Below are 118,336 nucleotides of genomic sequence, written 5' to 3' on the forward strand. Positions count from 1 at the left end.
TAATTGAATACACTATGAACCGTTATTAATAAAGTTAAGGGTGGTTTGGTTCGGTGAGTAACGGGCGAGCTTTGCACACGTGGGGACACTTTCAATTGACATTCGGCCGGGATTAGGTTAATCACCGCCGTACACTCCACGCTAATCATTCGATTGAATCACGCTGATTAAGTTTATACGCGAGGATTTAATCAACTCACATTATGGCCAATGATCCTTAACCTTGTGGATGTTTATGTGGCGAGGTTTGGAGGTTTGTGCGCGGCAGAAGAATGGCAGCGAGTAGAAAGCGTGAACTAATTAGTTGGACCGGGATAGACTGGAGCTATTGTGTTTGGTTGACCTTGAGGAACTGTAAAAAAAAATCGTTGTATCTTGTTTTAAATGTATTTTGTCCGCGTTTTGATGCAATGTTTTATTAAAGTTGTTTATGGTGGTTAAATGTTGTACGATTCGAATATTCTTTAGCGTTACTAGCTTATTTTGACCTTATTGCTTTCCAATTTCAGTCAATTGATTTTTTTTAAATTTTATCTATTATTATTTTGAGTTATTGAAAATGTATTTAATATAAAGATGAACTGAAGCTGACAGTTTCTTCTTCATTTTGCTCAACAAGCGTTTTTGGTCAAGGCCGGCCTGTACCACCACTTGTGGGCTTGACTTTGAGTGACTTATTCATTACCCCCATAGCAGGATAGTCAGTCCTACGTATGGCGGCACGGTCCATTTGGGGCTTGAACCCATGACGGGCGTGTTGTTAAGTCGTTCAAGTTGACGAGGTTGGCAGTTTAACAGTATCAAAATTGAACTAATACAACCAAAGCCCTACCATTCAAAGAAGACACAATAATTTAATGAATGAAAAAATTAGACAGAAATGAAACAAAAAAGAGAAGCAGGCTAATATGAACAAAATTTAACTGAGAATGAACTAAACAAGACAACTAAGAGAGAAATAAAGTGAAAAGGGTTTGGGAAACAAGCGTGAAAGTAAAAGTAAAAAAGGAACAACATATTCAGTACAACAGAACATATAATCTAGAAGAGACAGTTAGCAAGGACGCGAAGAGTCTGAGGTCCTGTTGATCGTTCGGATCTCTTGATGCCAATGGCTCGATGGAGAGTAGAGTTGGGCAAAACGCACAAAAAAGCGGAACTGGGTCCGGACGATTCCAACAAATTTCGGACCCAGTTCCGAAGGGTAGGTTCTATCCGACAAGCCGGAACCGCCCGGAATCGTCCGGAATCGTCCGGAATCGTCCGGAATCGATCGGAATCGCCCGGAATCGAACGGAATCGCCCGGAATCGCCGTAATTGAGCGGAATCGTCTGAAATCGTCGGAATAGTCGGAATTCCATTTCATTTCATGTCATTTATTCAGTGCATAACATAATACAAATAGATACAAACAGTAACACAAGAAGCTAGCGTGATGTCGAACGATATTGAGGAACTCAGCGATATTCCTGGCTTAAATGTACGACAGACAGCATTGAAATATGCGCGGCGGCCGGAAAGTGAACTCGAATCTTCTTGATTTGTCGGAACAGTCGGAATCGACCGGAATCGTCCGGAAACGTCGAAATCATCCGCAATCGACCGGAATCGACCCGAATCGTCCGGAATTGTGCGGAATCGTAGTCAATCAATAGTAGTGAATGTGAGAAGCCAGTGTCTTACTTCTCCCTGATTTTGATACAATGTTTTGTTAATTAATTCGCTTTCACTCCGTCATTTTATTTTTTAGAAAAAAATTGTTACAACTAAAAATAATAAACTAAATGTAATCAACCCACCAGCCAATTTGACGAGTTCCGTAGAGATAGTTATACCACATATGTGGAAATCTATGAAACTTAAGAAAATAATACTTATGCTATAAACTTATAGTATGTTATGATGAATTTACGAAAAGAAAAAAAAATTGAAATTAAACAAAAGGTATTGTTCGTATTTCACTGCAAAGTTCAAATTCCGTCAAATTGACGGGTTCCGTAAACCTAGTGTTAATCAACAACTAATAACATTCTTATATCTGTACTATTTTGATTTCTTAAGCTACGCACGGCTCTAATTATGAACACAGCTATCAAGTCGTACGACTTTAATAACATGTCCTTTGTAGGTTTGGTTCCTAAGATCTTTTGTTCCGGGTTCCGGATAAGCTCTTTTGATGCCAATATACTAAGAGGTTCCATGAACGCTCCAAACATTTTCGGGAAGCCATACTTGCCGGAGGTGCATGCAAAGCAATGACGGAGGAAGTGATATATGTATTAAATGTGGCTTGTCACATTCTCTACTATCGATTGACTACGATTCCGAACGATTCCAGACGATTCCGAACGATTCCGGTCGATTCCGGGCGATTCCAGCCGATTCAGGTCGATTCCGACTTTTCCGACGATTCCGGACGATTACGCCGATCCTGGACGATTCCGACGATTCCGGACGATTCCGGCAGATTCTGGAAGATTCCGGACGATTCCAGACGATTCCGGTGGAACTAGCGATTCTTTCTCTATGGAATCGGAATCGGAATTATACATGCAGGAACCGGAGCGGAACCGTGGGTGCGATCCGGAGAACCCATCTCTAATGGAGAGATCTAGCTGCGTAGACCTCGAGATTAGTGACGTGCTGTATGGAGAAAAATTGGAACCACTAGATCCACCCGGAGTCGGAGTCGTCTGGAGTCGTTCGAAGTGGTCCGGAATCGCCTGGAGTCGTCTGGAGTCGTCCGGAATCGCCCGGAGTCGTTCGGAGTCGTCTGGAGTCGTTCGGAGTCGTCCGGAGTCGTTCGGAGTCGTTTGGAGTCGTCGAAGTCGTCCACAGTCGTCCGGAGTCGTTCGGAATCGGAGTTGGTCGGAGTCAACAGGAGCTGTGTGGCTTAATGTGCTTGTGATCAGACATTTCCTTTCGTTGTGCTTTTTTGTCTTTCACTTTGCGCGAGCACTTCCTACACAAGCCGACCTCGGCCGACTCCAGATAACTCCGGATGACTTCGTCTGCAGCCGATTCTGGATGACTCCAGACGACTCCGGACGATTCCGAACGACTCCGGACGACTGCAGACGACTCCAGTCGAACCCAACTCCGGGTGATTCCGAACGACTCCGGGCGACTCCGACTCCGGGCGACTTCGACTCCAGGCGACTCCGGGCGATTCCGGACGACTCCGGACGATTCCGGGCCATTTCGAACGATTCCGAACGACTCTAGATATTGCAGCGTGGACCTCCCTTCCGGAGTCGATTCCGAATTTATCGGAGTCGGATCGGAGTCGACTCCGGATTTTTGCTAACTTTACCCATTACTACTCGAGATCATCAAGATGACCTTAGAGACTGTGGCAGTCGGCAAGAGATTCAAGGTCTTGCAAATTACATTGCTATTCGTAATTGAACATGTGTTGAACATGTGAGATGTCAATCGTCGGAAAATGGAAACCTATTAAAGCTCTTTTGGATTTTTTTTTCTAAACGCATCGTTAACGCATATTCCAATAAGGTTCGCACTAAAGGACAGTGTAGAACTCTGAGGCAAACTGGATCGTGGACATCACTGATTAACCGATGAATTAACTATACAGGGTATATCAGTCCAATAAACAACTTTCCATTAGTTCATAACAATCGTCTTTTTGAATAGAAATTGGTAAACCCTGTCCTAGTACCGCTTGCTATGCACACCTTATATTTACACCTATCATCCCACTTTGAGTCATTTTGGATAGTTCTGTAGACCACTTATTGGAAATATTTTTTCACACATTGTTAATGACATTCTTTAGTTATGTTTCTATAAAAAAATAGGGCAGATACCCTCAAACAATCTTGAAAACTCATGCATAATGTAACAAAATGTGTGAAATTTTTACGATCCACTGAAAGTCGGACAGTTTCTATTCCTTATCAAAAATGCCCACGTAGCATCCCTTTAATGGCCAACAAAGCCACTGAATAATTATAGTAGTTAGCCATTTTTGTTAGTTAAATGGCTACATAGGTACTCAATGACGGATCAACACGATTTGAGGCCCTACGCGCTCACACGATTGTAGCCCTTTCTGAAATGTCGAGCGAGAAGGTTTAAGAGGAATTCTAAACCAGAGAAAGATTGAACAGCAAATTTACTTGGGAGCGGGGGTGGGGGTCCTTTTCTCGGGGCCTGCTCAAGACGTCGGGGCCTCACGCGGCCGTTTAGTTTGCGAAGTGCTTAATATGCCCCTGTTAGTACTTCATGTGAGTGTTTAATAATCTTAGTTTAAAGTACCAATTCTAAAAATTATCAAAATGACTATGCTTAATTTTACATGATTTTGTTTAGAAAGCTGTAGGATTTTTTGCACCAGTGTATTCAAAGAGTATCCTAATCGATATGTGAAGTATACCATTATCCAGTGTATAGAAATAGCCAGAATGGCTCAAAATAAGAAAAACTAAGTGTCCGATTTTAGTGTGAGCGCCACTGCTAGTGTTCATTTAGGAACGGGTTGTTTAACATTAAACATAACATGTCCAACCCATCAAACTCATTGCACCACTGGAGATCAATCTTCCCTCTGCACATAAAGAGCAGAAAATACGTCTGATCATTTTCTAGATTGCCACTAAGAAATTTTATCAAATTTTGACATAGATTTTGGAGCTGTCAGTTAGCGAGTACTGAAACTATACAGGTACGTTACGGTTAAATCTGTGAGCTATACGTGCTATTAAAGGTTAAAAAATGGGCTAATAGAACGTACGCGCAATCAGCGAAGCAAGAGCTTTGAAAAAAGTGGATGATGCCATAGCACCTCTAAGCATGAACCTCGAAGCTCTACAAGAAATTCGGTGGCTAGGGAACGGTAAGCAATGCTACCACTATTCCATCTATTCCAGCTGCCACAACCGCCACCACGTGCTCAGAACGGGTATCGCCTTAGGTCCCTGGCTGAAATCTGCAATCATAGATTTCAAGGCTATAAACAATAGGTTATGCACCCTGCACCCATGGTAGACAAATATTTGGACAAAAGCCTTATAAACGTTCACGACCCTTCCAAAAACAAAGAGGAAGATAAGCCTGTTTTACGGCCGCCTCGTTAGAATCATGAATGCCTGCCCCAGGCATGACCTCATAATCATCCTGGGGGACTTCAACGCAAAAGTCAGTAGGGAGCAAATGCACCGCCAATACACTGGCTGTCACAGTCTGCAGTCAGCACAGCAACGATAATGGTAGTAGATTGGTTCAGTTCGCTGAAACGAACAATCTGGTCATTGGAAGTACCAAATTTGCGCGCACGGACATTCACCAGATCACGTAGACGTCTCCGGATGGAGAAACGTTGAACCAGATCACCTAAATTTAGCCTTTTAGCATCGACTACGTAAGCCAGATTATTTAGCAGATTTAGCAGATCAACTACGCAAGCCGCCGACGTAAGTCGCGTCTGTTAAACGTCAGATCTTATCGAGGAGCCAATATCGATTCCGATCACTACTTGGTTGGCTTAGTGATACGTTATAGAATCGCCCGCGCCAATGGGGGCGGAGAAAACAAGCGGACCCTCTGAAGGACGATACCGTCCAACAGACATTCAAAGCCGCTTTAGACGAGTCTCTATTACCAGAAAGCACATATGAAACTACGAGCGAGAGGTGGAACAAACCCTGCTGTAGCAACAAGGATGTAGATCTGATTAGTAACCTGCAAGAGGTCCACTCGTGGTGGGCTCAGTATTTTGATGAACTATGTAACGGTGTTGAATACCGCCTACAAAATAATCTCCCTGATCCTTCAGGATCATCTTGTCCCTCGCATCGAACAGAAGGTTGGAAACTATCAAAGAGTATGCCGAAACGGAAAATCAACCACTGATTAGATGTTCACCATGCGGCAGATCTTGAAATACAGAACAATACAGACACAACACGTACCAACTCTTCATTGACTTCAAAGCTGCATATAATAGCATAGCCAGGGTAAAACTATACGACTCTATGAGCTCTTTTGGAATCCCGGCCAAACAGGGTAGTTAGAATGACTATGACCGACGTCAATTGCCAGGTGAAGGTGGATGGATAACTCTCAGGATATTTCGCTACCACCTCTACGCCAGGGGGAAGGGCTTGCCTGTCTCCTATTCAACTTGGCGCTAAAGAGGGCTATTCGCGACTCGAGGGTGTAAACTACGGGAACCATCTTCTATTAGTCAACCAAGATCCTGGCATACGCTGATGATATAGACATCATTGGTTTGCGGCTCTCCTATGTAGCAGAAGCCTACCAAGGGATCAAGCAGGCAACAGAGAACCTCAGATTGCATATAAACGAGGCAAAGACCCAGTTGATGGTGGCAACATCAGCGGGCCTACCAATAAATAATCAGAATCTACGTAGGCGTGACGTACAGATAGATGAACGCACTTTTAAAGTCGTCCCACAATTCACCTACCTTGGGTCAAAGGACAGCAACGAAAATAGCATAAAAGCTGAGTTGGGCGCAAGGATGCTGGCTGCCAATCGAACATTCAACAGCCTGAAAAATTAGTTCACCTCAAAAAACCTGCCGCGACGGACGAAGCTTGGACTATATAGCACCTATATAGTACCGGTACTCACATACGTCTCTGAGACATGGACACTGTTCAAATCTGACGAAACCCTCTTAGCCGCGTTTGAGAGGAAGATGCTCAGAAGTATACTTGGCCCCGTATGTGTGGAAGGACAATGGAGGAGCCGTTAAAACAACGAGCTATACGAGATACTATCCTATCGTGCAGCGTATCAAGCTCGCCAGGCTCCGGTGGACTGGTCCTGTTGTACGCATGGAAACGGACGACCGTAAAATCTTTTAAGGCCTTCCACAAGGACAGAGGACGCGTGGAAGGCCCAAATTAAGGTTGCAAGTAATCCGTGAACGATTTCGGACACTCCTGAGACAGGCCAAAACTGCAAAGCGGTTGTAGCGTCGGATAAGCGACGGACATTAGTGTTTAGCTGCATTCGAACGGTTACACCTGTTGGGTGAATTTCTAACGGGTAATCCTTATCGGGAGGTTCATCCCGGAAACATTATTTTGTTAAAATTGTTTGATCAATATAGGCATACGAATGAATTAGGCACCACCTGTTCATCAACTTCAAGGCGACCTACGACACCATGCACCGGAATGAGCTATGGAACATCATGCAGCGCAACCTCTTACCAGCCATCATCAACGGAGTACAGTGCAAACACCTGACTCAAACGCGAAGCAGCAAGAATTGGACTGAGAATCAATGAGACGAAGACGAAATAGCTGCTTGCCGGAGCTTCAGCGTTCGTTTAGTTGACGGCGACAGCCTAGGGAAAGTAGAGTAGTAGATATATATCGTACATTGCTTCGTTCGATGGTACTTTATGGACATAAGTCTTGGGCCATCCGAGCGGAGGATGCAAACACTCGGGGCGTGTTTGAGCGACGTATGGAACCCTGATGTCCCTGCAAAACGGTGTTTGACAGCGACCTGAAGTTAAGCACAAGGCGCCGGGGAGTACAGCGAGGACGATGGATAGATCAGATAAAGGTATTGGTTCGGGGATACACGGTTTTTAAAATTGTACAGTTAATATGTCAAAAATCAGTACAATTCATTAAAATCAAAATTTTCCATTTATAACATGTATTTTAGCTGAAAAACGTGGTGTTCCGCCTTCAGCGGATATTTGTTTTGTGCGGATGACTTGGGAACGCCTTGCCCCGCTTATCTTGCAAACAGATCGTACAAACAACTTGCTGTTTTAGTTTTTTTTAAATTAATTATTTATTATTATAGTTATTCAGGTTATGTGAGTTATATGATGAAAATAGTATAGGGGATTCAAACAGTTTGTCATATATTCTGAAGAGTTTTGATACGTAGTTTGATGTGTAGGGCATTTGAAAAAATGAACTTAATATTCCCGTCGTAGGTTCAAACCTAGAGTTACAGCAGAGCATAGGAGTTGCATTATTCAGTGTAGCCAGATCATTTTGGTGGTTATAGGAACACTATCATTTTATCGGTAGTTTTCGGCAGGAGCTTTTGGTAGTTATCGGTAGGGAGGTGGGAGCTGTTCTGCAAAACGATCATCCGTACCGGTGAACTCGTTCGTCGAAACATTCGTCGCTCATGAGTGGACTGTCGAACTGATAACGGCTACAACAATCCTCGTAGTTTGATGTGTAGGGCATTTGAAGAAATTAACTTACTGTTATGCAAAACGATCATCCGTACCGGTGAACTCGTTCGTCAAAAAACATTCGTCGCTCATGAGTGAACAGGGTTGTACCACTAGGTTGGGCTGTACAAAACCAAGACAGTTTTCTTTTTTTTTATCTGGAGGTCTATGAAATGAGTGAAAATGAGCGTCGCGGCGAACGTGCTCATGGCCCGGATCCAGCTAAACGTTTTGTGGCCTGGCGAGTCGAACCAAGCTCGCTGCAACCACGGATCGAAATTGATTTCGATTGGCTCGCCCCCGACTCTAGGTTCGGTCATTAAATGAATCGTCCCGTGGGTCCAGCGGGTGCGATAGGTCGGAGTATCGAATTAGGTAAACGAGTTCGACTATACCCGGAAGATTAGCAGGTGCAATAAGGCATACGTGACCTACATTAGTTGCTGCATGGATTTCGAGTCGCATAGACCACCACTAGCTCTTATGCGTCGTTCAGCACCAACTGGTCGGAGTCGTTTGCATCAATCAACCAAACCTTGTCAATTGAACGTGACCGACGAGCACAATAGTGAGCGAGCCAAAGAAGAAAAATAGCATTCACTACATCATTCCATGTTATGCATCCATGCGTGAACTAGACAATGCTCGTTTTGAGAATAAGCAACCGCTGTACCTAAAATGCAAGAGTGATTATATTAGAACATGATTACAGCAAGGTATAACAATCGATGGCGAAGTATAGGGTAACACCGGGCCAACAAATTTACGCAATCGAACGAGATCATACGGAAATCCTAAGACTTCGCACATTAATCTCATACATTAACGTGGAAAAAACAATCAAACGCAAATCAAACTTTTCCTTTACAACATATGATAATTTCTCTCACGATTTTTTCGAAGCTACATTCTTGATAACATTATTGAGAAATCGCAAATACCTATGGATATGTTGGGAACTTTTGTTTACATTAAGCCTTGGCCACATGAATTGAACTATTTGACAGCTCGCACATCATTGTACAGTATGCTTCACAGATACGCTATAAAAATGTTTGGCAAACATAGTTTGACAGTACAGTTATTATCCGATATACGCTATCGTACGGGACCGAGCGCAATAGCGTATCTCGAGTTTTCGCGTATAGCGGATTCCTATGGAAAAATAGTTTACACTACCGGTTCGAGGGTTGAAAAATATCGCCACAGAGTTTTGCATTAAAGTTTTTTGTTATACAATAGGTATCTTTTGCACAAATTTAATGAAAAATGCATTAAAAACATTAAAGAAATTCAAAAAGAGCATAACATATTTCAAAAAATTAAAATATTTGCAAAAAACACATGGAGCTGTCAAATTTAAAGGAATCGCGTACTACGAATTCGCGTATATCGAGTATCGCGTACTGCGGATAATTGCTGTACAAGTAGTTCCCGCGATAAAAGGAACCTCTACAAGTAGTCCCCGAGATACAAGGAACCCGAATTTTGTTCGCAATTCTTTTTCCATACATACTCCACTAATACTCCATACGCCTGAAAGTGAGGATTTGTGTCGACTTTAGAGGCTTATAAATTTTGAATGCGTAATTCAATTTTCGGTGCAATATTCTGAAGAAAATTGTATAAACTGATGCTGTTTCTATAAGGCTGGAAATAGACGAACCGAGATCGTCGCAATACCGCGAAAATCGCGTATGACTTGAGCTGTCAATTCTGTTATAAAAACTGACAGATAGGCGAGATAATCGCGGTTCGTGTAAGGAACCATCCAAGGTCTGGTGACGATTGAATGTGCCAAGCAGAAATATGTGTTATCAATTTGCGAATCAAATTATTTATTTCACATAGTTTATGCAAAATAAAGTACAAAACTCATTTCTCGACACGATAAAAATACAGGCGGTCCCTGAGATACACGGTACCTCTTATACGCGGATTCGGAGATACGCGGTTTTCCAAATTTGACAGTTCTTTGAGCAAATTGTACTGATTTGACACATCCATTGTGAAATACCAAATAATTTCCGTATTGATCGAATGTGAAATACCATTTCAAATGGTTTAAAACTGTTCAATACAGTAGAAACATATCAAATAATTAATTTGGTGGCTAAAACCAACACCTACTTGCCAAATTACATCAAGATAACCCAAGCGCCACAGATTAAGCTTAAACGACTGGAAAATTGAATATCCATAGAAAAAAAATGAAAGCTCCACAGCTTCATTGGTTTGATCAATAGATGGTGTATTACAACTCATCATTATATTGCTATCCTGTTCTTGCAATGTGTTTCGACAAGTTTCATCTTATCATGACCTATATAGCCTTATAACTTTCTGAGCAAAAATCTATGTGAATGGTCGTGTGGTCAGATACGTGGGTATCAACACCAATGACCATTGCTCAAATCTCACTTGCTTCAGTGCTGGTGGTTTCCGTTGGAGTTTAGTATTTAAACAATCGTATCGCCGTTCTAGTTCTAGCGATGCATAACTTCAATGCGAAACCATACAACAGTACAGAGGAAATGAGAAAGCTCTCCTCCAAGCGATGAAGCTCAACTGGTTGGGGTATCCCACCAACAGATAGCGCCACCAGCTTTTTTGCTATTTTTAGAATGCATGAGTCGTTTGGCGTCTGCTAAACGAAGTCTTTCTATATTCCGTTTAGGTAGAGAACTTGAGTCGTTTAGAAGCCGTTTAGTGGTCGTTTAGTGGATTTGTGGCACTTGGGAACTCATCATCATATTGCTATCCTTTTCTTGCAATGTGTTTCGACAAGTTGCATTTTATTATGACCTATATAGCCTTCTAACTTTCTGAGCAAAAATCTATATAAATGGTCGTGTGGTTAGATACGTGGGTATCAACACCACTGACCATTGCTCAAATCTCACTTGCTTCAGTGCTGGTGGTTTCCGTTGGAGTTTAGTATTTAAACAATCGTATCGCCGTTCTAGTTCTAGCGATGCATAACTTCAATGCGAAACCATACAACAGTACAGAGGAAATGAGAAAGCTCTCCTCCAAGCGATGAAGCTCAACTGGTTGGGGTATCCCACCAACAGATAGCGCCACCAGCTTTTTTGCTATTTTTAGAATGCATGAGTCGTTTGGCGTCTGCTAAACGAAGTCTTTCTATATTCCGTTTAGGTAGAGAACTTGAGTCGTTTAGAAGCCGTTTAGTGGTCGTTTAGTGGATTTGTGGCACTTGGGAAGTAATATTTTGGCTGAGAATTACGAGATTCGACTTTCGCGGAAATTCGAGATACGTGGTATTTTGCGGCGTTTTCGGTCCTCATTAACCGTGTATCTCGGGGACCGCCTGTAATCGGTTTGCGCTACCGCGAAAGTCTCAGCAATACTGAAGTTGGATATCTCGGCGAAACAGCAGGCGCGATTGGAGGCGCGGAAGATTTGACAGTCTTTCCCCGAGTTACACGATTCTCAACCCAAGTGCCACAAATCCACTAAAAGACCACTAAACGGGTTCTACACGACTCATGCTCTCAATCTAAACGGAATATAGAAAGACTTCGTTTAGCAGATGGCAAATGACTCATGCATTCTAAAAATAGCAAAAAGCGGGTAGCGCCATCTGTTGGTGGGATCAGTTGAGCTTCCTCGCTTGGAGAGCTTTCTCATTCCCTCTGTATTGTTTCGCATTGAAGTTATGCATCGCTAGAACTAGAACGACGATACGTTTGATGGAATACTAAACTCCAATGTAAACCACTGTAATGCGATGATTGTACATACGGTACAACTGATCAACGCGTACCATCGCGGTAGGTTAGTGTTTCACTGTTAGGTGGAATAATACTTCAGTGTTATCGAGGTGGAATAATACTTTGTTCGAAGCGGACTTTTCAACACTTGATCGTCCAGGCGATCATAAAAACTTTAAGGTTTCACTTACTGGAAACGTTGGAGTTTATAGAGGCCTTACCTTGGGTAGGGGGACATAACTAAACTCTTTAAATGAGAAGTCTATAGATGTTGGATGGGCATAGTCCTATCCTGACAGTCCGAACGAATCTGACTTGCCATGGTCGAAATTGATTTTATTTATACTCAAGATATGTTATGGGTTTCGTACATTTGGTTTTGAAATATATTTTTGTCCTAATTAAATGTTATTGTTATTAGTAACAATTTATACATTGAAATGGTGTGAGGTGTTTATCGATGTGTGCCTACCCATATAACCAAGATACCGAAAACGCCACCGATTTCTTGTACTAAAAATCCAGTTCCATCAAACAAAGCTAAAAAGCTAAAAAATCAGTTTGGTGGGTTACGCCACACGGCCACAGAAGCAACCACTTCAATGTTGTTGAAGTCAGATTTTTATGCACGGGCAATTTATTTGCTCAACATGTTTCACCTGGGTTAAAATGTTATTTAATTGTGCAAAGGAAGCAATCAAACGTGTGTGTTTAAGTTGGTTTATTGTAAAACAATCATTTGTAATATGTGTATATGTGTGTTTGTTTACTTGCGAATGAACTCTTCCATTTCGCTGGTCAGTGCATAGTTTATAGACTAATAATATTGCTGAAGTTGAAGTGCAGTGATGTTAGTGAATAAATTTAATCAACCGAGGAGTTAAAATCCTGTCCAGCATATTGACCTTAGCCAACCCTTTACCAAACTTTTCCTCAAAGCATTTTTGGAAAAGGTGGGATAAGAGTGGGCAAGATAAATACATCGGGTCGGAACTGGCAGCTCCGATTGTTCTAAAATTTAGTGGGTTGACGACTGAATCGACCACCACAAACCCACGTGGGTTTGAAGTGGTTTTACAGTGGGTTAAGGACGATTTGGTTATTTGGGTATGCTTCGGTTTCACTGTACAGGCGGTCCCCGAGATACACGGTACCTCTTATACGCGGATTCGGAGATACGCGGTTTTCCAAATTTGACAGTTCTTTGAGCAAATTGTACTGATTTGACACATCCATTGTGAAATACCAAATAATTTCCGTATCGATCGAATGTAAATTACCATTTCAAAAGGTTTAAAAATGTTCAATACAGTAGAAACATATCAAATAATTAATTTGGTGGCTAAAACCAACACCTACTTGCCAAATTACATGAAGATAAGTAATATTTTGGCTGAGAATTACGAGATTCGACTTAGGCTGCGCTCTGGCACCAATCGAACACGACATCCGACTCGAACAAACCCATATAATCATATGGAGGTGCACTGTCAGACACAAACAAACAAACAAGACAAACATGTCAAATCCCATACATTTTCCATGTTCGATGTCGTGTTCGATTGGTGCTAGAGCGCCGTGTTACGCGGAAATTCGAGATACGTGGTATTTTGCGACCGTTTTCGGTCCTCATTAACCGTGTATCTCGGGGACCGCCTGTATTGCGAAATAAGGTTTTGTGGTGATCATACCACCTACCGCGTACCCGTAAGGCGCTACGTTTTTGTGTTCAGCACTGTAAGCGCCGGCAGTACAATCATGACGTTGTACTAGCGTCCGCTAGATGGCACCAGAAATGATAGGGAGTAGTAAGACGACAACGAAGGGACCGAACATCCACGAACCATAGGAGAGCAGGGATAAACGATCGTACCGATAGGAGAGCAGGGATAAACGATCGCACCGGGCGATCGTCTTTCTCTTATCATTCCGACCGCCAAACTGAACGCTAGTGAGGTTCTTCCGTTCCGCTGTATTGTGCGTGAGTATAGTGCGTAATAATAAAGTTGGTGTTATTATTAAACCCAACAGTTTCAACTATTGATGCTAAAGAATGGATGTTTTCGTCGCTGTGCTTATAACTTGCTATGCGTTCTCGGTTCACCTAGTTTGCCTGCAGTAACGCCCCAAGTGCCACAAATCCACTAAACGACCACTAAACGGCTTCTAAACGACTCAAGTTCTCTACCTAAACGGAATATAGAAAGACTTCGTTTAGCAGACGCCAAACGACTCATGCATTCTAAAAATAGCAAAAAAGCTGGTGGCGCTATCTGTTGGTGGGATACCCCAACCAGTTGAGCTTCATCGCTTGGAGGAGAGCTTTCTCATTTCCTCTGTACTGTTGTATGGTTTCGCATTGAAGTTATGCATCGCTAGAACTAGAACGGCGATACGATTGTTTAAATACTAAACTCCAATGGAAACCACCAGTACTGAAGCAAGTGAGATTTGAGTGATGGTCGTTGGTGTTGATACCCATGTATCTGACCACACGACCATTCATATAGATTTTTGCTCGGAAAGTTAGAAGGCTATATAATAGGTAGAATAGCGAAACACATTGCAAGAAAAGGATAGCAATATAATGATGAGTTGTAATACGCCATCTATTGATCAAACCAATGAAGCTGTGGAGCTTTCATTTTTTTTATATGGATATTCAATTTTTCAGTCGTTTAAGCTTAATCTGTGGCGCTTGGGGCTTGATTTGCTTATTATGCGTCTTTCGGGTGTTTTCGTGAAATGTGTCACAATTGTTTTTATATGAAAGATGTGGCCTGAATTCTTCCGGTTGTTTTGTTATGGTATGATCTGATTTCCTGAGTGTGTTATAATGAATGTGTTGCAATAGTATCCCAAGCGCCACAGATTAAGCTTAAACGACTGAAAAATTGAATATCCATATAAAAAAAATGAAAGCTCCACAGCTTCATTGGTTTGATCAATAGATGGCGTATTACAACTCATCATTATATTGCTATCCTGTTCTTGCAATGTGTTTCGACAAGTTTCATCTTATCATGACCTATATAGCCTTCTAACTTTCTGAGCAAAAATCTATGTGAATGGTCGTGTGGTCAGATACGTGGGTATCAACACCAACGACCATAACTCAATTCTCACTTGCTTCAGTACTGGTGGTGGTTTCCGTTGGAGTTTAGTAATTAAACAATTGTATCGCCGTTCTAGTTCTAGCGATGCATAACTTCAATGCGAAACCATACAACAGTACAGAGGAAATGAGAAAGCTCTCCTCCAAGCGATGAAGCTCAACTGGTTGGGGTATCCCACCAAAAGAGAGCGCCACCAGCTTTTTTGCTATTTTTAGAATGAAAGAGTCGTTTGCCGTCTGCTAAACGAAGTCTTTCTATATTCCGTTTAGGTAGAGAACTTGAGTCGTTTAGAAGCCGTTTAGTGGTCGTTTAGTGGATTTGTAGCACTTGGGTATGGTTTGGCTTTCCGAAGCGTGTTAAGGCCGGGCTACATTGATCGTACTCCGTAGTGTAATTTTTATTTTCACTAGCGCATCTGGCGACGACCAGCGCAAGCTAGATGTCGGTATAATTTATGTGTCAAAATTATTCATACTTGGTGTCTCATCAAGTTTCAACCAGGCTACTTGTATGCCGTTTGAAATGTTGATAAACGTCCATAAATTGCAACAAAGTAGGCCGTTATTTGTTGTTGTTGAACAAATCGTCATTCATACAAAGCGCTAGGCAACATTTCTCCGCATCTTCGAATATCTATTCATCATTGGGTAAAATTATAGGCTCCTCGACCCAAAACGTTTTTTGACAGATAAATTATACCAGCCTCTAGCTTCAACCCACCGCCACTAGATGGCGTACGCGTTCACAAAAATTACACTACGGAGTACGATCAATGTAGTCCGGCCTTTACAATGAGTCTATAGCTGGTTATATGGTTTATAATAAGATATGTTTACCAGATATGCTACACCACCAGCACTGAAGCAAGTGAGATTTGAGTAATGGTCGTTGGTATCTGACCACACTACCATTCATTTAGATTTTCGCTCGGAAAGAAGGCTATATAGGTCATGATAAGATGAAACTTGTCGAAACACATTGCAAGAAAAGGACAGCAATATAATGATGAGTTGTAATACGCCATCTATTGAGCAAACCTATGCTCAACCATGGAGCTTTCATATTTTTTCAATGGGTATTTGATTTTCCAGTCGTTTAAGCTTAATCTGTGGGGCTTGGGTTGTCACCTGGGATCTCCCAGTCACCCAAACAGCCTTCTGTTATTTTACCCCTTCGAGCAGTTTTGTGTTTTTCATAACAGGAATTTAAGATCAATTAAACGATACGAAGTGTTCTCATTTGTTTTCGGTGAAAAGATGTAAATAAAAACAAAAAATCCTTTTCAAGATGGAGCCGGAGAGGCTTACCGTCGAAATGCATCAGCTGATAGTGAAAGTCTGGGAACAGGAAGAACTACCGGAGGAGTGGAAGCGGGGTGTTTTACGCCCAGTCTACAAAAAAAGGCGACAGGCAACGCACCACCTGTTCATTGAATTCAAGGCGGCCGACGACAATATAGACCGGAAGGAGCTATGGAGCATCATGCAGCGGTATCACTTCCATGGGAAGTTGATCCAGCTGTTAGAGGCCACCATGAATGGGGTGCAGTGCAAGGTGAGAGTGTTGAACTTGACGTCGAAATCGTTCGAATCTCACAGGGGTCTGAGGCAACGTGATGGATTCTCCTGTTTGCTCTTCAACATCGCCCTGGAAGGTGTCATTCGAGGCGCGGGGCTAGACAACGACATCCGTGGCACGTTCCTCTACCGGTCTCTCCAATTTCATGACTTCGCGGATGACACCGACATCATCGACGAAGACGAAGTACCTGCTTGCCGGTGACTCAGACCATCTGGAAAGCAGTGTTTTAGTTGTCGGCGACAATCTCGAGGCAGTAAAGGAGTTTTGCTATCTCGGGACGGTCGTTACTTCGGACAACGACATCAGCAGCGAAATCCGGAGACGCATTGTTCAGGGGAATCGGGCATTCCACCTCAAATGCCACAAATCCACAAAACGACCACTAAACGGGTTCTAAACGACTCAAGCATTCAACCTAAACGGAATATAGAAAGATTTCTGGGGAGCACAGCGAACTCGATGGCTGGACCAGGTGAAGTCTGACCTGTCGGAAATCGGGTGTCTACATGGAAGGGAGGCTGCAGCCAGGGACCGAGCATCCTAGAGAATTATTGTTGACCGGGCCATGTCACATCGACGTGCTTTATCGTGAGCAGGCGAACAAGAGAGAGAGACAAAAGAACAAAAAGAGTATTGTTCTAATTATCTTTTAGTGGAAGAAGACGTTGGCGGTGTGTTCAAAACTGTAAGGCCGAAAATACACGAACCGGAATTTCGCGGCCGCGGAATTCCGCTTGCTGAAAAATGTATGGATATGACAGTTCGGGAAAATTGCCGTTGACACTTTGTATATGGGTTTGACAGCAGGCGGAATTCTGCGGTCGCAAAATTCCCGTCCGTGTATTTTCGGCCTAAAAATCAGTCGAGACATTGCGTTTATTAGTGCTAATTGTGCATCACCTTGTCCGGGTGAAGCGGCTGCTGAAGTCTAGTTTGCTGAAAAAAAAAAACATTGTAATCGTTTGTATAAAATTAGAAAAATGATTAAAAATAACCATTGAACTATAATATGATACATTTTTTGTTATTTATCACCAATTTGGCCTAAAAAATAAAAATAAAATAGAGGAAGAAATAGAATCTATCAAAACTGCTCGAATGGGTAAATTAACTGAAATTAAAAAAAAAACATTAAATTACTCTTAAATGATACCGGTAATTTTGCGGTAAGATAGGGGTAAATTAAGTCCAATTCGTGTGACTGGGCTGCTCTCGTTGAATAAAAAAGTTAAAATATTTTGAAGAGAAGCCGTTTCTACCGTGAAAGATTTGGTAGAAATCTTTATTCGCCTTCTTAGATGACTACCCAAGTGCCACAAATCCATTAAACGACCACTAAACGGCTTCTAAACGACTCAAGCACTCTACCTAAACGGAATATAGAAAGACTTCGTTTAGCAGACGGCAAACGACTCATGCATTCTAAAAATAGCAAAAAAGCTGGTGGCGCCATCTGTTTGTGGGATACCCAACCAGTTGAGCTTCCTCGCTTGGAGGAGAGCTTTCTCATTTCCTCTGTACTGTTGTATGGTTTCGCATTGAAGTTATGCATCGCTAGAACTAGAACGGCGATACAATTGTTTAATTACTAAACTCCAACGGAAACCACCACCAGTACTGAAGCAAGTGAGAATTGAGTTATGGTCGTTGGTGTTGATACCCACGTATCTGACCACACGACCATTCACATAGATTTTTGCTCAGAAAGTTAGAAGGCTATATAGGTCATGATAAGATGAAACTTGTCGAAACACATTGCAAGAACAGGATAGCAATATAATGATGAGTTGTAATACGCCATCTATTGATCAAACCAATGAAGCTGTGGAGCTTTCATTTTTTTTATATGGATATTCAATTTTTCAGTCGTTTAAGCTTAATCTGTGGCGCTTGGGTAGGGCTTTAAATACTTGGGTTCAACAGATGGAGCTGTTGGCGTTGTTGTGTTTTTGAGCCACTTTATAAAATTTAATTGAAAATTAGCAAGAGATCTCGCACTACGTCTATTTGCGCGTTAATAATAGTTGTTGAGACATGCTAGTCATAGGCAATGTTAGCAAAATCCGAAGTCGACTCCGATCCGACTACGATAAATTCGGAATCGACTCTGGAAGGGAGGTCCATGCTGCAATATCCGGAGTTTTTTCGGAATCGTCCGAAATGGCCCGGAGACGTCCGGAGTCGTCTGGAATCGCCCGTAGTCGGAGTCGTCCGGAGTCGCCCGGAGTCGTTCGGAGTCGAAGTCGTCCGGAGTTGTCTGGAGTCGTCCGGAGTCGTCCGGAATCGTCTGAAGTCAGCCAGAATCGGTTGCAGACGGAGTCATCCAGAGTCATCTGGAGTCAGCAGAGGTCGGCTTGAATACGCGCAAAGTGAAAGACAAAAAAACACAACCAAAGGAAATGTCTGATCACAAGCACATTAAGCCACACGGCTCCTGTTGACTCCGACCAACTCCGATTCCGAACGACTCCGGAAGACTTCGGACGACTCCGACTCCGGGCGGATCTAGTGGTTCCATTTCGTCAGAGTCGGATCGGAGTCGTGGGTGCGCTCCATACACCACATAACTAACCCGGCGCTCTAGCACCAATCGAACACGACATCGAACATGAAAAATGTATGGGATTTGACATGTTTGTCTTGTTTGTTTGTTTGTGTCTGACAGTGCACCTCCATATGATTATATGGGTTTGTTCGAGTCGGATGTCGTGTTCGATTGGTGCCAGAGCGCAGCCTAAGACATTTTGCGAAAAATGTTTGTCGCACATATTCTGATGTTCTATGGACAAAACTGACAGACCGTCCGAATTTGACGTTCAATGCGTCTGCGTTTTGACATTTCATGCAACCGCCGCATTTTCATGGCCTACCGGGCAACACTCACACACTGAAACACAGGACAGAAGATTCTCGAACATTCGGATACAGAAGAAAAAACAATCGTCAGTGTCGAGAAGAAAAACGTGTCTCTGCACTACTGCATCGGTGAACAGTGTTTTCCGAACAAAGCTACTGTGAAAGACGAACTGTGCATGACGGAGTGTATTTGGCCTGACGATATTCATCTAACGAAGGCGTGTTTGGCGAAAAAGTGCATATATTTTCAATCACGTTTGATCTCTCTAACCGGGTGTTTCTAACCCCCATCACAACCAACGCTTGAGTATCGTGGTTGGATACCGAAAGACTGTTTAAGCAAAAATGGCCACTCCAGAAAGCAAGCAGCTGGCATTACAGGAAAAGGATCTCGGCAATGCGGCGTACAAAAAGAAGGATTTCGAGACAGCCCTTCAGCACTACCGCACGGCGTTGACGCATGACCCGACGGACATTACATTCCACAACAACATTGCGGCAGTATACTTTGAGCAGAAGGAGTTCAAAAAGTGTATCGAGGAGTGCGAGAAGGCTGTTGAGGTAGGTCGTGAAAACCGGGCCGACTACAAGCTTATCGCGAAGGCGTTCACCCGCACCGGCAATGCGTACCGCAAGCTGGAGGACTACAAATCCGCCAAGACCTACTTCGAGAAGTCGCTCTCGGAACACCGGACCCCGGAGGTGAAGTCGTTGCTTAGTGACACCGAGAAGAAAATAAAGGAGATGGAAAGACTGGCCTACATCGATCCGTCAAAGGCGGAGGAGGAGAAGGAAAAGGGTAACGAGTATTTCAAGCAGGGCGACTACAGCACAGCCGTCAAGCACTACTCCGAAGCGATCAAACGCAATCCGGACGATGCAAAACTGTACAGCAACCGTGCGGCCTGCTATACGAAGCTGGCCGCCTTCGATCTGGGTCTGAAGGATTGCGAAACGTGCTGCCGATTAGACGAAACTTTCATCAAAGGGTGGATCCGCAAGGGCAAAATTCTGCAGGTGATGCAGAAATCGTCCGAAGCGCTCACTGCCTATCAGAAAGCCCTAGAGATCGATCCGAACAATGCGGAAGCGCTGGAAGGCTACCGGGCATGCACAATGGCAGTCCACGCCGACCCGAAAGAGGTGTGGAAGAAGGCCATGAACGATCCGGAAGTGCAACAGATTCTCAAAGATCCGGCGATGCGTGTCATTCTCGAGCAGATGCAAAACGATCCAAAGGCAGTGCAAGAGTAAGTGATGGTGCATAGTAACGCAATAATTGTGCGGCGCTAAATATGTAATATATTAACATAATCTCATTCGTCCCAATTTCACTTTCATTGTAGGCATCTCAAGAATCCTCAAGTAGCATCCAAAATTCAGAAACTGCTAGAGTCTGGAATCATTCAAATCTACTGAACAGACTTCTCGAATGTTGTGCATCTGATGAAAGAAGGGGGGGGGGGGGAGGGGCTACGCAACACATGAAACATCTCGTTTCGTCACTCTGCTACCATCAGCCGAAAATATCCTTAGAGTAAAAAATGTTCACCAGTGTGAAGGAGACAGTGACTACGGGCGTACGGCGGACAGAACGATAGAGAAAGAGAGAGAAAACCAAACTGCAGACGACTGAGAGAAAGGTCGAGATTTCCCCGTTGGCGAATTTGAATGGTTACACTCCACCGCTTCCCGCCTTTTTTCTCGCCTTGCCGCCAAGCCAGTTGAATTTTGTCTACTTTGCGCACTATTGGTTTTTGATTTCCAAACCTGAGGTTTAACAATATTGAACTCTACACATCGTAGCCATGAAGTTTTTAAATGCATAGAGCAAAAGAATGTGTTCTTTGTTTACTATCGTTATTTCTTTTCTTTTTTGGTTTCATGTCGTCCCTACTGGCAAAGCACAGCAGCGCGCAGCATCGTAAGCATCCAAACTCGATCGTACTATTAACAAACCGCATTCAGAATTGCCTAAGAACAACGGTTAATAATCCGAATAAGCGTAGGATATGTAAGCATATTACTAGTAGTTCCGTAGAAATTAAAAGAAATATAGCGAGGCGCGTGTCTGTGTGTGTGTGCGGTAAGCAGGATTTGCAAAAAAAAAGGTGATTTATCATCAGGCGAGACAGAAAATAAAATATTTCTACAACTAAATCATCTAAACTAAGTCGGCGCATCACGTGTGTTTATCTTCTTACTGCATTCGAACATTCGAAAAACATTCAGCATTCTCAAAACGCCAAAACGTTCCACCCACATTGCCTTACTGCGCATTAAAGAAACAAGGAGAACTCCCTCGAACTTTCCTATCAACGGACGAACATGTGATACCAGCTGCAGCAATATGGCCTGAGACATAGTTTCATGCTTAGAAGGAAACATTTTTTCTCGAACATTCATGATCATTCTTTGAAATGTGTTTCAAAAAATCGACTATTCGTTCTAGTGTTTTGTAATGCGTCATCTTTCGGATTATAAAGAATGTGCGGAAGGAATGCCATTCTAAGTAGCAACGCAAAAAAAGAATCATTAAACTACAACGGTTGTCACCTTATAAATATTAAATAGTGTTTTTCTTTATTTACGATCTTTGAAACATAATTAGCGCATAACTTGCCATTCTTATAAGTGAATGTATTTATATAAAGATGAATCGTATCTGCTTCCGCATCGGAACTGCTAATTAATCATTATGCTACAGATTGGTATCATCGGTTCTTAGACAAACCGTTGTGTTTGCGTTGTTTTAGATGCATTTAGTTTTATAACGTCTGTCCGCTTCCGTAATGCTAGAACGCTATGGTACTTCTTTAAACTGTTTTGTTATTTTATTTTATTTTATAGATATTGAGTTAAAATCATTTAGCCAGTACTGGCATAAATGTTCACAATAATTTGTAGTGTTCGTCCACTTCACTTTAGTAGTAGTGCAAGCTCTTCCTTCCTTCTCTCACGTGTATCCGTATTCACCGTATTCGTGTATGTTTTAAAACAAACACTGTTAGTGTACTACAGACGTAAGTTATTTTTTAACTTCCCCTTGGGCCATAACAGGGGTCGCTCTACAGTTAAAACCGTTACTCGCAGTGAGATGCAATTGAAAAGCGCAGCAAATAGGCAAATTCTTACGGGACGGATTCTAACAAAACCCGTTTCACGGTAAACAGGCGCTGGTGAAACGGTCTATCATCCTGCATCCTAATTTTGAGCTTTATCTCGAAAGTTCATTCTGCTACATCAACGACAATGACCAGCCGAAAGAAACCCAATCGGGTAAACATGGTATTTTGTTAAAGCAGAGCTTTTGCAAATTAAGGCACAACAGATGCATGCGCTACACACATTCTAATCCATTTTCATGCAGAGCTTCGTTTCATGTTTTACATTTAACTATCAGCATGGAGCGGCATCCAACACAGGCAATGAAAAGCACTTTTTTGAGTTTGAGTAACACATTTCTGTCTATTACGACGGTACACGATACACGATTCGTTCGAACAATCGTTTACCATTCTACCAGCAACGCTAAGTGTGCATAAATTGATACTTGTGCGCTGGTAAAGCATTAGAGACAGAAAAATAAAGAAACAAAAAACTTCAACGCATAACTAGGCAAGTAGTAAGATGTTTTCCTCTAATCCTACTCCAGATACGGATAACAGTGGGCAATGGATGTTGTTGTAGAACATTTGAAGCATATTCCAATGTTTTCCCGTGCGTATAGTCTACTGCACTATGCATACGACGCTCAAACATTCATATTCTGTAATCAGCTGTGTTTGCTGTATTTGATTTCTCTTTTTTTTGCTAATTATTCCATAGAAGGCGAATGTTTCCTCTCAAAACCTATTCACATTGTTCGTTTGGTATCACTTATTAAATTTAGACATTTGTCCAGGAAGTATATTGATGTATGGATAGACATCCATTTTATATGATTCCTTTGAATAATTTTGTGTATTTTCTTTCGTTTTTTCCATTACGTCGAACTGAAGCTTTCTTCAAATTTTGATTTAGTAAAACGGCGTCGGTTGATAGCGATAACCGTGATCTTTAAAATAATGTCTGAAGTAACAGACATTTAGTTGTTTCTCTTTTTTCATTTAACAATCCGCTACAATTCCATCGTTTTCTATTATAATAGTAGGAGTGATAATTTCAATGTATCTCGTAGGTACCGCGCTTGGTGTTGGTTGAACTTTTTAGCATGCAGAACTGTTTTCTTTTATTAGTTTTTGCTAATTGATATTTCTCTATCGCAATGCAGATTTAAATAAAGAACATTTACTTTAACTTTCATCTAAGTTCTTTGTTTATGTAAGGCCACATAAGCGTTTTCTTTGATTTCATCTTAGAGGAGGAGGGTTTTATTCATGAATCGATCATCTATTCCCCCCCCCCCCCCCCTCACCAATAAACGAATACGAATCTCTAACATTTTTATCCTTCTGCGGTTCTGTATGATGTGTAATACGGCCAGTTTTTTGTTTGTTGCTGCATTTAAAAGGCTTCGTTCCCTTGATCCACTCTACTGAGCATGATGCAGCTTTTTATGTTGTTAGTTGCTTACCATCGAGCCTTTGTGGGTGGCACATCCCATACTGCTCCGCCACATATGCATAAGAAGAGCAAAATGCCGAAATAAAACGTTCTGCTGTACCGTAAAATTTTAAACCAACCCTTCTTGTTGAGGCAAATTGATCTATCTTGATTTTCCGGGGCGGTACTAGAAGGATGCGTTAATCGAGCTAAACTTGATTAGTATATGAGGACAGAAAAACGCCTTAAGATTTATCATTTAATACTTCTGTACTTTATCACTTTTCACGTATCTATGTGGTTACTACAGGCATAACACTTTAAACACGTTTTGCTGTTTTTGTATCTTTTGTCTCATTTTTTACAACCATCAGTAAGATAAATTTCGTTTTACGGTTCGGTCGGTACATTGAGTAAGTTTGTTTGTAGGTTCGGTTTGGTTTCGGAACTGTTTCGAAGTGCAACAAGTTTGTCATGGAGGATTCATTTTATTATCGATTGGTAAATCCAACATACAGCGGAGTTTTTGTTCCATTTGATCGTTAGTGTTTAAGCTTTGCTCATCAAACTGTTCATCTACATACACATACATTACACGCCCGCCAAACGACGGTTGCCATAAAATGTTCCATTTTTTCGAAAGAGTTTAGTAATAGTAGTGACGTTAGTAGTAACAATAGTAATAGTAGTATTAGTAATGATGACCATCACTATATCGCTCTATCTCATTCTCGTTTTGTTGGTGCATATTCGTGTATTAATTTTTGTTTAAAAATTAACCGAAAATTGCTTCTCAATCACTGCCAACAAATAAAACATACACACTTTCCCGAAACAGTGATTAAGTAATTGGAAAAACCCAGCTGTGTTTGTTAATCATCCGCACGAATTTCCAATTTTGAATGATGCTCAAAATCGGTTTTGCAGAATTATTACTTCTAGCTATGCATAGCAATGCCGATTTTCGTATCTATTATATTTACTTGGCTGCCATCAAAGCTAGAGCAGAAACCTCCGAGAAAATGAAACCTTGTGCAGAGATGGATTGGGTTGCTTTTGTTTTCCTACATTGTTTTCCTCATACACTGTTATGTATCACTGACTGGTTTGGTTGTAAACCACGTGCGTGTCCTACCAATTCACGGATGAACCGTCAAGCTGTAACCTGTTTCCCAATACTTTTATCGAACAGTAGAGGGGGACCCACACCGATATGTCATGGGTTGAATATAATGAATACAGAGCTTAGCAACATAAAGCTAATGTTACACGCTTTCGATAATGTCTACTCTTTTGAATGTATCAGTTATCTCTTTCTTTTTTTACTTTTAATTAGTTTAAATTAAAACTTATGTACATCCCTTGAACGATTCACGTATATGTGTTGCACACATATTGTGCGCTCCATGCGTCACAGTTTATCGCTTCATTTTCCTATTGTGTTGAATATTTGTATGCATCTTCTTGCTGCGCTCCGTTCAGCACAGAGCGAAACAGAATAAAACTCTTTCTATGTAAAAACAATGAAGCGTATGCTAAAACACACATCCAAACATTTTCTTGTAAAATGTATAATTTACTAGCTATACATACGGCTTATGAAGCTACTCATAAGAAAGGATTATTTGAGTTTCCCGCTGTAGTACCGGCAGCCTGAAAAAGGTAGGACAGAAAAATGTTCAAATTAGGTGTTCAAACACGACGCTGATGAAACTGCGTGTTCTCAACATACCATGAAAGGGTTTCCAAAGTTTGCAAAATGATGCACCGGATTACCGACCCCTGCAACGTTGCCCAATATCGAAGCACCACCGCCGTTCGCCGTTACATTGAACTGTCCACCCATCATAACTCCGTTCATGCCCTGCGCTCCAATATAGCCATTATTGCCATGATTGGGAGGGTAGCCCATCGCAGGAAGATAACCCATCGTAGCTCCCATAGTGCTACCACCATTCACAACATTGCCGTTGTAAAGCTGTGGGCTGGCAGAGTGTGCGAATCCTCCCTGATAGGGTGATGTAGCATAGAATCCAGTCCCGCCGTTCGTTACCGGATGCCGTGCATCCGACGTCGTACCGTTGATGGCACCACTGATAGGCCAAGCCATCGTTTGCTGTTGTGCATGCGGTTGCTGCTGTTGCGTTTGGAACGGATTGGCCGTTTTGAACGGGTTGGCCGAGGAAGCTGAACAGATTAGAGAAAGAATTAGTTTCATCTCTGACGCAGCAGACATCGTCCCTACGAAAACGGCACATACTTGGCGTGATGGAATCGCTTATGGTGGCTGCAGTTCCGTTTGACGTTATTGTGTTATTATTCGCCTCAGCCTGTTGCTCTAATTTTATCTCCCGGAACTGCTCATCCAAGTCTTTCAGTGCGGCGTATCGATCCACGGACGGTGTTGAATTAATGGATGCATTACTAGGCTTGCCATTGGATGTTTTGCTATCCCCATTGTTCGTACCATGCAGCATCGGAAGACCTATGACCATAAAACAAAATCGAATTGAAAGTAATGCACATTTTAGGTAGTGTTTCATCCAGAAGCCAATGATTGCAACGCAAAAACAACATTTCAGGTTACAAATAAATTCGAACAGCTACAGCAAATCGTGTTTCAAATGATTGTGGTTAATAACATCCCTAAAAACTGTAATGACGTTAGGAATGGGTAGCTTACTTATGATGAAAAAAAATATAAAATTTATGTAGCAAACCAAGTCAACAAGCTACTAAATCAAACTGCAAAGCTAGGCACACACGAGGGGACAGGATTATTCAACAACTGAAGCCAGAAACAAAATGCAAACTAAACAATATACATAACAAATACACTGTTGACATGTTCTTCAATATCCCGGACTTACTCCATCGGTTTTGATCTGAGTAAAAATTCACTTGATTTGATGCCTGATGCTGTGGACTCATCATCTGCAGGGCACCACCATTGGAAAATTGTTGATGCTGCTGGTGCTGCTGCTGTTGGTGATGCGACTGTAGGCGACCGTCAGTCGACCAACAGTTGTTGCCGAACTGTTGCCAAAAGTTCCACTGTACGGTATCGTGTTGGGAGCTTTCGGTGCTGGCATTATTATTCAATTGATTTGTGCTCCCAGCATACCTCGCGGAATTGAATTCCGGCTGCGCACCGTTACTGTTTCCCCAATGTTGTTTGTAATTTTGCAGATGTGCGTAGCTGGACCCGGTACCAGCGCTGCCATTAATGATACCCTCGTTAGTCGCATAACGCGGCTCTTCCGAGAAAGTGTTACCAAATCCATAATTCGTATGGACCTTTGCGCGTGAGTTATCTTCCGGCGAAATACACGTATAGCCAACACCGTGCATGGACATGCCAGTGGAGGCTGAGCCGGACGATGCGGTTGGTGTGCCAACGGTAGATCCCGTAGAGTTGCTACCACAATTGTTAGCAGCGACAGTATTGGAGTAAAAGCTCGCAAATGGATCGGGTCCAGCCAAACTCTGCACGCTGGCCGTGCTGCTAACACTGTTTGTAGTGCTGCTATCAATACTATTGCTGCTGAAGTATGACTTCATGTTTTCTAATTGTGCGCCATATCCGATATAGCAGTATAAACGCCGCAATAGAGAAAGTAAAGAAAAACTCATGTAATTATCAATAACTTATGACCCATATACACGAAGGAATTGTCTCCTAGTTTATCTATTGTTTGACTTTCTAATATCATAACACGAACATTTACCACATAATCCTCTCAATGCTTTAATGTAGTTTAAAATCAGAAAACGTAACACGTCTATTTGGCTTAGATAAAAACGATCCCATTTTGCACCGAGATTCTCCAGCGTAGCCCTGTAACCGAGCCTAAGTAACGCTGTTGTACCGAATATCTGACCACAAATAATATTACCATTACCTGCTGAGTTAAAGATGGGATTGTGATCGAAGTCGGCAAAATTTTCCATCTCTCGTGTCGGTACCTCCCCATTGTTGCCATTGTGCAGCGCATACAATCCGGTCCCGTTGTCGCTAACGGCGTTGGTGTTTTTCAAACTACTAGTACTTCCATAATGACTGCCTCCGTTGCTGACGTTATTCACTATTGTAGCGCTGCCAAAGTCAGCCACAAAGTCGGCATCAGGTGTAAACTTATTGGCGTTAATGTCACCGCTACTTCCCGACAGCCCGGTGGTACTGCTGTTGTTCAGCAAACCATTCTTCTGGTTACGCCCGTACGTTGCCGGCAGTCCGTTCGCCGGGTGTTGTTTGATCTTAATGCCATTCTTTCGCTGAAGAATGTGACTTTTTTGCGGTGTTGGTGGCAAAATTTTCGGTGGATCCGCGCTGAAAAAACCACTGTCGTCTGGCGTGAATTGCTGCTGAAATTGCGTACCGCCACCCATTGCACCAGGCAACGATGATGATGATGAGTTTACGTTGTTCAGTCCATTACACGAGCCAGAGTTGGTACGATTTAATCGTAACGTTGCCGGAGGCGTTAGCGTTGGCGTTTTGAGTGGAACTAAACTTTCATTGGCATTCTTATTGCTGCCTCCCGACAGTGACGTCAGCGAGCTCGATGCATTGGTGGGCAGCGATTTCAACGGACTAGCAGGCTCCAGATAATATCTAGAAGGGAATATAAAACCGTCAGGATAACAGGAACCCACACATTGATTATAATACATCTATACACATTTGACACTGATTATGCGTGTTCCTGTGTCGGTGGTAGACATGGCCACAGCCACATATCAAACGTACCTTTTCCTTTCGTACTTGTCTATCATAAAGTCTCGATGTTCCTGCTTAATTGCACGTTTTGGATCCCAAAGGCCCAACCAAGTTCTGCTGCAGTTGTCGTTGCCATTTTGTTTGAGAAATTCAATCTCCTCCTGGGTGAAAGTGGCCATGGAAATCGATTTTACACGATGTGGCGGAGTGAGTCCTCTTCTGCATGTTTATGAAAAGAAATAAGAATAACACATGCTGTTAGCAAAATTGTCTCTTGTTACTAGGTACGTTTTAGATGCAACGTAAATGCATCGTCATTGCATATCTATTTAATCATAATAGATTATCAATTATTAGTTGAAAGAAAACATATTTTTACGCAATTATGAGTTTAATTACGCAAGTACGCAAAATTGTTGTTTAATAAATTGTCATTTACGATACGTTTGGTATGCATCAGATTTACGTCAAAGGTTAAATATGTACCGGATCTCGGTGTTTATAAATAAACCCTTTTCATTAAATATTGCTAGTCAAGATAAATAGATGATACACACCTAGTTATAACATTATCCTGATAATCTCACAAACGCTTTTCCACTAAAAATCTAATGCCATTAAGCGTTGGTATGTACGGAAGGTCATAAAGCGCGCGCTAAAATACGGTACATTTTCACAATAGGTTGTTTGTATTGATTGTCATTACGGCAGGAAAGTTGCGTTTTTGTATTATCATATACGTAAACGTCTAATCAAGATGCTGACTGGTTGGCTGGCTTATCTTTATACGTGACATTTTGCTGGTAACAAAACTGAAAGTTAAAATGCGAAAATATCAAACAAAGGCCTGATTTGTATAAGAAGCCCTGCAAGCACCAAGGAATTTAATCACGCCGCTCACGTAACCACCACTCGCTATAGTACGCGCCCTTGGTTTATTTGTACACGATCGACTATTTACACTTGCTTAGGAGCTGAACTGCGCATTAGTCGTTTTTGTTAAATACTATGTGATTGATAATCTGACCCATACGACGGAAGTTATCATGATGTTTTGTGTCATGTGTTTCACGCGTCTGTATAAAGTTAATTAATTGAGGATGAATTTAAGGTTGGGAATTCTACATTCTCAACAAATTTGAAAGAAAGTCAAGTGTATTGTTAACGGTGGAAAAAAGCGTATACTCCTTAATCTACAAGCACTAGTACCATGAAGAACTTATGTAAAGATTAAAGCAATGCTAACAGACAGTGATTAGTCTGGAATGCTTACATGTTCAAACAACACAATCGAGATGCGGGATTACTTGATGAATGAATGATGCGCAGATGCCGACATATGAGAGCAGTATTAGTAGTATTAGTTATAGCATGTAGATGAATAGACTAGCGAAATTTTCCACGACTTGGAAGATAAAATTAAGCATGAGATTAGCACATGACCGTTACACACTATTAACGAGCTTCTTGTTTACATTTATATGCTATACCTGCTGAATGTCTGGAATTCTACATAGTATTGTTAGTATTCGTTAGGAGCCCGGACAAACCTTAAGAGCCGTTTTTAACAAAATGGTTATTCAAAACATTTCGTCGATATGTTTAAAAAACCAAACTAACAACAACAGCTTTAACAGACATAAAATTGACAAGTAGGAGAAAACTAAGGTTGTCAATATAATATAAAACTACTTCAATCAATAGTACCTTTCTGCCATCTGCATGCAATCAATCTTTGCTGTATTTTTATCGTCTCACAATTACTACTTTTACGTTCATATACGTAATACGCGATTGATTTCGCCGAATACTGCACACATCAACCACGAACGACGTCAAACGATGCCCCGTTCCATAAAACATCCAATATACTTTCGTACCCCGTATTGATGAGGTAACGTTTGATCACATAATAATATTTCGGCAGCTCTGCTCAACGGCGCCGCCATCACGAGACCCTTCTCGAAGCCGAATGGCGATATGGATTTCCGAATTGGCATCAGTTTTGGCAAGCAATTCATTTTAGCTTTATTATAACAAAAACGGAACCGTGGTTGGTACGAATGAACATTAGGGCCGGGTGCGATAGCAGCAAGTAGAAACGGCAGTGAAAGGACAACTTAAGCAAGATTAGCTTAAACACACCACTTAAAATATAAAACCATTCTTCCGCCCATCATCACACGTCACCCCCGGCACGGTAGTAGGGACAGTGGCTACTGCTGGGGTTACCCTCAGAGGGAATGGGGTGGGTGGGGGTGGGGGGGGGCTATTTTTAAATACCTGTTTACAAGAGTGGCACATTTCATTCAAGCGATCGAATGCGATCGACTAAAATAACGATACGTGTTTTCTTCTTCTTTTGGTTTTATGCACAACTTTCACACACATAATAGAGCATTTACGCCATATTTACGCTAAAAACGACATCTTTATTTTTATTTTTGCAGCCTTATGAAGACATTGAATTACAAACAAGGCTGTCGCCAGTGCTGCCCAGAAAATAGGCTGCAGGTTAGCTTGACCTACTGCGGACGATAGCAGATTTCAAAGTAGCGAAATCTAGAGAAAACAGATCATCGGCGCCATCATGAATTCGATGAAGGTCTTTTTCTTCAAATCACTCCGGATGAATACAGCGCCATGTTACCAAAACGGTTCCGAAACACACAGAGACTTAACTCGTAGTTTTACGGCTGCATGGTAATGTACGCAGCGTTTTTTGCTTGTATTTTCACTCTCGACCTGGCGACCACCATCGTCGCAAAGCGGAACGTACGAAAGTCGTGACACGGTCTGCGAGACGGTTTGGTTACGCCTTGCCACGCGTAAACCTTTGTGTCCATGGCACATCGAAACTGGAGATGAGATGAGCATCATCCTACTGTCGTTGTTGGTGCTGCGGAGAACTCTCCGTTCCACACAGAGAAACATGACAGAATCAGTGTACATATCTGTAGGCAGAAAATCGTCTGAACTGATTAGACGAGCCCCATGGGAATGCTAAACTCGTCCACAAACCGCAGTAAAACCATACACTATCGATGTTGGTCGGATAAAGGCGATATTTTGCACTTACTGCAAAGCACATGCCATATAATAGCAGCCGCATGATTTAAATTCAAATCGGGCCACCGTCAACACAGCTGGAGCAGCAGCAGCCGTCTCTTCAGCCCTTCCCTTTCGCTGCTGCTGGCTGATGGTACGATATGACTCATTTGACCACTGCTTTATATATGTGTGAGTATGTGTGCCGTGTAAAAGTGCAAATGTTTGCCGGTACCACCAATGTGGGAAACTTTTACTTTTGCCAGTCGTTGCTTTTGTTTTGCCGCATGCAACGCACCAAAACAAACCAAGGATGGCACCACCCCGAGAGACGCTAAATAAATAAAAAGCTACACGCTTTACCGTCCGAGAAATTGTTTCTCGCTGCTCTAGGTCCGGATTTGCTTTCCACTGCACAGAATGTACGGTACGGCACCATAGGCACACGAATGTGCGAATGAAAGATGCCATAGCTGTAGGTACGGGCTTGGGGTTCGAAAAGTGGATATTGCATTTTTTTAACACCACCTAGACTGCATTTCGCACCATTCGTGCGGCCATTTACTTCCATTGTTCCGTACATGAATAATGGGCAAACTAAGCGAACTTCTGGATGTCAAGCACTGCTTTGTTTGGTGCACATTTTACATTATTAAACATCGCAAATTACCAACAATACTACAATCCAACATCAACCAGTGTATCGAACAATGAAGCCAGAGTTTATAGTTTGGAATTTCACTTCTATTTGGCGTAACGACCTACAGGCAGTCATACAGGCTTTCGATACTTGTTTAGTATCACGCAGCCATTATTATTTTTTTAAATTTATAAATTGAATGAAAGTTACCAACAAACATGTACATTTTATAAGACTTTATATTTTTTATAGAAAAGTCCCACTACGAGAATCTGAGATTACTAGTGATCAAATGGAACAAGAAAACGGACATTTAAATCATCTGCCCTATTTAAAAAATGTCCGGTTTATTTTTCATTCAGACAGAAGTTTTGCATGACATATATGCAAGTTATCGAACCATCTTTGTAGAAGTTGTATCGTATAATTCGCTTTTTTGCAATTATCACTCTTAAAATAAAGCCATAATGTTAGTATAAAGGTAAGTTTTAAAAGAACGAAGTTAGCATTTGTTGCTGCAATACCGGTTATTCATAGGACCAATACCGCAACATGCGTCACGGGCGACAAACCCGGTTTCCTGTCTATAGGACACACGATCATTATACAAGAATACGTTTGGAAATCCATTGTACAGTGCTTAGGTAGGTAATAACAATGTCTCTAGAGAAGGCGCTTGCTCTTTACAATCCACCTGCCTTCGCTGCCAGGAAGAATTGAATACAATAATTACGGCAACGGTTAAAAAACGCTTCCACTAACTTCCCTTCTAAACTCCACTGAAAGCCCGTTGATTTGCACGCAGTTAAATGTTTGTTGCTGTTTACTCACGCTGTGTGTATCCTCTCAGACAACCCTTACCATCCATTTTAGCCGTCGTTGCAGAACATTTACCTTCACAGCCAAAACACACATACACAGCAAATTTTCTCATCCTGCTTCAGTAAAGTTTTTTACTGAAACGGATCAGTAATAGAATATTTTACTGATTTTCAGTATGAATGTCATGTTTTTACTGACTTTCAGCAAAACAATTTACTGAATGCATTTCAGCAATACACATTTTATTGAAAATCAGTACAATCAGTGTCAAATTAGTCGTTTCACTGAATATCAGTAAAACAAATTACTGAAAATGCAGCAATTCATTCTGTCAAAACGACCTGTCAGTCAGAACATCAAAACAAAACAATGCGGTATCTACTTGCTCGTGATGTGCAAAAAGTTGATTTTGTAGGCGCTTACAGGCACCCTGGTGAAATTTCAGGTGATATTTCGGCTTACGGGATTAATTTAAAACAATTGGTAGCCGTGTTGGTGTGTAAAATGTTTGCTACAATCCACTGTGTTTGCTGAAATTGCATGGTGTCTGTGAGCGCTTACTGAACCATCTACACTTGCGGCGGTAAAATACAGTATAAAAACTGTATAAAACAACACGAAACATGTATTAATATGAACTGAGCGACTGGCAATATCTGCGAATCAATAAAAACTCAATTTAAAAGAAGTATTTCGTCATTTTTAATCGCTACCAACTACTGAAAAATCAGTAATATAAGAATGGCTTTACTGGGATTTCAGTAAACGAACTGTCATTTTGGTGAGCACCAGACATTACTGAATGATTCAGTAAACATTCTTTTTACTGAAAGGATTACTGAAACGTCAGTTAAAAAAATTCAGTAAGATTTTACTGAAGTTCAGTAAAAAAAGTTTTCTGTGTATACACGCACGCAACATGTCACCTCCATTGGTCGTAAGTTGGCAATGATGGTGCTAAAGTTGAGTGACTTTGATACCTAACTTGTTCGAGTGATTGTGGGGTTTCTTGCAAGCCACAAAGTTCACCCCTAAAGCGGCGCCCGAAAACCGGAAATGGAAACATATTGCAAACTAAATTTCCACTCACATCACACACGCATGTAAGGATAGAGTGAAGAATTAAGCGTTTGTTTTACGAACGGAAAAGAGCAAACCATTCGCTTGTAGCCTTTCAAACCCAATTTTGTAATGCTTTACGATCCGTCACCATTGGTGATTCGTTGGTAAACCATTTGTAAATTTTATCATCGAGACAAAACAAGCACAAATTTATTGATCGTGCTACGGTGTAGAATGAGCGAATTCTAATTTGGAGTCCCTATTCATCACCCCAAAAGATATTGATATCCAATTTGTAAATGAGTCGTTCATAATAAGCACATTTTTTTCTATTGACAAAAGAGCAAAAAGAGTCAAGTGAAAGGGCCTTTTATGACCTTGGTATTTTTATGATCTTGCAATGTTTCGTATCGAATGCTGTGGGAATTATTTTTTGTCATAACTTTGATGATATGCTTGTATCATCCATAGTGCCATTTATGTAGCTGATAATTGCAAATGCGTCAAACATGAAAGAATATTGTTGTCAACTTCCGGGAAGGGCAACACAACCAGACAGCAGCAGAGCAAAGCACGATAAGTATGCAGGCACAGTCCATTGATAAACGATGCACTCGTCAAGTTGAAACGTATTTTTTACTTGGTTATCCGGAATACGCCTTCCTTCCCAGCTACTTTGAAAGAGTGCTCGTGAAGTTAAGCATCAACCACAAATCTTGAATGGAACAGCGGTGGGTGGGTACGCCCTCATTATATCAATACTCGTGAGGCGTTTTACACTGTTGTAAGTCGTGTACTACAGAAAACCGACATTCACAACAAAACAAGACACAAATTAAGATACTCGAGTGGTAAGGAAGTGCCAGCATTGTTAATTTACGTTCACGCTTCGCCGACACCTGAACGCGTACAGGTGTCATGGTTAATACTCTAAAAGGCCGATAGTTTCAACCGTCCTGAAAAAAAACGAGCGCGCAATGATCAGAAACTGATGTAGTTTACTATACACGGCAGCACTGTGCTGCATCAGACTGTACTAGAGCACGAATCAAGGCTGTTGATTGATGCATTGCACGCAAACTCGTAAAGCCATGGGTACCGGCGGTCTGTGGCAGTTAACAGGTGAATTTAAATTGGTGACTATCATTCTTACTTGGTATAGCTATAGCGACACAAATCAAGGGAATAAAAAATACTAGAATTTTAAAATAAATCACCGAGACAAACATTATTTTCAATAGTCCTCCACAGCAGTCCATTTTCTGTCGACTATAGTTAGAATAGTTTTAGAATTAGAAGAATAGTTTTATTAAGAAGTTTATCAATGGTAATTGGCTTATAGTATGAGGTTAACACATTAATTCATAACCACAACCACAAGGAACTGCTTGAACAGTTGCAGGTGTTGCAGATGGTTCAAAATCTGCTATTATGTCTATCACAAAGTTTTCGACGACGTTTAATTAACATCTCGGTTCCTAAAAACTCTGCTAACATGATTCAGCATAACAAATTTACGAAAATGAATAAGAAATGCTGCAATTTCAAGACAACGGACAGCAAAAGAAACGTCACATTACACTTTCTCGAACCGCTTTCTAGAGTCTCAACAATGATTTGGCATGCAAATTAGTTCATTAATCCACTATCCAGGTACATTTTATCCAATCTGCCAACGGTTCGCTTTTGATGTCATGCCGTAGCTATACACTAGCCGTAAAAGTGTAGAAATCTACTATTTTTTTCTTCTTCAGCAAAACAATTTTAACTTTCCAACCACTACAACACGACTTTGATGGTTTCGTAAGGCGTTGATATGTAAACAAAAGTCATTTTTCCCTTCCTTCATCTAAACTTCGGGTAATGTGTATACATAGTATTGTTTAACGTAAAGGAAGCCATCCGTGTTCCATCAGAGACTGGACAGTTGGTAGGTTTCTGTACTCTGATTACACTCTCGCTTATAGAAAAACAAAATGCATTTTGCGTAAACTTTCCAAAAATAAAATCATACTTTTGCATTCAATTGTCCAAACGTTCAATTTGCTTTTCGCGACCTGTTGAGTGCGTCATTCGAAATGAAATATTTGAAGACAATATTTACAAAGCGCAACATACAAATTGAATAAGCAATGGCAGTGATCTTATTTTGATTGATTGTTCTATAAATTAAACCCACTCGCAAGCTGTGAATCGATATGAATTAGCATGAAATACGGTAACATGCTTGTAGGCGGAAGGGATTGGCTTCTTTTAATTTTAGGGCATATGTAGTTGGTGTCAGGTTATCTCTTATTTATTTGATTGTTTTTTTTCTTTTAGACAATATTTTTAACGTACTCAAAACTTACGGTATGTTGAAAAACAATGGCCTTAAAATAATGGCGGTTAATTGTGCCTGTCTTACTAAGAAGCTCCATGAATCCATTCATTACATTTCACATATCATTTACGATGAAAGCAAAACTTCATATCACAAAAAACCTTGCCCAGAGAGGCGCCTGGAACGCAACAATCTGTTGGTTAGTATGCTATGCGGAAAGCAAAAAAGGAAAGTAAAAACTGCGAACTGTAAATTGACCGGTTTGTGGTACGAGACCAGCGCATATATGTGTCCGGGTGGTATATACAACCACCGGAATCAAAGCTCCCCTCCCGCACCAATGTTCGCGGATGAAGATGAGGAGAAATTTTAATAATTTGATATCCTCCCCTTCAGTGCTGCCTCCCGCATACGACCATCAAGGCAAATGCAATTTCCACGCGAGTTTTAAATGAGCGTGTGTCTGTGTGACTTGTGCTCTGTGGTCAGTTCCATGCACTGGTAAGTGAAGGCCAACACTCATAATAAAACGTTGTTCGGAAAAGGTTATTATGCTCAGATCTTCTCGTATATTGATGCTATAGTATAACCTTGCAGATTACTCGGAACTGAGCTGAAGGCTAATGGAGTATGATAGCTGCTTTCAGTGTCGTCGTAATCTGTTTCGGCCAGTGGCATAGAGATTGCATGGAATGTTTTGATGCAAGTGATGCCGTAGTGACGCGCGTTCTTAAATGTATCCAATAGATTTGTACCGTTCCTCGTTCGGAACGACTGAACGGATTAATCGGAAATATAGAAACGATCTAAATGATACGAGCAGTATAAGCGGTATGACAGGAACGATCGAAACTAGGCTTGGGCAATTCGGTTTATTTTGATGAACGTTGATGAATGAACGTCACGAATCATTCGTTCCTTTCAGTTGAAGAAAACATGGTATATTGTTTCATTTTGCAGAAATAACATATTTAGTGTATTACATTTTGAAAATTATTAGGTAGATCAGGATGACCTTCATTACGATTTTTTCATGAACGTCCTGGTAGTACGGTTCACGTTTACATTTGCATTGGAGGAAATGAGCGACCTAGCGTACTAGGACGTTCTTCAGTTCGACGGATAGGATGTTCTTTTCATGAACGTCCTGATATTACGGTTCACGGTCATATTTGTATGGGAGAAAATGAACGACCTGGCTTTGTAGGACGTTCTTTAATTCGACGGATAGGTCGTTCTTTTCGTGAACGTCCTGGTCATCCGGTTCACGTTCATATTTGTATGGGGGAAGTTAACGACCTGGCGTACTAAGACTTTCTTTATTTAGATGGGTAGGACGTTATTTTCATGATCAACTCATTACATTTTGATTTATAAAGAATCGAACAACGTTGATTAGATAAACGTAGGTCGTTCTTTCTTTAGGATGAATTGAATATATCGTACAGTAAGAACTTTCCTTCTCTTCCTGCTCTTTTTGTCTAAGCTTATTAGCACCCTACACCAATTCCAATTAATAAACCCATTTCGTTCCGTTCCTTCTTGGAATGAATCTACTTAGTTCTGTCCCGTTACTAATTTTTCAACATATTCCCAACGCAAATCTAGAGAGCTTAGTATTTGAAAGATTACATAAATGAAACCCGTTTATAACTAAAAACACTGGGTATGGAACGCGAACGAGACAAATAATCGTCTGCCAATCGATATCAGAACCGACTCATACCACTGCATTATGCTTGCGTTTTTCCGTGTGTTCTGTAAACAAATTTCTTTTTTTATTTGTCAATGTTTTGCCTACCACTTCAAATCATCGAACTGCTTCCGCCAAGTGGCAGGGAGGGCATTTATCGATGAGCCAATTGCAAACATTTTCGGGCTATTTAACACAACACACCAACAAGCGCGCATCTAACCTGTCAATCAAACTAATGGAAGTTTCGCTATAACTATACCATGGTATAGGCGTCTGCTGGCCACCCCAGAAACATACAACACATGCAACCTCTTCCTCTGGGAGCCGGTGTTTTCTCTGCAGGTGTACATGATGATTTCATGAGCATTTTTATCGGTAACCGATCGAAACGAAACAGTAGCACACACAACAAAAAAGAACAAAAATTTGGCACTTGTTTCAGTGTTCACTCAAAGCTACCAAAATATCATGCAATACTGGTTTTTCAGCCATTTGGTGAAGTTTTTGGATAAAATTGATAAAATTCTTCTTTTTTGTTCAACAACATAAGACATTATACATAGATTGTTTTCTTTGGAAATAACTATCTCGCTTTCCGTTATCACTACCTCCCCTAATTTCTAAATGAAAACCAAAAATCTAAAATTAAACTGCATGACTGCAATGAATTGAACACTGATCATTTAGCGAATGAATTTAAATACATTATTGATATGCCAAGATGATAAAAGCAACGACTATATACTTCGTTATGTACGCAGCACATGGAGTGAAATTGAATTAAAAATATCAAAAAGATATGGGAAAAGCTAGGTAATGGCGGACACATTAAGACCAAAATTAAAAATCTAGATCTATATATATATATATATATATATATATATATATATATATATATATATATATATATATATATATATATATATATATATATATATATATATATATATATATATATATCGTGTCACGGTGATTGTTGCGAGCAACCTCCGAAACGGCTGGATCATTTTCAACGAAACTTTGCACACACCTTATGGTGGTATGAGAATAGGTTTTAAGATATAAAAATCGTTCAAATATTACACTAAAATTAATTTAATAATGATTTTCTAACTCGCATATAAAGAGCAGGATTGTTGTTGTGTTGTATGCAGCACTTTGACACTTGGCAAGGTGGCTGGCCGTTTACACTCGATGATCGGATCCTGAGATCCCCTATCGAAGACGGGCACGATACAAATATCCCACGTAAAAAAACAATAATGGAATATTTTAGTTTTTTTTCGGAATAACTCAGTTTGTCGGGCCAGCTAGTATATGTATAAATACAGTGACCATGAAAATGTGCAAGCTTTATCATACACTCAATTTTTATGAGAAAACTAGCTGATTTACCCGGATTCACACGGGATAAAATTGATGTCTCGTTTTAATTAAAAATAGAAAAATATGCAATCCGAGTAGTACAAAAACAATGATTACAATGATTTTATCCCAAAGTTTAAATTTTTTTTATCGGTCGTAATAACCGTAGGAAATTAAGATCTGCTATGGCACTCATCCGTTTGGATACCACAGAGTTTTTGGTTTACCACGGAGTTTATTGGACCCATATACCATATATAGGTACTCTCCGATATATGCTTTAGCTGACCCAGTAAACTTGCTTTTACCCAACATAGTATTAGTTGACGATTAAGTATTATAAGTTGTTAATAAAGGTATCTGAGTACACATTTCTTTTTTTTACGTGTTTATATGATTGACGTTTAATAATCAAATAATAATCAAATAATATGGTACAGAACATTATTTTTAACAGAAAATAAGAATTATGATACATTGATATATTTATTTGCAAATAATTATAATATTGTAATCAAAAGATAACTTCTATTAAGCTCTAAAACAAATCTCGTGCAGTGGAGCACCGTTGAATGCCGTTGAAAAGTGACAGAGCACCGTTTATATTAAACCGTTAAAAAACAGAAATTTGTGATTGAATATATAATTCGACTCGTTATCCGTGTTTTTCCAGTATCCAGGCGAGCTCCCGATCAGCCCGAAAAAACGGCGCTCCACTATATATATATATATATATATATATATATATATATATATATATATATATATATATATATATATATATATATATATATATATATATATATATATATAGATTTAAAACTGCTAGTCATTCAATAGCCGCGCTGCCATGATTAATAACGGCCTTTTTGTGGATTTTGCAAGGAAAAATATATCATTTTATGTCTAACTGCTAAAACTATGGTCGAAAAAACTGCTTACCTCACAACCTGCTTTCATGCGAGGTCACTGGCGCTATAACGCTATCGCGATTGCTAGACCTTATGCGAGCTCACAAACTGCTCGAATTTGTTTTGCGAGTTTTCAACGCCAGTGTACAATCACAAAATACAATACAAAAATACAAAGTACAAAAATACAATAACGCCAGTGTACAACAACAAAATAAAATACAAAATTACAAAATACAAAAATACAATAACGCTATCGCGATTGCTAGGCCTTATGCGAGCTCACAAACTGCTCGAATTTGTTTTGCGGGTTTTCAACGCCAGTGTAAACCGCGCTTCACACCGACTGTTAAAGTGCTGTATACAACAACAACAATTTTGTCCTTTGTATAGGAGTTAGAAAATTGAAATGAAATTAAGTTTAGTGTAATATCTGAACATGTAGTAAGTCTTAAAACCTATTTTCATACCACCATAAGGTGTGTGTAAAGTTTTGTTAATAAAGATCCAGCCGTTTCGGAGGTTGCTTGCCTCAAACACCGTGACACGAGATTTTTATATCTATAGAAGAAGAAGATAAGATATGTTGAATTTTTTAAGTTTGTGTCAAATTTAAATTGTTCTCATCCATTAAAAACATATTTTTTTTGTGCAATTTTGGAATGTCAATGCGACACTATGAAGATGGATACTTATAGAAAACATGGGAAAAGATAGCAAAGATGTTTATAGTATTTTAACATAATCTATTCCTTTCCGTTTCCTGGATTATAAATACTAAATTGCCTGATAATTTACGACGGCGGTTCGCTCTGTAAATTTAGAGAATATGAGCGCCATTTTGATGAATAGTAGAAAGCAGAAATTAAGGCATTATTGAAATCTCTAGCGTAAGCAGCTACGGGTTTACAATATACAATTGTAAAAAAATACAATTTATTTAAAATTTTTATGCAGGACAGTTAAGAATTTCATTATATGAAATTAAACCAGTACATTACACCCCAGCATGTTTGATGAACTTTTTAATAGAAATATGCCATTTCCTCCAAGTCAAAATCAAACTTGTAATAGTAACTTTTTGAAAAGCTATAGATTTTTTTTATCTATTTCTGAGAGATGTTTTGTTAAAGATGTTCCGTTGGCCAATGCCTTCCGGTTGCCATTTTTATGGTAATTTTAAGACATGCAGTAATCAAAAATTGAAGGCATTAGCCCACCTTAAAAAATTTGGGTGTCTATCTTCCGTTGGTCGTACTTTCATGCCATTATACTTAAACCACTAGAAAATGAGCTTTTTATTGCTTTAATTGCCGTTCTTTCAGCCCTTGTTTGATTAATAAATCCGACAGAAAGGATTAACCCGCACTTGTGAAGCTTAACACGCACGATTGGCAATAACCAATTTTTGTTCTTCTTCTTCATTGGCACAACAACCATTGTCGGTCAAGGCCTGCCTGTACCCACTAGTGAAGTGGACTTGTCTTTCAGTGACTTATTGTTACCATAGCAGGTTAGTCAGTCCTACGTATGGGGGCACGGTCTTTTCGGGAATTGAACCCATGACGGGCATGTTGTTACGTCGTACGAGTTGACGACTGTACCACCAGACAGGCCCCGATCAATTGATAGAAAGTTTTGATCAATTGATAGAAATAATGCAAAAATCGTTCTCAAATGTGTTGTCGCACCTTCAGATTTGATGCTACACGTTCCCGGACCAAAGAAGCAAAGGCAGCTCAAGCCTAAACTACCAATACCACTGAATGCCGGTTAATTGATGACTCATGGCATTTATTTCTTGTTACAACTACAACTGTGCTTGTAGCTCTCAGTTGCGTTGCTGACACAAAGAATCTGCTGTGGTTCTTTATCAACTGTTTATACTGGATCTTCTTTGTGTATTTCGCATTTCCTTGACTTTAAAACTATGTTTACTGCTGTAAGTTTCAGCATTAACATACTCACTTAAAAAAGCATGCCGAAATGGAAAGCCCAGTTTCTTAGTCATCTAACAGCCATGAATCAACGGGTGAATTAAAGAAAACGCATCAACCCCGGCAATAAATCGCGTATTTTAGAATGCGACACGGCCCTCTCCCGCGATACAGGCGAAAATGGGCCGCTGCCGCCGCCGCGATTTGCTGTGTGGAATTTCATAAATGGACTTGAAAACCGGTTTTTATACAGATGTCGGGGGTAAATCTCGAGCAGAAGGCACATCGAACACAAAAACGCAATTGGAATGCGCCAAGTCAGAAGCGACTGAAGACGCAGCAAAACATCACCCCCTTCTCCTCCGCCTTGAAGATCGGCAGCTTGCGTAAAAAAACCCCTTTCGAATGCCATTGCAAAAATAAAAAATTAAGTAAAAATTGTCGGTAGCCTCTCTTGTGCATGTGTTTGTTTATGTTTTGATTAGTACTTTTTCCACCGAGGAGCCACGAAACCACCAGAAGCAGCACTGCACTGCACTGCTGGGCTTTGCTTTCAACTCCCTCAGCTAAATGAGGTTTGTTTTGATTGAATACGATCCTTCAGAGATATGCTGACCTAAACGAATGTTGATTGCGCTTAAAGAGAGCTGCAAATCCGTTCAGAGACGGCATAACCGGGGTGAGCTGGCTGATTCATGTAGGGAAGAGCGGGGCAAAATGGCACTATTAAAGATTTCACTCTGATTTTGCTCAAACCATTTTACACATATATTTTGACGGCAATCGATGCTTCAACGTCTTATTCCCGGAACAAAACTAGTAGTAGACGTATTAAAAACAAATATAAATGTATTGAATGAAATTTCCAAAACAACATAAAAAGTCGTGAAAACGTATTGTGTGGGGTAAAATGGTATCGCCCGATATACGCCATACTCTATATTGCTTGTTGCGAGTTGCTTGGCTTGGAATAATGTTTAGCCTTTTTAAGTTGATGGGTAAATTTGATCATCCCTAGTCATTTATTCATAACAATCAACTTTTCACTACACTTCCTAATTGACATTCCTGTCTGGATTATCTGCACTATAAAGTATCACTATACATTGTAAATTTACGTAGCTATATGTTATACATTTTCTGTATTTTTTTTTTAATTTATTATTTGAAATATTATATTGATAGAATATTGATTTATTTATTTGAAATTCTTAATTAACTCATTGAAAACCCATAACACGGGGTTCGCCGGTACGCACATAGATAATTGAATTTTTGCTTATATGTGGCGCTATGAATACAGCAATGTTGGCTAGGAACTAGGGTTGCTTGCAAGCCTGCTTTTTAGTGTAAGTGTTTTGCTCTTCGAATTAGCAACGGTAGTAGAACAGATTCAATAGCAGCCATTTGGAATAGATTGAAGTGGTTCGGATTAAATCGGAATCAATTGGGTGTTCGGGACAGCCGTTTGTGTATTGTATTGTGTTTGATGTTTTTCAATCATCAAAATTCATTTTGAACGTGTTAATTTTCCAATAATGCAGGTGGCCACTTTGTCCCACCTAACCATTTTGCCCCACATTCCCCTATTTAAAACACAGACACGATGTATAACTGTAATCAATGTTTATAAAATTGATGAAAAACAAAAACAACCGTGAATAGTAATGTATGTTTAACTGAATAGAAGCATCACTGGCCAGATTATAATGACTATTACTTCCTAATTCCTGGTACACACGGGTATCAGCAATCAACATCTTAGTTGGTCTAGTTCCTACTATTTCAAACAAGCAACTAAAATTAGATTAGTTTTGCTATCAGTCTATTACGACTTTCCTATTCTGTTAATAACTATTGGAACAATAAACAAGTGTTGTTTGATTTGAATGTTTATGTGTTCACCATCTTTGTTCAACCAATCAATGAACGCACAGGCTCATGTTTATCTTACTTTAAATGGTAACGGTATTTACAGTGATCTTAATACCCTGTCGCATCGGTAGAAAATGCAACCAACACTCTCGTTAAAAACTAGTTAACCATAAACGGCCAATGTATGCTGCATACAGTGAACCATTTGCTTGTGTTAATTTTATCGCCCTTCCCTGTTCATACTTGATGATCGTAGGCAACCTGGGCTTTAAGGAACGCAGAGAGTGCTAGTCCTACTGGCTCTACCTGTTGATAGCCTTTGCTGGTGCCCATTCCGGGATGCATACACTGGTTTCAACACTCATATGACACCATTCTCAATCGCCCATCTAAGCTTCTTTACCTGTGATAAACCCCCTGGCTAAAATCATGCCCGTTCACATGATCTAGGGTGTATGATGCAGTTATTTGTACTCATTTCGGACCAGAAATGCTGGTTCTAGTCACCCAATCTACACTACACAGAGCACGTTCATGACAGAGGATGGACGATTTTCCCAGAGGGTGAACAAGCGAAAAGCACAATATACTGTGAAGCAGTAGTTTCGATTGCTGAAATCAATCAATTGAAAGAGAGAAAGGAAAGAAAAAACACACACACACACATCTCAAAGCACTGTCACGGTAATGGTGGTGTTGCCCGGAAACGGGCGGTTCTGCGCAGCTTAGCAAGGGCTCCAGAAGGACCGGATCAAAGCGTAGACGGAAGGTGATGGAGTGATGGAATGTAGGAGAGCAGCGGCGAACGTTAACGACAAAACGACGTGAAGGGCCTTCACAAAACAGAATTGATGTCGCCTCGGCCGTCACTGTTGTCGTTGTTTTAAGCGTCTTCGTGTGTGTGTCTATGTGCATCGCACTGTAACGAATTGACAATTACGGGCGAACGACCTCCGACATCATCTTTGCTTCCATTCACAGGAATGCCATGAAAGCGACGTTCGAGTACACAGCCGCGCGCTATTGCACAGCAAACGCGATCACGGAGTGAAAAGAGACTGATCGCAGCAACCGCCAGGGTTTTTACATGCTTCGAGACACACTGGGCCGCACACAGTGTGGAAGCCCCCGGAAAGGTCGGCGCGGCGCGACGGTAATGCTTAGATAATCCGCGCCTTAGCTGGTGTTCGTTGCACGAGTTCCACCGCTCGGCTTGTAATTGTGGAAATCGGTAAGCCAAGGAAGACCGCCCTGGGTCATGAAGGATTACCCGTAAAGGTTAGGGTTTTCTCAGGATGATAGGAAAGAGAGGCGCGTGAATGTCTTCCAAACGAGTCATTGAAAGGAATATTAGGTAATGCTGCTTAAGAATAATTACATCACGAATTTTACTAACTGGTTGGAACTCACGATGTGTGCACCATCAGAAAAGACTAAACCTTCAAAATGTGTTCAAAAAAGTGTGTTGAATAATGCGATTCTCGATACAATTCATAATTGGCTGCATAGATAGAAATGCTACCGAATCGAACTTAATGTAACATAATTGGCAGACAAGCATAGAACATCGGAGGGGTTTTCCTACAACAAATGATTTCATCGTCCATTATATCCCGCTTTCGTGCTATTCTTATCTTGACCAGTTTCCTCTGGATTCGTCCCTCCCAATATAAATGCTTGGTTTTTAAATGTCAGCTAATCTTAACAAAAGAAAAAACGTCCCCAATTTGGTTCACAATAAATGCGATAATAGACGCAGGGAAACCCCTACGCCAAGTAGATTTTCTTGGTGCTGAAAGAGACGTACTGGCTCCATGAATGTGCTTTGAATGTAGTGGCTACAAAACAACACAAGCACGAACCTGATGACACCGACATACCGTAAATCAAATGACTTTTCGGGTGTTTCATTATCAATGGGTCTAGGAAAGATCAAGGAGATCAGGAGTTATATGCTGCACAATACTTACAATATGCCGGAGCAGCTGGTGCAGACGAACGAACCGATAGTCATGTTGATGTAAGTTGGCCCTTTCTGGCCGCAATCGAAGCATTCTTTGTTACCGCCAACGCCAACCAGCTCTCGCAACGTTTTCAGTATTTTGTCATCGAGTTTCTTCCGCACCAGGGCCATCGTCGTTGGGTCGGTGCTTTGCTTTTCGGTGGTGCTTTTTCCGCACAACTGGCTACGGTTTATGTGTTCCCGGTGCGATGAAATAAACCTTCACCACGTTCAACTCACTGCTTGCCCGTCTATCAACTGTAGCAGCAGCAGCAGCACCAGCACCAGCCGCAGTAGTAGTGATTTGACCACTTCCGGCTGATGGGGAAGATGATGATAGCGGCCTGAATTTCACCTCCGCTACGATAGTGTTGGACGTTTTTATTAGATTTTCCTTTACACTTCTAGCATGCACTGTAATACATCCACAGTGTAAAGATTTGAAACTGCTTTTTACTGCGTATTTTTTGTTTTGTTTTATCAACACGGAACAAACGCTCACTTGGGACCACTTAGACGAAACACTGCATTTTTCATTTCTCTTTTCTCACTCTTGCACACAGATTCGACAATGACGGTACATAATAGCACAGGAAAACAACACCACGGAGGACAACACCTTTTGCATTACGCCAAATTTTGCACTTTGACCGAGCACGGACCGCGCGGACGACTGGATAATTTATTTTCCGAGAACCACGACAACTTCTTGCATCGGACGAGGACGGCTTTCTCTTTTTTCACCCTGCACGCACTGCACTAAGTCCGGTCAAACACAGAGACTTTCTTCATTCGCCTGCACCACCTTTGAATTTTGCCACTTGACAGCTCGAACCAACAAAACGAAAGCGCCTGAAAGTGAACGAGACCGAGACCCTCACACACACACGCACACTATTCTACACCACTGACGAACAGCTCGCTGTCACGCACACCATGATGTTTACGCTAGGGAGGAGGAATTGAAAACAGACTGGATTAGAATAAAAACATTGCACTCTTCGCAAAATAGAGATGAAAAACCCGTTCACCTTCTTTCTCACAGATTATTAAACCAATCACGTTTGATGTGTATTTTATTCACCGTTATCTCGGTACTTTACGTGGCGACAACACAGAACTTGACGCATACGCAACTATAATTCAATTTGTGTTACGTAGTTCAAATGGCGTAGCTCGCTTCTCGAAACACTTTGGGCTGAAATCCCTTCGCACTTCTGTTTTATGAGCCTTTTCTTCGGTTTTCTTCTGCGCTATCGAGGGGTTCTTCTGCGCTGGCACATGAAAATGACATTTCATAAACTCTATTTTTGTATTAATCATGCAAAAAAGGACATGATGCTTGCTGTGCAATGTACAATTATTTCGCGGCGCATAAAAAATCTTGATTTATTGCTTTTTTATGCACTGTAACTTGAATGTCGTTATAAAACCAAAACATAAATACAAAATTTGAAAAGTCACTCGCGTGTCGCTGCTGGTAAGACACTTAAACAATTTTAAGAAGATAGAAAAAAGGGTCCCAATTAACGCTTCAATCAAGACCAAAACTATTCTTTTATCAAACATTTCATCAACAAGATTTCGCACAATGATTCAAACATCTTACCAACAGTTTTTGACCCTATATCCACTGTGATTTGTTACGTTCCACACAGAGTAGTCAAACTTAGGCTGCGCTCTGGCACCAATCGAACACGACATCCGACTTGAACAAACCCATATAATCATATGGAGGTGCACTGTCAGACACAAACAAACAAACAAGACAAACATGTCAAATCCCATACATTTTCCATGTTCGATGTCGTGTTCGATTGGTGCTAGAGCGCCGGGTTAGGCGAATGTAAGGTGTGTGCAACTCCAGAAATATTTAATACATCTACAATTGTTCCGTAACATACTGCAGCTCTTGGACAAGTATACAAGAATTACAAATGTTTAATTTTTCATCTCTAACTTTAGCACATGATTTATGTTTCATAACTTAACAACTATCTTTTTTTTTGATAAAAGAATTTTAATTCCTTTCAAAACACAGATTAGGACATTGTAATTACATTTTAGGACATCATAAGTTAAATATAGACACGATTATAATGATGCTTAATACTGTTCATTATGAAAATTAATCTAACAAATTAATAAAAAAACAACACATTTGAATTAAAAAAAAATCAATGTACATAATTAACAATTAATCTTGCTTTCCTATCATCACTACGCCAAAAGTTAAAATTAATGCAAAAACACTTTAAAAACTGATTTTCTTAATGATACCTACATCATTTCTGATTTAAAACATCATGTTATGCTGGTCATTGGAAGTGGAATTATTGTTGCCATGGCAGCAGGTTATCCAACACAAAACAAACGACATTTACTTTCTTTAGGTGTCTGGAGAAACGTATTCTGTGAATTTGATAGGCAATATTTTTCCGCTATAAAAGATGAAATTTAAAACATATATTACGAAGGATTCGAAGCTGAAGGAAACGGTTGCCGCCCTAGGTTGGAGCAACAATGAGGACGTATATAGTTGCAGTGAAGATCAACAGGTGTACAGATGGAGCTCAACCAATCGGGAAATGGTGCAAGTGGCAAAACTTCCCGAAGGATTCATACCAACTGATTTGCATTGGCTCGTTGGCAAAGGTCCAGGAATGGGAACGTCCGGTGCTAGTGCCCCGGGTTCCAGCAAAGGAGGAGAATCGCTACTGATAGCCGGCGCTGATGGCCGCTTTGTAATACTAAATAAAAGCGCACGAATAGAGCGAAATGTACCGGCACACACTGGGCCGATTGTGACGGCCCGCTGGAGCCCAGACGGAGCCGGGTTGCTCTCTGCCGGTGAAGATGGTATCATAAAAATTTGGTCCCGATCGGGAATGTTGCGGTCTACGGTTGTACAGAACGAAGGACAAATCCGATGTGCCCGATGGTCTCCGAATGCTACAGCCATCGTTTACTGCCAAGGACCGTTTGTAGCCATCAAACCACTTGCTGCAAATAGTAAGCTAACGAAATGGAGAGCGCATGAAGGAATGATCCTTTGCCTGGCTTGGTCTAACAACACGGGCATGATCGGAACCGGAGGCGAAGATTGTCGTTATAAGATTTGGGACACTTTAGGGACGAACGTGTATACTAGTGTGGCCGATGACTATGCCATAACATCCATTGATTTCTGTCCCGATGGAGAGCTGTTAGCCATAGGTGGATTTAATATGTTGAAGCTTTGCCACTACACAGGAGTAAGTAACACTGGCCTTATATTCTTACAACTCATTGAAATTGACTATTTCCCTGCAGTGGAGCCACAGTATTGTACGATTCAACCAACAAGTGACAGGATCACTATTCAATATTGTGTGGTCCGCCGATAGTACACAAATCGCATCCTCAGCTAGCACTGGATCCTTGCTCTTTGGACACATCATCGAACGAGAGCTTAGAAATCGAAACCTCAAGGCAATTACCACGGGACGGAAAACAATTCAACTACAAGACATTGTCGCACGCACCAACGATACGCTAGACTTCTCGGAGCGAATTATCAAATGGGAATTAGGATACGGGCATTTAGTTGTAGCTACAGTCCATCAAGTACATATCTTCAACGAGCATTATGTTAACACCCCGATCATTATAGATGGGCGCAGTGATATTCGAATTATTATGCTTGGGAAAAAGTATGTTAGCTAGTAGCCCAACCGTGTATCGCACTAAATAATGTCCCCTTTTTTGCAGACATTTCATTCTGGTCGACTATAACTCCATCTGGATCTACACATATACAGGAAGGCTGCATTTGAATCCTCGTTTTCCAGGATCCCAAGCACAGATACCCCATCTGAACGGACGTTGCATATCGCTCGGCATGGATTCGCTAGCAGTGCGCGACCATTCTGATCAAACTATAATCCATGTATTTGACCTGCTACCTGGAGCTACACGACAGGAAGAACCTTACAGCATCCAAAGCAAATCGTCCGTGTTGGAGGTGGCTGTATGTCGGTTTGGTAATCCGGACGATCAATATCTGGTGTATATAGACGCCAATCAAGATCTGTACATCACGAGCGTTCATAGCGGACCAGAGTATGTGATGCACAAGATCGGAACGCAGATAACAACAGTGATGTGGTCTTCTGATACAAATATTTTGGTCGGATTGCACGATCTCAGCTATACCGTCTGGTACTGTCCGGGGGAAGCCTGTGCTGACCCTACGCTAATTGCTCTCACCACATTTACCTACGATACTAGCGAGTTTGGTAAAAATATTACGCTGGAGAACTTTGAAGGGGCAAACATTACTTTCCGCAGCTCTGGGGCTATATTCACTATATCGGTCAAAACATACTGCGTGATTCTGCACAAACTGTTTGCGGAAAACCAGTGGGAACGGGCACTGAAGCTGTGTCGCTTAGCCCAGAACCATCTACTGTGGGCGACTCTGGCAGCAATGGCTTCGAAGCGCAATCAGCTAGAAATAAGCGAGGAAGCATTTTCCGCTTCGTTGCAAATAGACAAAGTGAACTATTTGAACTACATCAAGTCGCTGCCCGCTTCGAGTCCCGAGCATATGGCCGAAAACTCGATTATGAATGGTCGCATTCAAGAGGCGGAGATCATTCTTATGCACAATAAGCGCATCCCCGAAGCGATACGGTTCTGCATGCGAATGCACCGATGGAATAAAGCGCTAGAGGTAGCACTCAAGCATGGTACCGATGTGGAGTTAGTTTTGGAGGAGCGTAGGAAATATTTACAGGCATTAGAGCGGGAGGAAAATGATGCTCAATTTTTGGCATTGGAGGAGCGGCTTGAGTAGTGCAGTGTTTTTATCGAATAGAATGATACGTGCAAATACCTGTAAACATATCCTGAAAAAGCGAAAGTATAATGCTGTTTTTTTATTAAACAGTATCGTCTTATAACCGAAATTTGAATAATCCAACACCTACACTATCTTCTAGTGGCTAATAAACTTATAACCATTATCACAATATTGATATTTACGTAAAAATAAATGATAAGTTTGGCGAGAACTACGCCACGGCGCTGAAACTGTTGAAACATTTTTAGAATTTGTCAAAATGCACCACTGGAACTAGGAGTCGGCAACGGTTTTGCAACTAGTACGTGTATCTTTTCTTAGATGAAAATGTATGTTCCGTTTTGACATTGGATACACGAAAAGAAAAATGACACAATTTCACGAATTCCGGACGAACCCATAAACTTCATCCAATATTTCTGTTTACATTATTTTTCTGCAGCCTTCATTAGAAAGCCACATTCCTGGCATCTAATAGCTTCGGATGGAGTAGGTGCTAAGATAGTGGAGTTTTTGTTGGCTAGGAATCCTACACCATCGAAGCTGAAACAGGATTAGTCACAGTAAAAAAAGAACTGCTTCTGCCATGAATCGCGTTATGTGGCTATCGGTTTGTTCGATACTGCTGATTGCAGTTTGCGTGCAGTGTGCGGCTACGCACAAACATACCCACACGCACACGGTAAATAAGGAACGCACCGAGGATGGAGCATATGCACCGCGGGATGCGCATCATATGGAAGGCGGAGAACACTTTTCGGAGTTTGATCACGAAGCGATCCTCGGAAGCGTTAAGGAAGCAGAGGAATTCGACAATTTGTCGCCAGAAGAGTCCAAAAAGCGGCTAGCGCTGTTGGTTGTCAAGATGGATCAGAACTCCGACGGTTACGTTGATCGTCACGAGCTCAAGGCATGGATTCTACGGTCCTTTAAGAGCCTTGCGGAAGAAGAAGCATCGGAGCGATTTGAAGACGTCGATTTGAACAACGATGAATCCGTGACGTGGGAAGAATATCTGCAGGAAACATATGGAATGGATAGCGAAGATGAGGAAGGTGTTCGCCTCCCGTTTGAGGAGCCCCGTAATGAGGAAGAACGCAAGCTCGTTCAGGACGATAAAGAAATGTTTGAGGCTGCGGATACCAATCGGGACGGAAAGCTGGACTCGACCGAGTTTGTGCAGTTCATCTCTCCGGAAGAATTCCCCCAAATGCTTCCCATAATATTGCAACAAACCCTCCGCGATAAGGATACGAACAAGGACGGTCGTATCGATTTCCAGGAGTTTGTGGGAGACAACGCGAAGGATCACGACAAGGAGTGGCTGATTGTTGAGATGGACAAATTCAAGGAAGATTTCGATAGGAATAACGACGGCTTCCTGAGCGGCAATGAAATCCTGTCATGGGTTGTTCCAAGCAATGAGTAAGTTTCTGAACGCACCTATTTAAATGCATAGTTAAAGTGATTGTATCATTTAATGTATCCTAAACACATATCGTTTCTTTCCGGCAATTTGCAGCGAGGTAGCTAGCGATGAAGTAGACCACCTATTTGCTGCCAGCGATGACGATCATGATGACCGTTTGTCATATCAGGAAATCATCGATAAGTATGACACCTTCGTTGGTAGCGAAGCAACCGATTACGGCGATCATCTTCAAAACATTCATCATTTCGATGATGAACTATAATAATGGTTTGCTGGACCAGTCGTCGGGCCATTGTATAAATGGCGTATACACATCGCATACTGATATGTATTTCATTTCACTCTACAAAAGCAGTCTCGAATAGCTCCTATTTAATTTATTCTATCGTATCGGTACTAATTTCTGTCGTACTCTTTTATAGTGTCATTTGCACAACTATCAATAAAAGTTGCCATATACTAGATAGAGATTATATAGCGTATCTAACATATTTTTGCCAAATAACTTATGTTCTTTCATTGTATGATTATTAAAATGTAATAAAATAAATTTGGCTGGAGTTCTTCTTGATGCCACATTTAAATTGTCTCCCTTAAATTATTCATAAATACTCGTTTTCGGATACATGTGTTCGTACGTGCTATCGCCACTTTATCTCACTTTTTGCAAGTACTTTATTGCAATGATATTTATAAAAAAGCTCATAGATAATTTGTTCATTGTTATGTAGTAGTGAATTTTAAAATGTTGCTCAGTACCATTCCGATGTTTAGCTCGGAGTCACGGGATATAATAGTGCAGAGTTATTACTGCTCATTGGTATTTTTATCATGGTCATATGATATCAACCTTATTGTGCATTTTCGAAAAATATTTCACGTTACGATACCTACACTTATCAACATGTACTTCGAAAGCTAAATGCTATACTTAAATGGGAGATGGGGAGTGTTTGTTCCGAATGCGTATGATACGGCCACAATGATGAACCCAAAAAAATCATACCATAAAAAATAGGCGTAGTGTAGAGAGTTTGATAATTATCACTCACTTATTAAATCTTTGGCACAGACTGATCTAAAAACACTTAGATAAAGAAAAACTTAGATAAAGGAGTTATAGTTAGTACATTCAACTAAGGTAAATGTTTAATGTTTCAGAGAGCGATGCCTATTTTATTCCATGGTACAAAAAGCATTATCATTACATGCAACACATCAAGTTGTAAGTCATTTACTGACAGAATAATTGCCATGAACTTCCTATTAAACTTGTAGTTTTACTTTCATCTTTGATTTGATGTCTGTATTGATGAATATACTACATAATCGAAACGAACATTAGCCATTGATCAATCCATATTCCTTATGTGATACACGACAAATTCCATTGCAATTAATATGTAGAGAGCACAAACGATTAAAACAGTCTTTAGAATCGAAGTGAACAGGTCAAACGGTTGTTATTGTGGAGGTCGTTTTTCACTGCTACTAACCCCTGGGCCTGTGCTGGACTGATAGTGATCAGTGGAGCAAGGCGCTCGGTAAATACCTGATAATTCCGCTCCAGTTCCTTTTGGTAGTCTTTCTGATCAGATAGAATTAGATTACGATTCTTCTTCAGTGCATCAGCACATCTGAAACGAGAAATAAAATCAACAATAACAATGTGGTGGATCTTTGCTGATACGGAATGATTCGCAAAAACTTACTTTTTAGAAAAATCTTTGAAACAAAGTCGTAACTTGTTCTGGTGCTTTGTTGGTATTGTGTTACCATTAGCGATATTGGAGAGGAACACGAGAGCCATTTCCATTGGACCCTGGTTGACGGTAGTGCCAATGCAACCTTGCAGAACCATTTGCAAGATTTTCGGATCTGCCGGTTCCTGGGTGGTAGCTGCAGCGAGTTCGGCAGTCTTTTTCTGTATATCCTCAATTGCCACCTCGATTGGTTCCAGCACAATTTGTTGCCGTTGCACCACCTGTATGCGTGTTTTCACATACGGGAAGTGGTTGGCGGTGGTTAAAATTGTTTTGCGTTTACACTGTTCATGTAAATCACCGTGCGCTTTCCCCGATTTCGTAAAGGGCGTAGCAAAAATGAAACGTTCTATGTAGAGGGAAAGAAATATGATTAATAGATGGCAAAACACTTCGTGAGAGAAGTTTGTACAACTTACTTATGTTGAAATTGCGCTCAAAATACGTTTCCCTGTAACGAAGTTCATATGTTTCAAAGTACGGTTCCACATAGGTAATTTGGATGTAAGCCTTGTCCCCGTCCAGGCTTGAGATTTCCACTAAGTTCGAATCTTTTATAATCTGCACCACATCTGGACCAAATCTATCCGCGTAAAAATTTTGCAGCCGACTAAATATTTCCGGCAATTTTGTAAGTGTTGGTTCCTTGTAAATGAATTCCTGCTGGTCGAGATCGCCAAACTTTGCACCATAGAAACCAACGCGAAAATAGGTGCCGAAAACACGTTTGCCCTGCAGCTGTGCAATTCGATTGAAAGCCTCCAACAGTTTTCCATGAATTTGGGCTAATTTACGGAAATCTCTGTTCGCCTCACAAATCGGTATGAGCACCTTGTAGACATCGTTCATTGCCTCATACATACCCGCAGCCTGGAAGGCGCTAGCCGCATGATCGAGTAATTGTTTCAATCCACCCTCGGTGAAACTATTGCCAAGGCATATACCATCCTCGCCCGGGCTTACCACATCGTCCGAAACAGCTGATTCCATGAGTGCATTTGGTGAAATGTGCTTGAACGAGACGGCTCCCACCGGTAGATGGGTTTGAGATTCCAGCATACTTAGGTACTCTGCTACAAGCGCGGCACTGTGGACGTAGCACATAGCCGCTTCGGTGTGGTTTGCCCGTTCAGTGTGTTTCTTTGCCATGTTTTCAAGCCACGTGAGGCGAAGATCGGGAGAATTTTGATATCCCTTGGCAATGCGGTTCATGAGATCGAGCAACATCTCAGGATCTTCCTGGTATTCTTTCATTTTGACTGTGTCCGACAGAATCATGTGCAGATTGAACAGCAAATCCTGGACTTGCTCGGGAAATGATGTCTCTTGTAAATCTGTATCAGATTCAGCATACACAAGTATCGTTTTCAACGCACGACGTAACGACTGTTCGCTAAATGAGGAACTAGTGCCCACAAGTGAACTGAGTGACATTGTAACCTGCATTTTTACACGAGCAAAATTCTGTGAATAATAAAGAAAAACTTATTAAAATCATTCTGAACACTCAGGAGCACACATCCATGCTTACATTTCCTATCTCAAAATTCTGTCTCATTAGCAGATATAACGAGGCTGCCGCCTGCGAGCGTACGGTTGGTAGCTGCGAACCACAATGTTTGAGGAGCAACAAACAAAGATCAGCACAGTTGTCCGTTTCTTCGTCGAAGAGCAAATTATGGTACTTAAACACCAGCGAGCGTTGCGAGGCGAATAGATTTTGCAATGCCAGCGTACTCTGGTTACGGGAAAGAGCATGCAGTAACACCTTTAGCACAGTGCCCAGCAGGTTGTGATGCATCTCTGAAGATGATGCAACCTGAACGATCATTTCCAACGTATCCAGAATGATTAGGCACACCTCTGTCGCCAGAGAGCCTTCAATGTAATTACACATCTCCAGTTCTGCTTCATTCTTAATATTGCTATCGTAAAACTGGGTGCGTATTTGATCCTTCTTCCAGCGAAGTTTATCCGTAGAATTGCGTCCATCCTTACGCCGGTTGATGAGATCGTTCCTTGCTGAGCCCGTGCCACGGATGAATTCTTCCAGCTTTTCCCGCATATCCGGCGTTTTGCGGAAGCTTGAGGTGTTGCGCTTGGATGTGTTTGTCGGTTGCTTTTTTCCACGATATTCAAAATTTGGTATACAAATGTTCAGTACCTGAAGCATTTGATGTACTCGATGCGGGCTCAACCCCATCGTGTACTTTACCAGGGTGTTTGGTTCGAGATTCTTCAACACCCACAAAAAACAGGCCAACAGATTGCGGGTATCATTCGTTAGGACCGTTTTTGGTTTGGGCGTTTCCGAGACGTAACTGTAGCGACGAATGCCAGATATTGCAAATGCTACCTCCGGACTAATGGTGCTCGTCGCAGGAACCGTAGCCGCCGGACCTTGGTAATCATCCAGCTGGCCAATTGTGTTCAGTCGATCGTGAGATTGCGACACAGGGGTGTGTAGCTGAGGTATAACGTCCATTACAATACCCAGCAATGGTAGATAGAGAGCTGCGACGCGGGCCCTTGCATCTGTCTCGCTGTAGCGAGGATCCAGATCATGGGAAGTAAGTAAATTCCTTAGACAACGGATCGCTTTACCGTGTAGCTGTGTATTGGAGATGTCCAGCACATTAGAGAGCTCTTGCAAGACCAATCCTACCAGAAAATGTTGCTGGCGGAACTCTACACTCAAATCTGCATACAAAGCACGATCGTTACCAGTCATGGCGCTAATGTACGAGTTCTGACTGTGGTTCGATGTAACGCTCGGTGTTGGACTGCACGGAGCCGAAAGCACCGTATATGGAGTGCCAAAAGGTAGATTCAAAGCCACAAAGTGCTCATGACTGCACACGATACGCAAAAAGTCCAGCTTATATTGAATCATGTCCGGAGTTGGTGAGCTTTTGGTCATGATCACTTTGTAGTACGTTTTAATGAGTCCATACACGAACCCACGATCCATTATACTTAGCAGATCGAATATGAAAAATGCTAAACTAGAATTTATGGATTGGGCCAGCTTTTGGTCACTGCTGTTGTAACCCACCACTTTAGTTGTAACCAGGTGTACCAACGTGGCTATATCATCAGTGTACTGATGCGGAAAGCGGCTTTTACGAGGAGAGTTAAGTGCATTCGTAAGCTCCAAATGCTCGACCATGCTTTTCACGATCAATTCAAACAGCATCCACGAGTTGGTCATCGATAATTCAGCAGCGGAACCACTAGCCACTACCCAATTGAGTGCAATTTCTTCGTGCAATAGACGTACGAGTCCGTCCTTTACACCTGAGCCTGGTGAACAACCGTCCGATCGCATACTAAGGGCACGATCAACAGTACGGCTTGAATTTAGATCAGAGAGTGCCATCAAATCTGGGTTGCTTGTGCTACGATTGATTTCCTCGGCCGATGCAGGCCGTCGGATAGGCATTTGGAGTGAGGCCAATTTACACTTCGGATCCATTGGATGAGGTATTTTACATTGATATTGAATGTAAGTGCTCAGAATGTTTTGCCGGCCGTAGCGCTCGTCAGGCTGTAGGAACTGTAAGAGCGTAAGAACATTAAAAGCAAAATCAAATTATTTTACCATCAATAGATGAATGTATATGTAGGAATAAGATGAATGAAAATGCACGATATGCTTGAATATTTTAGATAGCAAACAAAAGAAAATAGTAATAGTACAATTGACACTTACGAAGATTTTGTCAGATATCTGGCAGATTGTTTCAAATACCGTCTGTCCCAGGGACAATGCTTCGCCGCCAATCTTGTAGCTCGTTACCAGCAACTCGATCAGCTTATCCAGTATTACTTGCAAATTTTTCACAAGTTGTTCCTGGTCAGCACTTTGCAGCTCCTGGAGCGTTTTCTTGAACTCCTTTTCCATGTTTCCTTCACCGATGCGCGGTGGAACCTTACGCATGTCTAAACATTCGCACAGATAAATAAATTTATCCAGATAATCATCCAAGGCATGCACCGAGGTAACGGCATCAATTGTAACGGAAAACACCTGCCGGTGGTTGTCCAACCACTTAGTTCCGGGTAGCTGTACGTCCGGCGGTATGAAGGAATAGTTGTTCGGTGGTTCTTCAACCATTACAGGAAGATTAAATTCGCCCACGTTTAGATGGCCGCCATCTTTAAGCACCGGCAGCCAGGTGTAGCCTACCGGCGTTTCTACCGTTGTTTGCACTTCCTGTGGTTTCTTCTGGCAGGAAACGTGGAACAGAGTGAACAAGATGTGATGATTCTGCTTCAGATTGGCTGGTAGCTCAATTTTAATCTCATCGTAAAACGTCGGCTGCTTATTGTGATAATTGACCGCACTATAGGCCTCGGTACTGAACTCCGAGCACGAACTCTTGCCGAAAATGGCAGGAAGTGCATCCGACTGCTTCTCACCACCCATTAGCTGTACGCGCACGGCAATGTTGCGAGCCGAGCCAGCACGAGTTGAAAAATTAAGCTCTTTCGGCGAAACAAACAGCAAATTACGGTAAGCGTAATATGGGTTCAGTATCGGTGTGGATGGAAATTCCAAAATTTCCTTCACCGGCCGAGAATGATCATCCGGATAAGGGTCGATTTTTGCCAACTCTGGTGTCAGCGCGTACTTCAGCTCTTCTGGAGCGGGAGCAATCTCTACCTTTATCGATCCTGGTATACATTTGTGCTTTTTCATGAGCGCGGCGGGCCGTTTCAATTCCGGTAAAAATTTATACAACTCTTCGTCCTTCATTTTGTCGGACTCTTGTTTGAAGAAGCTTGCTACGGTAATTGTGATCGGTCGGAACGTTTCAATGCTGTTGGCAAAATCATCCGGCGACCAGGAGCGGCGCTTTTCCATCTTCCGCTCCAATGATCCCCGCCGTGTTAATGTGCCCATATCGGTGGCTCTTTTACGGAATTGATCGAAGCTGCTAGTAGACGATTTGCGGTCCAAGCTGTTGGAGCTTGAAGCCGAGCCAATGCTCTCACGGTCGTCCTTTTCCATGCCATCTCCGTTAAAGATGCCGGTTAAATAGATGCCTGTCCAAGCAAACGGCATTCGATATTTTCCGAGCCGTTCGCAATAATCGGCCGCATTAGATTTGGCTTTATCCTTGTATTTGTCCTTATCGTCCTTCAGATAAGGTTCGACCGAATCTTTGATATCGCCTTGAAGCACTTTTTCCAGCCTTATTACGAGGTACAGTTCGTTGCTCGGGTTCGTTATGTCGAAGATAGCTTCTCGCGCCTGGGTGCTGATATCAGCAAACGGCACATGGTTCACTAGCATGCGCCGTAACGACTCCGGATTCATGTCGAAGTAAAAGTTTTCCGACAGCTTCTTCTTCTCCTTAGCATCGTATATAGCCATCGAAGCGAAGATAGGCTCCACCTCTAGCTCCAGTTTTAGATGAAGGCATTTCACGTGAATTCGATTACCCAAATGTTCCATCGGCATGTCTGCTGGCATGCGTTTCTCGATCGCTTCTTCCGTTTCACCATCTGCGTACAAGCCAAATAGTGCCGGTTGGCGCTCCTCCTGCCGTTTGCTTTCATTGCTTTGATCGACACTTTCCGGTGGAACTCGCTCTAGCACACCCGTAATGAGAGGATCGTTCACCGAGCTTCTCAGATCAAACGATGCCCAAGATCCGCGTGGGGTGAGCGTATCTGTACAGGTGGACACCGATGAAAGACTCGCAATAGACTGGCGACTGCTCGGGGTACAGCTTTCACTCGCATACAGTGTGGTAGAAGTGACCGATTCCTCCAACGATACCAAGTTGCTGAAGTCTCGATCTATTTCAAACTCCTGTTGGTACGACGTGGGACTGAGGGCTCCCTTATCTTTCCGTTCGCACGTGTTACACGAACTGGAGTGGTGTCTTGCCGAAAACTCTACCACCTTCCAGGGCCTTGTGAAGCAATCGACACAGTGCTGCACATAAAGTGGCAACACCTCAAGCGGCTCCTTCGGGATGACATGTTCGGTAGTACGTATTTTGCGCGGCACTATCTTCACCTGTACATCCCCGGAAGGGAAGTCAAGAATCGATCTAAGGTGATCTTTCTGCAACAGTGTGCTATGTTGGGCCAGAAATTCCTCATAATCGATCGGCTCTACCAAATCGCACAGTGATATCTGAGGAAAAACGAAAATTTATTAGTAATGCAGCTCAACACTCTCACATTTTACAACAACGACTCACGGAAGACGAGCACACGGAGCTGCTATCACTTTTCGATAAAAGTTGGTAGTTTGCCACGTTCTTCCGTATGTCCGAGGAGTTATGTCTGCGGAAAGAAATGACGAATTTGATTAGATGCCACCGGATAATACACGGAACCGTCCGCTTTGGGGATGCAAGGGCGTCGCCCTTTCCAATTTCCTGGCGTATGCTTACTTGGTCAGCTTTGAAGCGAATGCTCGCTGTGCAGACGACATCGTTGGGTGTCGTTGCACCAATATTCGCTTCTTGCAATGACTGCGCTGCGCCTATTAACACGCCCTTTCTTTCTTACGCGCGTGGTTCTATTTTGCGTAATCAGAAAGTATGTTATCGTGTTACTTCTGTGCCTGTATTTCACAATTCCAAAGCAACTCAAAGGTTCATGCACTCGGCTGAAATCGTAGAAAATAGCACATCTTCCAATATTTGGTGTAATTTTAGTCTCTTTCTCTTGCGGGTTGCAAAAAATCCATATTTGTTGTTATCCCTTTTGTTTCCCGTACAACCCGTGCAACATGGCGAGGGTTTTTGACGTTCGTGTATCGCTGCATCTCGCTCATTTTCTCTACCCTTCCTTGTCCATATGCCTTTCGTTGTGTTGGTGACAATTTACGCGCATCATATACCGAGGAGTGTATGTTCTCGCTCGTTGTGTCATACCATCTCTTTCGCGCATATGGACATGAGAAAAAACGTAAACAAACTTGGTGGTTGACTAAATTTAATGTGCACAATTTAGTTCAATTATTTGAATCGAAATTGATTACAGTTTAGTACAAATGTAATTAAATTGATTGGTAAGAGTCGTAGGAAAGCTGCGCAACGCGTAGAACATCAATTCAAAGAGGCACACGCAAAAATCAGTGCGGGCAAAAGTCCTGGATGAAACCAGATAACATATCCGGGCGGCTGGTAAGTATGTTACAAAATGCCTGATCTTAAACATAACATTACATTACATATTTTTAACCCCATGGGTTCAATGAGGGTGTGGAGGAGGAGTGGTGCAGTACATTTATTTGTCGCTTAATTTTGTCCACCAACACAATCGCACATTAGTGCGAGCTTTTTGGCAGCCATCTTGAACCCTCAAAAACCCTCACAATGTCTATCAAAAACGCTCGCCAGTGAGGGAAAATCGCACCGATTTGGAGCGCTGGCGAGCTTGTGAAAACCACGGTTTTTACCCTGCGGGAGTTTTTGACCCTGCGTTTTGTTTTATCGCTCATAGTGCGCAGGTGGTGAAATACGCGAGCAATTTGACAGCCAGCAACGAGAGCATTTTAATGTTATTATTATTTACATTTACGTGCGGCATTTGTTGCATTACAAAGCTTGCGTAGAAATTCGCGTGTATTTGGAAAAGATTTTCACCAAAACCATGCGTAACGCACTCCATATCAAAAAAAGAACAGATAACTGAAGTGGTTACCGGACGTTGTGTTCATCTTTTTGTGTGCCATGATAGGAACCCATTCGCTTGTTTTTAGAACGATGTCGCGACGCTAATAGTTCGAGCAGAACAATAGTTAAACAATAAACGATGCTCGAATGTGCTCCTGAGACGCCAAAAAACAATGAAGACCTTCCGATACTTGGCATTACTGGCGGCGGCATCGTTTTTATTGCTCCTGTACTACATCTACCGGGTGGGCGACAGACCCAACAGTAGCGACCAGAATTTAGCGGACCATCTCACAGATGGGCAAACGAAAGCTGCTGTTAGTAGGTAAGGAGTCATCCAGAACAGTGACTATGTGGTTGTACAACATAACACGGCTAAGAGTAATTTGATGAACATTACAGGAAATCTTACGCACATTCATCGAATGGCACCGAAATATCGGTGGTGGTGGTGGCATGCAATGAAAGGCACAACGAAGCCCTCAATATGATCAAATCGGCCATCATATTCAACCGTAATCAGTCACCATTACGGTTTGTTATCATAGCAGAGGAGAAATTGAAGTTGAACTTTATGGAAAAGTTAAACGATTGGCAGGAGGTAACCGGTCGAATATTTACTTATGAAATCCACTCCTTAACATTTCCACGCGCCAACAAGGATGAGTGGAGGAAATTGTTCAAACCTTGCGCTGCCCAACGGCTATTCCTACCGGTAAGATTGATGAACATTCCCCGAAAAGAAGTAGTTTTCAGTAAAAGTAAGTTTTGTTTTGCAGTCTCTTCTTCAACATCTAGATGCGGTGCTGTACGTTGATTCTGACACCGTGTTCCTATCGCCGGTACAAGAAATTTGGGCAATGTTTCAGAACTTTAACGCAACCCAGTTTGCTGGCATGGCCCCGGAGCATGAAGACATGAATGCGGGATGGTATAATCGCTTCGCACGCCATCCCTACTACGGTGAGCTGGGGGTAAACTCGGGCGTCATGCTGATGAATCTGACGCGTATGCGAGAGTTCCGGTGGGAGGAACATATACTGCCAATTTATCGCGAGTATCGCTTGCAACTAGTTTGGGGTGATCAGGATATCCTTAACGTGCTGTTTCACTACAATCCCGATCGGTTGTACGTGTTCCCTTGCGACTGGAACTACCGCGCCGACCATTGCATGTACATGAGCGTGTGCGATGCTCCCGATGGGGTGAAAATCATTCACGGCAATAGAGGGTATTTTCATTCACGGGCGCAGCCAATTTTTAACCTCATCTACTCGACCATAGAAGAATTTACATTTCGGACAGACGTGTACGGTAACTTCATTCGCACAATCGAAGAATCGCTGGTGCTACCGAGCAACTCGAACTGTGATAAGCTGTTGGACAAATTCTTGCAGGATCCGCGCAAATATTTCAAAGAAAATCAGTACGAAGAAGTGCCCTAGCGTGCACGCGGAAGTGCAATTTGGTCGGGGCTATATTTTTTTTCTATTTTCTCCCAGTTCAACCACCTATTCCACTTAAACTCGCAAACGTCCATTCCAAGATGATATTTTTACCATCAAGTGAAGAAAGAAAAATCTAGGAGATTAACGACCAATACTCATGACGAGGAAGATTTCTTTAGTGTAACAATACAATCAGTATGGGCGTAAGTTAAAACAATGTAATTGATCAACGTGTGTATAAATAAATGTATTTGTGCTGTTTGTAATATATACGCGTAGAATTAATTAGTTTAGTTTGGTGTGTGCAATAACGTACAACTGCTTGTGACTCACGATTTACCGCAACAATAATTTCCAATATTTCGGTTTGATCCACGTAACACAGCTCTACAGCAAATCAAGTTTTGCTGTATTCGGTAAAGTTAATTAATCTTTAATACATTCAATCCCTAGTGAATTCAATCATCCATAGTTAGATTAATGCAGATCGGTTCTTGTTGGTTGTGTCTGCTATCGATTGATGTTGCTATAATAAGCGCCTGGCTAACAAACATTCGCACATTGGCAATCATACTTACATTTGTTGCTTGTTGAAACAAGTTTCCATACGAGTATCATCACACCAAGACAATGACCACCACTTCTACAAATCAGAAAATAAATCTCCCCCTATTAGCACAGCCACCGGTGGCCCGGGTACTGACGGACCTGTTTGTGTGCTGCTGGGCGAATCCGAAAGTACGTCGAACAGTAGTAAAATCAGGACAGGGCGTGAGGAAGAGGTAAAGTTCAAACCAAATGGCGGTATGGCCACAGAGGTTACATCGCTGCATCGAAAAGCCGGTAATCGTCTCGTTTCGTCTTGCGCCCTCGCCTGCGATCGTCTCCACCGGCCGACTATTGCCGGAGCGTCGTTAAAGGTCGTATCTTCTGCCGTATGAATTGGAAGCGTGTGGCGTGTGTGTGGTGTAGCGGTTTTTGCTAAATGCACTTGGCGGACAGTTTCATTAATAATAATAACGTAAACCTTCCCCCTCCTTCCCTTCTTTTTCTCTCGCTCTTACTCTCAATGGCAATGGCATGTGTTTGGCGTATCGGGTGAGCAGACTTGTCCAGCACCCGTCTTCTAATGCACAAACGCTTGATGCTGTGTGCGTTTTTTTTTCTAAAGATCTCCATAGCATTTACATTTCACGGTTCGCTGGTAAATGTTGTTAAACTTTACAGTCAATATCAGCTGGCAGGTACTTGTTTTGAAGATCGTGAAGTCTGCAGTCAAGTGCCATTGCTTGGTAGTGGGTGAAGCAGTCCTCTACTTGTGTCTCTGTGCAACGAGCGTCGAATCATTTGGCGATGGCACTCTGCCTGGCGGTGGAAAAAAGTGGTAAAACTTCTTTTCGAGCTGACATTCGACATTCGATACAGTCCCGCAGCTTATGTTTCTCGTGCATGTCGTCAAACGATTTGTATTCCGCTGGTGAAACGTCCCATCGCCAAGCATAATAAGCCGGGCCGCCGCGGGGACTATATTTATGTTCGCTACGCCTTATAGCACACGATCTTCATCTTGCGTCCCCGGGGATAGCATATGTATGTTTGCGTCGACATGGACCGGGCAGGGCGCGCCCAACCAAAATCGACTTCCACGAGGAAGCTTCCCCCTCACTCCCTTCCCATCCCCCGGGCAGGATGAAGCTTAAGCGATGCGTTGTATATAAATATGTATTCATAGTTGAGCACCACCTCTTCAGCAAATCGTTACGGTCATCGTTTGGAGGATGCATTGTTATGCTGAAGAAGACTCTCATCTCGATGATCTCGAACGGTTGCGGTGAAGTGTGACTTGTTTATCATGCGTTTAACTGGCCCCACGTGCTGGGAGGGTGGGGCGGCCAGCATTATCGCAACAATCATCACCTGCCGACTACTATATACGTAAGCTCGCACGGATCAGGTCCGACCGTCGTCGTCGTCGTCGTTGGTGCCGAAAATGAGTCAAGGTTAGGCGCGTTTCGTCCCGACCGTCTGGCCCTCGGAATGGTTCGTTCAGATGAAGCATTGATTGCAATCGATCGGGCTGGGCACCCAGGGTAAGAAGGTCTTCGGGTCGGGTCCAACCCTGTGGCATCATCGAATTCAACAACAACAGGTCCGGAGCGGTAGCGCTCCTTTACCCTTTCTGTTCTGGTATGCACACAGGTTTTGGGTTATGTATATGCGCATTTCCATCACAAAGCAACCTCACCACCTCCCTTGCGAACGAGCTTTTTGAAAGCTCCACTTGCTACACCGTCTTGCAGTTCGCTATGCTGTCCTATTTGGAAGCAGTGTATGTGGAGAAATGTGTATTTTAGCAGGAAAAAGGGAAAGATCATGCTTTGATGCGATTGACCGATCGACGGAATCTGGGAAATATTACTTACACTTTTTTTGTTTGAACATCATGATCATGCTTTGCTTAGTACCGGCGTACAAATATTGATAATGTTGATTTAAGTGTCTTTCGCAGTTCCAGCTAACATTTGGCCTTTATTTAAAAAAAGTGTCATGAAATCACAACGTTGATTAGCAGCATCGTAACACCGCAACACCGTAATGGAATGTTGCTAATACACTCCTAATGTATCGCAATTTCAACCAGTGTCACACTCAGTCCCCGTATTGATTTTATGGCAAGATTACGTAGGACCCATTTTTCACCGTTAGTGAGTGATCTGCCAGCAACATTATGGTTAAAGGAAAGTGTTTTTATCAATAGTAGACGCATGGCAACGATTCCACCAATGTACCTCCAATACGATGGGGTGTCGGCTTTTTCGGGTTGCGTAATGATTGTTTGTCGATTTGCAAGCACAAGGAACAAAAAAGAAGAAGCTCCGGTAACACAAACAGGCCCAAGTGTTTATTAATGTTTTGATTGTTACACCACCACTGAGCGTCCACATCGGCGGCACAGAGTAGAGGGACGGAGGTTTGGTGCAGCCCCGAGAGAGCTGTAGCTCCCCTCTAAGCGTTTGCGGTTCCTGTTGTAAATCATATTAGCCTTCAGGTTCGGTACTTAACACTTGCCGTTGTGTTCGACAACACCTGGCCATTTGGGTACCGGTCGACGTACTTCTGAACCGCTGGCTGGCATGCAAAGAATGACACCGGCCGACGTTTTACGATGACTGGTTGAATAAATCAAATTGATTTAATAGATTATTCTCCTACACCATTTACCACCGAGCACCGAGCTATTGATGCTGCTACGTTCTTTGAACAGGTTATTTGCGTTCGACCGATATTCGAACGGTTTCGCTTATGTTTGGCATTTAAGCCTGGCGCCAATATCGAACTTTACATTACATACCTTACGCCGCCTGCATATAATATTGTCGGCATAAATTATGAAATTTAAATTTCATCTAAACTGTGAAAGCGGGCAGTTTTAGCTACATAGGCACAATCCTGCCTCAAATGGCTATTCAAATTTGCAAACCAACGTAGCCGTTAGCTTTCTCTCGCACGCTTGTCACCTCGCGATCATTGACTGGAAGAAAGCTTTTCATGCAAATCATCAATCATTGGGGCGATTTTGTTTTATCTATTTCCCCCTCATATCACAGCCTCTTGGGAAAGGTGTGAAGCATACACAATGGGCTATCTGATAACAGGATACGTTCATATTTCGAGGCGCGTTTAAATTCGCTAGAGCGTGGAGTGTCATCCCGGTGGAGACACTGTTTTTTTTTGTTTCTTGTAAGGAAGATCGAGCACTTGAGTGGTGGAGATATAAACTAAGCGGAGCAAAGGGAAAATGGCAAAGCATGAAGCATGAAGAAGGATGCTAAAATTAAATATTTGCGTTTATTTTGCCTTTAATCCTCAGAACTTCGGAACGGACAGCACACTAAGCCTGCCGGCATAGCGAGGAATTATTATCAACCGGCAACCGGTTTGAGGTAGCTGGAATGCAAAGGAACCGGTTTTCATATTCTATAACGCGCTGGGAGTGGGATTATATTTATTATTGTCAAAATTTGCACGCTTAATAATGAACAACACTTTGGTTGCGCCTTTTGGTATTCTCTCAGAGGCGTTCGTACAGAGGATAGCTTCTGAGCTTCGGTTAATATTTAGGGGGAAACATAAAGTTCTCCAAATACTGATAAAATGAAGGAGATAAAGTAAACCTTACAATATTGAGCTGGAGCTTAATTAATACGCAACCTGTGGCGGAGGTAGGAAGCTGTACGCGCAATCAAGGACCCGTCCACTCAGCACTGCATCATATGGGACATACTTTGTGTATGTGCGAAAATGGTGCGTGCTGGTCAGTGCTGGCGACGTAAAGGTTCTACAGTTTCGTTTGGCTACATCGAAATCTCACGAACCTTCTTCTGTAGCTTCAGCCGCAGTGCACATTGACATTGACCTCGAAGATAATTGATGACACACTGCTGCTATTAACGTGCTGCTTATTGCTTGGGAATGGCCAAGGCAACAAGTTCATCTTCGTCATACGCGCCCGCAGTCGTCACAATCAGTCAAGAATAATCGAACGTTGAATTGATTGGAAAGAGGTTTCATTCGCTTCACTCTCGGCATATCGTACTGTTTTTGATGAGATTTTTATACTTTAGGCGCGAAACGAATCCCAACCGCGCTAGTGACTGGGCCGTTTTGCTCTGGCAAGGTCTCACATCTCAAGCGTGATGATACCTCGAATGTCACCAATTTTCTCACGAACAACCAATTATGACTGCGAGTGCATGCAATGGACGTGTGATCCATTCGATGGCTTGTTAAACTTTTGATCCTACTCGGTGAATCCGGATTATTAAACATGGTAGATTGTGATAAAAACTTACATTTATAGCAAACGAAATGATAAGTAGTCATCGATTTGGGGCTTATTTTGTAGTTCGCTTGTTACGAAATACGTTCGTAGTAACTTCGGTCTATGGGAGGATCAAAGTTGTAATGTAGTGTATAAATGACCCAATATTTAAGCCAAGCATCGTCCTTGTTTCCTCTTTGATCATCAATCCAATGTCAAAAGGTAAAAATATTCATGCACCTATGGGCTAGTTATCGCATTGCTGACTGTTGACGAACCATAATTTAAAAAGTACCCATTTTTAGCGATATGGGTCCAGTACAAACGGAATAATGTAGAACGCCTTTGGGTGAACTATTGCCATCGCGCACTATCAACGGCAGTGGCAGATCGAGGTGTTAGAAGGAATCCCCTATCAAGAAGCAGTGCTGCTGAAATGTTGAAAAAGTCGAGAGCTCCGTTACGCACCATAAGCTTTAAATGTCGCCATTTGACATTGGATCTGCCATAGTAAGTGTTGGATTTTGTGTAAAACCCTTGCAGTCGATTTGGCTTTGAACCGTGCGCATCACTTATATGCGTGCAATATCAGGACACTGTGCGAGGTAATTTGAGATCAACCCTGACTTTCAAAAGTGCACCATAATATAACGCTCCGGAGACGGCGGAGACCGCGGCAGTTAACGGGCAGAGTGCTCCATTCGGTTAATAACTCGCCAAATATATCGATGAGATAATACACACATGACCGCATCGGTTGATCGTGAGCATCGCCACAGCAGCGCAAACTTAGTACAGTACGGACACGTGATGCATTTCAATCAGTAAATGCACAATGTGATCGAATCGAATCAAGTCGATCGAGCGGAGAGGCTTTTCGCCGAGCAGCGCCGTCACGATGACACCATATTGCACTGATTCGCCTATGCTACACACACCGTCGCAAATCGCTTGCAAAAGTCGATCGATCGCATCAATTGCATTTGTTTACGCGCTCCATCCCGTGAGTGATCGATCGAGTGGGTTTGAAAATTGCAACCCTGCCGCCTGTGCTTCGAAGCGACAATGCATTATTAGTGGAAATAGCCGTAGTACAGTAAACCGATCGTTGGGTGTACGACTCGAAAGATGAGTAATTGAATGGGAGGCTGAGCTTCCCATTCGCCATTCCACTCGCCGTATCATCGCCGGAGACTCCAATGCAGGGGGAGGATAGTAAATAATTGGATGACATTGAATGCATCGCATGTGTGGCTGCCCACGTATAATTATCCATTCGGGATCCGGCCACGCTGTGGTAGATAACCTATGAAAATAAAACAATTCCCTATTTTAAAATTCTAATACAAAGCACGCGCTTAAAATCCGTCCCAGCTGCTGACCGACATCGGAGATTACTCCTGCTCGGCACGTGATGAGAGCGAGATGAGCAAGGGCCAGAGCGTTGTGCACAGGGACAACAGATGCCTGCCATGCCAAACCAGTGAAAGGATGAGTATGTGCTAAACATGATGGGAATGCACCGTGCTTTGTAGTACACGATCAAGCTGGGACTAGTCGTAATAAATGTTGATAAAAACGGCAAACAATGAGAAATCGTGAGCTGAGTGGCGAATTTGTTTGTGTCGCGTCAAAAATATCACGAGCATGGAAAATGAAAATTTGTTCGTGGTGCATGTGAACTGGGAATTAGCAAGCACTCGTTGAATGTTAAACTGCGTTAGGCTCGTATGGTGCCACCTCTTACCAACAGCACGACCGGTCTTGCACCAATTCCAAAGCCATTGCGAAAGCTTGATCCTGAGATTGCTACTTCCGCAACGATGATACAAAAAGTAAACTTTAAACATTTATAATAACCAGTAAGGCCATCTAACTAATACCATGAGCAGAATTAAAAAAAAAAACAAGCAAACAAAGGTTCGGTGTGCAAACGAAGCAATTAAAGCAAAATTGTGAAATACCTTCCAGGATATCAGAACCTGTCCATGCTCAGAAACCTTGTAATGCAAAAAAAAGTGGCTTCTGCCTTGTGCCCGCGTCGACAAGATGCCTCAATCATATAGAAACGATTTGCCTGGCTAAACCAACACCAACGTCGAGTGTTGAGTGTGTATCTGAAGTGAAGCATTGAAGATCGAAGATCGATGCAGGGGAATGCAGGGGGTGAGCAGCGCGAACGAATGCCGTAAGATTGAAGATTCTCCGTTGCGGGTTCGTAACGACACCCGCCAGCGATCTTCGTGCTGATAGGGTGGATTCTTAAGCCGCGCCAGTAGTGACGACTTCTTCACTTGTGAAGGTGGGAGTGATGTGCACACGTGGTGGATCGTTGTGTGTACAATACATGCAAACGTTCGCGCACCGATCGCTTCGCCAGTGCGATGCCCATCCCACAGACGTTCTGCGCAAGGGTTGCGGTATAGGGGCAGCCATGCTGGAAGGGGTGCACACGATGTCTCCCCACTAGCTTTCGCACACTTCGAACGCTGGTCCGGCGGCTGCACGTTATCCAGCCGGAATGGAACTACACGCGGGGTACACCACTACTACACGATCAACGATGCCGAATTATCCCGGGTGGATGAATCGTGATCCCCGGCTCATTTGTGCATGCCGTGTTGCTGCCTGAGTGTGTTTGTGTGTGTGTTTGCAGCATGTTGGGGGCAAGTAAGCGACTCCATCGCGGATCGTGTGGCACTGTGTGGGTTCGGCAGTTTGCAATGAGTGTCTGGCTATAAAATCACAACACCCTGATGAATTCACTTTTGTTTTCGTTCGAAGCTCAACCGATCTAGATAAAAGACGGTGTCGCTTAGCATAGAGCTGTGCGTGAAGCGTTAATCAGGCAGCGGGCAACACAGGAATCGAAAGCTTTTAGGAGGAAGCGGGTCGTTACAGAGTGTGCAAATAAAAAATAAAGGTAAGAATGTGATACGAATGCAAAGTGCAGTTATGGTTTGGTTTGGAGAAAGTGCTCGAAACAGGAACGAAATCCGTACAGGATTTGCTTGTGAAACGTCTGCGATGCTGTGCGAGGGAGTTGGCGTGTCCGGGATCGCAACCTACGTGTGTGACGAATCAAATATAATTACACAGGCCAGCCTGTGCTAGTTACTAGCCGTTGGCTAGTGCTTACATGAGGTGCAAATATTCTGATCATGGACTGTAATGTTGTGAAAGTTTAGTGTGCTGCAAAGATCCGTCCAAAGCAATACCAGCGTCCAGTGAGGCCTCCCCATTTATGATGATGATGGTGACTGTGTTGCTGATGCTGTCGTAACATGTCTCCTGATTGGCCATATTATGCCCGAATCGTCACGATGACTTGACTGCGAGATAAGTAGAAAGCCTGCCGGGTGACGCGAAATAAAGAGAATGGACGTGGTCCGTGTGCATAACGCAACAAAAAGCGTGCTTTTTCCATCCAGATCAAACGACCGGATCGAAGGAGGAATGTGCCGATAGTGACCAGCTCGGGGCTTTTGTTTAGCTGTTTTTTTAAGTCAAATGTTATGTGTTGGAAGCGGCAGGATGACTTTATTATTCAATCTCACAAATGTTTGGCCGCTATGTTATTATGCAACAAATGTCGAAGGTAGAAAGCTAATGCTTCAAACTGTATCTACAAGTTTGGGGTTTATTAAAAAAAACAGCTTCCTAAAAGTTTGCAACCACGAAACATCTTCGAATGCGATATTGTCGTGCAAGAAGATACATCATTTGCATGCCTTCAATGCACAATTGTAGAGGTAAGCCAATGATTATCTGTTGGCAAAGATTAATGATACTCTTTTTTATTTTACGAGCGCTTTTGTGCGAAGGAAGAAATATTGGCTGGAAAACTGCTTGCGGTTGTTTATGTAAGATGTTTCCAATACGACCACGTAGCTAGTACGCTGGTAACAATGTACAGTTTAAACGACATTGCGACGACCTGTACATCTGAAAGCGATATAAACACTCCTATACATTTAAAAACAAACTGGTTCCATCAAGTGGAGATGAAAAGTTATATTTCTAGCTTCGATACACTAGAAGGGAAAGTATTGGCTTTACATAAATACTGCTAAGAACCGCGATGAAAATAGTGAAGGGAAGATGATCAAGCGTTCACGGTACACAGCGACGACCCAAGCTAAGCGTGGTAAAGACTTCATTTTAGCACAGAATTACAGTAGGCCAAGAGGTTTGTGCAATGTCAATTGCTACTGGTGGTGATCGTATGGTAGTAGTAAAGCGATCGTATATTGATGGTACTAGGTTGTAAGTATGTTAATTGTACCAATATGAAACTGTTTCATATCATTTACCTGAATTGCTGCACGAGCTATTCTCAATCAAGAGCAGCATAATCTTTGATCTCTTGATCGCCAATAGATTTAATATGATTTAGACTACATCACTCCATTGGATATGAAATACGATCGAGCTGATTTACATTAGATTGGAATACTTTTGTCAATTGTTTTTAAATGTTAAATAACACATTCAGAAAGTGGAAAAGATGACTAGTTCAGCACACCTACAACAAATATTGCTTTTCTTCTTATCAGTTTTAACACCGAATCGAAAATAACTCTTCTATGAATAATGCATCAGAAATATTTGTTACTGATTTCTGTTGACGCAATAGCTTTAAAGTGTAGATGGATGCAAACAATAATCGCGATGTCTGATTCGCAATGTCTGATTTCTCGAAACAGATTTGAGCTGAGCAAACAAGTTCTGCAGCATGCAAACACACTAAAGATAATGTATCCGGATGTAGCATCCGTGTGGGGAAGGGGAAAGAAAATCCCACCCAGGCATCAGCAACAGTGCGAGATGACGCATAAAAGATTAACGCGTTAATTTGGATGCATGCGGTGGCAACGCTAATGAAATAGTCATCATCATTAGCTAGAAAACAATGGTGTCTTACCGGTCTTGTTGCTGATGGTTCGGCGAAACTATTATGCCGATACAAACATCCAGTTTGATCGTGAGGATTGGAGTATGCCAATACAAAAGGCGCGAGATGGTGTATGATCCCGCAAATGTACGGTCGGCTAGCTAGGCAGCAGCCTACATTTAACCCACCCGACGAGAGGGCTCATGTCTTACAGCGAAGATCGTGCATCGTTTTGCCACACCGTTTATTTCTGGCAGAGTGAACAATACGTAGCAACAACAGCCGTGCGCTCGATGACTACCGAAGATGACAAAGAAATAGGCGGCAATAGGCGGAGACTTAGTACAACAATGATCGATCCTGAGGTAGCGCAATGATCGTATGTAAAGTGAGAATCGCACACCATTGTGTCGCATCATTGCCATTGCCATGCCCCACCAGCACATCAGCCTTCCCGCGAGCATCGCACCACTGCAACCACTGCAACCACTGTGCTTTTGTCCATGTTGCGTTGTTTTACAATTCTATTAGCTTATCTGCGGGTAGCGAACCTTCTAGAGTTAGCCTCGGCAATGTTTCAATTGAATGGATGGAAGAACACTTTTACAACCGTTTGACTGCAAAGTTGCTGCTTTTTGTTTTGTTCCTCGCGAGCAAAGCCCGATTGAGACTGCGATACTGTGTGTAAGTATCGTATTTTAGCAAGACCCCTAGTGTCTCTTACCCCTGTGCTAAGCCGTACGCAAAACCATTGTTCCAAGCGGCTACGTAACAGGTCGAACTGCAAGCTATCAGTTACAAGATGGTACGATTGTGATTAAACCGGTGCTGTTGTGGCTTAATCGAACGGTAGCATTTCTGTCTCGTCAGCAATGGCTTAATTTGTGCAAGCTGGTTTGAATGTACCTATTTCTTTGTGCTGTAATTTGCAATGTTCTGCACCGTTGCCGTATTCGATGTTGGACAACGCTAAACAATCTTAAGATGCATTGTTTTTAACACCAGGGAGCTGAACAATCTAGAACAAGCTAATGTACGAGGTTGAAAATGAAAGTGAAGATTTCCAAAAGATGTTGACTTAAAGTTTGGTATTGGACGTTGTCAGCTAATTTGTTTTGCGTTGGTCGAGTCAATCGAGTTGTGTCCTTCAAACCTTTCGTGCAGGGACAGGAACAGGGACAAATATATGACAAAACAGAACGTTACCTTATAGATAAAAAAAAAAACAATCACGACCAATGGCTCACGTACCATCAGCCCGCCGCAGTTGTTAGCCGTTGATTGCTTTACTTTACACTAGCTTGCTTACTTACTTACTTACTTACTTACTTAGATCGTGTATGGCCGTGAGGGAATTAGTGGTTGAAAACAAATGAAGGTAACAACCATTCACAGTCCACCTAAGCATAGGTCTGCGGATTATTCCACCCTGCCAGCGTCTGTAGTCCTCTTCACGAGCCATTAGTTATTTTGTATTTCGTGCCGGCCGTGCTAATTGAATGCTTGGTAAAGATTGCGTGTTTTTTTTTTTAATCTCCAGATGAAGCTGCTGCTGCTAGTGGTGGCGTCCTTGGTCGCCGTATGCCTTGCCGAGCCAAAGCCTGCCATCAATGAGGTCAAGTCAAATCAACCCCTGCAGAAGCCGGGTCGATTCTTGTCACTACCCGTACCTGAGAAATGTGCATCACGTGAGTATTTGTATAAGAAAAGATGGAAATTGGAGAAACAGGGATCGTTGGTAAAGCAGATTATATTTCGAAAGAACGATACGATCGTTATTTGTTCAAACAAAAATCATGTTAGGTTCGTCGCTTAAAATCAGCGCTTGACGCTCCTGCGCATTGAAGTCTCTAGTTACAAACGAAGTTCATCGAACCGAGGCTCACGTTCGTGTGAGCAGCTCTCGAAAAATCCCTACCTAATTTGCATATTTGGAACACACTCATGGCCAGAAACCAGACGCGCCGGTCACGCCCAGCTCGAAAGATTAACAACACCGGTTCGACAGACCTTGAGTTGGTTTGGCTGTGCTTTTGGGACTCGAAGCACGCTGTGCGCAAAGCGACACGTTGGTGATTGCGAAGAAGCCGTCGGCTAAGAAAAAGGATGACCGTTCAAGAAGATCACCCCACACAGGTCTTAACCAATACGATTGCGCTAATTTGTTGGCTTTTCGGGTGTCCAGTTCGAGTGGCGCCCATGATGATTCCCCGCGACTTCTGACTCCGGCCGGAGCCCGCACTGTTCGGTTAGGTTCGGTAAATGTTTACTATTATGACAGATCCGCTTTTTTCGTAAGCAACGGCATTTCATAATAAATTGGCACCATCTCTTGGGCACCATTTTGTGTTGGCAAGGAACGGACACGGCGGCGGGATGCGAGATGAATACAAAGGGAACGAAGCATCGACAGTGTGCGCCCCAGCACTGGTAGAAGGGTGATGTCTAACAGTGTGAGTGTGCGCGTGCGCGCTCGCGTTTGACATAAATGAACTGCAAACCATCACCTTGTGTGTGATGGCAGCAAGATGATTTCGAGGCCCTCGTCATCCCTATGACCGGAGGCTGTTTTCGTCTTGCAGTTCTCAGTGAGCTAGCCCGTCGTACGCTGTTTTTCAGCTGGTACGTTTCGACCTTTATTTATCGGTGTTAATAAGCACGATTTCTTAATGCTGTGTCTGTGACCTGTAACGGTCGTGATGGTGACTTTTCTCCCCGTGCGAGTATGGTTCGCGCATTCCGCCAGTCGTTCGTTTCCGTTGCCCTCGTTCAGCCTCCCGTGGAGTTGCACCGTGCCTGCTGGAGGATGTGTGTGAGGCAATTCCCTGCACTGCCGAACTACATTAGCTACTGACACGAGTGAGTTGGTCGTATGATAACCGGACCAAGGCACTAGGGTACCATGTGAAGCGATCGGTGCGATCGGCGAGGAGAATGAGTGTGAGGTGCATTCAATAAAATAACAGGTACCGACTTATCGTCGCTGGCCTACTTATTATGGTGCCAGTTGAAGGGATGTAGAAAGAAAGGGAAAGTGCTCCCGTTATGCGTGCTGCCGAAAGTGAGAGTAACAATTCTACCAAATCATGATGAATTGGTAAAACAAAAAGCTTATTTATTGCTTGTGAGAGATCCCCGGAGCCGCTGCGAAACGATGGAGACACCGCTACTCGCTTACATTGTCTGCAGACGGGAATGCAAAAATCCATCTAATGCATGTTTGCACGTTTCGTGCCCTTCCAACGTGCAACGGCGCGAAGTAGATGATGCGTAGAAAAGTGTCTTTGATTTATTTGAAATTGCCTGTGTGTCAGATGCTCAGGGCCGCACTCATTGGCGTCGCTCAAGGTGTCAAAATGGGACGGGCCGCTGCGCAAACAAAGATTGCGCAATGGAATCTTCAGTGGCTTTGGGGAACGGATTTCCGGAGGGAAGGGGTTCGCGTTGCAGTGGAAGGCGGATGATATTGGGACAATAATAAACACCCAGCTAGCCCACAGCCATCAAGTCAAGTCAGCGCCTCTCCTGGTCGGTCGTCTAAACGACCGGTACACTACTACCACTTGGCACATTTATCCCACAAAAAGTAAACCTGAAATGGTGCTTCATTAATAATTAATGAAGCACTTGAACTTTGCATCTTCACATAGAAATATGGGAAAAGATGAACACTGAGTACAAAACGCGACGATATTGATTGAGAGCTAATGAGTGAGAGGGAGGGAGAGAGCGAGAGTGAGAGAAAAAAGAAGTGGGGGGGGGGAGAGACAGGGAGAGAGAGAGATATACCTCTCGATCGACGCTTATACAGACTTAGGCGCTCTCACAGGCAGTAAGATTTGGCATAGGAATTTGTGTTACGATGCGTGCTTGATCGTATCTTGACGAAGGCGATTACAAAAATTAGCCATCGACACACACCTGAGCACGATCACGGTTCCGCCATGTGCAGGGAATAAAATAACCAACAAACCACTACACTGCTACCGTTGACATTTAGTCAGGCAGCGCACAGTTACGTGCGATCCGCAGTGATCTTTACCTATTGTGGATGACAGAAGTGCTGAGTTGAGCTACGATCAAGGATAGGTATAATTGGTAACGTTTTCTCTTTTGTTTGCTTGCACCATTCCCATTCGCAGGTCCGAAACAATTCAGCTACCGTGGACACAACTACTTCTACAGTGCCCATGTTCCTGCACTTGCTGACAAGCGAGTCGACTGGCTGGATGGTCGCAACATCTGCCGCGAGTACTGCATGGATCTGGTGTCGCTGGAAACGCAGGAGGAGAACAACCTGATCTTCCGATTGATCCAGCAGAACGACGTGCCATACATCTGGACCGCGGGACGTCTGTGCGACTTCAAGGGCTGCGAGGGCCGCCCGGATCTGGAGCCAAAGAACATCTACGGTTGGTTCTGGTCGAACAACCGTGAGAAGATTCACGCCACCAACCAGATCCCGAACGGTTGGGGATACAATCCGTGGAGCAAATCGGGCCACAAGAAGATCCCGCAGCCGGATAACGCCGAGTTCGATATCAACCAGACGACCGAGTCCTGTTTGTCGATCCTGAACAATGTGTACAACGATGGTATCGGCTGGCACGATGTAGCCTGCTACCACGAGAAGCCGGTCGTGTGTGAAGATTCCGAGGAGCTGCTGAACTACGTGAGCGCCACCAATCCGGGAATCCGTCTGTAAGATGGAAAACACCGGTTGGCCGACGCTTGTCGTGGAAGAGCATTAGAACTGCCCGGTAATGGTGAAACTGCCTCGAAGCGCACCATCAACTCGAGGAATCAAACACTCCTCCTTTCTTTCTCCTATCCAACTCATGTTGCTACTATACTGCTCATCGTGGAAAGGCGTAGTACGTTTCCTCATTTAGTAGATCAATGTTGCAGAAAACGTCCAGTGTTGTAAATTTGTCTGTTTAAGAAGAAGAAAATATGCATTACAATGAAAGCGAACGAAGCAATCGATTCGGCACCTTTCTAAATCGCTCGTACACAATTCATCCTTATTCCCAAGCATTGAATTTGTGTCCCAACACTACGGTAAATTATATACTATAAACTATAAAATTTACAACAGTAATCTAAAGTAATCACGCTGAAAGTAAATCAACACCCATACACAAATACACACAAGCAAGCACTCACTGGAATACATGTAAAATGTTTTCTAAATGTATATTTATTAAATAAATAGACTTTTTAAGAAATAATACAAAACATTGACTGTTTCATTCAAAGAAATCAAGGTAATCCGAAATGACATCTGCATATGCATTAAGCATTCAAGTGATATAAGGCCTGGTACAACTTTTTTAAAGTTATGATTTTTAAGGGATGGAATTCAATGGGAAAATTTAATTTTTGTATAGTATGTTCTAGAATGTTGCTAGTTTAAATTAAAAACCATGTTTATTAGAAAAGAAATACTTCATAAATCGACAACTTTTAATGGAATAATTTCATTCATAAGGCAACGCTGCTTATCACAAGTGGTTACTTTCATTCGGCGCTGCATAAGAGCAACTGTCAGCCTGAATGTAGCCTAGGAAAAAAATAACTCTCCTTTTCTCTTTCCCCTACTTCTCTTTATTTGTATTTCCATATCTGTCTCCGACTTCGGGTAGATGCCTGAATAAATTAAAAACGTAAGAAACAAAATGAAGAAGAAAAAAAAAGAAGAAGAAAAAACACAGGAAGAAGAAGAATAAACAAGAAGAAGAAGAAGAAGGAGAAACAAAAGGAAGAAAAAGAAAATACTAAAAGAAGAACAAGAAACAAGAAGAAAAAAAGAAGAGGAATAATAAACAAAAAGAAGAAGAAGAAGAGGAAACAAGAGAAAAAAAGAAGAAACAAACAGAAACAGAAAGAAGAAGAAGAATAAGAATAAGAAACAAAAAGAAGAAAAAGAATAATAAGAAGATGATGATGAAGAAGAAGAAGAACAAGAAAAAGAAGAAGAGAGAGAATGAGGTGTAGCTGGAGGAGGAGAAGGAGGAGGAGGAGGAGGATGAAACCACTTCAAATGGAACCACTTCCCAAATAGCCAGCTCGTACTTTATAGCTGATTTGGGGCTGTTTAACGAAAAATCGTTCCAATGTCGTACTTTGTGGCTGATTAAGAGATAGACGGTACTTTGCGGAACTATGGAGCTTTTTAACAGGCACATGGTACTCTTTGGAACTTTGCGGCTGATTAGCACTATGTGTAGGGTTCATGATGGAACTTGAAGGCTTGTTAAGAAATGGGTACTGAACTTGTCGGAACTTTATAGCTTTTTAATGCATGACATCGGTACGAGATGGCTCTTGTCAAAGTGTCAAAGTCTGACGCCGTCAATCATCACGTTGCTGCTGCACAAGTTAGATTCGTTAATTGAAGAATGAATATTGAGTGAAGTGATTGTGAACTATCAGTAAATTGTGTAAAATTTTGTGTAATTCATCAATACAAAGGATTTAAAAATATACACATGTGTTTAAATGAAACAAATCTTGTTGTTTATTTCATCGATGACGCTTGCTTGAAAATAAAACACAAAGAAAAATAATCCCCGGAACCGTAGCATAGGGAAGCTGCTTAAGCCCTGTTTGAAAGACACACATAGAACTTTGATGCTGTTTATCTACTGCAAAAAGCGAATTAGAGCAGCGATCTTTAGCGTGCCAAAATGAGCTGCTTAAGCAATTCTGGCTATTTGGGTAGCTGATTTAGGGCTGTTTAACGAAAAATCGTCCCGATGTCGTACTTTGTGGCTGATTAAGAGATAGACGGTACTTTGCGGAACTATGGAGCTTTTTAACAGGCACATGGTACTCCTTGGAACTTTGCGGCTGATTAGCACTATGTGTAGGGTTCATGATGGAACTTGAAGGCTTGTTAAGAAAGGGTACTGAACTTGGTGGAACTTTATAGCTTTTTAATGCATGACATCGGTACAAGGTGGCTCTTGTCAAAGTGTCAAAGACAGACGCCGGCAATAATCTCATTGCTGCTGCACAAGTTAGATTCGTTAATTGAAGAATGAATATTGAGTGAAGTGATTGTGAACTATCAGTAAATTGTGTAAAATTTTGTGTAATTCATCAATACAAAGGATTTAAAAATATACATATGTGTTTAAACGAAACAAATCTTGTTGTTTATTTCATCGATGACGCTTGCTTGAAAATAAAACACAAAGAAAAATAATCCCTGGCATCGTGGCATAAGGAAGCTGCTTAGGCGCTGTTTGAAAGACCCACATAGAACTTTGACGCTGTTTATCTACTGCAAAAGGCGAATTAGAGCAGCGATCTTTAGCGTGCCAAAATGAGCTGCTTAAGCAATTCTGGCTATTTGGGTGGTACTCTCAGGAACCTTGTAGCTGATCAGCCTGATGTGTATGGTTCACGATGGAACTTGAAGACTTGTTAAGAAGGAGTGCCGAACTTGGTGGAATTTAATAGCTTTTTAATGCATGGCATCGGTACGAGGTGGCCCTTGTCTAAGTGGCAAAGATTGACACCGTCAATCATCTCGTTGCTGCTGCTCAAGCTAGTTAAGTTAATTGAAGGAGGAATATTCAGTGAAGTGATTGTGATTGTACAGTAAATTGTGTGATATTTTGTATAATTCATGAATATTAAGGATTTAAAAATATACACATGTGTTTAAATGAAACAAATCCTGTTGTTTATTTCATCGATGACGCTTGCTTGAAAATAAAACAAAAAGAAAAATCCCCGGTACCCTGGCAAAAGGAAGCTGCTTAAGCGCTGTTTGAAAGACCCACCTGGAACTTTGATGCTGTTTATGTACTGCAAAAGGCGAATTCAAGCAGCGATCTTTAGCACGCCAAAATTAGCTGCTTAAGCAATTTGGGCTAATTGGGTTTCGAAATAAGCGTTATCAGAAAGTAAAAACCAGCGGGTAGATAAATAATGATAAAGTTCATTCTTCGTACTAGACGGTGTTCTTAAAAAGGATGATTTTATGAATTATATTTTCACGCTATCATTTTGTTTAAAGTTAAAACTGTTTCCCACTGCAATATCTATCCCAAATAAAGCTCCATTGTTCGGTAAAGTACCGTCAATTTCTTAATCAGCCACAAAGTACGACATCGGAACGATTTTTCGTTAAACAGCCCTAAATCAGCTATAAAGTACGAGCTGGCTATTTGGGTTGCGGAACTATGGAGCTTTTTAACAGGCACATGGTACTCCTTGGAACTTTGCGGCTGATTAGCACTATGTGTAGTGTCATGATGGAACTTGAAGGCTTGTTAAGAAAGGGTACTGAACTTGGTGGAACTTTATAGCTTTTTAATGCATGACATCGGTTCAAGGTGGCTCTTGTCAAAGTGTCAAAGACGGACGCCGCCAATAATCTCATTGCTGCTGCACAAGTTAGATTCGTTAATTGAAGAATGAATATTGAGTGAAGTGATTGTGAACTATCAGTAAATTGTGTAAAATTTTGTGTAATTCATCAATACAAAGGATTTAAAAATATACACATGTGTTTAAACGAAACAAATCTTGTTGTTTATTTCATCGATGACGCTTGCTTGAAAATAAAACACAAAGAAAAATAATCCCTGGCATCGTGGCATAAGGAAGCTGCTTAGGCGCTGTTTGAAAGACCCACATAGAACTTTGATGCTGTTTATCTACTGCAAAAGGCGAATTAGAGCAGCGATCTTTAGCGTGCCAAAATGAGGTGCTTAAGCAATTCTGGCTATTCAGGTATCGATGTTGAAACCTTTTAAAGTTATAGCGGGTCACGTATGTTTGAAAAAAATCACACACACACACACACACACACACACACACACACACACACACACACACACACACACACACACACCACACACACACACACACACACACACACACACACACACACACACACACACACACACACACACACACACACACACACACACACACACACACACACACACACACACACACACACACACACACACACACACACACACACATGTAGGATAATTTTTATTTTCCACTCATTGATGAACAGTACTGCCACAGAAAAATCGAAAATTTAAAAAATAATTTGATTCGAGGCCACAGAAGGGACAAAACTATGAAAAATGTAAGCTTTGGAAATTATTTGAGCTTTTGTAAAAAATTAGTAACCTGGAGCAGCCAGGAAATAAAGTTGAGAAAAGAGGACAAAAAGTGGACAGATAAATTTTTTTTTTCAAAATTTTTGTATACAAACGTATGCTTTTTAGTTGAACTGTCGGCCAACTATAGAGCGTTCAACTAAAAAGCATGCCAACTAAAAAGTGGTCAATTATTGAATTCTGACTGTATTGCCATATTTTTTGTTTCTAATTGATTTATATTTCTAGTTAATACTTTATTAACTAAATATCGATCAATATTCAGAGGTTTGAGCTTTTTGTCGTTCAAGATTTATCAATGTGTAGATTTTTGGTGTGGCCACGAGAAAAGCTTTTTTTTTGTAGTTTTGACAAAGTTGACAATTTGTTTAACATTTTCTTTAACATTCGCGCCATATTGATCACATCGGTTCAAGCAAAGCAGTTTGATTTATCATCCCATAATAAGCTTATCAAGCCTATTTAGCCTGGTCGCATAAAATTTCAGGAAATCTGTTTTTGAGGAACAAAAATATTTAAAATATATCATTGAATATGTGAAGGGGCACATCAATTGTAGACAAAATATAAAGACGTGTTATTACGGATTCTGTTCGGCTAAATAAAAATGACTGCCAATGCAGAATTTCAGTTTATGATGTTTTGAATTACAGGCGGTCCCCGAGATACACGGTTAATGGGGACCGAAAACGGCCGCAAAATACCGCGTATCTCGAATTTCCGCGTAAGTCGAATCTCGTGATTTCCAGCTAAAATATCACTAATTTTCGTGTAATTTTGCAAGTAGGGGGTGATTTTAGTTACTTTATGAATTATTTGATATAATTCTGACTGAATATAACAGTTTTAAACCTTTTGAAATAGTTTTTAACATTCGATCAAAAGGGAAATTATTTGGCAATTTACAATTGATGTGTCAAATCAGTACAATTTGCTTAAAGAACTGTCAAATTTAGAAAACCGCGTATCTACGAATCCGCGTATAAGAGGTACCGTGTATCTCGGGGACCGCCTGTATACTTACTTACTTATCCGGCGCTACAGCCGCTTTGCGGTCTGCCTCAGGAGTGTCCGAAACCACTCACGGTCCCGCGCCTTCGTCTGCCAGCTTAACTGCCAACAACGTTTGTGTTTTGAATTATACCAGATCGATAAGTTGTTTGTTGTCACTGTCATCGTGACAGTTGAGGACTGTCAAAATCAATAATAGCAACAAGAACAATGTAAATATTGCCTTTTTGTGCCAGCATGAATACAGCTCCGGTAAAAAAATTAAAGTAAGTATTCGGCAAACAGTGTCTACCATTGAGCAAAAGTTGTTAACATAATAAATAAAACCAACTGTTACAAACATATTACTTCAGGCACCCGGAATGGAGGAAGCTGTTCAAGAAAAGACGACGCAAAGCCGTTCGCCAGAAGACGGCACAGGAACGTGATCGGCAAAATGCTGAAAAGGAAAAACAAAAATTGTCCTGTCCCGAGTATCAGTTGTATCTTGCTGAAAAAGGACGCCAAGAACAGATTGCAGCAGAGCGGGAAGAGCTTGAACGTGCATTACGACATGCCGTTTGGCTAGAGGAGGAACGCAAGGCACAGCTAAAGTTTGAAAAGGTACGCCAAGAAGAGGAAGCCAAAGAACGCGAGGCGCGAGAAAAAAGGGAAAAGATACGAAGAGAATATGAGGATGGTGAAACCAAACTCAAGCAAGCCAAAGAAGAACGTTTTCAGCAGCAAGAACTTGCACGTCGAATGCTGCACGAGCGGTTTATAAAATTGCAAGAGTTTGCAGCAACTGGGGCTGATGATTACCTGAGTGAGCTACAAAGCATACAGCATACGCGTGCCGACGCAGATGATTGTAAATTTTTCCTAAAGACCGGTGCGTGTCGACATGGTTATCGATGTAGCGGGAATCATCCCACGCCGGGTGTAAGTCAGGTAAGTTGATAACAAGATATTTGCATTCATCGACAATCATCGACGTTTGATGTTTTTATAGGTGATCTTGATACCGAATTTCTTCAGCCATCCAGCACTGGAACAAACCGTCCACGCGGAATATGGCCACGATGCGCGCCTCGAGTTCGATGAGGATGATTTGAAAAATAGCTACAATGAGTTTTTCCGAGACATCATCCAAGAGTTTGAAATGTTCGGAACAGTTAGGCACATTTTTGTGTGCCGGAATTCTGTTGCTCACTTAAGAGGGAGTGTATACATAGAGTATGAATCGATGAGGTAAAAAGAAAGGCAATGCATGTCCAAAAAAGGGTCTTAACACCAATTCAACCTCTATTAAACAGGAATGCAGCAGCGGCATACTTGCGAATGAATGGAAGATTCTACGCTAAAAAACAACTTCACGTTGAATTTAGGACCCCACTCACGTGGCCAACGGCGGTTTGCGGTAAATGATGATAATTGAGTGTATCCTTTTAAAATTTTGCTCTTGAAAAATAGCGCCTTTTAACGATTGATGCTCGTTTGTCCTTAACATACGAACCTTACATAGGAATAAGATTGATTTCATGTTGTAACGTAAAACTACCTGTCGGATCGAAATTGCAGGACTCAACGAGCTGAACCGATGCCAGAAAGGTGCGGGCTGTAACTTTCTGCATATTTTGAAGAATCCAGACCATCGTTACGTGTATAACCATTTCCTGGAAAGCAGATCAGTGCGAAGGGATGAGCTTTTGCATCTTGCTACGCCGCTACTGCAGAAGTAAGATTTAATGTAGTTCGTCAGAATGAACGCATGATGGTAAAATTTTCCGATTATCTTTTTCAATCTTCAGATCATGGGATGAAATAACATCGCATAGTGGCAGTCAAACGTCCAGAAATGCTGCTCAATGGCGATGGTCCGAATCTCCAGAGTTAGAACCCAAAACATCTGATCACGGAGAACGGGAAACACCAAAAAAGCATGGCAATGAACGGAACGAAGCACATACTTCTGGTGAAAGCCGGAGACGCCCAAGCCGTAGCTCTGGCCGGAACAGAAGATACCGAAGTGGTAGTGAAAGTGGTTCACCAGTTAGCCATCGAAGTCGAAGTGGCAGTCGAAGCCGAAGTCAGACTCGGAAACATGAGCATCGCAATGATTATGCTTCCAAAAAACGATCTGACGATGTAAGGGATAAAAGAAGTGTTCGAAAAAGACAACGTCGATCGGTTGATCACAGTCCTTTGCGAAGTCGTGAAGGGAAAAAAAATAAAACGAAACGAGATTAGACTTTTCGAATCTTTTTTAACAGTTTGCTTGGGAACCCATCCGTGCTGTGATGTCACATGAAGAAGAACAGTTTTCAACCTATAACAACACAAAATATAACAAAAGTAAGTAAAAATTAATACATTTTTTAGCATATAACATAATCTTTGTATTATATAACAATTTAATGTAAAAAATATACCTTTACGAGTAGAACAATAGCATAAATTATCGTTCATATGAAACAGTGTGTTTACGAATGCTTGTTTTACACATCCACATCGGTATGAAAAACTTGATGTCACGATGTCACTAAAATGCTGCTGATGCCGCTTTAGAATTAAAATGTAAATATATGCAATCTTTTTTAAACGCAGTCATTTGCATCGCAATAATCCGTCAGTAAATTAGCACAAACAGGGTCTTGCATCCATGGCGTATGTTGAAGAAATTCGCTTTTATTGATCTCTCGCTTTGTAGTGTGTGCTGTAAATGGCGAATGTATGCAGACGAATGAGAGTTTCGACTTCCGAAAGTGCATTTCGTATTACCAAGTTTCGTTGCCAAGGAAAGCTCTTGCAATGGTTTCGTGCTTACTCTCGTCCATGCTCAGCTCGTACTGGATCAAAATTACCAAATATGTAGTTGCTGCACCCACCAGCTATAAGTAAAAGAACATTGTTTTTCAGAACATTGTTCGGACCACAGTTGGTCGGCGTAGGCACAAACGTACCGTAAAAATGAGCGAAAAATCCAAGCTAAACAGCCCGCATGCGGAAAATCGCACTTTCCGATGGAGCATCTGTAGGGAAAGGTGCATCAATTTCCCCGCCAGCTCACTGTCCGCCCCGGCAGCCGCATTAAGCAGCTTGTGCACATTCGATCCGATGTTGTCGTTCTCTTGCACCAGCGAGCTACTGCCGTAGACAATGTTGAAAACTCCAAAGCCATACACCATGGCCTGGCAGAGGAAAAACATCGCAAACTGTCCCTTGGAGAATGGTGAGTCAAGGGAGGTGGATCCGAGCAGTGCGTCCAGCACGTAGTAAGAGTTGAACACGATAATAAGAAACACGATCGTCACAATGGTCAGCATTTGGATCGTGAAGTAGTCCTCGGCGTAGCTGCACGCTTCGCACAATGCATCCTGGATTTCGGCTACCGTTGACACCACATCCGGCATCGATTTGTCGTTGTTGGAGTAAACGGATGCGATGCCCAGGGGCCGTTGGATCTTGATCGCGTGCCAGTAGCTGGGTCGCCGTTGGGGCGAGATTCTTTTCTCTAATGCCGCTTGCTTGAGATGCTTCAGTACCTTGTTCAGCAGGTGAAAACGGTGCTTGGTTTGGTTGACGAAGCACAGAAACAAAACGATCACCATCGACATCATGAAGTAGGGCAACAGGAACGCCATCCAGGTGGTCACGCTCGGGTAGGTATCGGAGGAAATAAACACAGCCAGGCACACGACTAGATAGAGCGTGCTGATAATCGCCTTAGTTAGCATTACCAACAGGTTGTAGTGCAGCGTACTCTTGTAGTTCGTCTCCATGCCTATCTCCTTGAAGCGTCGATCGATGCTGGCCAGTGCGTGGAAGCATTTGATCAACTTGTTCCGCTGGAAGATGCTGCAGAAGAACGTCATGAAGAGTGCCGTAATACCGATGGTGAACTGTAGCACATCTCCCAACGTGCTGATGTCGGTGCGGAAGAAGAACCGCGTTATCGTGTCTCCTTGCAGCAGTGCGTTCACGTAGCAGCTACAGAACAGGATCACGTGGACGCTCGAGTTGATGTAACCGAAGGGAGTGCAGCGCAGCATCATCAACTCGGTCGGTCCCTTCACAACAGTAAACGGCGTCATGCCGACCAGAAATGAAACACGCAGCACGGGCCGTTGGGCGGCATAAAAGTCCTTTGGGTTGAGAAAAGTTCGCAAACACTTCCGCATTCCGGCTGGAGGTCAAGGTGTAGCTCGGCTGGGATCGGATGCTAAACTAAACTGCTGATTCCATCGCACGAGACTCTAGTTTGAGCTCGTTTAGTTTAATGGCCCTCTTCGATAGCTTCCCCAGCATGTATGAACGTTTCCCAGCGTGTCGTGGAAACTGTCGTGATGAGCAAAGTGTCCAAAGTGAAGAACAGCCTCAACAAGAATATCATTTGCATCGTTAAATATCGCTTCGCCGTATATTTGTGTGTATATGTGTTTGCTCCAAAGCAAATAGAACACTGATACCACTGACAACAACTCAACCCATGTGGCCAATTTAGTCACCGACTAACATGGGATTACTTTCTGTTTCCTTTTTCCAACAGTACACAGACACATTTCATATTTCCGTCACGTTTTTGCCTCAACTGACATGGGTGAGGCTATCCCTAATGCGTATTCCACCGGGTGTAACGTCACCCGTTAGTCATTTGTGGAAACGCTTGTAATAAACTGCGGCGGTCGATCCTATCGCTTCGAAAGGACATTCGCTGACAGGACCATAAAGGCATAGGTGTGTCGCTGTGGTTGATGCACATAAAGTTGTGTTTGAATTTTGCTTTATTGCCTGACAAGCAAACAACACAACATGGCGGTCGGATAAACATCGACATCTATGAAACGCTATCTTTATTCGAATCTATCGATGGCTAGCCGGTTAGGAGACAGCAGTGCGAAAAAGACCATCCAGGCGATAACATCACCTGGTTCTAACGCTTAGCGACATGCAATAGACAGGATATCTTGAAAATTTCTTTCTGACTTGAGGCTACAAATTGCTTTCAATTAGAAAATTTGATTACAAAATTTAATATAAAAATGTTTGGCAGTTTTGTTATGCAGTCAGGTTATATTGTTCAACAGAAAAGGACTTTTGTTTGAAAGTATTAATTGCCAAAAAGTGTGCTCGGCGTTAAAAAAAAGCTTTATAGCGCGGATAAAACAGCTCGATAACATTACAGCTGGTCATTGTGCATTCTCGCATCGTATCACGGCCATCCCGGAAGGACAAATGGAAGCGAGTGAATGGCAAGATGATAAAAGCAAAAGTGTATGCCCAAAACTTTACCAAATTCTAGCGTTCACCAGCCAGCAAACTCTCGACCCACGGGGGAGGCAAAGTGTATGTGCAAACATTGAACAAACTCCGCTGAACGTTACCGAGAGACCTTGTCATAATGAATGGACGGATTATTTACGATTCAAGCAATTGGACGGATCGAAACTGGAAGGAACTGGCGCTCGTCTGCCGCAGGTCATCTCATCATCGTCGGCACCAGATGGCTAGCAGCAGCCCGCCTGCTGCCCCGTTTGTCATTGATGGAAGGAAGGATCCAGAGTCAGCGCCCGCTCACCGATCACCCGACGATCGTGCGACGTGCTGCTGCGTTATAGGCTGGCGACGATCGGTTGGTGTGTCGGCAGGCTGGCTCATCCATTCAAGGGAGAGCGAGCGCACACCGGTACAGGGAGCACGGTGTTTGGTGAACGATTCGAGATTCAGAGCGAGCGGCCGACCGTGAACCACTTCAGTCACGCCGAAAATGTCCTTGAACCATCAGTAGCATCTTATTTTGACGTCCCATTAGCGCGGTACTGGAAGTAAAAACAAAACCCCAATCTAAGCTGATGCTTAGCAACAGCAACGCACTCATTAGATCGGGCTGTTTCGTGTGATGTTCTTATCGTTTCCATCGCGCCTTCCTTTTGTGGGGAGCATTTTGGGACGACCGACGCAGACCGGATCCAATCCGGAAGGGAAAGTATAGCCGAGAATCTTCTGCCAATCCTTCAATCCTGAGTGTATAGATCATCAGGTGTGCGATCCTAAGAGGGATTGTTAAAGTACATCCGCTGTTTCGCGAAGGCAACCTCTTCTGAAGCTGAGCAGCTGTATCAGGTTTGAATCATCACGTGATTAGGCAAAATCCACCCGACATTGGAAAAAGCTATATTTCCGTCGGTTGGGCTCCGACCGGTCACTGCGGGTTGCCACATCGGGGGCTGCTAATTCTGTTTGCGCACATTTGAAGAAGCTAGCACGTAACCGGAACCGGTTATATCGATGTACATCTTGCAGTCTGCGGTCTGGCGAGCATGGCTTTCCGTGCGCAACGGGATCATTTCAACTTGAACTTCACTCAGTTTCAATGCGCTTTTAGAGAGGTGCACTTGATCAGAGGTTGGTTTAGCCAGGCACGTGGGACGAGATGTTGAGAATGACTTTCATTTTCATGCTCGCTGATCCTGACTGGTTTGATGCATTTGAGCGGGGTAAGAGCCTACCCACGTATGGGGTGGACGTTTTGGACGGTTTGATGTTGGTTGGTTTGCGATGCGTTACTGCTGTTTGTTTGAACATAGCTTTACGTTTTATCGCTCAAGGTATCCACGCACCATTCGAAGGAACGAAGGTAGCAAATTGATCCTCTGCCTATTATCCGCCGGTAATGTCTTGACAAAATCCCACACACCCATACAGCGCTTGGTTGTTTCTCGAAAAGGTACTAGAAGGTTCGCATTATTTAGCGGAGAAGACACTGAATAAATGCTGCATATCGCACCGCGCTGATCAACGTTTCGCTAGTCAACGACCTGGCTTTTTAGCCGCGTGAACAAGCAAATAAAAATAATTGCATTTTACACCCTTGAGCAAACAATTGTCTTGCACACCGAAAATCATGTTGCATGAAATATTATCTACATCCACAGGGACGGTGGAAGAAGGGGGGTTGTGTTTATTGTTTGGCTTGCAAACCGTATCGAAAGGAAAATCGTATCCACACTGCACCACCTTTACAAGCGCAACGTGAATAGTGCACCTGCAGGCCCACTGTTTGTTATTCGTACGAAGATAGATATGTCCCATATTAGGGTTGTGGGGTCGTGGGAGAATGGCAACACAGGCTTCTGACGATTGGGCGTCAAGAAGTACTCCCGTATGTACTACTCAACGGTATACTAGTGCATAGAAGAGCATACAATTCAGACAGACATGTCTAACAGTTTGTTCCATATCGCAAAATTATTTTTATTTCAAGTGCTTTCAGTATTTCTCAAACGATCTGCTAAAGAATACAAGAGCCCACAACCCAGCCTCGAGTATTCACTATGGAGGTGATTTCATTCCCCGATTAATTGAGACAGTTTTGATCGATTCTCGCTGAACGCCCTTGACAGGAACAGCAACAAAAGAATCGTTTAGCAGACAAAACAATTGCAAGTGAATAGTCAAAACCGAAAGTAGGTAGTACCACTTTATGCAATAAACTTCCCAGCCCCTAACCCATTTCGCGGGCAATGAATTAATGTAGGTGACGCTATTTAGTGACGGAATGGGCTAGTAAAGTGCAAGCGTGTCGTAACGCTAATCTGCACAATTACAAACCGGAGCATCGGACCATCGTCCGCAGAGGCGCTACTTGGGATTGTGGTAGCTGCAGGGTAGCCATTAATGTTACGTACGTAGCATAGCTATCAAGACGCTACGTACGCGAGGCGTAGCAAAGGGGCGCACAATACTGGAGCATCAGATCCGTGCTTATTTCCAGTTTTCCATGAGGCAGACATACGAGGCGAGTTTCAATCGATCGATTGGAAAGTGCTGCGTAGTGCGGGGGTGAAAGGAAAAACAAATCACTCGATTATTAAATGCGCAAAGTATGCAAAGCCACGCAATCACGCGCCAAACGCATCCTAGAATGTGGTTTCTTCACTCAAAGGAAGTGAGTTGAGTATTAGTTGTTGAATAACTATCTTGGCGTTAAGCTTCGATAACAGGGGTTTCAATATGCTAGTACAGTATAATGAATGAAGCATATAAATTGGTTACAGATTTACAAAGGTACAGGCATATTTTTGTTTAATTTTAAGCCTTAATCAATCACTATGACGATGAATAATTATTGCTAATTGTAATCTGTCACCATATCCGATATTCTTCACGTGAAAAACGAAGAATTTATCAGATCATACTATCAGGGAACTTACCAACTTATAATGAATTTTCAGAAAAAAAATCCAAAGTAGAAATATAACATCTTCTTCTTCTTTGGCTCAACAACCGATGCCGGTCAAGGCCTGCCAACCCACTTGTGGGGTTGGCTTTCAGTGACTTATTGATTTCCCCCCATAGCAGGATAGTCAGTCCTACGTATGGCGGCACGGTCTATTTGGGGCTTGAACCCATGACGACGGGCATGTTGTTAAGTCGTACGAGTTGACGACTGTACCATGAGACCGGCCCTGAGAAATATAACATACATCAAGTAAAAATTTGATATATGAAATAAATATATGAAAAAAAGAATTGAAAAACTAAATAATTTTAAAAAAAGTAAATAGATAAAAAACAATTAAAAAACTAAATAATTTCAAAATTGTTGTGTAATATCAGCTTGAACACAAAATTCGTTCGTGTTCAATCAAACAGTATAACACGATTTGATTTATTGGTTGCCAATGAAGACAAACGGCACATAGACAACCAAATTAAATCTGAGCTAATAGCCCTTCTAGCCACATATTCTGATTGAAACTGATTGAATTGAACTACGGTTTGTACGATGCTCAGCTCAACTGCAGCGACTGTAGTAATCTGCGAACTCAGAACAACCAACCAATGCTAGGCAAACTCCTGTCCAATCGCCTTAATCGCAAAGCCTAACGAATTTTAAAGTGCTCCAACGCCGGCGGCCTACAGAATAAAAGATGCGCTAAGACAAAATGGAAAGTTGTTTTCCGTCAGCTCTCGGAGGTCTCATCATCATCTGCTGCTAGCACCGCGCAAGATCTTTCGCTAGTCCGCGATCTTCGTATGTTTGGAGCGCGCGCCCGTGTGTGTGTACGTCAGTGTGATGATAAATGACTGCATGCCAGGTGGTGGTATACTATGTTGGTACAGCGGAAAGCGTTATGCGGTTCTACGATGCGTCCTCCCTCTACCCTGGCGCATGCAACTGCTGCAATTGCTCAATGTATCGCAATCGTGGCAGTATCCCACCCACCAACCGAAGGAGGTTGTGGTGGCTGTAGCGTAGTAATGAAGTGCCATAATTATGATTCCTCCTTCATCGTTCCCTGCATCGATTGCGCTACACTTGCAAGACCTGGCATATTTTGGTGCAATCAACGCAATGTTTTGTGCTATTCAAATGGACTCATGATTAGCTGGCAAGTGTCATCCCGGCGAGCGTCGTTCCCTTCACTTACGACCATGCGGAAACCTTTTTGTTCAGTTTCATTGCTGCGTCCCGAACTGTGTGGAACTAGATTAGCTCACTCCTCAGAACAGACGAGCCATGTAGCACTGACCCACATATTAATGCGAAGGAAACTCAATGCGTCCGTGCATGGACGCACTACAGACGCAACAGTGCTTGGTTCACACGCTCCCATCCCAAACCGGGTTTGACCCCAGATCGGAAGCACACGCCTTTACCATCCCGGGGGTACCGGCTGTCAATTGTGCCGGTGGCTATATAAACGAAAGTGGTTACGCAACGACATGGCCATCGAATTTCGGCGTAAGAGAGTGCGACCACACCGATGATGATGGCCAATGTGATGCCAGGGCTGTCCTACAACGCCTACCATGCGCTCCTTCTCATTGCACCTTCCACCGTCGACCGCCGAACCCGAAATGGGCGGAAAAAGACCTACGCGATTTGGGTCGCGACCGGCGAAATTCCCGCCATCCATCCGCCGTAGGCCGTAGGTGACAAAGGCCATCGGCTATAAGAAAAAGAAAGTGGTGGGTCTGACGGTGTGGAAAGCGTACGAAAATAGTAACAACAAAGCAGCTGCCTTGCGATGTGCGGAGCGACGGCTCCCCGATCCCTAGATGGATGGGGTTTATCCGATGCGGAAGACAGTTGATGCCATTTTCCCAATAGTATGACAGCGCGGCCACGTTAGAAGTGCCATCGTCATCATATGGCGGTGATGGCGATGACGTAATTTCCCCTTCAAAGCACTCGCGCACACCATGTTCGTCGTGCTTGTGCTCCCGCTGGGTTGACTTATCGAACGACCGATGCCACTGATCACGGAGCCAGCCAGCCTGTACGATCGTAGACCTCGACTCAAGGGAAGGCGGAGGCTTTCCTCTCCCCGAAAAAAAGTGGATGGAAACAACCGCACTCTCTTTGCACAGCCACGGATAATATCAACGAATAATTCTGGTGACCTCATGGGACGTGAGATTAGCTCCATCAAGGGTCACACCGGCAAAGGTGTGTTGCATCATAGTGATAGGATGGGGTTTTTTTAAGTGCGTAGTCTATGCGAGACACGTTCCCGTGACGAGTCCTACGAGGCCCTACAAGCAGAAGGGGGCCAAATTCCACGCCACTGAAGAAGTGTCCGCCAATTGTGGGGGATGATGGTGATGCGTTGGAATGATGATGTTCACTGAACATTATTCAACGCACTTGAACAGGCCCGTGACGCGTTCCGTGGTCACAAATGGGTTTCCACTCTCATCGTATCCAGCGAGGAGAATCCCTTGTTTATCTTGTGGTCCAGATGAAACGGTGCGGAATGCAAGCTTGCGACAACGAGCAATTATTAAATGAGCTTTATGCAATCGTGGCCGAGCAAAACACGGAGGCGAAAAGCGCATTGTCTCTTTTTTTACGCGATGTTTTATGGGAAGAAGCTGTAACAGGGCTTAAGCTTGGTCGTGTAAGGTGATGTCAAATTTGACGCTCTGGAACAATGTTGTGCTTAGGTGGCACCGTTTTGTTCCTCTGGCTGGAATGAGATTGGGGGCTCACCAAACACAATGATCGCCAAAATTCCCAAAAACGGCCGTTTAGCCGGATTTGAACGTAACGAAAGGTGTTTTTTCTTTCTATTACACCGTGGGTTTCATCTTGCGATGTTTTGTGCGTACGATCGCTTTGGGAGTTGTTCCTGGGAATGGCGGCCAACGAGCATGCACCATTGGGGAAGCTGGTCTTGTCTACCGAAAGCATTGCGATAAATATTTCAGTAGGATGTGCCGATTGTCAATTTGCCCCTTTCCATCTTTCGAATGCAAAAACTTACGTAGCGCAAATAGTGGGTTTGATGAGAGCGCGGGATATTGACGTCCGTTAAACTAATAGTTTCATAATACCCTTTGGCCGTTTGGCCAGTGGGGAATTGACACACTTTGTGGTACATTTATATAGGTTTTTTTTCTCCGGTGAACTGGGATGGTAATCAGCTGCTATTCACTTTCGCTAAATTGTTAACGATTAGATACAATGAATAGTTTTATTAAATTGTGGCTACAGTTTATTTGTAATCGTAAAAGGAAAGGCCATTAACAAATGGCAAACCACACGAAAAGCATAATTTGAATAAAAGGTAATATCAAGATATCAATAGAAGCTTTGGCTAAACGCACGCAGTTTGTATGCGAGGCGAGAGTGGAAGGAAACCGATTTTGAGCGGATATCGTTAGCAGCCCATGCGAATCCAAAACGAATCATGAAAACTCCATTCCGGACACACGCCGTTAGGAAGTGGTTTACGGAACAGGGGCGAACAATAACGACTGTTATTGATGTACATAACAGCTAAACAGAGTTATGCGGCTAAACAGGTGGCACTTTTGGAGCAGTACGAACAAAGTATTGCAGGTGATCCGGGTGCCCAGCGATCAAGCCATAGATTTCATAATATTTATTACAATAACTCATCTTGTTTTGATTGCTCTTAATATGACCCGGGTAAACTGCATGCAATCTGAATGTCAAAGAGGATTAGGATCCGTGGTCGGAATTTTAATACGTGTAAGTCTATGGAATGCTTTAAAGTTTCTAGCATTATTATTATTATTATTATTATTATTATTATTATTATTATTATTATTATTATTATTATTATATTATTATTATTATTATTATTATTATATTATATTATTATTATTATTATTATTATTATTATTATTATTATTATTATTATTATATTATTATTATTATTATTATTATTATTATTTTATTATTTTTTATTATTATTTTTATTATTATTTTTTTATAATTAAAAAATATAATTTTTAAAATTTTTATATTGTAACAGTTAAAATAATTGTTATTTTTTTGTCATTTTGCTATTCTAGTTAGTTTTTATATAGCTTTTGACAATTGGTGGCTGAACCATGTTAATTCATGTGGTTGGGGAGTGTAGGGACCGATGGAGCGAGTTCACATTTTGGACCACTTCAATGGTGTAGAAAGATGTTTTGCAGTGTAACAATCCCTAGTTCATTTACTTTTTACTTTTCTCAAAAATATGTCGATAAACAAAACATCGTTTATGTTACAAAAATGCATTGAAAACCGTTTTGCATAATCGCATAGCATATTTTATATTTTTCGTATATTTTTCCATTTCATCAAAGCGTATATTTTTCCATTTCATCCCGTTGGTTTGATCTCCACAGTTATACAATAAAACTCCATGGAAAGATTCACCGCATGGCTCTGTTCATCTTCATGTGATTAATTTATTGAGCAGAAAAAAAAACGTTGTTACCTAATCTTCTGCCATACATGATGCACATTTTAGCACCTATGCGGGGCTTGCCGGTGGAATGTTTGCCTAGCCGAGCTGACCGCAAAAGTCAAGCTTCATGTCAGTGAACAGAGACGTAGCGCCATACACCACACAAAACACCTACAACGAATGAGTTCATCGAAAAACGGCAAAGCGAATTTGGTTTTTTCTTCACTGTGCAAGCAGCTTTTTTGCACTGTGTCCAGGTTGCATGAATATGCATGAGCGCACTATATAGTTTGGTGTGGAATTGGGGAAATAGGCAGACACTAACTTTTGCATCACCTAAGTGATGACAAAGAGTGCGTCTGGAGCTATCAGCGTGTCCGATCATCTGGAACAAGGCGCATCATTCTTTGTCGGTGCTGGCGTTTTGGTTGTTTGGGACGCTGATCGCGTGCAAAAATGTGCACTTTCGCTTTCCGCATAGCTGGCTGATGCTATTCAAAAGAAGAAGAATAAAAGAAACAACAACCACCAGTCAGTGAGATGAGACAGAGGGCACTGGAAGAGAATCCACCATTGATGGATTACAGACACTGTCGTGGTAAGGTCATGCAGGTACAGAAGATTTAATAGATATTTTGATTGAATTTATTTACCACAGTAGCGTTCACATCGATTCGTCAGGCTATCGTGGCCTTTGCCAGTTATGAAGCTCTCTGAAGATACCAGCGACCGGTCCCCAGACGAGCTTTCTTGGCGCAGTGAAGTGGCCTTTGGACACAGTAATAATAAAAAAAACATCCCCAACTGTACCTAGACATACGATTGGCAAGTATTCGCATGTCCGCATGTCAGTTCCGTTGTGTTGATCATTTGTGCAGCACCCCCACCAAAATCACGCTCGCTTCAGAGAAGATCACCGAGAGAGTAATGTTTTGGAAGAGCGCGATAGAGAGTGTAGGATGGAAAACCTTCGTACTTGGACTGTACGAATATTCCATCTGAACATTCCTGTTGGAAGTTTGCAAAATATGTATTTTGTTGTTGCGAATAACTCTATTAATGGTTGACACGATTGATCCGTTTAACAAATTGGGAATGCTTATTTTTTACAAAAGATTTTTGTAAACTTTCAATAACTGTTGCAACGAGTTAGTTCTGAAGCACCGTAAATTCCCGCCAAACTGCTCCGGGTCGAACATTCCAGCAATGAGTGGTTCCGTGCCAAAGAGAATCACAGAGGCACTGAGCGCGAGACTGCAACCAAGAAATGAGCGTCCAAGTACAACGATCTTCTCTGGAGAAAAGAGAGCGCGCCCCGTGCAAGAGAAACGCGGCAGTCTGATCTAGAGTGGTGTAGCCTTCCCGCGATCAGCTATAAACCGAAGTCGCGACTCCGTTTTGCGTTCAGTTTTATGCTAAGCTTGCCGACGTGCCAGCATAAAAGCGGATAGGTTCCTCGCTCAAGCGCAGATCCACATATTGTATTGTGATTTCGGTAGTGTGTGCTCAAAGTGCCAAAGCAGAGTCTAGCAACACGTAAGTGGGCAATTGTTTAATCCGATATGGTTGGATCCCGTTTTAAGCATGTTCACTCAAATACTACCGCGACTACTACCGTGTTGTGGGCTGTGTGCGGTACACATACTTTTGCAATTCGTGCCATCGTACTCCTTCAGGACTCTTCCACGACCCGCGTAGGGTGCGATCTCGCACAAGTGCACAGTGCAGTGAGGTTGTTTGGGGTTTGCCACACACGGCTCACCACATTTGTCGCTCAGTGTGGCGGGTGCCAACGGTGAAATCGACCGAAGAAAAACCGTTATAACCGACTTGCCGTTGTGATGAAGAAGTTGCTGCTGATGTTGATCGTGTTGCCGTTGTTGGGGTGGTTTGCTTTGTACGGTTAAGCTGATGTTCGATTCTTCCGGCTGGTTCATTTGGCTTAAGCTTGAACAGTATATTTTCTCCTTTCCGTCTTCGCTCCGTACACACATTAGTTGTACTAGGGGGCATTCCGTACACGGCGGCAGTACGGCGAATTTTCCGCGTGACACTAGAACAATATCTGGAGCAAGCCCACACTTTCATTCGAGCGTTTTCGAGGTCTAAAAGAAAGTCAGTGGTCAGTGATATTGATTCGTAATGGTAGCGATCGTTCGCACGGGCAGTTGTAAAGACTTCAACACGCTTAACACGCCAAAAGAGAGGAAACGATTGGCAGTAGTTTTAGTGCGACTCCACGTGGTGCACTATACCAAAGAGTATGAATATCGTTGAGGTTGTAAAACGTCTTTAATTTCAGTTTATAAAACGTTTCGGTTACTGTATCAAGATACCATTTTTGGTTCTTATCCGTGTTGGCGTTCGCGTGGTTCTATTTTTATAAATTGTAATCAATTGTTACTGGTTAAAGTACACGTTATAGATTTCGTTTTTGGAAAAGAGATGAACTATTGTTAACGCTACATTTGGTATCTTTAGTTTAATAGAAAAAAAGTGCCAGCAGATCAGTTTACACGAAAAAGAAACTGTTGGAGGTTGATTAACATGATTGATTTAATTGATGAAAGTTCTGACGTGAATGTTTTGCTTTTCGTCATGTGATTAGAAATTTGTATAAGAAACACATGAATAAAAAACTTTCGAAGACTGATTAACATGATCGATTTAATTGATGAAAGTTCTTTCACGGGAATCTTTTCACGGCGCACACAAACCATTTCAGGTCAAAAATTAATTTCTGCGAAAGACTAAGAAGCTGGTAGCAATATAACACTGTCAATCAGAGTTTATACTTTGAGCTACGGCAAGCTGAATTCTATGAAACTGCTGCAAATTAAAAAAAAAAGAAAGCATTAAAACACACATCAGAGCTAAAGTGGCTACCATGATCATAAATGATTATTGGTTTGATATTATTTAATGGAATATATTTTGAAATCATAACTTCAATTACAAAACAAATGATCAAATTCACTAAAAATATATCATCGCCACTGCTGCAATATTATTTGAGTTAATAGATTGGACCTTTAACATAATTAAACGATTTCGCCCTCTTACTGTAAATTCCAATTTGGTTTTTATGTTGCACGCAACAACCATCTCTTTATGTGTATATATTGAAAGCAAATAAAATTCCGAATCGTTTAACAACGTGCGATAGCTTTATCATCGGCACGATGATGCAATTTGAGCTTCCTCTCTTCCAGCCGACGACACGCATTAGCACCTAATTAACTAACACCCGTCAATCGCATCTGCAAGCCAGCAGCAAGAAATAGAAAGCTTTTGCATGCTAAATTTTACATGCGCTTCTTCTGCCAATCATGTACACACACACACACACACACAATGCCGTACCATTTATCGTCGGTAGCGGCGTAAACGAAACAAAAACGCAAAATGATAGTGCGAGCGCTTTGATTTGTACCGAATCGCACGCTACCGCCATGATGTTGCTAATTTCGGCTACAAATTCACGTTCCAATCATTTCGGTACGATTATTATGCGAATGGGCTTGCCGTCCGTGTCGCCGGTGCTGTGACAGGGAACGGCAGCCAGCCAACACGACTTCCTGTCGAAAACGGCCGGAACACAGCTTTACACTTTCCTTTTCGATTCAATTTGATCGGGGGTGTACTCGGTGCGGCTCGATTAAGGGGTGCTACATATCAGTCCGAGGTGTAGCAGAAGCTGCACAAGGAAGCTCCCTGTGGAATGGTACCGCTGACATTAATGTCATGCCTTTCGTGACACGTCGTCGTGTTCGTGGTGAGTGAGAGCGAAAGGGTGCAGAGTGGCCATCAATTTGGTATTATGAGCACTTTCACAGCCATTAGATAAGCACCATTCTGCGGTAACATTTCACGACTTTCGCCCTGCGAGCAATTTGGAAACCGTACTTGCACAGCCTTGCAACTGCAAGGCCCCGCTACTTTACGTATGCTGGCAAAGGTCAATTTCGGTAGCACACACTCACACACTTTGCATGGCATTTTGCAACCGCACGTGCAATGGGGCTGAGACTGGTTACCGATACCAGTTACTGCGAATGGTACTCCATCGAATAGTTTTTTTATTGCAATGAGGCGCGCATCGATTAGAAAGGATAGCCAATGTGGCTGCTAACCGATCGCTGATCGTTAAAGTTTATGAAGATAGATAGAAAATTAGGTACAAGAGGTTACGGATACCACTCTCATTGACTCAAAACGATCATGTTGCCTATTACAAAACATTGCCATCCCCAAGTGTACAAGGGCCAATAAAGGCAAACGATCGATAAACACTTTCTTACCCATGCTCACGTCCCAACCAGGAGACGCGAGAGCGAAGGCAACATACAAAACAAAAACAAAAACAAAAACCGCCAATCAATCGTTGGTACTCCCTTCAACCAGTGCACTTGGCAGCGATTCGCCCGATTCGGGTTTGAAAATGAAAGCGATCTACCCTTACCACCCTTCCGCGACTCAGCTCCGTACCGAGGATCACACCCAACAACAAGCACGATCGACCGCGTCGGTTTGGAGTGAAAACACTTTCTGGTCTTTGCTGCGAAACATTGTGCACACATAACTACTCACACACACACACACACACACACACACACACACACACACACACACACACACACACACACACACACACACACACACACACACACACACACACACACACACACACACACACACACACACACACACACACACACACACACACACACACACACCACACACACACACACACACACACACACACACACCACACACACACACACACACACACACACACACACACACACACACACACACACACACACACACACACACACACACACACACACACACACACACACACACTGGAAAAAGGGTTGCCAAGATCAGGGACAGGTGAGACGAACCTACATTAACCGGAACCTGCCGCCGGCCCATCTGGGTGGGTTTGCGTGCGTGCGTGCGGCACTCAAAACACGAAAATACGCAACGCGGATTGTTGTAGTTTATGCCTTTTTTAATCATTCCACCACTATCAAGCCGGCCAACGCAACCACACAGCTAGTTTCGCATTCCTTTCGGTCAGGATGTCGCTCGCGGCCAAAATGCCGCACGGGTACCTTGTGCGATACAAAAGATTTGCAACGGCATCAAGCGACGAAAGCGACGAAAGCCGCGTTTACCTCCTTCCCTGGTTGCGCGTAAGGAATCGGTTTTCCGTGTCAGGTTTATCTCTTCCTCTCTCTTTCACTGTTTCAACGCTGTACATGGCCATTGGCAACCAAAACCCATATCAGCATCCTATTACTATCACCTCGTCAACAACCATGGCATGGGTGGGACGCGGGATGAACGGCTATCAGTGGAGCTATCTCCGTATATCGCCGTACGCCGTTGCCGGTTCATCCAATTTTCGTCCCAAGCGAACGGGAGACGCACGAGAAAGGAAAAACTGTTCCCCCATGGTGGCTGTCGCCGGTGGGTAAGAAAATCACGGGAACGGAGGGCTGACATGGTGAGGACCATGTTCCGTCACGCCGATGGTAAACTGGCGCAGAAAGAAAGTGACAAAACCCGTTTTCCTCGCCACTAACCAGCCACAGCGCCGTCACAAAGCAGATTCTGTGTGTACACGCCATTATTGCTGCGGCTTGCTTTTGCTTTGCAAGACTGGACGGTCTGTACCTTCGCGGCCAATCCAATTTCAACTGGGGTTGGGGGTCCCCGCTAGATTTGCGGGTGGAACCCCCAAGTACGGCGCCCCTTTCGAATGTAATGTGTGTGCGAGCCGTTCCTTTCCAAAAGTGAAACTTTGCGCGTACCGGAGATGGAACCGGAACGGGTTCCTTTGCCATTATGTGCTGCTGCTGCTTTGGATCCCCATCAATGTCCCCCAAAATGTACGGGCGGACATCCTTCAATCCATACCGGCACGAGAGCGTCCTGGATGGAGGATGGAGAAACCTAATGGCCATCCCAACCGTTCGACGCATGCACGTACCCGCCCTCGAGGCGCACACATGGTCGAGACACACGTCCAAAAACCATGACCACACGTGATAGATTACTCGAGATCGGGATGTTTTGCCTTGTTTTCTTTTCTTACCGGTGATCGTGGTCAAAATTCCCAAAGCCATGGACAAACATAGTTAATTGAAACACGGTCGCTTTTGAATACCTTGGGCGCGAGAAAGCATGCCGCGGGCGGGCACAGGTGGGTTTGCCTAAGCTTTGGTCCGCAAATCGCTTGAATCACATCATCGGGAACAGTGGGGTTCCGCTAGTGGAACAATTGCTTTCCATTGATTTACCATTGGGTAACGATAGAAAGTTGATGGTGACGCTTTCGGCGGTTTTCGAACGATTGACAACGGACGGATTTGTTGTTGATGATGCAATTTCCTAACAAAAATGTTCAACTTTTTTTAACCAACTAATTCCTTCCCTCGGATCATTGAGAAAATCCTAAGCAAAAGCGAGTCGACACACTTGATGAAAGCATAGCATAGGTCGTCTATAAGCTATTACCATACGAAGGTTGTTGTTGCCGTTCGATAACGGAGGTTTCTTTTTTTCTATACCTTTTTATACCTCACACACACGCGCGCACGGGTACATAATTGACCAAGCCCTTTTTATCATCGTTGACACAAGTATGGCAGTGTGTCACTTCGTCCAGGGTGTGCGATGATTCGGTTCGGCTTGATGGGCGGTCTGGTCGTCACCTTCTCGATTGCGTGCAGAACCCAACAACAAAATGGTGCTACAAACCGCGAGAAGTATGAAATTACGGCTACCGTTTCCTCACCGCCGACCAACTATTGCCCACTATTGCCACTCCCGGGGATCCGGGTTGCGAAGACGCACTGCTGGATTGTGTGGAAAAAGGGTGGGTGAATAAAATAAATAAATACATAACTCAAACCATTCCCACGATGCGAACGGCGCGGCGGTGGGTGCGGCGGGGTGTTCAGGTAGCAATGAAATTCCCATCCCACCGCGAGGGGAAGGGTCAGCGAGTCACAGTCATTACACTGTTTGGCGATGGTAGTTGCACATGCAATTTTGTAATGCAAGTCGATCTACGGCGCGAGCGCGCGCGATAGCGACGGTCAGCGTGTTTCGTAGACGCAAATCTGCCGATCTGAATAGCAAACAGCAGCCACGGGGACGGGGGAGAGAAGCACAATTGGCCACGGGGCTAATTAGCCGTTAAGTGAGTACACACAATAGCTAGTGTCTCCCAAGCCTCCAAGCCCCGAGGCGTCCCGGCGTGTTAGCCGTAGTTCCGCGCCGGGTTTCTTGGCGCAACCCATTCATCATCACTGCTTGGTTCGCCCGCAGGAAAGATCCAAATCGTCTGATTCGTTGGATTCTTTGGAAACGATTCATTCACGATTCCCAACCCACCGCACCGCGCCGGTCCGGTTCTGCCGGTTCCCAGCCCATCCCATTGCACCCAACCGCAGCCTCAACTAGTCCCCTCCCCTAGTGGTGTGCCGTTAGGTTCTTGGCACAAGGACTTGTGCGCCGTTCACCCACCCTCCCAGACACCGGTTCGCTTGGAGTGAGCGGTGTCAACGAACCTCCCTTTGCACCGCAGCACCGTGTCTAGCGTCGCGCTCAGCCGGTCGGGGAATCCAACGAAGACCGTTAGCCAACCGGCTTTCTACACACTCCGCACAACTTCACCGGGTCTGACACCGGATGCAGCGCAAACCGGCAGTCAAACAATTGCCAACCGAATGGTGAGGCTAGTGGCAATGCTCGAGAGCATTAACATGGGTGGTTGGGTGGAATGGGGACCGGTTCTTGTTTTTTTAGCGAGCGGGCGCGCGCGCGCCAAAGCAAGTGCAAAATGCGCGGCGCGACTTAAAAGTGGCCAACGCGAGCAATGTTTATGTGTGAGCGCCGGGTAAAAGCGGTTCCATTGCAGTGCAATGCACCTCCCATTTACGATCAAACGCATTCCGCGCAAGATTTGGTGCATCCTGTGCGGTTGCTGTTGTTTGGCGCAGTGGGAAAGCCGGGAAACCTGTCTTTGGTGGGAGCGCGTATTGTGGGGACCGATGACTTTTACTTTTACAGTGCCATTTCGGGTGGAGGAAGGAGGGTCGATATAGCAAACGAAAGTACTCCAGAAGGGCAATTGTCGTCGGTTGAGCCGGAATGCTGCTCCGCGTCCCTTTTAGAAAGGCGTCATCGGTGTTGCTGTGACAAAAGCGTTCTATGGCTATTGTCACTGTCCCTTTTTTCCTCACCTTCCCCCTTTAAGATCATCTCCGCGATCATCCTCGGGCTGTAGTGGCCGTCCCAATCGGACCCCATATGAGTTTATGAGCGAAGCAAACGGGAAAGCGCTGCCCTCCGGGGCCTTAAAGCTCATTCTTATTCAAGCTTCGTGCACACCGATGCGCAATCCTCACTGGCGTAACCATGTGGACATCGTAATTTTGGGAAAAAAGGCCACCACCGCATTGCTCACCGTGTACGACATGACACCTTCTGCAAGTAGGAGCACATACGCAGACAGGCATTTGTACTACTTACCCCTGTACTTTATGCCCTTTTCTTCTTCAGTATGGGACGTGCACGACAACACCCTTGCAAAGTGTGTGAGTGTTTTTTTTTTCTCTCGACCTCAACTACACGGCCTCATTCCTTGCGCGCTTTGCGCAAGTGTCATGCGGGTAATATCTTTACCGAAACCATACGCAAGCACACCCGCGGAGAAAGTTTCGATGTTTCAGCTGGCACGCTGGTTGGTTGTGATGCGGCTGGTTGTCACCGTTTTACATACACCCATTCTTGTCCCATACGCGGATACGCAGTAGGAAGGGTCCAAAGCGAGCCTGGATATGCAATTGCATCACGCGTGAAGAGTGTGTCGGTCACGATGCATCTCCAGCCAGCGACGGATGGGGTGCCGTCTGCTGATCTGGGTGCCCCAGCTGCTGGTGCAAACCATCCCCATCTTCATCCATCACGATTGCGTCACCGGCCTTCGAGTCTTCTAACTTCGAGGCTTCGTTGTAGTTTTGCAGCCTATTTTTTGCGCAACCGTCATTATCGAGCCAACGTTGTAGAGTGTCGCTGGATAAGAGCCATCCGTCGTTTACGAGAGGTCATGCTGGACATTTTCTAGGAGCCAGTCGCGTTTGTGCTGAAGGGGGAAGTGCTGAAGTGTAGAAAACTCGTTGCCACCAGTTTGCAGCAAAGATTGAAGAAACCGTTAAAACATGCAAGCGCAAACAGCTAGCGCTTGATGCGCTGTTGGCATCTAAGCGCATGAGCGACCATTTGCGCAAACGGAGCGAATCTTCTCGAAACGAGCATTTTTGCTGTGCGCGCTCGCGAGAAAACGGCTGCAGCGTGCCCATCATCAGACAGATCCTTTTCATCCTTGAGCGCATCCCCTCAAGCCGATTGATCGGATATGCGGACGAAACCGATGGATGGATCGATTTAATGGTGCTGATTGGTCACGCGAGCCGTGCTCACACTTGTGTACGAGGGTATCGGGGGAGAACAAGCCAACAACAACAAAAACTCTCCAAACCGTCACTACAAGGAGGCACCAGCCTTGGATGCCACTTTTCGGAAGACTTGATTGCGCGGCTTGATTCGCAGATTAAGATTGGATCCACGGCAATTGGCTGCTTCGGTGACACGGCGGAACCTTCAAATTGCGGGTGCGAAGAAGACGGGCAATGGGTTGAAGGGATGGGAGGGTGAATAATTCCGGTGAGCAAATGGTGTGTGTGTTTTGTTGTTCCATTGCGCAGCTCGGTGCGGCTCACCGGTAACGAGTTCGTTAGGTTTGCAATTAGTCATTATTGATGCAATGACAGTGAGCTATTTGCCTAAATTACGGCATCTTCCCTTCCGTGGCGCGTGGAGGTGGTGAACGTGATTCCTACAGCGATTGCCGGAACCAGGCCGAACTTCTTGGCGAAGCTGTGAGAAGCGTGTTATTGTTTGCTTCGATCTTCGATCTAGTTTAAGCTCGTGCGTCGTACTTTTCCGTGAACAGAACAACAGCACGGAAAAAGGTAAAATATTTACCAGGTCGCCATTACATTTTCGGCCAAGGGGTATTGTTAACATGAAACCACCCATTAGCTTGCCAAGCACCGCAATGGTCGGTGCTGGCTTACAATTCCGGTGCTCGATCATAAACGATCATTCGGCCGGCTCGTTCCGTTTTGCAATCAATTTCATCGGGAAAAATAATAACAATCACAAACAACAATCAAACATTGTAACGACGCGGCATGGGTGTGTGTGATGAAATCATGGTCAGCTTTGCTGGGGAAGAGTGGTAGCACTCCCGGGAGCATTGGGGTGGGGTTGGTTGGTTTACTTATTTTTATAGAGACTTTGAGGTCTAGCTCATTCGCCTCTTATTGGGGTGGGGTTTGTCCGAGTTTCACGTTTCACATGGAAGGAAATGGGTTTGGTCCAGCGGCTGATGGGGTAGCCCGCGATCGCCCGAACAATACTGCTAATGGCCTTCGTTCGTCGTCGAACGATCCACTCGATCGAGGTCTGGGAATTGATAGGTTTCGGGCAAACGAGTGCGCAGAAAAACGCGCGCTGGTTGGTGTTATTGTCGCCCGAGCTGGCACCGAGTCGAGAGGTTGGATTTGCATGAGCTGGTAGTGAAACTTTCTTTCTGTCTTCTCTGTACGCTGTCTCCATTGCAGCAAACTACCACCATGTCTGTACTGCGGACACTGACACTGTTGGCCATCGGTGCAACTGTCGTGCTGGCCCAGCGGCGTCTAGCCCTGCCAGATCCCCGAAGCTGCGCCAACCGTAAGTAACGAGCGGGTTGAAGCCACTCTCTTCGTCTACAATTGGCTGACTCTCTGGTGCACTGTTTTTCGTTTCGCCAGGTGTACGACATGCGACGTACCGTGATGCCCGCGGAGTAGCCCATTCGTACTTCTTCAGCTGGGAACACGCACCGACCCGCAGCCTGGAGGTTGACTGGCTCGATGCCCGTAACATCTGCCGACGACACTGCATGGATGCCGTCTCGATGGAGACGCCCCAGGAGAACGAGTTCATCAAGCAGCGCATCGCCCGTGGCAATGTCCGGTACATCTGGACGTCTGGGCGCAAGTGTAACTTTGCCGGATGCGATCGTCCGGATCTGCAGCCCCCGAACGAGAACGGCTGGTTCTGGTCCGGCTCGGGCGTCAAGATTGGACCGACCACGCAGCGCAACACTGGCGACTGGAGCTACACCGGCGGATACGGCCAACAGCAACCGGACAACCGTGAGGCGGCTCAGGTAAGAGCTCAGATTCGGTACAGTGTATTTCGTTCTGGAGAACCATTCCATTCACTATCCACCTTCTTCTGCCTTCACACAGGGTAACGATGAATCGTGCCTGTCGATCCTGAACAACTTCTACAACGATGGGCTGAAGTGGCACGACGTTGCCTGTCACCATCTAAAGCCGTTCGTGTGCGAAGATTCGGACGAGCTGCTGAACTTTGTTCGCTCCCGCAACCCGGGCATCCGTCTGTAAGGATGGAGTGTGTCACAGTGAAATTTGGACTAGTGTGAGTGTGATGATGACACGTCGACACACACACACACACACACACACATGAGAAGAGGCAGTGATCCCTTGCGCACCGGAACAGAAAACATCATTCGTTAGTGCAGTAGCGAGACACGTTACTGCATTTTTTGTGTGTATGAATCGCTCAAGAGAAAGGGAAAGAGAGATGAAGCTTCAGCATTACTATTCCACCGTCGATCGGGAATGATCAGTTGATTGGTTTCGTTTCGATCTGTAACGTACAAGCCAGCAAACGCCACCTTCCCTGAGTAACTAAGTAATGCGACTAAAATGATACTAAAGCAGCACAACGCACCACCGCAGCAGTTTCAGAGCCGGTCAAGGCAGTTTGTTGGATCGGGCCAGGCGTTGTATGGGCTTCGTGCGTGTTTTTATGTAGATCTGTTTTGTATTGTAACTCTGTTTAATTTCTATTTATTGTACTATAAGAAAGTCTTCAACCAGTTTTTGGACCATCATCAGTATCGCCAAGACACGCCTCGAGATAAAGAAAAGAAGAAAAGGACGGAAAGAGAGGACAAAAATTGAATCAGACAAGGTCAGATGGTTAAGATCGGCATACATTGAATATTTTGAAATCATGGAAAATGTCAAACAACACGAAAAGAATTGGATGAATCGTTGTTTTTAAATTTGTAAGTTTTTGTTTTCACTTGAATGAGAATAAAAAGTACGGAAATACTGTTAAATAATGCGTCGTTGTGCTGTGTTGTGTAATGCTAATCTGTCGTATGCGACAACCGACCAAGACAAACGTATCGCACTGTATGGAGGTGCCAAATACAAACCTGCAATCCTTACCGTTGTTCTGTTGGCAGGTGTTACGGCCGAGGGCTTCGCCGGGCGAAGGTTCCGGCTTCTATGGCTACACAGGGGACCTTTCCAAACCTTTCGGATAGTGCTCCTCGCTACCTCGGGAGTCTATGCGACATGCGTTCCTCCTTTGGAGATTCGGATTGTTTCGGATGTTCTGAAATGATGTTCTCAACACTTTGAGTTCCGTTCCGAATCCTTTTTTCCTTTTTTTAACTTTATTTTGCTCGTTTTATTGTTCTTCTTATTTAAGTACATGAAATGTTGCGAGATTTAGCGATCGCACGCGTTTCATTCGCTGTTTACAATGCACAGTGGGGCGAGGGCGGTCAGAAGTCCAAAAAAATAAACTATCTCGGATCAATAAAATATTGTGTTTATTACAAAGCTAAATTGTTATTTAAAAAAAACTGTTAAATTATAACTCTATAATTTCAACATCGGAAATTATGACTGGTCAAAGTTGAAATATCCTTCCAAACTACGTTTTTTCTCCCATTGTCCTATTTTCACATAATGAGTTTATGTGTGCTTATTTGTAGTAGGTGGACGATGAATACATCATTGGAAAGGAAATTGTGTGTCCTTTTAATGAAAAGTAAAACAAAAATATATATTTCTTCTTTTAGAACTTTTTTTATAACAATCTGAAAAATCGCACTAAAAATAACATTTTTCAACTTTGGTAATGAGTTTAAAAAAAAGCCTACTTTTGTAAACCTTCAATTTTTTCTCCAAATCTCATTTTACTTGTGTTCAACATGCTGTCAAAAACTCAGACGTATCATTTAACCTCAAATGAGAAAAAATGCATTCAAACATGTTTGGAGCGCGGGCCTCTACAGGGTGCGCTATACATAAATCGTTCGCCTGCACTACCGCACAAACAACAGAGCGCCCTGTACTTGGCATTGCGGCGTGTTCGGAATTTAAGCACTTTTTGAAAAACGACAGTATTTTGTACGCACCTGCCATTTTGTTACAACATATCCAGAAACTGTAACATATGTTTTGTATCCGCGGAAGGTTTAAGCGTTATTGACGAAGATATATCAAATGAACTAACCGGCATAAAAGCGGCAATAAGTGGGAATGAAACTGTTGCGTTAACTTTATATTGCTAAATTTACAATATGGGATTAAAAAAATTACTTTAAATCTCGGGCAATTTTAAGACGTTATTAACCCCACTGCTTGACGGAATCGTGGAAGTAGTCTCCAATGAAGTCCCCTGGGTTGATATGTAGCTGCATTGAATAGAAGAAGACGCGACGCAGGGCTTTGGGTTGATTTGTTCTTTTGGCGTGCGTTGTTATCTTTGCTGAGCCTGTTGAGGTTGCAGTATTGGGTTTAGTCGCGTCTGTTGGTGAGACTGACGATCTTGTTGTTGCTGTTACATTTGTTGCTGGTGATGTGGTGGTTGAAGCGAGCGCTGTAGCTGACGCTTGTTGTTGGGGTTTGGGACGGGATCTTGATGGCAAGATGGCGTGGAGGCGTCCACATTTAAGGTCAGCATAACGGACTGGCAGACGAATGCGTGAGACCTTGAGCGGTTTCAGACACTCCAGAGGCAGACAAAGACCCCAAAGCGGTTGTAGCGCCGGATAAGCAAATAGTTAGGAAGATGAACAGCTGCTGGAGTAGCTAGCCCAATCGTGGGACACTGTCTTATTCTATAGCAGATTGAAGGACGCACGGAGCAAGTTTGCGCCTAATACCGCAATGTGCCGGGATGCGGAAGGAAATCTCCTGACGAACGGAAGGTGATCAAATGGTGGAAGTGCTACTTGCAAGGACAGGTGAGATGGAGCAAAAATAGGAGAAGCTGGAAAAAAGTGGCAGAACAAGGCAACTACCACAGCGACAGCATTGGCGCCGACGACGAGGTGCCCCCACCATCCCTGGATGAGATTTTCAGCGCATTAAAGCAGCTTAAGAGCTGTAAGTCATCGAAATGTATCAGCTGATCGTGAAAGTCTGGGAAAGACTGATAGAGCAGGAGGAACTGCCGGAGGAGTGGAAGCTGTGTGTCATTCACCCAGTTCCCGTGGTACGATCCTCTACCGGTCTCTCCAATTTCTTGGCTTCGCGGATGACATCGACATCATCGGCAGGACAACAACGAAAGTGTGTGAGACGTACACCCGACTCAAATATTGTTGTGGGCAGCCGTGCGTGCCGACCCCTGGACTTGCCGTGGCAGTTGCGCTGCCATCAGTCAACGTCCAGGGGGACGACAGTGTGTACACGCACACTGTCGCACACACTAAGCGCGCAAGGCTTAGTGTGTGCCGAGTAGTGTTGGCCGTTCCGGTCCGAACCTAGTAAAAAAGTTCCGTTCTTTATGTAGGCCGTTCCGTTCCGATCCTTTATACAAAATCGTTCCGTTCCGTTCATTCCGTTCTTTCCGTTCATTCCGCTCCGTTCCGTTCATTCCGTTCTTTCCGTTCATTCCGCTCCGTTCCGTTCATTCCGTTCATTCCGTTCCGTTCCGTTCATTTCGTTCTTTCCGTTCATTTCGTTCTTTCCGTTCATTCCGTTCTTTCCGTTCATTCCGTTCTTTCCGTTCATTCCGTTCCGTTCAATACGTTCTTTCCGTTCACTCCGTTGCGGTCTTTGCCGCTTCAATATTGTCAGCAAGGTGCTATCGTTCGTGCGCTCCGTTCTTTAAAAAAACCGGCTTTGTCCGGCTGTTGCTTGCTGCATGCAAGATAACTGTTCACTCTTTCTCGCACACAGTATGTGTTGCCTGTGCACTCTCCCATGCTCACAGGAATATTCATCGCACTTCGTCGCGTATCGTTTATAAAAATCGTGATAAGCGAAACAAAAATATGTTATTTGGTGTTATGGTGTTATTTGTAACATCTATTATACTTTTTGTTATAATTTAGCTTATCCTAACCAGACAAATAATTATTATAAAATTTAAATCTGTACTCATATGGCAGAACGGGTTGGAAGAGATGTATTTTAATATGCGATTATGAACAACGAAAAATAAAATGTATTTATTTTTTATGCCACGATATCCGCTTGATCTTGGTACTCGGCATGATTCTAATATTTAGCCATTCGATTCGAAGCATTCTGTTCCATTCGACAACCGTTTGAGTGCCGTTATGTTGTAAACGATTTATGTGAAAAAAAAACTATTTGTTGTAAGTAGTAAGTGAACTTCAAATAATTAGTCAATCTCGTGATACAATCGTCAACTCCTACCGCTCAATAACATCGGCATGGGTAAAAGCCTCGAATGGATCGTGCCCCCATACGCTGGGATGATTATCCTGCTATGGGCATTTAAGTTACTGATAGCCAAGCCTATTAGTGGTACAGGAAGTGTTAATAATTATTAACGTTAGATTCGATCTGTCGGTGTTATCTACAGTGATTCCCGACAGAGCGCGGTACAAACGCGTAGTGTGGGAAGCATCCAATACCGATCGAGCCGAATATTCCCGATCGCTCAAAGGCTCCCGAACAGCGTGGCTAAGGCAATGACCGAAGGCGACTCTTTCGCGGTAGCCCGAGTCAAGCGATTGATTTTTAGCGTCGCAATAATAAAATAATATAAGACTGCTTAAGAAAACGCTTGTTATTTAATACTTAATACTACTACGGGCGAAAGAAAGAGTGCTGTTGCAATAGTTTGCAACAGGAAGGCTTTGACCGAAAATGGTCGTCGCATCTACAAAGTTAAAAAAATGCTAGATAATAAATGCATGCTTTATATTAGCACAGCTGGTACAGCTTACTGGATATAGGATGAACCCATTTGGATTTGGTGATTTCAGAATGATGATTTAAGAAACGCCTTTTCATATCCTGTCTCAAGTAACACCTCCCCCCCCCCGGATGACAGTTTGGCTTGACAGTGACAGCTCTGGGTCGGTTCATTTGCACCCCAGGTTCACGTTCCGTTCTTTTTGAAAAATGAACTAGTTCCGTTCCGTTCCTTTTTTTAACGAAATTCCCAACACTAGTGCCGAGCGCCAAGCAGAGTGTGCACGAAGGCCGATCGAGCAGGAGCTCTCGGCAGGGACGCTCGGTGCGGCTGGCGCGCGGCCTACGTTGTAAAGTATCGTACGTTTTAACATATGTATATTTCGTGTGTATTTATTATAATGTAAAGTTTTAAGTGTTTAAATAAAGTAAAAGTGTTTAAACATAACAGTGGCGACGAGGATGGGATCCTCCTGCGTAAGGGTGATCCCAGTACGAACCAGCGGACGCCATCGCGATTGGGCACGTCTTTCGCTGCATCATCGCAGCGGCCATCGCGATGGCAAAGGTCCGGGAAGGATTCGGCCGCCGCCCCCGCCAAGACCGAGGCTCCCGGCTGCCGTCCCATCAAGGGGACCGAACGGGCAGCGGTGCTCACTCTCGGCGACGTGCGAAGGTCGCCGGGCTGCAATCCAAGCAACGCCGGCAGCGTCATCGGCGAGGAAGCTTTCCGCCTTGCTGCCGGGCTATGGGCGAGAGCGTCATCCGCCAGGCTGCAGCCCCAGCTTCAGCGGGCGAGGGTCAATGCCGCCCTGCAGGTACAACAGCAGTCATGCCACTGTGTCCTAAGAGGACGAGGGATCTATGCCGCCCTGGATGCTGTGTGGAAAAGGGACGAGGACCCATGCCGTCCCGGGTGCTGCCCTGTACTTTGGGGGCGAGGGTGTCATGCCGCCCCGGGGGCAGCCACAGTGTCCAAAGAGGGCGAAGGTGTCATGCCGCCCTGGACCCAGCACTACGAGCAACAGTAACGTGTGAAGGAAGGGCGAGGGTCCATGCCGCCCAGCATCAGCATCAGGAGCAGAGCGCAGCAGCAACAAGCAACAGTGTCACAGTGTCCAAGGAGGGCGAGGCCGCCCTGGGTGCAAGACTGAGACGGGTGAAGGTCTTCTCCAGCCAATTTCGCAAGAAGGGCGAGGGGCATAGCATCATCATCAAACAAAGCATCCGCCGCCCCAGCAGGTTTGTCATCGTCGTCGCGGCTCAAGCACGACAAAGGACGATAGCGGTGCGGTAAAAGGCGACGAAGACACACGCAGCATCACCACCGCTTCAAGCAATCTTCGCAGTAGTGGAACAAGCGCGAAAAGGGTGAGAGCGAAGCGGAAAAGGGTATCCGTGGTGTATGGAAAGCGCTCGCGCCACAGCATCTCCAGTATTCAGCAGCAACGGCCGGAGGGTGTCACCACACCGGTATTCCTTCAGTGGAATATCCCGTGTCGGTTCGACCCCTCCGGATAAATAAAGGGGGGGAAATTGTGGGCAGCCGTGCGTGCCGACCCCTGGACTTGCCGTGGCAGTTGCACTGCCATCGGTCAACGTCCAGGGGGACGACAGTGTGTACACGCACACTGTCGCACACACTAAGCGCGCAAGGCTTAGTGTGTGCCGAGCGCCAAGCAGAGTGTGCACGAAGGCCGATCGAGCAGGAGCTCTCGGCAGGGACGCTCGGTGCGGCTGGCGCGCGGCCTACGTTGTAAAGTATCGTACGTTTTAACATATGTATATTTCGTGTGTATTTATTATAATGTAAAGTTTTAAGTGTTTAAATAAAGTAAAAGTGTTTAAACATAACAAATATAAAGCAGCAAGAATTGGATTGATAATCAATGCGACGAAGACAATGTGACTGCTGCGAAGACTACTTGCCGGAGACTCTGACCATCTGGGAAGCGGTGTATTAGTTGACGGCAACAATCTCGAGGTAGTACAGGAATTTTGCTATCTCGGGACGTTCGTTACTTCCGAAAACGATATTAGCAGCGAAATCCGGAGACGCATTGTGCAGGGGAATCGTGCATACTATGGGCTTCACCGACTGCTGAGATCCATAAGTCTTCGAGACCACAAGATATGTGTTGTGACAACGTCGTTTGTTTACATTGGCGGAACCACACAACTTCTCGTCATGATACGACATTGAAGGGTTCTGCTGCAAAGGTCAACGTAGGGCTACAGTGTCCTCCATTGCTTACGGAAAGGGCGATGGCGGGAGAATACGAAGCGGTATAAATGATGCCGAAGGAAACGCCTTCGGTCTCTTGTTTACGCCACATATTAGGAAGAAGGAATAAAAACTAAATTTGTGATTTTTCAAAACCGAAATATCTGCATTTATCACCTTCATTTAATCGTTTAGCAACAATATGTGAGATATATCATACGGACACGAGTTCTGGACCATTCGAGCGGATGATGCAAAAGCTCTGGGCGTGATTGAACGACGCATCCTCCGGGCCATCTTTGGTGGTGTGTTCGAGCATGGAGTTTAAAGGAGAAGGATGAACCACGAGCTTGCTGAGCTGTACGGCGATCCGAGCATCCTGACGGTGGCAAATGCTGGCAGGATACGATAGTTGGGGCATGTCATGAGGATGCCGGACTGATGCCCCACCAAGAAGGTGTTCGACAGCGACTCACATGAGACGCAGAGGAGTACAGCGAACTCTATGGCTGGATCAGGTGAAGCGAGATCTGTCAGAGATCGGGTATCTACATGGATGGGAGGCTGCTGCCAGGGACCGAGCATCCTGGAGAATGATTGTTGACCGGACCATGTCTCATCGACGTACTCTACTACCAGGCCAGTGAGCAGGCCAAAAAGAGAGGTAGATGTTATTGTGTGGATCAGAGAACAGTACTTTTTACAACAAAACATAGTGTTTCAACAAGATGGCGCTCTGTGTCACACTTAGAACTGCACTCAGAATTGTTCGCAGTAGCATTTTCCGTTCTGCGCGATGGATATGTAGCTGCCATCCAGCTCCGATCTTAATCCGCTGGATTACTCAATATGACACGTCATGAAGGCCAAGGCCTATTCTAAACACCACCCCAGTACAGCAAGCCTCCGACAAACATTGACCCGTGTCTGGAGAGAAATGGAGGGAGACTATATTATTAGAATCCGCCTTACATTCCAGAATCATGCGGAGGCCATAATTGAAGCGAATGGAAACTTTATCGATAATTAAATATGATTTTGAGAATTTTTATAAATTTTGACGTTGCTCGATGGTGCAAACATTATCACACATACGGTACTAGGATTCAAGTCCTGAAATAAAACAATGGGTATCAAGATTGTTTTCTTAACCCTCATCGTTGAACGTTTGAAATAAAAACTATGATTGTTTGTCGCAGGTTATGTATATGCTTTTAGTGCTCTTAAAATAACGAATAATCCTTTTCACCGTTTCTTAGTACTAGATAATATGGCATAGTTACAGGGCTTTGAAGGATCCCCTTTACTCTGAAGTATACTCCAAAATAAACGGCTCTCAAACCCTCAAATTCAAATCAGTATCTTACGACGACCCACTATTTGACCTACACCTGTGGTGGTTTTGGTAGGTTTTGGGAATTTTTTGGTAGCCCTGAAAAGAGCTGATTAAGTGGTGGTTGGGAGGTGGTGTTGCGGTGTTCCACAGAGCGAAAACACATTCTAACGGTCAATGTGTTGACTATTATTGTCTTTCACTGCCTGGCAGCGAGTAGCCATATCCGTGATGAGATTCTGGCATCTTTCTGGAGGTATGCGTTTCCACAATTCCTCGCAGCGTTTCCATAGCTCATCGGCAGAGTATGCATGCTGGTTCTTGAGCTTGTCCTTAAGAATTGACCACAGATTTTCAATCGGATTGAGGTCAGGACTCAATGCAGGACACGGTAGAACTTGCACATCCTGGTTTGCCAAATAACATCCAACTGTTCGTGATGTGTGCTTTGAGTCGCTATCATGCTGAAAGATGTAATGCTCTTCGTCGCCGAATTTTTGTCGAGCGTATGGCAACATCTTACAACTAAGTATTTTTCTGTACCCTTCCGAGTTCAGTGTCCCGATGATACGTACCAAAGGACCCGGGCCGTGCCAGGAGAAGCAACCCCACACCATTACGTGGCCGCCTCTGTGACTAAGGGTTTTTACCGTGTTTTTCGGATGATACGCCTGATTGGGAAGGCGCCAGACGTATTTTATGCCGTCCGAACTATCCAGATTGATTCTGGACGCATTCGAAAAAAATATTTTCATCCACCAAGTGATGGATGCAGTTAGATGTTCTTCGGCAAACCGAATGCGCGCTTCTGCGTGGGGCGGCTGCAGCTTCCGAACCTTCCGTGGTCTCCGGGCACAGAACCCAGCCTTTCGTAAACGGCGAGACACCGTCTTCGACGAAACTTGCAATCCAAGCTCCTGCTTCATGCGAGTGCAAGTAGTGAAAGGGTCCGCCCTGACCTTTTCAACAATCTGCGCGTCAACGTTAGACGTAGTTTTTCGCGGACGACCGGTCGACTTACCCGTAGCCTCGCTACGAATGGCGTTGTCCACAAACATCCGCGAACGGCCGAACGCCTTGCAGATTGTCTTTATTGGGACGTTCTCACGAAACAGCCCCTGAATGTGTTTCCGCTCCTTTGGTGTGCAGTGCTTAACGCGACCCATGATGATTTTGTGGAATTTTTTAACAGCAACCTTACACCTTGACCACTGACTGAAGAATGAAGTGCAAAACGATCAGAAACGCTTCTCCAGAAATAGCATCGAATAATATACATCTTTCTAATTCTGCAATCTGTACGATTCGCAAGTTCATCCAAGCCGTTCTCTTCTGCAGTGTAGGGAACCGTGATCTGATGAATGATTTCTGCATTTCGAAAACATTTCGTTTCGTTTGATTCTTCATTAGTGTTTTTGTAACATGAGCATCATGTTTATGGCTATAAACCATGAGATGTATAAACTATGTGTTTGTATGCGGTAATCAGCCGTAAACGATCACATCAAATGTGATATGGAAATCGCTACAAGGCAAATGAGGGTTTGGGTCGGTACGTACTGTGGTGATCATGGTAGTCCTGACCTGTAGCATATGCACGTATGTATGTATTCACTAACATAGGTGCAGTCACTGCCTGTAGTATAAAAAAACAACCGACAGTGGTTTTATAACCTATTTATGCGGAATGTATGTCTCTTTTTGGGCCGGTCTGGTGGTACAGTCGTCACCTCGTACGACGTAACAACATGCCCGTCATGGGTTCAAGCCCCGAATAGACCGTGCCCCCATACGTAGGACTGACTATCCTGCTATGGTAACAATAAGTCACTGAAAGCCAAGCTCTCTTCATTAGTGGGTACTGGCAGGCCTTGACCAACAGCGGTTGTTGTGCCAAAGAAGAAGAAGAAGAAGAAGAGTATGTCTCTTTCTCCAATCGTTCTGTTGCTCAAGCTGAAACCTACCCAAATATGGAGAAGATGACAAAGAAGGCACTCGGTTTGCAGATAAACGAGGCACCACGCCAGCCTGTTACTGGCTTAACCAGCGGCCCTACTAACAAATCCAGACCAACGTAGGGGTCGTTGTACGAATAGGTAAACGCATTTAGACGCACACGTATAGGTAGACGCGCTTTGAAATCGTCCAAAATTTCATCTATCTCGGGTCAAAGGTCAGCGTCGCGACCACATCATGGAAGCAAAGCTACGTGCAAAAATGCCGGTTGTCAAACGATCAGCCTGAGTAAGCAGTTCCGCTTAAAAAAAAACATGTCGCGAAGGACGAGCTGGAGTCATCTCTCTTTCTCTCTCTCTCTCTCTCTCTCTCTCTCTCTCTCTCTCTCTCGCCCTCTCGCTCTCTCGCCGTCACCGGTTCGTGGTCCGTTCCCTCCATGTGGTTTGTGACCATATAATATCACCGGACGAATGAATGTGCTCACATTTCGTACACTCTCGAGGTCTTCCGGATCTCAGCAGCACCTAAAAATTAAAAAAGGCTGTGATTATAT

At 43.2% G+C, this 118,336-nt stretch overlaps 10 protein-coding genes across 19 annotated transcripts; 7 read left to right on the forward strand and 3 right to left on the reverse strand.

Moving 5' to 3' along the window:
• Nucleotides 1-19,491: 19,491 nt before the first annotated feature.
• Nucleotides 19,492-21,658, forward strand: LOC121597483 (stress-induced-phosphoprotein 1). Its single transcript, XM_041923276.1, has 2 exons — nucleotides 19,492-20,735; nucleotides 20,832-21,658. The coding sequence occupies exons 1-2, from the start codon at nucleotides 19,831-19,833 to the stop codon at nucleotides 20,902-20,904; spliced, it is 978 nt and encodes a 325-aa protein (XP_041779210.1). The 5' UTR covers nucleotides 19,492-19,830; the 3' UTR covers nucleotides 20,905-21,658.
• A 1,735-nt stretch (nucleotides 21,659-23,393) lies between these two features.
• LOC121597480 (arf-GAP domain and FG repeat-containing protein 1) lies at nucleotides 23,394-48,124 on the reverse strand. 8 transcript variants are annotated; one of them, XM_041923271.1, is made up of 9 exons: nucleotides 47,463-47,818; nucleotides 46,934-47,379; nucleotides 46,400-46,845; nucleotides 28,781-28,969; nucleotides 27,933-28,645; nucleotides 26,901-27,596; nucleotides 26,291-26,515; nucleotides 25,763-26,217; nucleotides 23,394-25,683 (listed from the first exon to the last, which is right to left on the reverse strand). In XM_041923271.1, exons 3-9 carry the CDS (start codon nucleotides 46,561-46,563, stop codon nucleotides 25,639-25,641), a joined length of 2,487 nt encoding a protein of 828 aa, XP_041779205.1. In that variant the 5' UTR covers nucleotides 46,564-46,845; nucleotides 46,934-47,379; nucleotides 47,463-47,818; the 3' UTR covers nucleotides 23,394-25,638. The 8 variants fall into 8 exon arrangements, with proteins under 8 accessions (XP_041779205.1, XP_041779204.1, XP_041779201.1 ...); XM_041923270.1 differs by lacking the exon at nucleotides 47,463-47,818 and adding an exon at nucleotides 48,041-48,124 and having other exon boundaries at nucleotides 46,400-47,379; XM_041923267.1 differs by having other exon boundaries at nucleotides 46,400-47,379; nucleotides 47,516-47,818.
• A 676-nt stretch (nucleotides 48,125-48,800) lies between these two features.
• On the forward strand, nucleotides 48,801-51,445 carry LOC121597481 (intraflagellar transport protein 80 homolog). Its single transcript, XM_041923274.1, has 3 exons — nucleotides 48,801-49,685; nucleotides 49,744-50,123; nucleotides 50,182-51,445. The coding sequence occupies exons 1-3, from the start codon at nucleotides 48,882-48,884 to the stop codon at nucleotides 51,266-51,268; spliced, it is 2,271 nt and encodes a 756-aa protein (XP_041779208.1). The 5' UTR covers nucleotides 48,801-48,881; the 3' UTR covers nucleotides 51,269-51,445.
• Nucleotides 51,446-51,635: 190 nt separating this feature from the next.
• LOC121597482 (reticulocalbin-2) lies at nucleotides 51,636-53,282 on the forward strand. Its single transcript, XM_041923275.1, has 2 exons — nucleotides 51,636-52,699; nucleotides 52,797-53,282. The coding sequence occupies exons 1-2, from the start codon at nucleotides 51,861-51,863 to the stop codon at nucleotides 52,966-52,968; spliced, it is 1,011 nt and encodes a 336-aa protein (XP_041779209.1). The 5' UTR covers nucleotides 51,636-51,860; the 3' UTR covers nucleotides 52,969-53,282.
• A 78-nt stretch (nucleotides 53,283-53,360) lies between these two features.
• Nucleotides 53,361-61,232, reverse strand: LOC121597479 (dedicator of cytokinesis protein 7). Its single transcript, XM_041923264.1, has 7 exons — nucleotides 60,883-61,232; nucleotides 60,688-60,772; nucleotides 58,182-60,620; nucleotides 56,001-58,025; nucleotides 54,889-55,933; nucleotides 54,419-54,818; nucleotides 53,361-54,343 (listed from the first exon to the last, which is right to left on the reverse strand). Exons 1-7 carry the CDS (start codon nucleotides 60,921-60,923, stop codon nucleotides 54,139-54,141), a joined length of 6,240 nt encoding a protein of 2,079 aa, XP_041779198.1. The 5' UTR covers nucleotides 60,924-61,232; the 3' UTR covers nucleotides 53,361-54,138.
• Nucleotides 61,233-61,407: 175 nt separating this feature from the next.
• Nucleotides 61,408-63,835, forward strand: LOC121597613 (glucoside xylosyltransferase 2). Of its 2 annotated transcripts, XM_041923491.1 has the most exons (4): nucleotides 61,408-61,620; nucleotides 62,177-62,437; nucleotides 62,515-62,827; nucleotides 62,892-63,835. In XM_041923491.1, the coding sequence occupies exons 2-4, from the start codon at nucleotides 62,286-62,288 to the stop codon at nucleotides 63,555-63,557; spliced, it is 1,131 nt and encodes a 376-aa protein (XP_041779425.1). In that variant the 5' UTR covers nucleotides 61,408-61,620; nucleotides 62,177-62,285; the 3' UTR covers nucleotides 63,558-63,835. The 2 variants fall into 2 exon arrangements, with proteins under 2 accessions (XP_041779425.1, XP_041779424.1); XM_041923490.1 differs by lacking the exon at nucleotides 61,408-61,620 and having other exon boundaries at nucleotides 61,976-62,437.
• A 7,035-nt stretch (nucleotides 63,836-70,870) lies between these two features.
• Nucleotides 70,871-78,509, forward strand: LOC121596880. Its single transcript, XM_041922224.1, has 3 exons — nucleotides 70,871-71,305; nucleotides 74,817-74,964; nucleotides 77,419-78,509. The coding sequence occupies exons 2-3, from the start codon at nucleotides 74,817-74,819 to the stop codon at nucleotides 77,979-77,981; spliced, it is 711 nt and encodes a 236-aa protein (XP_041778158.1). The 5' UTR covers nucleotides 70,871-71,305; the 3' UTR covers nucleotides 77,982-78,509.
• Nucleotides 78,510-83,657: 5,148 nt separating this feature from the next.
• Nucleotides 83,658-85,668, forward strand: LOC121596683 (U2 small nuclear ribonucleoprotein auxiliary factor 35 kDa subunit-related protein 1). The gene is made up of 6 exons (XM_041921835.1): nucleotides 83,658-83,705; nucleotides 83,793-84,369; nucleotides 84,431-84,669; nucleotides 84,735-84,838; nucleotides 85,000-85,156; nucleotides 85,230-85,668. The coding sequence occupies exons 1-6, from the start codon at nucleotides 83,677-83,679 to the stop codon at nucleotides 85,666-85,668; spliced, it is 1,545 nt and encodes a 514-aa protein (XP_041777769.1). The 5' UTR covers nucleotides 83,658-83,676.
• A 25-nt stretch (nucleotides 85,669-85,693) lies between these two features.
• Nucleotides 85,694-108,313, forward strand: LOC121596685. 2 transcript variants are annotated; one of them, XM_041921837.1, is made up of 4 exons: nucleotides 85,694-85,773; nucleotides 106,841-106,952; nucleotides 107,033-107,433; nucleotides 107,516-108,313. In XM_041921837.1, exons 1-4 carry the CDS (start codon nucleotides 85,726-85,728, stop codon nucleotides 107,672-107,674), a joined length of 720 nt encoding a protein of 239 aa, XP_041777771.1. In that variant the 5' UTR covers nucleotides 85,694-85,725; the 3' UTR covers nucleotides 107,675-108,313. The 2 variants fall into 2 exon arrangements, with proteins under 2 accessions (XP_041777771.1, XP_041777772.1); XM_041921838.1 differs by lacking the exon at nucleotides 85,694-85,773 and adding an exon at nucleotides 97,520-97,670.
• On the reverse strand, nucleotides 85,979-87,884 carry LOC121596684 (putative gustatory receptor 28b). Its single transcript, XM_041921836.1, has 3 exons — nucleotides 86,382-87,884; nucleotides 86,200-86,309; nucleotides 85,979-86,134 (listed from the first exon to the last, which is right to left on the reverse strand). The coding sequence occupies exons 1-3, from the start codon at nucleotides 87,597-87,599 to the stop codon at nucleotides 86,107-86,109; spliced, it is 1,356 nt and encodes a 451-aa protein (XP_041777770.1). The 5' UTR covers nucleotides 87,600-87,884; the 3' UTR covers nucleotides 85,979-86,106.
• Nucleotides 108,314-118,336: the final 10,023 nt, after the last annotated feature.

This window comes from Anopheles merus, chromosome 3R (genome assembly GCF_017562075.2).
Source record: "Anopheles merus strain MAF chromosome 3R, AmerM5.1, whole genome shotgun sequence".
In the NCBI taxonomy this organism is placed as follows: Eukaryota; Metazoa; Arthropoda; class Insecta; order Diptera; family Culicidae; genus Anopheles; species Anopheles merus.

Bases quoted from the DNA above. Each gene is read 5' to 3' on its own strand.
- LOC121596685 (XM_041921837.1), top strand. From the start codon at position 85,726: ATGAAGAAGAACAGTTTTCAACCTATAACAACACAAAATATAACAAAA. The intron at 85,774-106,840 runs GTAAGTAAAAAT...TCTCCATTGCAG, and splicing joins CAACACAAAATATAACAAAA to CAAACTACCACCATGTCTGT. The intron at 106,953-107,032 runs GTAAGTAACGAG...TCGTTTCGCCAG, and splicing joins TCCCCGAAGCTGCGCCAACC to GTGTACGACATGCGACGTAC.
- LOC121596684 (XM_041921836.1), bottom strand. From the start codon at position 87,599: ATGCGGAAGTGTTTGCGAACTTTTCTCAACCCAAAGGACTTTTATGCC. The intron at 86,310-86,381 runs GTACGTTTGTGC...TTTTACTTATAG, and splicing joins ATTTTTCGCTCATTTTTACG to CTGGTGGGTGCAGCAACTAC. The intron at 86,135-86,199 runs GTAATACGAAAT...CGCCATTTACAG, and splicing joins TTCCTTGGCAACGAAACTTG to CACACACTACAAAGCGAGAG.
- LOC121597480 (XM_041923270.1), bottom strand. From the start codon at position 46,563: ATGGCCCTGGTGCGGAAGAAACTCGATGACAAAATACTGAAAACGTTG. The intron at 26,516-26,900 runs GTAAGTCCGGGA...TTATGGTCATAG, and splicing joins CTCAGATCAAAACCGATGGA to GTCTTCCGATGCTGCATGGT. The intron at 25,684-25,762 runs GTATGTTGAGAA...TACCTTTTTCAG, and splicing joins ACTTTGGAAACCCTTTCATG to GCTGCCGGTACTACAGCGGG.
- LOC121596683 (XM_041921835.1), top strand. From the start codon at position 83,677: ATGAATACAGCTCCGGTAAAAAAATTAAA. The intron at 83,706-83,792 runs GTAAGTATTCGG...ATATTACTTCAG, and splicing joins GCTCCGGTAAAAAAATTAAA to GCACCCGGAATGGAGGAAGC. The intron at 84,370-84,430 runs GTAAGTTGATAA...ATGTTTTTATAG, and splicing joins CCACGCCGGGTGTAAGTCAG to GTGATCTTGATACCGAATTT.
- LOC121597481 (XM_041923274.1), top strand. From the start codon at position 48,882: ATGAAATTTAAAACATATATTACGAAGGATTCGAAGCTGAAGGAAACG. The intron at 49,686-49,743 runs GTAAGTAACACT...ATTTCCCTGCAG, and splicing joins AGCTTTGCCACTACACAGGA to TGGAGCCACAGTATTGTACG. The intron at 50,124-50,181 runs GTATGTTAGCTA...CCTTTTTTGCAG, and splicing joins ATTATTATGCTTGGGAAAAA to ACATTTCATTCTGGTCGACT.
- LOC121597483 (XM_041923276.1), top strand. From the start codon at position 19,831: ATGGCCACTCCAGAAAGCAAGCAGCTGGCATTACAGGAAAAGGATCTC. The intron at 20,736-20,831 runs GTAAGTGATGGT...CTTTCATTGTAG, and splicing joins GATCCAAAGGCAGTGCAAGA to GCATCTCAAGAATCCTCAAG.
- LOC121597479 (XM_041923264.1), bottom strand. From the start codon at position 60,923: ATGTCGTCTGCACAGCGAGCATTCGCTTCAAAGCTGACCAA. The intron at 58,026-58,181 runs GTAAGTGTCAAT...ACGCTCTTACAG, and splicing joins AGATATCTGACAAAATCTTC to TTCCTACAGCCTGACGAGCG. The intron at 54,819-54,888 runs GTAAGTTGTACA...CCCTCTACATAG, and splicing joins TGAGCGCAATTTCAACATAA to AACGTTTCATTTTTGCTACG.
- LOC121597482 (XM_041923275.1), top strand. From the start codon at position 51,861: ATGAATCGCGTTATGTGGCTATCGGTTTGTTCGATACTGCTGATTGCA. The intron at 52,700-52,796 runs GTAAGTTTCTGA...GGCAATTTGCAG, and splicing joins TGGGTTGTTCCAAGCAATGA to CGAGGTAGCTAGCGATGAAG.
- LOC121597613 (XM_041923491.1), top strand. From the start codon at position 62,286: ATGAAGACCTTCCGATACTTGGCATTACTGGCGGCGGCATCGTTTTTA. The intron at 62,438-62,514 runs GTAAGGAGTCAT...TGAACATTACAG, and splicing joins ACGAAAGCTGCTGTTAGTAG to GAAATCTTACGCACATTCAT. The intron at 62,828-62,891 runs GTAAGATTGATG...TTTGTTTTGCAG, and splicing joins CCCAACGGCTATTCCTACCG to TCTCTTCTTCAACATCTAGA.
- LOC121596880 (XM_041922224.1), top strand. From the start codon at position 74,817: ATGAAGCTGCTGCTGCTAGTGGTGGCGTCCTTGGTCGCCGTATGCCTT. The intron at 74,965-77,418 runs GTGAGTATTTGT...TCCCATTCGCAG, and splicing joins ACCTGAGAAATGTGCATCAC to GTCCGAAACAATTCAGCTAC.